The following is a 134,235-nucleotide window of genomic DNA, read 5'->3' as shown; positions in this document are numbered from 1 at the left end:
GCCGAGTCGAGGGGCTATGAGAAAGCCCACACCTGCCCGCCGCCTCTCACCATGGGCAACTCCAGAAAAGAAAAAAGTCCAGCCCCTCTCAAGGAGATTGGACCCAGAGCCCAAGCTGTGTGTTGACGTGAGCCCGACTATATCTAGCCGGTATCTCTCAACCTCGCGCACCAACTCAGGCTCCTTCCCCGCCAGTGAGGTAACGTTCCAAGTTCCAAAAGCCAGTTTCAGCAACCGAGGATCAGAACGCCAAGGCCCACGCCTTCGGACACTGCCCGATCCACAATGCATCGCACCCCTACTACTGCCCCTCCCATCGGTGGTGGGTCGATGGGAGGGGGGACTCATGTAGCTCCTTTGGGCTGGGCCCGGCCGGGCACCATGAGTGAAAGCCACCAGACGCTCGCTGGCGAGCACCTCCCCCAGGCCTGGCTCCAGGGTGGGGCCCCAGTAACCCTGATCCGGGCAGGGTACACAAGTCCTGCTTTGTTGTCCTCATAGGGGTGGTTATGGATCACACTTTGTCTGGCCTGTCACCTAGGACCAGTTTGCCATGGGAGACCCTACCAGGAGCTTTTGCTCCAGACAACATAGCTCCTAGGGTCCTTCAAGCACACAAACCTCTCCACCACGATAAGGTGGTGATCCATGGAGAGGGTGTGTGAGTGTGTGATCTATATATTCCACATTAACCCTTTGTGCTTGTTAGTAGGTTCCGTTTGGTTTGTGATGATATACATTTATGGTGTTTCTCAGCTTTAAGATCTTTCCTTTTTGGTGCCCGTAATTTCACCTGTAAGGATTTATAAGGGTTTGTTATTTGCTAGGGTCATGCTAAGAGATTGTTATGGTATCCAAGGTCGTTACAAGGGTGTTGCTAGGTGGTTGATATCCCTGGTAGTTGCTAAGGTGTTGCTAGGAGATTGCTCTGGTAAGTTTTCCAGGTGGTTGCTAGGGTCATGGTAAGAGCTTGCTATGGTAGCCAAGGTTGTTGCTAAGGTGTTGCTATGTGGTTGCTATAGTATCACATGTAATTGCTAAGGTGTTACTAGGTGGTTAGCATGGTATCACAGGTTGTTGCAAGGGTGTTGCTAGGTGGTTGATATCCTTGTTGGTTGCTAGGGTGTTGCTAGGAGATTTCTGTGATATCCAAGATGGTTGGTAAGGTGTTGCTAGGTGGTTATCATGTTATCATAGACCACAATATTCTCTTAGAAAGGTTAGAAAACATGGTTGGAATCACAGGGACGGCCCTATCATGGTTCAGATCTTACCTATCAGAACGTTATCAGTTTGTTAGGGTAAACAATTTATCTTCCAATTATTCAAAAGTGAGTTTTGGAATTCCGCAGGGGTCTATATTAGGACCATTATTATTTACACTATACATGTTACCATTAGGCACAGTTATAAGTAACCATGGCGTAAACTTTCATTGTTATGCAGACGATACTCAACTGCACATATCAGCCAAGCCTGATGACAAATACAGGTTAAAGAAAATGGAGGACTGTGTAAAAGACGTGAAAGGCTGGATGTCACGTAACTTCCTCCTATTAAACAGTAACAAAACAGAGGTTCTCCTTCTAGGTCCAAAATTAGCAAGAAGTAAATTACCAGATTTAATCTTAAATCTCGCCGACTTCCCAGCCACACCTGGCTCAGCAGCAAAAAATCTTGGCGTTATAATAGATTCAGATTTATCATTCGATCAACACACAGGCAGCATCACTAGGACAGCTTTTCTACATCTTCGCAACATTGCCAAGATAAGAAATGCCCTGTCCCTGCGTGATGCAGAAACACTAGTACATGCCTTTATTACTTCTAGGCTAGACTACTGTAACTCGCTACTGTCAGGATGCACGAGCAGGAATTTAAACAAACTCCAACTAGTCCAAAACGCCACACCCAGGGTCCTCACTAAAACTGGAAAATTTGAGCATATTAATCCAGTGCTATCATCACTTCATTGGCTGCCTATTAAATTTTGTATTGATTATAAAATCCTTTTATTGACTTATAAAGCCCTACATGGGCTTGCTCCTGAGTACTTACAGGACCTTGTTTCTCATTATGAGCCATCACGACCACTCAGATCACAGAGTGCTGGCTTATTAATAGTCCCCAGAATTCAGAAGGTTTCAGCTGGGGGAAGAGCTTTTTCTTATAAAGCCCCCAAACTCTGGAATGATCTTCCAGAAACTGTTCGGGACTCAGACACAGTCTCAATCTTTAAGACTAGGCTGAAAACTCACTTGTTCAGTTTAGCTTTTGGTAGCTAATGTTCCCCCTTAGATAAAGGCAGCAGATCCAGGGGTCCATGGAAAACAGGGAATTATAATAAACTGAGACGCTGGTGCTGTCGTCCCGCTGCTCGCACGCGGTCACTCAAGTTTGTGGACGGTGGAGCGGAGGGATGCCAAACTGTTTCAGAGTGCTGCCGTGTCTGTGTGTCACAGTCAGATAGTCAGATCTGCCAGAGTCATTAGCTACACTCTGGAAATGTTTAAATTCCCTGTTTATGTACAAACGGATAGAATAAAACTTTCTTTCCGAGTATACAACCACCCACATGTCCGGCTGGACACTGAAGGACGACCGACTGCCGAGTCCTCCTGCTACCCACTTCAGACCAGCTGCCCATGCCCCACCTGCCACCACCTGCCTTGGACTAGCTGCCCACCCTACACTGATGATCTCATAGACTCCTAGTTATTCCTAATACCAATATTACTGCTGTTAATATTAATAATATAATCACTTGTAGGTAGTTTGACCAGAGGAGGATGGGTCCCCCCTGGTGAGCCTGGTTCCTCCCAAGGTTTCTTCCTCAGTTCTGAGGGAGTTTTTCCTTGCCACTGTTGCCCCTGGCTTGCCCACCGGGGGGTTTCTGTACATTCTTACAGTCCTGTTGAAACTTTGCCTTTTTAGAAATTCTGTAAAGCTGCTTTGTGACAACATCCATTGTAAAAAGCGCTATACAAATAAATAAGATTTGATTTGATTTGATTTGATTTATCAAAGATGGTTGATATGGTGTTGCTGGGCATTTGGTATGGTATTCCAGTTGATTGCTAAGCAGTTCCTATGGTATCCTAGGTGGTTTCCAAGTTGTTCCTAGGAGGTTGCTATGGTATCACAGTTGGTTGTTAAGCAGTCGCAATGTAGTTGCTATGGTATGCCAGATGATTGCTTTAGTGTTCCAATGTGTTTGGTATGGTATCCCAGTTGGTTGCAAGGTGGTTGCTATGGTACTGTATCTGAGGTGGTTGCTATGGTGTTGTTAGGTGTTTGCCGTAGAATCCTAGGTGGCTGTGAGGGTGTTGGTTCGTGGTTTCTATGGTCTGCAAAATTGCTATTAAGGTGTTCCCAATTGGTTGCTGTAGTATCCTAGGTGGTTGCTCTGGTGCGGTTTACTAAGCAGTTGCTTTGGTATCACAGGTAGTTGCTAGTGTTGCTAGGCAGTGGCCATGGTATCCGATGTGCTTGCTAGGTGGCTGGTGTAGTATCCCAGGTGGTTGCTTGGGTATCACCAGAGCCATGTAGAGAGAGAGTTGCCAACGGAAGTTCAAAATGCTTGATTGTCATGTGACTCATGGACACTTCAGACAGTTCCAGGAAGTTCTTTATGGGCAATTTAAGCCGATAAACACAGTGCAACAGAAATGCGTCTTTTGGTACTTAGCAGTCAATAAATGCATTGATTTGCAATATCCATATAGAAAACCAACATGTGTGTGTAGTTACAACAATGATATATTTTAAAGTCAAAAGTTACTCACCTTGTTGACATGTTGGCTTAATGTCAACATGGTTTCAGAGTGTGTTTTCGCTGTTTCATTGCTTTGACTTTTCAGTATTATAGATATTATGTTCGTAAACGTGTATGGTTCTAACATAAATACATCTTTAACTAATGGTTGTTTCAGGTTCCCAAGACCTAGATAATCTTATTTACTTGATGACTACTGTAAACTCTATGACTTTCCGAAAGGACAGAAGGAAAAGGAGCCAAAGAAATTTGTTTGGCTTGCATATGAAAAAAATCTGCTATTAAAAAGCAGGCAAACATATCACATCCAGACAGGACAGGACATCGTAAACACATCTATTTATGTTTGTTTCTACGCATATAAACCAGGGCCGACACTAAGGGGGGGCTGAGGGGATTTTGTCTTTGCCCCACCAAGTGCAATGCAAGCAACAGGTATTTTTTAAATAATCTTTGAATCAATCACAAAAATGCATTTTGCTGTGCAGTGTGAAGATATTTCCTTGCTTATTTCTGATTGGCTCTTTGAGTCATATAAAACTGGCAGAACCCTTCAAGCCAGCGTCGCCAACTTTTCAGACCCAGACTCTAGCGACATTTTTTTTAGTGACTAGCAACAAATTTAGCGACTTTTTCTGGTGTTATTGGAGAGTTTTGGAGACTCTGAGGTGAAAGCACATGTTCTTCAATTACTGTGCTTCAGTTACTGTGCCCACGCTGCTCCACGGGCACGCTGAAAATGAACTGCGCATGCTCAAAGCCGCCGCTGACCCCGCCCACTATTTACAGAGCGGGATGTAAATATAAATAAAAAAATATATTAAAAAATGTTAAAAACTCTGCCAAAGTGTCTCTTTTAAGGTCACTTTGCTGGTCCCAAGCCCAGATAAAGGAGGAGGGTTGAACGTAGAGTAGCAGTTCCACCCTCCATAGCAACAACAGTCTTTTGATTAAATTTGATATGCTAATATTTAACAAAACAGGACAAAATTGATTTATGTAATTTACGTAAAAATGATTTATGGAATGTGGGTCTAGACAAAGCTTTAAAGTCATGAAGTTATTTTGAGAAGTGACGGTCTATTTCAAAGTAAAAAAAAAAAACAGAAGAAGTTAATTTGTAGTTCTAACATATTTAGGGAGTTTTTTACTCATTTTTTTTCTCTCCCACAACATTATTCCTTTATTCTAATAGCTTAGAATAGAAGCTAAAAGCTTCTAATACACGCAAATAGACAATTATGAAAATTAGGCGATGACGTCATTTAGTCACTTCTAGCGACTTCTAGGACAGCCAATAGCTACTTTCCTTACTGAGGAGTTGGCAACACTGCTTTGAGCAGTTCATTATAGCATTACATACACTGCTCAAAAAATAAAGGGAACACTTAAACAACACAATATAACTCCAAGTAAATCAAACTTCTGTGAAATCAAACTGTCCACTTAGGAAGCAATTAGCAATTATTGGCAATTAGCAAGACACACTCAATAAAGGAGTGGTTCTGCAGGTGGGGACCACAGACCACTTCTCAGTACCTATACTTTCTAGCTGATGTTTTGGTCACTTTTGAATGTTGGTGGTGCTTTCACACTCGTGGTAGCATGAGACGGACTCTACAACCCACACAAGTGACTCAGGTAGTGCAGCTCATCCAGGATGGCACATCAATGCGAGCTGTGGCAAGAAGGTTTGCTGTGTCTGTCAGCGTAGTGTCCAGAGGCTGGAGGCACTACCAGGAGACAGGCCAGTGCACCAGGAGACGTGGAGGAGGCCGTAGGAGGGCAACAACCCAGCAGCAGGACCGCTACCTCCGCCTTTGTGCAAGGAGGAACAGCAGGAGCACTGCCAGAGCCCTGCAAAATGACCTCCAGCAGGCCACAAATGTGCATGTGTCTGCACAAACGGTTAGAAACCGACTCCATGAGGATGGTATGAGGGCCCGACATCCACAGATGGGGGTTGTGCTCACAGCCCAACACCGTGCAGGACGCTTGGCATTTGCCAGAGAATACCAGGATTGGCAAATTCGCCACTGGCGTCCCTGTGTTCTTTACAGATGAAAGCAGGTTCACACTGAGCCCATGTGACAGACGTGACAGAGTCTGGAGACGCCGTGGAGAGCGATCTGCTCTCTTTGGAGGGCCGCTCAGCCATCCATGTGCTCGCCAGAGGTAGCCTGAGATGAGATCCTCAGACCCTTTGTGAGACCATATGCTGATGCGGTTGGCCCTGGGTTCCTACTAATGCAGGACAATGCTAGATCTCATGTGGCTGGAGTGTGTCAGCAGTTCCTGCAAGATGAATGCATTGAAGCTATGGACTGGCCTGCCCATTCCCCAGACCTGAATCCGATTGAACACATCTGGGACATCATGTCTTGCTCCATCCACCAACGCCACGTTGCACCACAGACTGTCCAGGAGTTGGCCCTCCTCATCAGGAGCAGGCCCAGGCATTGTAGGGAGGTCATACAGGCATGTGGAGGCCACACACAATACTGAGCCTCATTTTGACTTGTTTTAAGGACATTACATCAAAGTTGGATCAGCCTGTAGTGTGTTTTTCCACTTTAATTTTGTGTGTGACTCCAAATCCAGGCCTCCATTGGTTAATATATTTGATTTCCATTGATGATTTTTGTGTGATTTTGTTGTCAGTACATTCAACTTTGTACAGAACAAAGTATTCAAAGAGAATATTTCATTCATTCAGATCTAGGATGTGTTATTTGAGTGTTCCCTTTATTTTTTTGAGCAGTGTATAATGTAGGAAAACCTATAATGCATTGTTTTCTGATTTCAAAAACATCAACTGAACTTGCCAGTGATGCATCCGAGGGCTCCTCCACATCATGTCAAATTCCACCAGTGGTAGTTCCAGTGCTCTTTCCCCCATGCAAGCCGAAGCGGCTCATGGCTTAAATGATTCCTTGCCATCACAGCTAGTTTCAAATGATTTCCCGAAGCACACCTTTGGTCACACAGCATGGGCTTTTAATCCGAGCTGATATGGATCCAGGGTCATGTCTTGAGTATTCTTTAAGAACTGATGCATGCTTTTGCTTTCCGTGTCGTATATTTGGGGGCAAAAATGATAAAGATTTAAATCCATTCTCAAAGCATGGATTTACAAACTGGAAAGCGGCACTGGGCAGTGATAAAGGCTTTCAGAAGCATGCATCCAGTCAGAGTCCGATGTACCAGTCAGCATCCATGTACGAGCTATGGCTATGTGCGCAGAAAAGAAACAGAGAGAGTCAAGCGCTGACACTATCGCTGGTCTATTAGGTCCAACCTAGACAGAGAAAAACTGCTACCATGTTCGAAGCATAGGGGATATAGTACAGTTTTTGGCTGTAAATGAACTGCCTTTTCATGGGACTCAGGAGTCGAGTCAAAATGACGACATACCAGCTGGTCTTTTCATCAAGCTTTCTGAATATACTTTGTCCAAGGACCCCAAATTGGCAGATATAGCAAAACATATTCCCCAGAATGCAAAATATACATCGAAAGATTTGCAAAATAGGCCTGGAGGTAATGTAGGAGATTGCAGAGAGGTCCTTGGTGGCCTAGGCCCCTGCAGCAGAAACTGGCTCTTGGTACATGGAATGTAACCTCACTGCAGGGGAGGAGCCAGAGCTTGTGCAGGAGGTTGAGAGGTACCAACTAGATATAGTTGGGCTCACCTCCACCCACAGTATCAGCTCTGGAACTAAACTCTTGGATAGGGGTTGGTCCCTCTCCAACTCAGGGGTTGCACAGGGTGAGAGGTGCCAGACGGGTGTGGGGATACTCACGAGTCCCCGGCTGGTGACCATGCAGTTGGAGTTAGTCCTAGTAGACGAGAGGGTCGCCTCAACGCAAATTAAAATTGCAGAGAGGAAAACTCTGACTGTTATCTGTGCTTATGCACCAAACAACATGTCAGAGTATTCAGCCTTCTTGGAGCGAGTGGGCGAGGTTCTGGAAAGGTCCCACCTACAGACTACATAGTCTTAGTTGGAGACTTCAATGCTCACGTTGGCAATGACTGGGAGACCTGGAGAGGCGTGATTGGGAAGAACAACCTGCCCGATCTAAACCCGAATGGTGAATTGTTATTGGACTTCCGTTCAAACACAAGGATGTTCATAAGTGTACATGGCACCAGAGCTCCTTGGGTCAAAGGTCAATGATCGACTTTGTTGTCTTTTCATATGACTTGGGACCATATGTTCTGGACACTTGGGTGAAGAAAGGTGCTGAGCTGTCAACTGATCACCCTCTGGTGGTGAATTGGATCAGATGGCAAGGAAGACTGATGGTCAGGACTCCCGATTCAGCAGATATTTACCAAGAGGCAAAAAAGGTGGCAGCCGCAACGGTGGCAGAAGCAAAATCTAGGGCATGGGAGGAGTTTGGGGAGGCCATGGAAAAAGACTTTCATTAGGCCTCAAAGAGGTTCTGGACAGCTGTCCGGCAACTCAGGAGCTGTCGATGTTGCTGCACCCAAGCTGTTTTCAGCAAGGGTGGAGAAACTCTGACTTCAAATGAGGATATTGTCGGTCGGTGGAAGGAGCACTTTGAGGAACTCCTTAATCCGGGAGATGTGCCTCCCTCATGGGAGTCTGGGCCAGAGGCTTCTGGTATATCAAGTTCCATTTCCCTGGTGGAGGTCACTGAGGTAGTTACTAAGTTCCTCAGTGGCAAGGCACCGGGGGGTAGATGAGATTCATCCAGAGATGTTTATGGCTCTGGATATTGTGGTGCTGTCGTGACTAACACACCTCTGCAATATTGCGTCCCCCCGTCACCCTGTATATGTGTATAGTAGTTGTGTTCATTGAAAATAGGATTACTCTTGTTCATTAATTAGCACTTGTAATCTTTACATCTTTACATATTTTCCATAACATCACCAGAATATTCCTTTAATCCTTTACCAGATTTTTCCATTAAAGTACAGTAGACAGGAAAAATTTCCTCATTTTATGTATATCCATAATTTTACCTTTTTCTTCTTTTTCAGTATTAAAATAAATTTTAAACTGTAAAAACCATCTGTAAAAAGGGAAATTTTGGTTGAAATTCAAGTGAAGAATATCCCATAAAACGATGTTTTTTTACAGAATTAGTATTATTTTGTTCCCTTATAAGATCAAGTGTTTTCTTTATTTAGTATTCTACTTATTCCTATTTCCACTTTTAAATATTATATTCTCAGCCTGTGTTTAGTTACTTTTGTCAGCTTTGATTTTAAGTTGTACTAAAGCTTTTCACGAAAAATAATTGTTTTATCAGTGTAATGCTAATTTAATTAAGGGGGTTATTGACATTAATCAAAATTACATTTTTTTTTACATAAGTGTACTCTTCAATCATTAGGTTTTAAATTTGAAGACATGCAACATTTTTATTTCTTTACCTCATATATCAATTCAAGCCAGTATCATTAGCTCTGCATCATTCATCATTCATGCACGAATCAAGCCCTGAATATATTTCTGGCTTTAAAAATATGACTATCAACATGCCCACCCATTATGTTTTACTGCCCCTCTCAAGCAAAGCAGTCCAGAACCAGGGCTGATAACATATTTAATATATCTTGGCCTTTTACTATGTACATATTTACTGCATTGGCTTCATTAAATACAGCTATAACAAACTCAAACATGAATAGCATGGCAGGCAGTTTGTGCCCTTTTCTCCATGTTGTCCTTGCATATAGTCCCCGGCATGGTTTGCTCTGCTGCATGGAGATGCTTCAATCACTTCGATAGAGGACTAAAAATGTTTGGTTTCTCCACTGACACACAGAGAAGAAAAAAATGCTGTCTCAAGTCAGCAGAAGCAATTTCTAAATTACTTATCCACTATTTTAATCTGGGATAATCCACTAACATGCTTTAATATACATGTTAATTTGATTCAGATGTGCTTGTTATGTACAAACTGATTCTTTAATTGTTTTACCCTTTAAAAGTGCATCACAACAAGTCTATTCTGCTGCAACCCAGCTGCGCTGCTAATATTTTCTGCTAACTTCCAGGAACTAGTGAGAGGCTCCACGATCTGCCATAGCTGGAAAAAAATGGTTCATTGGAGTGAATGGAGTTGACGCAACTCTCTCTCTCTACATGGCTCTGGCTATTGCTAACAGGTTGTTGTGGTATCCAAGGTGGTTCCTATGGTAATAGGTGGTGGCTAAGCAATGTACAATCACTAGAAAGAGAACTAATCTACACAAATTTAAATGGAAAACAGCTGTTTTCCAAATGTGGCAGCAAACAGCACAGCTCTGGGTTAGTATGGAAAATTAATAAATGATATCATGAAAATGACAAAGCTGGTACTGATTCATGTGAAAACAGAGAATGAGAAGCTGAAGATGATAGCAGATGAAACCGAGGCCGAAGCCATTGAGCAGCTCATGAACATTTATCTGGAGGAGACTGAGGACACCATGGAGAAACACCTGGGTATGTACAGGAGCTCACCTGATGGCCTGATGACAGGAAAAACTATTATATTAATATAAAAGAAGGTATTCAACTTAATAAGAAAACTATTAAGCAGAGGTCATTAAAAAGCCAATGCACACTCACCTCCAGGAGACAGGAAATGAAAATATGAATTTATATTCACTTCAAAAATATGAATTCATAATCATATGCTGCAATATATTTGTTCATTTGTATTAAATAAAGCTGATCACGTGGTTGTTGATTTAGATAATTGATATTTATTCACGTTAAAGCAGAAGAGGAGATATTTAAGGTGATTCTTACTGAAGCTGAGGTTGAAGCTGTTAAAAATCTAATGCTCCTTTTTCTTGAAAATGTGGAGGCTGAATTGCTGGGTGAGAAATAGAAGTTAATAATATACAATAAACCCAACAGATTTTTTAAAATATTGATTCATAAAAGTATACTGAATAATAAATGCTTAATAAAACTTCACATTATGTTTGTAAGAGTTCAGCAGGGGTCAGCCGAATGAGGATCTTAGTTAAAGAAATGTCTTTATTTACTTGAGAAAATGGAAAAGTCCAGAAGCAGGCGTGGGTTGATACCAGTACAGCATAGATGATCACAAGCGTGATCATCTCAGCAGGCAAAGACTCGAGGGTAATCTAATATTCAGAATAATCAAAACAAGCAAAACGGTCAAAACCAGTAATCCGAAATCAGGCGGGCAGGTACAAAAGGGCAAGGCAAAATCCAGGTCAAAAACAACAGGCAAAGGGTCATACACAAATACAGAAACAGGCAATCAAAGAGACCGCTCAGCAAGTTCCTAAACGAAACAATACCTTGCAAAAACCACTACCCAAAGCCCGGGTTTAAAATCTATTCTGAAGAAGTCACATGACCACCTAGCACAAGTGTAGCGAGTCAGTAATCCGGTAATTGTGATCGGAGATAGATGCGTGGCCGATCGTCACCAGACACGTGACCTCCCATAGTCTCCTGGTTAATGGAGTCCTCTATGTGCTCCGACGCTGTCAGGAAGTCCGGAGTCACGCGTCCTCCCAAAGTATCTTGGGAGATGGAGTTTGCAACACTGAGTGGATCTGTCCGCGGCGTGACAATGTTCAAGAAACATCTATTTTAGAATGGCATCTGCTCATTCACAGATTCATCCACTTTACCATTACAATTGGTGGTGCAGGACATGTATGAGGATAGTGAGACAGTGGTGAGGTGTGCAGTTGGAGTGACAAATAGTTTCAAGGTGAAGGTATGGTTACATCAGAGATCAGCTTTGAGCCCCTTCTTGTTTGCAATGGTGATAGAAAGGTTGACAGATGAGGTCAGGCAGGAGGCTCCATGGACCATGATGTTTACAGATGACATTGTAATCTGTGGTGAGAGTAGAGAGCAGGTGGAAGAGAATCTGGAGAGGTGGAGGTTTGCACTGGAGAGGAGAGGAATGAAGGTCAGTAGAGACAAGACGGAATACATGTGTGTGAATGAGAGGGAGGCAGGTGGAAAGGTGAAGATGCAAGGAGTAAAGGTGGATGACTTCAAATATCTTGGGTCAACCATCCAGAGCAATGGACAGTGTAGAAAAGAGGTGAAGAAGAGGGTGCAGGCAGGATGGAATGGGTGGAGACGGGTGTCAGGGCTGATGTGTGACAGAAGGATAGCAGCAAGAGTGAAAGGGAAGGTTTACAAGACAGTAGTGCGTCCTGCTATGATGTATGGTTTGGAGACTCTGGCTCTGTCTAAAAGACAGGAGGCTGAGCTGGAGGTGGCGGAGATGAAGATGCTGAGATTTTCGTTGGGAGTGACAAGGATGGACACGATTAGAAATGGACAGATCAGAGGGACAGTGAAGGTGGAGCAGTTTGGAGATAAAGCCAGAGAGGCCAGGCTGAGACAGTTTGGACATGTGTTGAGGAGGAATAGTGGATATATTGGTCAAAGAATGTTGGAGATGGAGCTGCCGGGTAGAAGGAGAAGCGGTAGACCGCAGAGAAGCTTTATGGATGTAGTGAAGGTGGACATGGAGATGGTTGGTGTAAAAGTAGAGGAGGCAGTGGATAGGGCAAGATGGAGGCAGATGATCCGCTGTGGCGACCCCTAAAGGGTGCACTGAGAGAAATGAATGGACCGTGAGAAAACCGAACTGGTGTCAGCATGATGACCGCTCTGTAGAACCCGCTGAAAGAGAAACTGGAGAAAGACATCAGAATAAGACATGGAGAAATGGAAACAGGCAGTGGAAGAATGGGAGAAAAGCCAATGCCTTTAGGGCAGCCTGAGAAACATCACCAAAAACACAGCAGTTAAAAACAGAAAATCTCATGAAACTCATGAAACATTCACTGCTGCAGGATTCATTAATCATGACTACAGACCTGACACAGACTATTAACTGCACTTTTATGCTATAGCCAATCAAATGCATCTCTTAAACAGCTATCCCACTGGAGAAATAAGCAGAACTCTTAAACCCTAAAACTAATAAAAGACAGCATACTCTGTTGGAGCCTCTTTTACTAGTCAGGGTTTTGCTTTTCTAATGCAGTTTCAGCCATTTTACACACTGAGTACTTAGTAGATAAGGAAAAGCAGGTCGAAACTAAGATGCTACTTTCCCACTCTGAGTTACACACTGGAATCCTTTACATTCCTGCCCTTGCTGATAGGTGTAGGTAATATGACAACATTTAGCGTTATCATGATAAATTGTCACATTGCCTCAACACGCTTTTCTAAGGTATGTTGGATATTTTTTCTTTTGTTCTCTTTCCTTGTTTTTCCTGGTGGGAGTCAATGGCAAAAGTATAAAAGCTGTGTGTCTGAGCTTCTGTACAGACTGGGTGGAGATTAGTAGAGATGGCTGAAAACAGAGCACTCTTCGAAAGCATCATATTTTTTCTGTTTTGTTTCTGTTTTGGTCAGTGACTCTAGTCACGAGTCATAAGCAGTGAGGTAAGTGGCAGAAGTCCTATCGATTTTGGGTTGCATAATACCTAGGTTACCAGGAGTTGGCAAGACGGCATTCATGGTTCCAGCAATATGGGATAGTTCACGGGTTAATTCTGTGTTCCGGACTTAAACATGCAGGAGTTTTTTTTTTCCTGTTCAACCAAATGTGTGATGTTTTCCCAGTCTAACTAAACATCTACAGTTGAATCTCTGATAGAGATGCATTTGAGGGAGACTTATCACAGATGTTATATAAATTGTGTTTAAAGAGAAAAAGAAATTGTGTAACAAGTATAAGATTACAGCAGAATCAGGATGGGGTGAGGAAAAATGCTTTATGGTTCTGAGCAACAATGTAAAGAAAAGGGACAATGAAGGGTGTTCAGATGTTTAGAGAGTGGAACAGAGCACCAACAGCACATGGAGCAAACTCAACACTGTCAGTGTCCTGCTAGCAGAAGTTGAGTCACTTGAAACAGAGAGAAATGAGTGGCTCACCGTTATTACAAAGGAAAAGCAAGTGAACCCATCCCATAAGGAAGTCAGTTCTGATCAAGCTGGTTTTGATCTGACCGTCACAGAAACAGCTACAGCAATAGTAAAAGGAGAAAAGTCAAAACATGAGCCTCTTGCCTGGCAGAAGAGTTCAAACCTGGCCTTCAGAATGAGCCAGAAAGTCACTACACTCAGCACACTGCTGAAACAGTTTTATTGGGTGGGGGCTATTCTGACTGTGCAGCCACTGAGGATGTAAAGAGCAGTAAAGTTGGTGTTGCTCAAAGAGCTGTTGGTGAAAAGTCACAGCTGCACATAACAGCTGTGCTACAGTATGTTACCCATGGAACAGTGAGTCAGCAAAACCAGGGAACACATGATAATGCATCCTATTAATATGGTGAAATGGGTCCTTGAACATGCAAATGCAAGAAGTTTGAGCCAAAGTGTAAAGTGAGTTGCTGAGTTCATGTATGTGTAATCACTGCCAGAGAAGTGGCAATTGGCTCTGCTTTCACAGTTTCTAAAGTTTGTAATTGCCTTTAAAGGTCTGGAATTTCCAATCCTCAGCATTAATGATGACTGTAATGTCATGATTCTCAAGATGGGGTTGTTCAATAATGTTAGTCAAATGTTACAAATCTGTCAAGCAAATCAGCTGTTTTCCTTAGCTGTTCATGCCTGTGGTAAAAGCACTATGAACAAATATCCTTAACTGATGAGATCATGTTCAGACATAACTGAACTGAACACCCCCACCCCGTGTGCAGCAATAACTGCAACTAAACATTTCCAGTAACTGTTGATCAGTCCTGCACACGGCCTTGGAGGAATCTGGAGGAATGGAGGAAGCCCGTTCTTCTGTACAGAACAACTTCACATTAACTGCTCGCTTCAGGTCCTTCCACAACATTAAGGTCAGGACTTTGACTTGGCCATTCCAAAACATTAACTTTATTCTTCTTTAACCATTCTTTGGTAGAACGACTTGTGTGCTTAGGGTCATTGTCTTGCTGCATGACCCACCTTCTCTTCTTATTCAGGAATGCAGTGTTTTCCTTTCTCCAAACATAACGCTTTTCATTTAAATTTTGGTCTCATCCGTCCACAAAACATTCTTCCAATAACCTTCTGGCTTGTCCACATGATCTTTAGCAAACTGCAGATGAGCAGCAATGTTCTTTTTGGAGAGCAGTGGCTTTCTCCTTGCAACACTGCCATGCACACCAATGTTGTTCAGTGTTCTCCAGATGGTGGACTCATGAACATTAAAATTAGCCAATGTTAGAGAGGCCTTCAGTTGCTTGAAAGTTACCCTGGGGTCCTTTGTGACCTCATCGACTATTACATGCCTTGCTTTTGGAGTGATTTTTGTTGGTCGACCACTCCTGGGGAGGGAAACAATGGTCTTGAATTTCCTCCATTTGCCCAATCACACCTGAGTGTCATCCCATTGATTGAAAACACCTGAAAATTTCACCTTCAAGTTAACTGCTAATCCTACAGGTTCACGTACTTTTGCCACTCACAAATATGTAATATTTTCCTCAAGAAACAAATGACATTTGTTTAACTGGGTTCTCTTTATCTACTTTTAGGACTTGTGTGAAAATCTGATGATGTTTTAGGTCATATTTATGCAGAAATATAGAAAATTCTAAAGGGTTCACAAACTTTCAAGCACCACTGTAGGTTCAGGATAGCAGGAGCAAACTGATAACCGTCTTTATAGTGAAGGTTTGGGATGAGCTCATCACAAAACTGTCAAGTTTTATGTTAATGAGTGAGGTTTTGATTTATTTTGACCAAACTTTAATATTTGCTCATCTTTTAGATTTGACAATGGTACTAGCCTCATCATAGCTGATCTGGTCCAGATCTGTAAAACAGAAAGAGTGGTATGGACCACTCCATAAGGGGAGAGTATTGGTCCTGGTAAAACAGAATTTGGAATATAATTATACATCAGGCCAGTCAAGAAGTACATACCCCAAAGAATGGAGATATACATTTGAAACTGTGCAGAAAATATTCCTGCCTCTTTGTGAGCAGTGCTCTGCTCAAACGTGAGTGGTCACTGAACATCCACTTACTGAAGGCCTAGGCTAGTGCAGTGTTCCAGGAATGCAGGTTGTGCCTTGGCTTTGGGTCTTTCTAGTGTATTCCGTAAGGCATTGATGTGCACTCAAGCAGCTTTGAGACCTTTTTAAATTTTTTATGGTTATGTATAATTTATGTTTTTGTATATTTCAAGGTTCAGGGTGTCTAAACAGTTTTGGGTACAGGCACCTGTTGCTGAACAAAGGCCACTAGCTTTATCTTGTTCACATATAATATTGTGAATGTAAGTTATATATATGTACAGTGGGTTGCAAAAGTATTCATACCCCTTGAACTTTTCCATATTTTGTCACATTACAACCACAAACATAAATATATTTCACTGGAATTTAATGTGAAAGACCAACACAAAGTGGTATACAATTGTGAAGTGGAAAGAAAATTATACATGAAATCAAAACATTTTTTACAAATAAAAAACTAATAAGTGCGACGTGCAAAAGTATTCAGCCCCCCTGAGTCAATACTTTGTGGAGCCACCTTTTGCTGCAATTACAGCTGCAAGTCTTTTAGGGTATGTCTCCACCAGCTTTGCACATCTAGTGACTGAAATTCTTGCCCATTCCTCCTTGCAAAACAGCTCAAGCTCAGTCAGATTGGATGGAGAGCGTTTGTGAACAGCAGTTTTGAGATCTTGCCACAAATTCTCAATTGGGTTTAGGTCTGGACTCTGACTGGGCCATTCTAACACATGAATATTCTTTTTTTAAACCACTCCATTGTAGCTCTGGCTTTATGTTTAGGGTCGTTGTCCTGCTGGAAGGTGAACCTCCGCCCCAGTCTCAAATCTTTTGCTGACTCCAACAGGTTTTCTTCCAAGATTGCCCTGTATTTGGCTCCATCCATCTTCCCATCAACTTCCCATCCGCCACGCATAGCGTTTTGCATTGTGGCCAAAAAGTTCTATTTTGGTCTCGTCTGACCAAAGCACCTTCTTCCACATGTTTGCTGTGTCCTCAACATGGCTTCTGGCAAACTGCAAACGGGACTTCTTATGGTTTTCTTTTAACAATGGCTTTCTCCTTGCCACTCTTCCATAAAGACCACATTTGTGTAGTGCACGACTAATTGTTGTCCTGTGGACAGTTTCCCCCACCTGAGCTGTGGCTCTCTGCATTTCATCCAGAGTCACCATGGGCCTCTTGGCTGCCTCTCTGATCAGTGATCTCCTTGTTCGGCCTGTAAGTTTAGGTGGACGGCCTTGTCTTGGCAGGTTTACTGTGGTGCCATACTCTTTCCATTTCCGGATGATGGATTGAACAGTGCTCCGTGAGATGTTCAAAGCTTGGGAAATCTTTTTATAACCTAAGCCTGCTTTAAACTTCTCCAAAACCATATTCCTAACCTGTCTGGTGTGTTCTTTGCACTTCATGATGCTGTTTGCTCCCCAATATTCTCTTAACCAACATCTGAGGCCGTCACGGAGCAGCTGTATTTGTACTGAGATTAGATTACACACAGGTGGACCCTTTTGAGTCATTAGCAGTCATCAGGCAACTTCTGAATGCAATTGGTTGCACTCAGGGAAAAGGGGGCTGAATACTTTTGCACGTCGCACTTATTAGTTTTTTATTTGTAAAAAATGTTTTGATTCATGTATAATTTTCTTTCCACTTCACAATTGTATACCACTTTGTGTTGGTCTTTCACATTAAATTCCAGTGAAATATATTTATGTTTGTGGTTGTAATGTGACAAAATATGGAAAAGTTCAAGGGGTATGAATACTTTTGCAACCCACTGTATATATATATATATATATATATATATATATATATATATATATACATACATACATGGAAAAGATTCAGAATGCTCCCCAGAATACCCGGGTTCAGCTTTAGCATGGATATATCTATCTACACTTAAAGTAATACATTGAATGTACATTATTCAAATACTTTGTCATTATTATTGTTGTTGTTATATGTTATTTCCACATGAATGAAATGTTATATCAGGACATTTCAACTCAAGTAAGTTCAGCGTATCATATTTTTAGTGTAGCTGTCTTGTGTAAAAACTGCTTATTTAATAATGTGTTTTGTAAAAGTGCAGATCTTAACTGATTGTGCAAATAAATCTTTAAATATATTGATGTGTCTATATTTCATCAGTTTTACATTAATATAGTTGAGTTTACATGTGTTTTGCTGTTGCCATTACTAGTATTTTAGAGTTACTATTATTTGATATATTAAGTTCTGCTAACTTAAAATATTAGGCTATGGTTACCGATCTGAAAGTTGAGGTGACGGAGCAATTTAAATTTAGCTCAACTTTTAAGATTTATTATGCCAAATTATATTTCTAAGTGTGGGGAACAAATCAGACTTAAAGTCACATGAAGTTAAAAAAGGTGCTGAAATCAATTACTTTTTTACAATTTTGATTTGGAGTCACATTTTTTTACAATGTAAAGATTCAGAGAACCTGGTAGTTTCCTGGAAAGTATTACATTTCTAGCATAATTCACTATATAAATAAGTTCATGAGTGGAGATGTCAAAAGAAAATATCATTTCATTCATGGGCATGTTTTTATTGAAGCATCTTTTGGGACAGAGGGTTTATTCATTGTGGCAACACATGTGATGCAGTACAGCAAAGACTCACCCACTAGAGGGCACCTGTGTCCCATTTTCTTTGTTTACAGAATGCAATTTAGACAGCCAGTCTGCCACTGGTCTAGATTTTGCCCTTTGGCTTATGACTGCCAACAATTAGTTACTAAGCATTAACATTTGTTATGGAATTGGATTAGTTTTTGGATATTCATTGGAAGTGAAGTAATTCTGTCTGTACCGTAAGGGCTTAGAATTTCGATTCCCTGCCTTTCATGCAACAAATCACAGATGAGAGGAATGATGTAGAGAAAATAAAGGGTGAGTCAAAAGTCACAGGACACCGTTTAATTTTATTTAATTTTTTATGCTGTCACAAGCCTCCACAATGCGGTGCTGACGGTGGTGTTTGTTGTGGATTTTCTCAGCATACACAATTTGTTTGAGATGACCCCAGAGATAAAAGTTGATAATAAAATAAAAAATAAAATAAAACCTGTCCTGTGACTTTTGAATCACCTTGTAGTTTCAACATCATGTTGAGATAATAAAGAGCACTACAAATGGATGCCAATTATATTATTTTAATATTGCTTTTAATTATTCATATTAGAAAGTTAAAGTAAAGCAGATGTTCAGATGTTTAAATGCAGAATTTTTCAGTTTAAATAGTCATTTACTTTAATGAAATATATAAAGTATGACTACATCTGATGTCTTTGCAGAAGAAATGGACAGGTAAGGTGAGAAAGTGATATTTTTTTATTCATATAAAGTTATATATAACATTTTTTATTTTAGTTTTCCTTTTTGAGTAAGGGTTGGCAAATTAAGGATTGAATTTTATGAAGAAATAATGGCTTAAGGGTCAGGTTTAAGGGTGTGCGGTTAGGGTTAGATGTGGAGGTCAAATCAAGTGTTAGTTTGCACAGCTGGAGAAAGGTGCAGGGGATGAATTTGTGTATAGTTAAAGTGTTAAGACTAGAGAGAGTTGCAGTTGGGTGTAGGAATAGTTGCGAGTTCTATACTTATTAATTCCACACTCATTTGCATACAAGCATGTGATTGGCTCCAGACTTGCAAGATTTAAGATGGAATATGTTTTGAACCATACCTGTGATCCATGCGCATGATGGCTTGCTTTGGATGGCCTATTTGTACACGCCTAACCTCCAAATATGACCTTTGTCCCTATCCATAATAGTGGTTTATTACAGAGGGGAAGTTTTGGTAGTATAGGGCCCTAAACTGAAACAAAGTTGATCAAATAAGACGCATCCACCACAGCTCACACTAATAAAGGTCAGAGGAGAGTTTGCTTGAAGTGGTAGGTTTAGGTTTGGGCTAGGTTTTGCCCAGCTGTAATCAATGGTAATTGATGCTTATGTAAATGATGAATGACTGAGAAGGGTTAAACCTGTAAAGAAACCTCAATAAAGCTTATTTCAAAGGTTGGAGATGGCAAAGCGTTAAGGTTAGTTATGACTAGGGTTAAATTTAGGACCAGAGTTAGGGCTGGAAATGAGTTTTGGGTTGAGGTTGAGATTACATTTAGGGAAAGGATTATGTTTTGGGTTGAGACTGAGATTAAAGTTAGCTCCATAGAACCACTGCCTGTAGCTGAACTCCAGTATTGGAAATTTAAGTATTTCTAGCACTCTATTAGGACTCAACAGAGGCTGACATTTTTAAAAGTCTTCATTTTTAATCAAAGTTATTTTTGTTTCAAAGTAAATGTTAAAAACATGACTGCAACTTCTAATGTCAGTTCATTTTCAATACAAGCCATGACCAAGCCTCACGTTTCTTAGTTTATGAAGTGAGAACAGACCAAGGGTTCTTGTAGATCTGTATACACTGGCTGACACTGGTTGCCAATACTGGTCTCTTAAAGTAATTCAGTACAATGTATAAGTCAGTACTTGCAGACGTCCTATTTGTTGTCTTCAAAGGCTTCATCATTGACCAGATGTTGTCTGATGTTGGCACAAGTCTCATCATCCACCAACCCATTCTATATAGAATCTTATATATATATATGGCACCAAAAAGAGTTTTTCTTTTGTAACAAGCTTGACATAGTAACAATAGCAGAACTCTTTTTGGTGCTATACAGAGCCATTTCCAAACAGAATCTGTATGATTTATATAAACAATTTGCATGACTAAAGGATTCTTTGCATGGTGAAATGGTTCTTCAGATTGATGGAGGATATGTTGTATATGGTTCTATAGAGAACCTTTCTGAAAATGCTTCTGTATAGCACCAAATATTGTTCTGCTATTGTTACAAGCTTGATATCACAGAAGCATGAAACTATTTTGGTGCCATATAGAACCCTTTTCAAAAAGGTGCTATATAGAAACATATGGCACACATTCTCCATCAATCATAAAAACCTATGCAGATGGTTCTTTGAGTGTTAACATTTCTTAATAGCATCACTGTCTAAACTAAAGAACCCTTGACAAACCATCTTTTTTAAGAGTGTAGAACTTAGATTCACTGTCTAATTACTTCATATTCAGGTAAGTATCCATATGTGTTTAAATAAAACAGATCAAGCTTCTTCTTCCTTTCCATGACCAGGGAATAATCTCACCAGTTTCTCTCCACAGTAAGGTCAGTTTTGGTGGATGTGATAAAATCACACCAAGGCAAACCAGTTATGGCCATCTGGAGTTGGACCTGCCAAAAGTCCTTATGGATCCTTTTCAGTTTGGTCTGACCACTGATGAACTTCATGTGCGTATCCTCTGCTCTCAACATTTGGGCACTTTCCTTTAGCAATCCCAAAGGGATCATCAGCAGGATCATATACCTTAGCATCTGGGCTGGCACCAATGTAAGGCATGTCAGGGTGTATAACAAATCCAGGAGGTGACACATTTACATTACATAGGTTACTGTATTGCTGTAAGACTTCTGGCCCTCTTCATTGCAGATGTTTGCCACACCCCTTAAAGATCCTGACTGCCAAAGCTTGACTAGATGTCTCTGCTTGTACTTTGCATACATCCCCAAATCTACTGGAGTTCAAACATGGCTGATGTATTTGCTTCCACAATGGATCCTCTGACTGTCCTCTTCTGCTCTGCTCAATGACACTTGATAATTCCCTGGTGACCTCTAAACTCTCCAAATGATATAAATGATGGTAGCTGGGAAGAAAATGTAGATATTGTTCCAATTTGTGGTCATTAAGTGGAAGCTATGGGAATAAGGGGCTTCTGGATGTTTAGTATTTTCTCGTGTTACTATAGGTGGACGCTGATATGAGAGAACAGAGCCCTGAGAGACTGGTCCAAATTTTGAATCCACTAAAGTCATATTGGATAAGCTGCACAGGATCTTACAGATTTCAGGTTATGGTTTCATATCTCTTAAGCGGGCTCCATCTAACATCTCTGCATGGTCAGGAAGGGGTCCTAAAAACAGAAGAATTGTCACTACTGCCAACTGACTGCTTAGGATTTACAACAGTTGACCCCCCAAAAAACTGAGAACCTGTCTTATGTTTCCACCTCCAGAAGCAGATTACTACAATCTCTCACAAAACTACTCACCTGGGTATGCTTGATAGAGTGTAGGCTTGACACAACTTGTCACAGTGCCTTTGGCTTCCATACCACAAGTTCATCTGTAGGTTCCAGACAAATCCCCTGTAAGAAATGCATTGTTTACAAACAAAACAGGATTGCCAATTTATTATACACATACACTGACAATTATATAAAGGTTAACTTACCACATAAGTGTCTTTATAGTTGTACAATTGCTATAATTCTCTCTCTATAGTCCATCCACAGCAGTGATAGTGACAGTGTGTGTAAGTCTGGTTTTGGTGTATCAGACATAAAACTGATACTTTTTTAAAATCTCAGTGTCCATCTAAAAGGTTGGACAGTAGCAATGTCTGAATCATTCATACCAGTGTGGAGGAGAACTTATACAATGGCCAGAGCAACATCTAGTCTACAGGAAGCAGCTGTATATCAACAACATGAAATTACTAACTTTAAACTATCAAGCAAAAGTTTGCTGAGATGTCACTTGGATCCTCGGTCTGCGCCAGATTTTACGAACACTAGTGCATGACAGTGGTGGTGCCGCTGTCTTCACTCCCATTGTGCTGTAGTGTGCAGTTTGAAAAAGCAGTGCAACCACATGGTTGCACAAAGCCTTTCCAGCAGCACATGAACCGCAGAAGCCATTTAACCCCACAGGTTTCCTAACTGCTTGCAGTACCACCTCAAAATTAAAAAAAGAAAAACAAAGAAGAATAGAAAATATGTATGTTACACAATAAGAATATTCACTTCACAGAATGTCCACATATCATAAACTCATTAACAGGTCTTTTTTAATCAGATTGATATGGTTTGATGATGTTTTAGAGATGTATTACAGAAAGGATTTTTGACTTCCAGCAACTGACAGCCACATTAGTCGCTCAACTCCAGTTTAAAGATACAGAAAAAAAAAATCTGGACACCAAACATGTATTGGTTGATATAAATCTGGTTTAGGAAAACTGTCCATTTAATTTATTGTTATATATTCTGTTAAACCATTCTGTAAGCATTAGAAAATATATAATGAAGAAAAAGAACGGAATAAAATGGAAACAACTTGAAGGGACAGAAAAATAAAAATGCAACAGCAGTGGAACAAATCATGTTATACTAAAACTTAGAAGAACCGCACCCTGTTCATCAAACAGTCCCCACAATGTGGACATTTATGCCTCCCCCTCATTTCACACACCTGATTCAGCTATTAACTGGCTCAATTGTGTTATCCAATATGGTCACCAGAAACCTTTGGAACCATTTCCACACAGGACACAGATTAATGCATGTTGATATTTGTAAGAAATATGAAGTAGGGCATCATTTCAGACATCCAGGATTCAAGACATCCTGAAAATTTTATGAAACCTGTAGTGTATGGGGCTCCTCATTCTTTCTCATCGACCAGTAACACCTTGCCTGTACTACCACTTCCTCGTCCACTAAATCTCACACTGCATTTAAAGGGGAGAAAATTAGCTCAGCTTTCTGACATCCGATAATTTAGCCTGTGGAAACCCTGTGGAAATGGACATATCACAAAACTGAAACAATACGGTCTCACATTTATACCTGCAAAGTTGAGCTGACTTTTTACAGACATAGCTTTCTCATTTAATAACCAAATGCTGACAATGGATATGCTCATTTCTAGGTTAAAACTAAAACAGTAAAGCTGCTAAATGTGGATTATTAATTATTGTAACCAATTTTCTAGCTGCACTGAATTAAAATTAATAATCCACAGTTAACAGCTAACTGGCTATAACAATGAGTTGGTTCATTACTAGCTAACTAGCTAGTTATCAGACTTGGCTAACTTTAGTGTTTGCAATTCACTAACCTATGTAGTTAAAAATAAATTGTTCAAAGAACAACTTGTAGCATTTGTCCAACTTGGAACCATTCGCGTGTGAATGCTCCTTCAGTATTAGGACCACACTGTGGAGAAGCGATATCCCCATGCCACAGTTGAATCCGCCGCTAGCAAAATCCAGAAGTTGTTGTACAATGCTTTGACGAACACATCCAGTAACCGATTCAGCTGTGATAAAGGCCTATATAAACTACTTTTCACTTTATCCAAAGTTTAGCTTAAAAATAGTTTAGTAAAATATTTAGTTGAAAAGCTTTGAACTCCTGGCAAGGTAGCATAGTCTCCCATCAAGTCTCTGACCAGGACTGATGGTTTGCATATGTAATGTTGAGTCTCTCATACAAGCCAGTCAGTTATCTTACCAAGTAACTTTTGCTAACTGGCTATCTGGCTAGTTAGGTTATGTTTAGCAAACAATAAAACCAAGAAAGGTGTGATAAAAAAAAAGGATATGTTTGACAACAAATACCTAACAGATTGACTTATGAGCTAACTAAAGCATTTGGATAGCATGCTAGCAAACTTTGTAATACTTTGCACAGCATTATGAGCAGCTTGTCCTGGGTAGCTAATAGCTGCTGATCTTGGAAAGTCGATTAATGACTGTGTTAATCTGAGATAGAAACTGATCCTTTTATTGACAGTATGGAAAATCATTAATCCTGTTATGAAACCTGGATTGTCAATTGGTCTAGTTGATGAATAGATTAATTGGAAGGTCAGTATAGTCACAAACGGTCATGATCCGGTTAATGACTTTATCGATTCTGAAAAGCCAGTTACCCTGGACAGCTATTTAGTCTAGTTCATGACTGGATTGATACCGGATAGCAATTTATTCATGTTACTGATGGTATCGATGCTGGATAGCTTTACTGATTTTGTTGATGCTGGATAGCTAGTTAATCTAATTCATGACTATACTAATCCTGGATAAGCAATTAATCCAGCTCATGACTGTACTGATCCTGGATAGGTTGCTAATCCAGTTCATGACTGTACTAATCCTGGATAACCAGTTAGTTATTTTATTAACTGTTTTGATCTTGGATAGCCAGTTAAACTAGTTCACAGCTGTATCCATTCTGGATAGCCAGTTAGACCTATTATTGACTGTTTTAATCCTTGTTAATGAGTTAATAGAGGTCCTAACTGTATTTGTACTGGATATGCAGTAAGTAAATATTATTTATTGTATCGATTTTGGACAACCAGTTAATCTAGTTTCTCACTGTTTTGATCCTGGAGCCAGTCAGTAAAATTATTGACAGTTTTGATAATGGTAAGCCAGTTAATCCAGTTCATAGCTGTATCCATTCTGGATAGCCAGACTTATTATGGACTGTTTTAATCCTTATTGACTAGTTAATCCAATTCCTGATTGTATTGGTCCTGGATAGCATGTTAATTCTATTACTGATTGCACTGATTCTCGATAGTGAGCTAATCCAGCTCATGAATATTGATGCTGGATAGCTAATTATTTGTATTGTTGACTGTGTTGATCCCAGACAGCCAGTTGATCTAGTTTATCGCTGTAGTGATCCTGGATAGCCATTTAATTCTGTTTCTGAGGTATTGATCCTGCATAATTAAATATTTATATTATTGACTGCATTGATCCTGGATAGTCAGTGTATTTAGTTCGTTTGACTGTACTGATCCTTGATAGGAAATGAATCAATCCATGACTTTATTTGTAAAGTTAGACATATTATTAATTATATGGATGCTGCACTTTTAATGAACCTGCTTTTTAACTATACTGATGATTGAGCCTGTTAGTCCTATTACTGATTGTATTGATACTGAATCGTCAGTTAATACATTTCATGATTTCATCAATCCTGGATAGTTAGTTAATACAGCTCTTGACTCTATTGGTCCTGGATAGCCACTCAAACATATTATTAACTGCACTGATGCTGGATAGTTGGGTAACCTAGTTCCTGACTGTATTGATCCTGGCTAGCCTGTCAAACCTGTTTATGACTGTGTTGATTCTTAATAACCTGTTAATATATTGATCCTGGATTGTCAGTTAATCCAATTCATTAATCTGTTGGTCCTAGGTAGCCAGTTAATCCATTTTTTGACTGTACTGATCATGGGAAGTCAGTTAATCCAGTTCATGATTATATTCATTCTGGGTAGCCAATTTGACTGTGCTAATCCTAGAAATCCAATTTATTCAGTTAATGACCGTGTTGTTCTTGTTCAGTCATTTGGTCTTATTATTGACTGCATCGATCCTGAATAGTCAGTTAGTCCAGTTCATAACTGCACTTTTTTTATAGCAATTGGCTGCATACCTGACAATGTGAAAATGTAAAATGGATAAATCAACAGCAAAGTGACTTTGTGATTCAGTTTTTGACCTCTACGCGCTTTAAGTGTCAGAATGAAAAGGCAAATGCAAACGAACATCGGCTCCACCTGCTGGAGATTGACTGGATTTGCCTCCCATACATAAATCAATCAGTTACTGTTTGCTAAACATAACCTAACTAGCCAGTGAGCAATGCTACTTGCTACAATAACTGAATAAGAGATTCAACATTATCTATCCACAATCTGTCAGTGGATAAAAATGAAACATTTTTTTTGCCCAGTTGTTTTATTCTGATATATTTCAGTATGGAAAAAGCTCATGAGCAATGCATTTGTGGGATTACCTGTTGCTCTGCACAAACAGGATGTGCACGGGCAGGAATTTGAAAAAACAGCAAAAGCCCAGGCTGATGATGTCACAAGTCATTGGTTGGGCGATAGAGGTGTTTATCTATGAAAAGAAAATAAATGATTATCCAGGATGAGGCGCCACTTGTGAAAATCACATCATGCCAGAAATGACCGTTCTCTGGTTTAATTTGTACTTTGTGAATTTAATATAAAATTTGTATAGTGAATTTAGCTCACAGTAAGCCAGATGACTACGGCTACCAGGTTATTTCAGCAGACAATGTGTGTGAATAGACTATGTCAGGTAGTGGATGTCAGTTCGCCTTGATGGAACTGGATGGCCAGAGGCAGACAGGCCAAAATGCTCTACATTTCCAAAGTTAATTCTTAGAAATTGATTGAATTTTCTGCTAAAATTTCTGCTGATAATTGAAGTAATCCTGAACAGTCAGTCAATCTAGCTCATGAGTGTAATACATGCATGATAAATGAATCTGTTTATGTATTGCTCCTGGATCGTCAACAGAACTGTTTCCTGGGTAGTCAATTATTTGATTACATTGATCTTCGTTTAATGATTTTAATTATCTTGAACAGTCTGACAGTATCAATCTTGAAATTCCAGTTTGTCCTAACCATGACTTCTACTGATCCTGGAGTGTCAGTCCTACTCATGACTTCTGTTGACTCTAGATAGTTTTACCTGTTCATGTACTGACCCCGCATTGGCCATTTACAATTCATAATTAAGTTGATCCTGGATACCCAGTTACTCCTTTAATTATGCTGGCCCTGGATTACCATTAAACCTTCTTCAGCGTAACCAGGTAATCTAGTTCTTAGTTTACTAAGCATGGTCATGGGCAATGGGAGTTATTAAGAATCACATTGATCGTCAATAATCAGTTACACTGAAGCATGCATGTGTGCACAAATTCATTAAATTCAAATGAAATTATATAATATATACAATGCTCAAAAAAATAAAGGGAACACTCAAATAACACATCCTAGATCTGAATGAATGAAATATTCTCATTGAATACTTTGTTCTGTACAAAGTTGAATGTACTGACAACAAAATCACACAAAAATCATCAATGGAAATCAAATGTTTTAACCAATGGAGGCCTGGATTTGGAGTCACACACAAAATTAAAGTGGAAAAACACACTACAGACTGATCCAACTTTGATGTAATGTCCTTAAAACAAGTCAAAATGAGGCTCAGTATTGTGTGTGGCCTCCACGTGCCTGTATGACCTCCCTACAATGCCTGGGCATGCTCCTGATGAGGTGGCGGATGGTCTCCTGAGGGATCTCCTCCCAGACCTGGACTAAAGCATCTGCCAACTCCTGGACAGTCTGTGGTGCAACGTGGCGTTGGTGGATGGAGCGAGACATGATGTCCCAGATGTGCTCAATCGGATTCAGGTCTGGGAAACGGGCGGGCCAGTCCATAGCTTCAATGCCTTCATCTTGCAGGAACTGCTGACACACTCCAGCCACATGAGGTCTAGCATTGTCCTGCATTAGGAGGAACCCAGGGCCAACCGCACCAGCATATGGTCTCACAAGGGGTCTGAGGATCTCATCTAATGGCAGTCAGGCTACCTCTGGCGAGCACAAAGAGGGCTGTGCGGCCCTCCAAAGAAATGCCACCCCACACCATTACTGACCCACTGCCAAACTGGTCATGCTGAAGGATGTTGCAGGCAGCAGATCGCTCTCCACAGCGTTTCCAGACTCTGTCACGTCTGTCACATGTGCTCAATGTGAACCTGCTTTCATCTGTGAAGATCACAGGGCGCCAGTTGTGAATTTGCCAATCCTGGTGTTCTCTGGCAAATGCCAAGTGTCCTGCACAGTGTTGGGCTGTGAGCACAACCCCCATCTGTGGACGTCGGGCCCTCATACCATCCTCATGGAGTCAGTTTCTAACCGTTTGTGCAGACACATGCACATTTGTGGCCTGCTGGAGGTGATTTTGCAGTGATTTTGCTCCTCCTGTTCCTCCTTGCACAAAGGTGGAGTTAACGGTCCTGCTGCTGGGTTGTTGCCCTCCTACGGCCTCCTACACATCTCCTGGTGTACTGGCCTGTCTCCTGGTAGCTCCTCCAGCCTCTGGACACTACGCTGACAGACACAGCAAACCTTCTTGCCACAGCTCCTTTATTGAGTGTGTCTTGCTAATTGCCAATAATTTCCACCTGTTGTCTATTCCATTTGCACAACAGCATGTGAAATTGATTGTCAATCAGTGTTGCTTCCTAAGTGGACAGTATGATTTCACAGAAGTTTGATTTACTTGGAGTTATAATGTGTTGTTTAAGTGTTCCCTTCATTTTTTTGAGCAGTGTATGATGTCTAAGTGCCGATTTTAAACATCTGGTGATGTCTGTGGGTTCCAGATTCAGGCAGTCAAATAATTAGCAAGTGTTAAAAATGACAAAAAAGCTAAATTGATAAAGCTGATAAAGTGTGTACTTTGAGCTCATATTCATTATTTAAAGTGTAAAATAATATTTACCGTGTACTTATGAAAGTGTTTTTATACTATTTTTATTTAACACAGGTCAAACATAATTTACAAATCACTGTTGTTTTTAACATTTCACATACTGGAATTGGGTTTGTATTATCATGAAGCATAATCTCAAAGTCAGATGCTGGAGGGCCAGAGCTCTGCAAAGTTTAGTATTTTATCTGCTCTTACACAACTCATTGTTTCACCTCAGTTCATTATGATACTGAATAATGTCATTATGTTATTCAACTTAATTAATAGGTCACCATTCGCGCCAATCAACTGAAAAAAATACTTTTGAAAAAAAAAAATCAATTAATGATTCAATATAAAAAATAATCACATGGAAATATGATCATTTGATTAATATTTAAAAACAACTACACAGAGTAACAGTGAATAATCATGCACTGACAAACATTTTTGTAAAATTGAAAATATTTTTATCTTAATTTTAAAATTTTAAATTAGTTTAAATTTTTAATTTGGATTCATTTTAAAATAAACTGACAAAGTTTATAACAGCGGAATCTGACTGACTCAAAAAATACATATTTCAATGGTTGATATGTAAACAAAACATTCAGTGTGGTTTGATGTAATATGGTTCATTGTATAGTTACAGACTCAGATTTCTGTACAGATGTGGTGACAGAAAACAGAGGTCACAATGACTAGAATGTACATATAGTCATATTATTTACCATACAACACCAGTGAACACATCTTCTGAAATTCTATAGGCAATGCTTACATGATGGTAAAACAAATGGGTGCCTTGAATGTTCATGAACTGGATTAATACACTATCCAGGATTGATACAATATTGAGCTGGGTTAACTGAACATCCAGAATAAATAAAATTATGAACTGGATTAACTGTCTAACCAGGATTAATAAGGTCATGAACTCCACTAACTTGTTATCCAAAGTCAATGCGGTTAATGTCTAACTAATTCAGATCCAGGATCTGTACAGTCATGATTTGGATTAAATGACTATTCAGAATCAGTTCAGTCAGAAACTCGATTAACTGACTATCCAGGATTAGCACAGTCATTAACTAGGTTACCTGACTATCAAGGATCTATACAGTCATGAACAGGATTAAGTGATTATCCAGAATCAATACAGTCAGTCAGTAAACAGATTAACAGGCTATCCAAGACCAATACAGTCATGAACTATATTAATTGACTATCCATGATCAGTACACTCAGACATCAATACAATCATGAACAGGATAGAATATCCAGGATCAAGATAGTCATGAACTGGATTGTGTTTATCCAGGATCAGTGCAGTCAGTTATACGCAGTGGTGGACAGTAACTAAGTAAATGTAATTCGTTACTGTAGTTAAGTAGTTTTTTCTGAATCTGTACTTTACTTAAGGATTTCCATTTTGGGCAACTTTTTACTTTCACTCCACTACATTTTAAAGTCATATATCTTACTTTTTACTCCACTACGTTTTGAGATATCTGTCGTTCCTTTTGGTTTTTGCGTGCATAAAAACATAACATGTCAAAACAAAAGAAGTGCAAAGCAAGAACACCAATGATGGAACTAACCTAACTTTGTGTAAACAGACATATAGAGAGATATAGAAATATGTACACATATGCAGTCATAACTGGCACGTTTCTTTTTTTCTGAATTCATACAAACACTTTCATTTTATAGTAAATTAGTTTCAGTTAGTTTATGTTTATGAACAGAGACCTACAGATCAATATAGTAAAGGAAAACTTATTTGTGATCCTGAGTTTAAAGCAAGTTTTTATTCAACTTGTAACTAATTTACAAAGTAATCTTAAACTGAAACTTTGCTTGTTTGTAAAAAGTGATTTCAGAGCCACTCGGTTCTACCCGATTGGAACTGTTTGCCTTCAGTGTTTTGTGCTTATGGTCATTTTAATAGGTAAGTGGTTGGTTAGTGTAGTGGGTAACACCTCTGCCTTCTACGCTGTAGACTGGGGTTCAACCCCCACCTGGGTAAACACCCTACACTATACCAATAAGAGTCCTTGGGCAAGACTCCTAACACCACCTTCGCCTACCTGTGTAAAATGATACAAATTGTAAGTCGCTCTGGATAAGAGCGTCAGCCAAATGCCGTAAATGTAAATGTGTCACTAATTAATGACATTCTATTAAAAGACTGCTTTACCAAAAGAGACACTGGAGGATTTTTACCTAAAATGAGTTCACAAAGCCAGTCTTGGTGCAAAAATGATAACAGGACATTAGAGCCATATTTAATCTTTTAGTACTTTTACTTTTGATACTTAAGTACATTTGAAGGCAAATACTTTTGTACTTTTACTCAAGTTGAGGTCTAGAGTAAGGACTTCTACTCTTACTGGAGAAATATTTTAACTTGGGTATCTCTATTTTAACTCAAGTACATGATTTATGTATTTCGTCCACCTCTGGTTATACGATTACTAGCTATCCAAGATTAATGCATAATGAACTAGATTAACTGACTATCCAGGATCAATACTGTCAGATACTAGATTTCCTGATGTTCCAGGATCAATGCAATCATGAAATGGATTGAATGACTATCCAGGATCAAAACAGCTATGAACTGGACTAAGTGATTATCCAGGATCGATGCAGTCTTTAATAAGATTAACTGGCTATCCCAGATCAATACAGGCTATCAATACAATTAATTGTTAATAGTTTAGTTCACAGTAAGCCAGATGACCATGGCTACCATGTAATTTCAGCAGACAATGTATGTGTGAAAGCTGATAACAGTTGCAGAATTAAAAAAAAGAATGTGTGTTTACGCTCAACAGCCCTGGGCTTCTCAAAGCAGCTGGCTGTAGATTTAAGAATAAGATTCTAAAGGCACTTCCAGCTTCCACTGTCCAAAATGTCATTAAGAAACTGTAGTTTAGGGGAACTGTGGAAGTCAAGACAAGATCTGTAAGAACAAGGAATCTGACAGGACTAACTGTATGCTGGCCAGGTAGATGGAAGAACAGATTCCATCTTAAAGTTCTGAAAGATTAATTTTATAAACTACTTCAATGCCCCTACAGTACCTTGCCTTGATTAATGATAAAAATCACAAGACATGCCACAAATTCAGGAAAACTAGAAGCATTCTGCAAGGAAGAGTGGGTGAAAAGTCCTAAACAAAAAAACTGATCAATTTGTACTGATTTATATTTTCCCAAAAAATTCCCAGTGAAACAGAAGCTGGCAAATTATACATACACTATATTTAGTTAAATATATACTATATTTAATTTAAATAAAAATACCAAGACAACATATCAAATGTTGAAACTGAGAAATGTTATTGTTTTTTGAAAAAGTAAAAAAAAAAAAAAAACCACCTGAGGGAACAACTAATTTGGTTATTTGGCAAAAAGTGAAGAACATGGTTGGTATAAAAAGAGCATCCTAGACTCCAGATTGCCTCTTGTTTGCTAATCTAAGATGCTGCTGACCAACACTATTACTATTGTTCTATATCCTAGTTACACAGCTATTTGTCATATTATTCCGATATTAAAACATGGACTGGTTACCTTTTCACCAATTTACTTTAGCCAATAAGAAACCCTTAGAATTCAAACTAAGCCACTGTGGTCTTTCCCTCCCACATTTACTGCAGGCTTTGAAGTGTATTGACATATCTGCATGAAATTGTGTACTTACTTCAGTCTATAATTTTAATGTTGACTATATATAGTTGGCATGTTTTAATAGTATTTCCTAGAACTGAGTCAGAGATTGTATCACAGTAAGTGACCTGTCCTGTGTCTATACTAAAACATATGGCATAACGTTGCATACAGCACACAATGCACACTGCAAAATGCCATTCAAGTTCACTTTTAGGATTGTCCTGACTTGACATTAATCTGTGTGGCATATAGTGCACCATTTTGCTCTCTAGTCTTGTTTAGACTGGCCAACAAGGACCAGGGTTCTGCAGTGTCCAGCACAGTTTGATCATTTGCCTGCTTAAACACTGCTAAAACATCCTCCATGACCATTACTGAAGAACTGTGGGACTTAGCAAGAGAAGCAGGTGAAAGCTGCCAGTTATATTGTAGATTTAAGAATAAGATTCTAAAGGCACTTCCAGCTTCCACTGTCCAAAATGTCATTAAGAAACTGTAGTTTAGGGGAACTGTGGAAGTCAAGACAAGATCTGTAAGAACAAGGAATCTGACAGGACTAACTGTATGCTGGCCAGGTAGATGGAAGAACAGATTCCATCTTAAAGTTCTGAAAGATTAATTTTATAAACTACTTCAATGCCCCTACAGTACCTTGCCTTGATTAATGATAAAAATCACAAGACATGCCACAAATTCAGGAAAACTAGAAGCATTCTGCAAGGAAGAGTGGGTGAAAAGTCCTAAACAAAAAAACTGATCAATTTGTACTGATCAATACATTTGTACAAAAATCAATAAAATATGTAATTTTATGTATGTTCCAAGGATGTTTATGTTTAGTTATTTATATTTTCCCAAAAAATTCCCAGTGAAACAGAAGCTGGCAAATTATACATACACTATATTTAGTTAAATATATACTATATTTAATTTAAATAAAAATACCAAGACAACATATCAAATGTTGAAACTGAGAAATGTTATTGTTTTTTGAAAAAGTAAAAAAAAAAAAAAAACCACCTGAGGGAACAACTAATTTGGTTATTTGGCAAAAAGTGAAGAACATGGTTGGTATAAAAAGAGCATCCTAGAGAGACTGAGTCTTTTAAAAGGGGTGAAAAATAAAAATAAAAATGGGGAGGGATGCAACTTACCACTCTGTGAAAGACTGCGTGTACAACAAAAACACTATTTGTCTGAAAGGATGTGTAGAGCCTGCAGCTGCTGGTTTTCATAGAGCAATAGACTGTCCATGCGAGAATCCAAACCTCAACATGTGCTTGGGATTACTTGGGTCATGAGAAAAAGTAAATGCAAAATTCTAAGACTGAACTTTCGACGTGATGGAAAAATATCCCAGCAGATTTCTTTGAAATCCTGAAAGCGAGTCTCTTGGGAAGAATGGAAGCTGTAATAAATGCAAAGGGCGTGCACACCAAATACTGTACAAATATATCCACATTTGCTATTATCAGAATCAGAATCCTTTATTGATCCCAGAGGGAACTTGCAGTTGTTACAGTTGCAACCATTTATGTAAAAGAATAAACACTTTAATAATTTAGAACAAAGATAAAGAGAAATTTGCAATATGTACACAAGATTTAAGCTCTTATGAATACAGTAAAGTGGCAGTGCTTGTGATAATAAATATCAAACATCTAGTACAAGGCAGTTCAAATTATTGTACCTCTGAGTTATCACACGTAATTATTATTATTACACAGTATACTTAGGTATACTTAGGTATACTAACAGTACACTTAGGTATTGAGTATTGCACAGATGAACCACACTTTGTGAATCACACACTGAGGGAGGAGATATAGAGTTTGATGTCTACAGGTAAGAATGACCTGTGGTGCTCTGTGGTGCATCATTTTTAGCTGTTGAGGATTTTATTTAAATTTCTCCTAAATACTTTTTTTTATTTTTTTCCCTAATGCATAAATACTCATAACTTGTACCTAATTGCCAGTTTGATAAGAAAAATAATGGTAGTTCCTTACTTTAGCACATAACTGAATGTAGCTGCACTGAACCAAAGCATCATAGTCAAAGAGATGGTATAGTGTACCATTCTTTTCCATTTTGTCATTGCAAAGCACTTATTAATTACTGCACTGAAAAACAAAGCCATCAGGTTCTATCTTTAAATTATGACTGTCTTAATTCTCAGCCATGCCATTGTTGACAGTGGACACGGTGGCTGGACATATGACAGTAAATATATATGTGCTCAAACATGAAATTGTGATTACCAGCATGTCTCGATGGAGTTTTTCTGAGCAAGATTTTAAAGCACTTAGGCTTTCTACATTGATTAAGAAGACCTTCTACCAACTCTAATCTCAGACAACAAGGCACCTGGGGACGGCCTTTTACTCAGCTCTTATTTGTTAATTAAGCCCGGGCCTAGTTTGAACGTGATTATGTCCATTAAACCAATATGACGATTAGTAGATAGATAGTGTGTTTCTCAAAGTACCTGCAACTTGGAGATGTTGAAGAGCTCATAACAACTGTTTTTATGATTGATCATCTGCAGATGACAGGTCCTTGAGGTAGACATCACTGTGTACTTTTATGTTTTTTCTGATCAAAGATATCTGATTTAACTCAGTTAGTTAATTAGCAAGTTCTTCTGGTGCAGTGAACATGGAAAAAGCCTATGCCTCTCTTCTTACAGCTAGGATGAGGCGATCTTGAGAGTTAAGTGAGATTGAATTAAGAACCCTTTCCTCATCTTAGTTTTATCCATTCTGTCAAGGACATTAAACTAACCAGCCAGATTCCTCTTTTCTTTTCAAGAGACATCTAGAAGCATGACTTTGTTATTACAGACATAGCAATGCTGCCCTCTACAGATGACATATAGAAATGACAGTTGTTCAAGATTCTAGTTTGGTTAAACTTTGCCATAAAATGTTTTAGTCAGTTTAATTGATTTTTGAATGCATGTTTTGAGTATTCCGAGTGAATCATCACAGAAATAAAACAGTTCTACAGCTAACAAAAAATCACTTGCCAATTTTAATACTGCAGTTAGAAGGCCAGCCTGGTTCGTTGAAGCATACAATCTCTTTATGGGTTGTAAACATAATGTAATATGAAGGTAAATGAGAAAGTGCAGCAACTGAGTAGACTTTATTTAGTGACTGACTCTTTTTGTGTGTGCCAGAAGCCGGAGAGTGCAGGTAGGGCCAGCAGTGATTCACACAATCGACAGTGGGAACATGTGACTCATGATGATACTGCACAACAAGAGGATAACAGCCAATTACACAAGAGATTGCTCCAGCTGAACCAATCACATCAGCAGGGGATACAGACACAACCATGTGTATGGAAAAAAACATTTACATCTCTGTCGCCTTTCACATGTTCTTGATACCAGTACATGTACATTAGGCCTACAGGACTCCAGATTGCCTCTTGTTTGCTAATCTAAGATGCTGCTGACCAACACTATTACTATTGTTCTATATCCTAGTTACACAGCTATTTGTCATATTATTCCGATATTAAAACATGGACTGGTTACCTTTTCACCAATTTACTTTAGCCAATAAGAAACCCTTAGAATTCAAACTAAGCCACTGTGGTCTTTCCCTCCCACATTTACTGCAGGCTTTGAAGTGTATTGACATATCTGCATGAAATTGTGTACTTACTTCAGTCTATAATTTTAATGTTGACTATATATAGTTGGCATGTTTTAATAGTATTTCCTAGAACTGAGTCAGAGATTGTATCACAGTAAGTGACCTGTCCTGTGTCTATACTAAAACATATGGCATAACGTTGCATACAGCACACAATGCACACTGCAAAATGCCATTCAAGTTCACTTTTAGGATTGTCCTGACTTGACATTAATCTGTGTGGCATATAGTGCACCATTTTGCTCTCTAGTCTTGTTTAGACTGGCCAACAAGGACCAGGGTTCTGCAGTGTCCAGCACAGTTTGATCATTTGCCTGCTTAAACACTGCTAAAACATCCTCCATGACCATTACTGAAGAACTGTGGGACTTAGCAAGAGAAGCAGGTGAAAGCTGCCAGTTATATTGCATCTTTGCATTCTTTCATTCCCTGGATCTAACACTACATATATTCCCCACTGTCTTTGGGGTAGACGCAGCTGTGTCTGTCACACAGTGGATGTGAATCCAGTGAATTAGGTCTAAGTGGGTCATTTTGCTCATGCCCCAGTTGTTTCATTTTTTGTGCTGTGGGTTTTGAGCTGGAAGCCTATGGGAGCATGACTTATGTCCACTGGTTCTGCTTCCACTCAACCACCTCATGGGCATTTGACTAGCATGAGATCTGATTTTGTGTGGAGGTAGGGGAACAAAGATGTGAGAGTGTGGGAATGCTGAGGTACTGGGGAATTATCCTTTGTACCATTTACCATCATTGTCCTTAAATTTACACCAAACCTATGTATTTCATATAGACGTGATGGGAAGTTTCAATCATGTTACCAAACCAATTCTTTCAAATTGTTAGTTTTAATGAATCAAATGTCCGATTAGGGATGGGGTAAAATCACACCAGCTCTGTATTATTCCAGAGCAACATGATGGTGTAAATCACAGCAAAGTACAAAACTACACATAGAATCAAAGTATATGCTTTGAAATCTAAACACACACAGACTTTCAATATCTAAACCTATCTCTAATCCTGTATTAACTGGGAAGGTTGTTAACTGCTGCTGTAAAATGAATTAACCACAGCTGCACTTCTTTGGCTTTGTGAAGCTGAAACAAATTCAGGAACCCTGCCTTACTTGAACGTGTTTGTGAGACAGTCTGTTCAAAGCTGTGGATATCTGTATTTAACTCAAAGCTTAAATTCTAGAGCTAATGCGCGAACCCTGCACTCTAACTCTCAGCGTAAAAAAATAAATAAAAAATGGATAGTTAAGGAAATTACTGAAAAAATCTCTGCTTCATTTCACGTTGATGTTATCAATGAGAGTTATCAATCAAACATGTTCAAGAACTGATGAAATTTGGCAGTCAGGAACCAGTGCAGTGGCTGTTGGGTTTGTCTCATGGCCCTGTTTTCAGTTCTGTCTGTCTGGAGAGTATGACTTGACTCAAAGAGACTTCAGCGGGGAACCCCTAGAGGCCACATGTTCACAAGACAACCACATACCAGGAAACTACAGGCTACAGACTACAGAGAAAAATGTATGCAAATTCAAAAGGTCATCTGTACTGTGTGATGTTTTATGTTATACATTTGAGGTTAATTTGAAAGATTATTATTCAAATTTTATTACAGCTATTAAGCCTATAATACTGCAAGATGCTACAGAAAAGTTTGATTCAGCCAGACTTTTTCTTATCGATTAAGCCACGAAAAAGAATCAGTTCAAAAGAGCAACTTGATGAGTAAATAGCTCAATAGCCATTGTAGCAAACAAGATACATCACAGTAGCTGAAATCACAGCAAAAACTAACCCTAGCTAGCCAACTGATGTAAACAACAACTGCACTGCATTATCTTGCTAGCTAGCTTGTTAAACAGTGTTAGAAAAACCCAAAATTTGCTAGCGTTTGCTGCCGACTTTTTATGACCAAATAATCACTGCTGGTTATAACTGTTCACCAAGATAAGGAACACACACTGAATTTAACCCACCTTTATACATATCCTGCATTGTGAAACTTGAGTGACATCCCATTCTTAATCCATAGGGTTTAATATGATGTCGGCCCACCCTTTGCAGCTATAACACCTTCAACTCTTCTCGGAAAGCTTTCCACAAGGTTTAGGAGTGTGTTTATGGAAATTTTTAACCATTCTTCCAGGAGCGCATTTGTGAGGACAGACAGTGATGTTGGATGAGAAGGTCTGGCTTGCAGTCTCCACTCTAATTCATAAAAAAGGTGTTCTATTGGGTTCAGGTCAGGACTCTTATTTGTGCACTAGTGCGCAGTCATGTTGGAACAGGAAGGGACCATTGCCAACTGTTCCCACAAAGTTGAGAGCACAAAATTGTCCAAAGTTCCTTGGTCTGCTGAAGCATTAAGAGTTCCTTTCACTGGAACTAAGCCCAACTCATGAAAAATAACCCCACACCATAATCCGCCTCCACCAAACTTTACACTTGGCACAACAGAGTCAGACAAGTACCGTGCTCCTGACAACCGCCAAGCCCAGACTCATCCTTCTCCTGATTTATCACTCCAGAGAACACGTCTCCACTGCTCTAGAGTCTAGTGGTGGCGCTTTACACCACTGTGCTTGACGCTTTGCATTGCGCTTGGTGATGTAAGGTTTGGATGCATCTGGTTGGCCATGAAAACTCATTCCATGAAGCTCTCTACGCTGTTCTTGAGCTAATCTGAAGGCCACATGAAGTTTGGAGGTCTGTAGCGATTGACTCTGCAGAAAGTTGGGGACTGCTGCGCACTATGTGCCTCAGCATCTGCTGACCCTGCTCTGTCATTTTACGTGGCTGCTGTCATTCCTAATTGCTTCCACTTTGTTATAATACCACTGACAGTTAACTGTGGAATATTTAGTAGCGAGGAAATTTCATGACTGCAATTGGTGCACAGGTGGTGTCCTATCACGGTACCATGCTGGAATTCACTGAGCTCCAGAGAGCGACCCATTCTTTCACAAATGTTTGTAGAAGCAGTCTGCATGCCTAGCTGCTTGGCTTTATACACCTGTGGCCATGGAAGTGATTGGAACAGCTCATTTCAATGATTTGGATGGGTGAGAGAATACTTGTGGCAATACATTGTGCCACCCCAAGTCCAATGAAGTTGAGATGTTGTGTAAAACAAATAAAAACAGAATGATGATTTGCAAATCCTTTTCAACCTATATTCAATTGAATACACTACAAAGACAAGATATTTAATGTTAAAATGGATAAACTTTATTGTTTTTTGCAAATATTCACTCATTTTGAATTTGATGCCTGGAACATGTTCCAAAGAAGTTGGGACAGGGGCATTTTTATCACTGTGTTATATCACCTTTCCTTTTAACAACACTCAATAGGACACTAATTGTTGAAGCTTTATAGGTGGAATTTTTTCCCTTGCTTGATGTATAACTTCAGTTGCTCAACTGTCCAGGGTCTCCATTGTCATATTTTGTGCCTCATAATGCGCCACACATTTTCAATGGGAGACAGGTCTGGACTGCAGGCAGGCCAGTCTAGTACCCACAGTCTTTTACTACAAAGCCACGTTGTTGTAACACAAGCACATTGTGGCTTGGTATTGCCTTGCTGACATAAGCAGGGACGTCCCAGAACCTGTATGTACCTTTCAGCATTAATGGTGCCTTCACAGATGTGCAAGTTACCCATGCCATGGGCACTAACACACCCCCATACCATGAGAGATGCTGGCTTTTGAACTTTGCGCTGACAATCCGGACAGTCCTTTTCCTCTTTGGCCCGGAGGACAAGACATCCATGATTTCCAAAAACAATTTGAAATGTGGACTCGTCAGACCACAGGACACTTTTCCACTTTGCGTCAGTCCATCTCAGGTGAGCTCGGGACCAGAGTAGCCAGCAGCATTTCTGGGTGTTGTTGATATATGGCTTTCGCTTTGCATGGCAGAGTTTTACCTTGCACTTGTAGATGGATGACTAACTGTGTTCATTGACAATGGTTTCCTGAAGTGTTCCTGAGCCCATGTGGTAATATCCATTACAGAATGATGTCGGTTTTTAATGCAGTGCTACCTGAGGGATCGAAGGTCACAGGCATTCAATGTTGGTTTTCTGCCTTGCCGCTTACTTGCAGAGATTTCTCCAGATTCTCTAAATCTTTTGATGATATTATGGACTGTAGATGATGAAATCCCTAAATTCCTTGCAATTGCATGTTGAGAAACTTTCTTAAACTGTTGGACTATTTGTTCACGCAGTTGTTCACAAAGTGGTGAACCTCGTTCCATCCTTGTGAATGACTGAGCCTTTCAGGGATGCTCCCTTTATACCCAATCATGACACTCACCTGTTTTCAATTAACCTGTTCACCTGTGGAATGTTCTTAGTTTTTTGAGCATTCCTCAACTTTCCTAGTCTTTTGTTGCCCCTGTCCCAACTTCTTTGGAACGTGTTACAGGCATCACATCCAAAATGTGTGAATATTTGCAAAAAGTAATAAGGTTTATTCGTTTTAACATTAAATATCTTGTCTTTATAGTGTATTCAATTGAATATTGTCATGATTGGCCCCTCCCAGTCCTGTCCATGTGCGTTTTTTTTTTGTTTAGTCCAGCCCCTTGTTTTGTAACTCTGCCCCTGATTGTTTTCACCTGTCCCTTGTCTTTTTCTGGTGTGTACTTAAGCCCAGTGTTTGCCCTTTGTGTTTGGTGGTCTTTGTCCTTGCCCTGTTTGAATCTTTGTTAGCTGTGTTGGATGTTTTGGTCTGTTCAGTTCTAGTTTGTTGGTCATGAATTTCTCTGTGTTGGTTATATGAACCTGGAACGTTACGACCCTGATTTTGGATTTGCCCTCAAAAAAAGTTGCTTACCTCCGCACATGCGTCCGTTACCTCGCTCTGCGTTACAAATATAGGTTGAAAAGGATTTGCAAATCATCGTATTCTGTTTTTTTTTGTTTTACCCAACTTCATTGGAATTGGAGTTGTATTTATTGTGTTTGTTATACTACGCAGTCTCTGTCTCTGCGGACTTTCAAATACTTGAGTTATGATACTACAAACACTCTGTTCCTGGTTCCTACAACGTACAGAAAAAAGTTTAAAAGTTGGTAAAACTGTGCTTATGCTATTATTAAAATACATTCTTTTACCATTGTTAACTTGATAAATACTGTTAAAGCTAAGCTGCTCAATTTCTGTATGTTGCTATACAGACCAGAATTAAGAATTATAGACTTATTCAAATTTCGCGTTTAAAAAGATTTTCAAGCCATAGTTTAGGCACCTTTGGTAGAGTACGCTGGACAATAGTTGCAGGAGGTCTATGGATAAATCAAGGAGCAGCAAACTAAAAAAAATGAACAGTAAAGTTTAAAGTTACAGTTCCCCTCAAGAGCCTCCCTTATTGGATATCAGTGACAAAAATTGGAAACTGGAAAATTGGAACACTTGAAAAAGTGACACGTGTTTTTTCTAAAAAAAAAATATATATATATATATTTATATATATATTGTTGTTCTATAATTACAGACTGTAGTCCATCTGTTTCTCTGATACTTTGTTAGCCCCCTTTTACCTTGTTCTGCAGTGGTCAGGACCCCCATGGACCTTCACAGAGCAGGTATTGTTTGGGTGGTGGATCATTCTCAGCACTGCAGTAACAATGCTTTGTGCTGGTGTGTTAGTGTATGTTGTGCTGGTTTAAGTGGATCAGACACAGCAGTGCTGCTAGAGTTTTTAAACACTGTGTCCACTCACTGTCCACTCTATTAAACACTTCTACCTAGTCAGTCCACTTTGCAGATGTAAAGTCAGAGACGATAGCTCATTTGCTGCTGCACAGTTTGTGTTGGTCATCCTCTAGTCCTTCATCAGTGATCACAGGACGCGGCCCAAAGGATGCTGTTGGCTGTTGGTTAGTGGACTATTGTCCGCCCAGCAGTGACATTGAGGTGTTTGAAAACTCCAGCAGCACTACTGTTTCTGATCCAACACGACACACTAACACACCACCAACTGAAGTTCAATAGATGCTGCTGGAACAGGGTTCTATGGTCAGATGAAATAAAAACTGAGCCTTTTGACAATAAACCCCTTAAGGTGAAAAGTGTAAAATGAAGAATGATTATACGTAAAAGAACCCTTTCCCCACTGTTAAGTATGGTAGAATACCTATGATGTTTTGTGGCTATTTTTCCTCCAAAGGAACTGGGAACTTTGTTAGGATAAATGGCCTTAAAGACTCTATAAAGTATCAGGAGACTTTAAATTAAAATCTGCCAGTCAATGCTCCAAAGCATAGGTCAAAATCCACACAAAATTAACACTGAATCAAGCTTTTGGCATGGCCATCCCAGTCCCCTAACCTAAACCTCCTTGGAAACGTTTAAGGTAAGCTGAAGAGGAGATTCCAAAAGAAAGCACCTAAAATCCTGAGAGTTCTGGAGAGATTCTGTATTGAGGAGCTCTGTATTCTCCATAAAGAAGACATGTTACTGTTATGTTGACAATGGAGAGGCTGGACAAAGTTCTAAATGCAGGAGCCAAAACTTGTTTTGAATTTTCTAGTTTTCCACTTCTCTATGGAAAGCATGTTCAGTTTTCGTGTTTGTGTAAACCCTGTGTTCACACAATAACAATAATATTATAATAAATAATTTATTGAAAGTAATAAATCCATTCAAATCAAGTAAAATTACAGGAAATAAGGCAAATTACACAACCAAATGTGATTAATCATGACTAGTTATTTTAATAATTTGACAGCTCTGTGTATAATACTTTTTTGATCAAATAAAATGTGGATGTGCAACCATGTATGTTTGCTCCCTCCCTAATAAATGTGAAGTGCAGGTACACCACTTGCTCCATTGTCCAGGTGCCTGTGCCCACGCCCACAACAATTACTAGTCACAAACCTGTATTCATCTGCCAACCTGATGGTAACTGAACCTGGTTGTTTGGCAGAACTAAGGTGTAGATTCCGGTACCCAAGAACATGGAAGTCTGTTCTAATTAGAACTACTACTTTCTGTTTCCCTTGTTTGACTTCAACATGGAGAAGATTTGGTGCTGTGTTGCAGCAGGGCAATGTAATCTGTACTCACACATCTGTTCAGGCATGTGTCTGTTCGCCTTTGAGACTACAAACACCGCTGTGCATTGCTCTGCTCTGCCCACCAACTGGCCACTGACCTTTGCACCTCTTCACAGCTGTCTGAGGCCATGCACCTTATTCACATAGCAACTATTTTGCTTGCGAGCATTAGCTTAGCCATCGCTATCATATTTGTTAAAAGCCCCTTCTTCAAACTATTGAAAACAATAACATCTATTACAAAAAAGGTCAAATGGATAACATCACAATAATACAATATACATAACAGCTAGGTCAATACCTTATATGAAACAATTTTATATAAAATCTCATGCTGAAAAATTGCTGAATAGCTCAAGTAAATAAATATTCACCCAATTCACTTACTTCATTCATTCAAGCAGAATATGTAAATCCATGCCTCTGGTAAAGTCTGGTACCCGCAAAGGCTGATTTATACTTATGTGTTTGTGTATCTGCAAACATTTGCGGGCATTGTACGTATATGTTCGGGAAGATGCATGGCAACATACTCCAATGTGTACGCTAGGGACAGTGTAGGCCCAGATCTTCCCACTGGTTTGATGAGTTTTATCATTACAAATCAAATCACATTTATTGTCACATCACACTTACAGAGGTGGAAAGTGTGTGAAAATCTTAGGTGCGTGTAACAGGAGAGATTTACCACAGACATGTGTCATTTAAGCAATAGAACTCGAGAGAGAGAGAGAGAGAGAGAGAGAGAGAGAGAGAGTTATCGCGACATAACATCACGCCTGTGATTTGGTCGCCCTCTCAGCCTGATGTTATTTACGATAACACACGACCTTGAATATTCTATTGCTTTTTAATACAACAGTTAAATAAATAAAGTAAGAAATGAATAAACTGGGCCGCATTTAATATGTTTTAATGTTCAGTTCCTTCCACCAAATTATAGTTCCTTAACAAGCAGCTCATTCCTACATCACCGTACAAGCTCCGCCCACTCGCTGCACAGCCGCATTAAGCGCAAAGTAACAAGTAAAAACGTTCAAATGGCTTGAGCGTCTCATACCGCTGGCATACTGCTCCGCTCACCAATCCATCAGCAAACACTAGCAGTAATGCTCGCCTTCTGCTGCCCAAAATCAGTTTGCTGTAAAAAAAAAGGAAATATATAGGTAAGATTTCTGTTTTTTTCTTAAGTGAAATACATTCTTCTACTTTCTAAAATTAAATAAACGTCCTGGGTGAGTGATTAGAAACTATTTTAACGTTTTGTTTTTAGCCGTTGAACTCCATTTACTCCCATTCACTGAGGACTCGCTCGTGGGTGCCCCCTGCTGTTTAGCAGTCCTGTTGATATAATGGGGGGGATAGGAAGTGGCCAGGCACCTCATAAACTGGCTCTGGTTAGAATGCCTCTCAATCAATCTGCTTGTTTGGCCGGAACTAACTGTTGTATAATGGTTTACTGTTGCTATGGATATCAACCCCGCCACCAGTGATCTAAAGCACACGCGGACTGGCAGTGGCTGACTTGCTAGAGTTCCTGCCTTCTCTTTAAACCTGCCAGTCCAGATTGGTTTAGGCAGTAAAGCTGGAGTAGTGGGAAACTTCATGAGTGTTATAATACGTCAGTCGTTTTGACAAGAGACATAAAATGCATGAGAAATGTGAAGTGTAGCTTGAGATCGTGAGATAAGACCTAGCTAACTGAGTGAATTGAACTGACTGCATTCTCTGGAGTGATGGAGCACCGTCCAGTACCTCATCTCACTAATGTTCTTGTACCCTTTTCCCAGAAAAGCACACATTCTTAATATTTTTGATTTTGGAAAATATGGACGAGCAAGTAAGAAGAAGAAGTAAATAGATAGCTTACTAGCTTTTAGCTATAAAAAAAATAATGTAGGCCCTTATTTTAGGAAATCCTAATAGTGATCCAAACAAGTGTGGAGCTGTGTTCACATCTGTGCATGGGTCAAACTGAGTCATGAAAGTGGCAGCTGGTGCTGCATAGTATTGGGGTGATTAGTACGTTTTTGCAGATTCATTTAGCTGTTTTTTTGTCACTTTCAAAATTTATATGGGACACATCAAACTTTTGGTCAAGTTTTCCATAAGCGCTGACAGATTACCCTGGTCCCACCCTGTGCTAAATGGCCTCCTTGTGAATAAGGCTATTTAAAGAAGTACAGCAGCTTTTTTTAACTTAATCTCTATCTGCTGCTTCTGTGTCATACTGTGGAGTATCACGGACTAGGATTTCGACTACTTAGAGAAGGACTGAAAAACAGCTTACTCAAAACATCCTTATATTACAAGACTTTGGGCAATTGCTGAGTTTGGTGAATAAACATAAATCAGTGAAAGTACAACCATTAAACTTAACAGTAGAGCCCACAGGATGCTCATGTTTAGCATAAATTCTCCTCTGGGAAAAGATGGCCTCATCTTTGAAAGTTACCCTTGAAAAAAACACCTTTGCACATTCCACAAAAATATGTTTTGCACGTTTGTTTACTGACAGAATTAAACTGCTGCAGTATTTATGTTGCTATGTTCTACCAATAAGACTAGACAGTTTAGTCCATTGGTCAGAAAGCCTAATTTCAGCACTGATAACTGCACCTAATTCGGCTGACACGAGGTCACTATTTATGACGTATTTATGAAGGTGACTGTTTATCAACCAATTTTCAACCCACAATCAATATGAAAATGATTTTTCCCTCTGCACCTCCGTTTCAATATCAATTACTTTAACTTCAAAATATAAATTCTGTCATCCAATGTCAAACCAATTGAACAGTTTTGCTGGCCCAGAGCACTCATAGCAACTCAAACTTGATCTTCTCCACAGACTCAATCATAACAGATGAGAAGTCAGTACTTGTGACATAGCCAGGCTTTTCGCTCAGGGCCCAGTTGCCTGACGTTTTCTTTCTGTTGTAGATGGCTGTTTTTTGCTGGTTATAAGGAGGCGAGTCAGAGCAAGGATGAGGTCATGCATTTAGGCACATAATGTCGCTTTTGCTGTGCCCAGTGACAGGCAGGCAGGCTGGCTCAGGCCAACTGATATCAGGAGCAGAACAGCCCTATCAAAGAGCACATTATACTAGGACAATGGGCTAACACGTGGTCATACCCAGGAAATTATGTTTCTCAGGAAGGTGCATATACTCTGTTCTCAATATTTCGGTTTCTATCCATTAACTTTTTCGCCAGTAAGTTCTCAGTCTCTTTTTTATATCAATGGAGGATCAGCCTCCCTTTCCAAAGCCAGCAAGAGAAGGCCAAAATCCCATCAACACCATTTCAAATCAACTTTGACTAATGAACCTCAAGAAGGGGTAGTTAACACAAGTACTTCAAAAGTATAGAGTGGAAAATGTAAATGTATATAATTAAACTAAAAAGAATTTAGTCTGAATTCAAAATTGGTATTTCTTTTTAAATTATTCCTTGTTAAATTATGCCCGTTCATATGAAGCAGTTCATAGTAACATTTTTAAAGTTGTGAATACATCACCAGGCACCAGCTGGTGGAGAAAAATTATATTATTATAACCATAAATTTTTTCCATCCTACCCCAACCAGTCATTGAGTAAAATGCTCAGGAACTTTCCCTGATACTGCGTCTCACTTTGAAACGCATGATACGAAAGAAAATGCATTGCACTTTCCAATTTGTGCTGACTTTAACATTCAAACCTAGAAACAGTTTCAGAATTTTGAAAAGCTGAAAAGTAAAGAAATATTCGATTTTGCACTACTTCCAGGTTACGGTTCAAATTTATGCACATTTCTAACATTGACTATGTTAGGACCTTTGCACAAAAAGGTTGTTTAAGTCTTATTCCTTCCATTAAAGCACATGTTCAGACGACTCTCAGGTGGATCTGATATACTCCTTAGAGGCTTTTGCACAAACTTGTGGAGTCTAAGCCAGCATGAGTACTTGGAAGTTATTAAAGCAAAAACGGGGACATTTCAAAGATTCTGCTTTACATTCATTGCTATAATGAAAACTTCTAATGAAAAACTTGGTATTAATTCAGAAAATACTAGTGATCCCTCTTGGACCCCACTGCATCATTATTAAGAACGAAAAAAAAGAAGAAGAATGAAACAGAAGCGCCATGAAGCAAAGGTGAGGAAAATTCTACAGTTTTCTTTATTAAGAGACATCCAGAACATTAGATAGGGTACATGGACACCTGCACACGTCAATAAAGGTTAGAATTTCATCCTAGAAAATGTCATTGTTTAGAAAATCTCGTATAACAGCATAGCCTTGGTTGAGCTGCTCTTGATCTTTTTTTAATTTAAACAAAATATTCTTTCTTCCTTTTTTGTTTTTTTTTTTTTTTAACTGCAGGGTAGGTTGAAATAAAGGTCAGCCCATGTAACTCTGCCCCGGAATGTTTTCAGATGTTTTTTCTTGGTATTCCTCTGTCTTATGAACAATACATTGAAATGAAAAAAAATCTAGTACAAGAAACAAAAGGAAGGAGACTCACTGCACATACGTAAGGTAAAAAAAGAGAAAAATCACTCGTTATATGGTAATATAGTTCAGATAGAGGGAGGGAAGGGCGGGTGGAAAACAGGACAACACTCAAACTGTAGAAGCAGGTATGCTCTTACTAGACCAAACAATCTATCGACACTCATGAAATGCCATTTAAAAAAAGATTTTTTTAGTGTGTTCATCTCGCAGACATTTGATATGACCACTGCAAATCTGCAAGGTGCTCCGCATTTAGCTTTAAGTTTGTGCTAAAAATCTGTACTGATACTTATAAAATCATTGATAAAAATATTCCTCTGTTAACAATATGCCTGGAAGAGAGGGGCAATAACATGAGACCGGGAGCGTTTTGAGGGCATAAGAGAAAAGGGAGGAGGGGAGTAGTGGACAGGAAGAGAGGGACTGATGGGAGGCAGTGGTGCTACTCGGATTTTGTTTCCTCCTTGGTTTCTTCAGGAGTGTCCTCGACCTGAAGAAGTGAAGGAACATGCTCCATCATGAATCTGCACTTGTGTGTAGTATCAGTTTACAGCACCTGTGACAATTCATCTCATAAAGCAAGGTTTGTATGAGTGCAAGTCATATGTCTTACAAGTAAGCTCAACAGATATAATCTTAAAACATTATAAGATGAAAGAGCTTAATGTCTATAGGCTGAATACATGCCTGCATATTATATTAACCCCTCAAAATTCCAAGTTTATTATAGCTTAAGGCTTATAAGTCAGTAACTACATGGACTATAGAGCAAACTGAGTTTTTCTTAGGTGACAATGTAAGTTTTTCTTTGGTTAAGTGTAATAAAATGAAGTTTGAGCCCATCAGTAATCACTACTGAGAATTTCATCAGTCTAGTAATATGAGGAACTCAAAGTGTGTCAGCCGTCTCATGACACACAGCTTCCCCTTGACTGTTTGTACACCACTAGCTATATGTTACCTATATGACAAAAGTTGTGCTGAAATGGACCACTATACATGAGCATTAAAATAACAGAATTTCTTTTGTTCTTTGTACTCATTGATATCTCCCCACATACCGCATTGGTCTTGGCTTCTCCATTTTCTGAGTGGTTCTCCTCATTGGCCTCTGCCTCTGTGGACTCCTTGGCCTTTGCCTTGCTCTTTTTGTCCTCTTTCTTGTCTTTAACTGCTTTGTCTTTCTGTCAGGGACAAAACAGAAGACAGCATTTGTAGTGTACTTTTCAGAACTCAGAGAGACAGGAATAACATTAGATGATACTGAGTGTCTTAAATTTTCTTCACTCTCATTTTTCATTTGCAATAAAAATGACTAGGTTTAAAGAAACATTTCTAATGTAATGTGATCTATATTTCAATGTTTTGTATAATTTCTGCACAATAAGTTAAATCAGGTCTGCATGTGGCCCTACACTATGGTTCCTTACTCTCATTGTTATGTAACGTACATGTTATACACATGCAAGTAACTGCAGAATAAACCTTAAGATTAATAACCGAAAGAGTAAGTTTATAGGTTTGCATTCTTTATGCATGTTATATAGTTTAATCTCAAAGTAATCATAGTAATACCATTGATGGTTGTTGTAACAAAACAATAATAATAATAATAATAATAATAATAATAATAATAATAATAATGAGTAAATAAAATCTGCATGAAATTCTGGCAAAATACCCTACAATGTAAATATCTTAGCTTTTATTAAATTATAATCCTTTATATAGTTTTTTTGTGTACATAATTTTTTTTTCTGTAGTATTATATATATTGTCTATGAAGGAACAAGTAACAAACTGTAAAAACCTTGTCAAGCAATTAACACGACTAATTACTTGCTTGTAAATTCTCTTCTTGTTTCTTCTTTTCTTTTTCTTGATTGCCTTGCTCTCCCTTTGATGCTGTAATACTGAGAATTTCCCCATTGTGGGACTAATAAAGGATTATATTTTCTCATCTTATCTAGGAGTAATAATAATAATAATAATAATAATAGTAATAATAAGAAGAACAAAAAGAATACTAAAAAAATATAGTGTTGTAAATTAGCCTGGTCATGTCATTGTATTTTACCCAAGTACACTGTGTAGGAACATTCGACTAAGGTCAAACAGGGTATGCAAAAATGTGAATACACCCAGTTGAGCTGCATGTTTTGTTGATTTTCTAAGTGAAAATAATGTAGTGTGTTCCTAAAAACTGCAATTTTTTAATGCAAAATTTCTATTTATTGCTGACTTTAACATATTTAAAAAGAATAAAACATAAGTTTTTGCATAGGCCACATTTTCTGTTAAACTCAGCAAAAAAAGAGTAATTGTACATTAAAATGTGCAGAGGTGTGTTACCTGTAGAGCATCTGTACTTGCTTTCCCTTAGAAAGTCAACAAAACATTTGAGCAGGTCACCCAAAACTTTTGTTTTACTTTCTTTACATTCACTAGACATTGACTACTGTGGTTTTATCATTTTCTTTTCGTCAACAACTTTTCTTCTGCCTATTGAGCGTACAGGTCTAAGTTTTTGTCTTTACCTTAGCTGTCTTTTTTGGTTTGGGTTCAGGCTTGGGAGGAGCCGGTCGCTGTAAAAAAACAACATTAACTGTAAGTTACATATTGAAAATATATAAATACTGCTATTATAAAATGAACAATTAGTTATTACACATTAATACTGTTATGTAATGTATGAAAAGAAGACACATGCACACAGATGTATAATTAAAACATGTATTATTAACTACTTACTGCAGATAACCGTGCAGATCTCCTCTGAGGCTGGAGAGAGAGAGTACATCAACTTTTTTACAGAAAGACAAAACATTTTAAAAGAAACTACTTTACAACTACTTTACCTGCAAAGGTTAGAAAAAATAATAAAACATGCAATTGTGTGTGTGTATATATATATATATATATATATATATATATATATGTGTGTGTGTGTGTGTGTGTGTGTGTGTGTGTGTGTGTGTGTGTGTGTGTGTAGATAGACAGATAGATAGATGGATAGAAATACCTCCTCCTTGGCATCACCCTCTGCTCCCTGTTGGAAGATTCACAAACAAGTCAAACAAATGGGTCTTTGCTTCTCTAAGATGAAACTGCAGGGGCATTTCAACCTACTATTTTTGCTTTTAGTTTAAACCAGGTAACATCAGAGAAGTCAGAATCTGTCTATTTTATTTGAGTTGGGTTCAGCGGACAATGGAAGTGTGACATCTCTAACACCCCTTATTAGTTTGCCCCATCTGCACAACCAACCCTTGCAGAAATTCAAAAAATTAGGGCGGGAGATGCGAGAGAGGGGGAGGGGCTGACTTGAACAACCGCAGCGCCATCTGCCGTAAACTGAGCGCAACTGCAGCCATCTGGCAGCACGAACAAAGAGAAAAAATAACAAATATATCTTTTTGACACGGTGATGGTACATATCGATAAGGGCGATCGAAAATACGCTTTGCAAGTCGTTTTTTCGAGTGCCGTTGCCCCCCGTTCGGGCGCTTAAGGTGATAAAAACGGCGTTTGTTCTCGGTCATTTTCACAGTGACTAGTTGGAGCTGCAAAGCATGGCTGCTTGAGGTTCACCAGCATGGAGACCAAGCTAGATTTCAGACTCCACCGAGCAAGACTGCTTGGAGAGGCAGAGTACGTGTGCAATTTGATAAAAGAATGCAAACTGAAGCCGTCTGAACCGCAACAAAATCACAGATTTGCCTAAAATATTTAGGAAAGAAGTATATTTTTGCAAACTAAACAAATTCGTGTAAAGCCAAGTCTTGTGGAGATGGCTTTACAACAAACAGCAAGCTGTCGATGGCTAACTGCTTCTCTGATTTCACAGTGAAAGTATTTGCACGAACAGTAGGCTACATACCTTTCTTTTGGGCATGTTGAATTCCTGAAGGGTGTCTTTGAAATACTACTAAAAGCGAGAGTTTGAGTTGACGACTCACAGCATATACGTGACCGTCTCCTTATCCTAAATACAGTAGTAAACACACAGGAGCATTAAAGCTAGTGGCTGAATGGGGGGGAGGGGAGCGGCTAAGACGTGATTGATGTCCGCTCGACCAATCAGAGCCCGGCGTCGAGGGCTGCGAGTGAAGAAGAATAACCAAGCCGGTGTTTCTCGTACGCGCCAAAAGCTTGTTGCCCGAGCGGAGCAGGGGTTAAGAAAGTCACAAATCATTCAGTCAATATTTCTTTGCTTTTAGCACTTGGAATCGGTTCGTTACGCTTCTTTCCCAATGTTTCCAACTATAAGAGGTGTATTGTATGAAACATCGCATTGTTAAAGGCCATTTGATAGCAAGTCTTCGTAAAGGTTTATGTCGTGCTTTATATTCAGCCGAGCTCCAAAATGGCGCCCTCCTTGCCCGGTGCATTCTCGCCGGTCTTTCCCTTTTTGCCAAATTCACAGCAACAACAAAAAAGGAGCCTCTATTGTGCTCTGAGCTGGGAAGGCGCCTGTAGGTGGCATCATTCGCTCTCGTTCACTGGTAAAATTCTGTGGAAGCCATTTGAGCAGATTCGGCCTGAACAGCACGTTTATGCTGAAACATAACTCACCGATTCCTCTCAGGAGTCGAACAAAGAGCAGAGATCACAGTGTTGATTTTTCAGCAGTTTCCCACGTAACCTAGGGTAGAAAAGATATTCCCTCAGTAGAGGGAACGAACTGAGTTTAACTCCCATTGGGCTGCGGCTGGTTATTTAAAGAAAACGACTGGATTCTGTAAGAAAAAGTGACTTTGCATTACATTTCTTTGCTCACAATAATGGGCATTCCACCGTTTTTCAAAAATCCTGAATAATCCTGTCCTTTAGATGTAAACAGAGTCATTCAGTGGGGTTTAATGTGGAGTGGTTCATTGTAGAGAAACTTAGCAGGCTCTGATTTCTTCATAGTGGTAGTGACAACCGAAGGTTATCACAAATATCGCCATTTTATTCACCATCAAAACCCACCAGTGAATCTAAACGTGTCTTTTGAGTCTTATATGTAATGTTTATGATGGCAAAATAGGCATAAATAATAATAATAATATTAAAAAAACAAGTTTTCTTTTCTCTACCTTACAATACCCTGCAAGTATCCCTCCACCATGCCTGGATGGAAATAAAGTATTTCAAGCCAAAACCTTATCAAGAAGGTAACATAAAACAATATGTCAGACATCTGGTAGCAAATCTAACCACTACATGTAATAACTTTCTGTAAGGGAATTTTCAGAGGCCCTTCAGACGTCTGGTTCCTATGACCACCACTGTGAACAATTCTGAGTTAGGACAGAGCACTCTGAATGACTTTCTTCACATCTCAAGCATTTAATGTAGAATTTTTGAAAAATAGGCACTATGACCATATTTGTCTAATCACGAAAGATTACGCCATATTACACCACAATTGGATATCACTTAAAGAACACTGACCAGCTGCATTCCTCAGTAAAGAAAGCATAATTATGGACTGAGTTCAGTGCAGTGTGGGATAAAGGATCATCGTATTCATGTCTGAACGCGTCATGCGATAACTTTCTCTGAGGAAGCTTTTAGAGGCATTAAACTCTTCAGGACGTCTGGTTCCTATCAGCACCACTGTGAACAATTCTGACTCTTAAGATTCTCTTGAATGTAGTATTTCACACCAAACCAGCAAATGACGTTGTTTACATCTCAGCCGTTTTATTATTACGCGGAATTTTTTAAAAATCGGCGGAGTTCCCCTTTAAGTTGGATGAGCTCATGCTGTAGACTAGGCGTGGGCAATATGACGATATTAGATTCTCATTACATCACTATTAGATATTGTCATTTTTGTCTGTTCCTACACATCAAATGAAATGTCATATATTGCACATCCTGAACATGACGTTATGCTTTTGTCATACCCCCACACCCACTGTAGACCATTAAACTTACACATTTTATTCAAGTAAATACAGCCAAAACTTGAAATTGTTCAAGTAGTTAACTGACTGTTGAATAGCTGTGGCCTCGCCTGTTATTTAACCTAGCTGTTCAGTCCAACTGTGAAGGTTTAGCCTGCAGTACAGTTCTCTTTGCAGGCTGCAGGCTAGGCTAGGCTACTCCAATGGTTAAGCTAATGCTTCATAATGGAGGATATGTTGTTGTCCGGCTTCCCTTTTTACATTTAACTAATTAAATGTATTTTTACACCTTATCAGTGTACTATTATCGAGTAGAGGAGGGGTAGTAGAGAAAGGAGGCGGGGACGAAGTCCATCAAGAGACTGGGAGGACTAAGCGGTCTGTGCAGACTTGCAGACTTCTCACGCTGGGAGGCCAGTCCACTAGCCTACGACTTTTAACGAGGGAAAGTGCACAATCCGTCTCGCTGTCATTTCACCACCCTCGCAAGCTCACCAGGGATTTTTTTGTTGCTGTCTCACAAGGATTTGGAGACCATGGTGATCAAAGTTTACATTGCGACGTCGTCGGGATCAACCTCGGTAAGCGCACTGACAAACGGCTCACATATAAAACCGTGCGAGCACGATGCGAATGACTGATGGACGAACTTTGATCTTTGAACAATTTCAGCGGATTTAAAGCAAGCTGCTAACATGGTGCAGTCCGCTCACGATGTCAAAATGCTGCTTGAAACCTTGTCTGAGGGCTGCTGCTGTATGAACCAGCTGCTTCGCTTTATGAACTGGTTACAGGATGTTGCCGTGAGATTCTTCTCGCATTCCTCTCCAGACAGACATAAAGGCTGTGGTAGAGAGAGAGGCAGAGCAGGATGCTGTTCCAGAAGGGATTCCACCTCGACTAGGCTTCTCACGTAGCTACACCCCTTCCAAGTGGTACATTGCCAGCATAGGAAGTTGAGAGATAGCTCTCAATAAATAACTCTAAATATGGCATTGAAGTGGCACAGTGATGCAGCCATTTCCTGCGTCTCTGTCAGTGTCACCTAGACTTAAGGCAGAAGTTGAGCTACGTTGAAAGAAACTCCTGTTCATACATGGCAGTGCCACAAGGGCATTAAAGCCATAGAAAATGAGTTGTTATTGCTTAAGGCAGAGATGCTTTCAGATCTTCTTTAATTTGGAGTTTGCCTTACTTTTTGTCTTTAAAGCGTCAGATAAAGATGCTGATGTTTAAGCACAGCTCACTCTTTGGGAATCTGCTCCCCAGAGCAATAGTCTGCAGATGTGACTTGAGTTTAGCTGGCTCCTCCTAATTTGGTAAGTTAACTGAAGATGCTATGCTTAGAGGATCCAAGTTATGTAACATCAAGGCCCACCTTCCAGAGTTCTGACTGAATGCACCTTTGGGAGCTTTGAAAGATCAAATGTCATAACGTGGTCTTGGATAATTGACTTCTAGAAATGTTAAGTGCACTTGTGTGGAATACTTCATATGCTTGCTCTAACGGTCATGCCTGTAACTTTAGGACCATTCTACCATTCGTATTTGTTGTCAGGCTATTGCATTAGATTAGTATTAGCTGAAAGCTGGGGTTACTTTAGAGCTATAGGTCTTAACGTCTTCACCCATTCAAGCCTCAGTTAGGGAATATTGAAACAGGTCTATACACAGGCCCTGTGTTTATGTTCACTCTTGTTCTACCGTTCAGATGCATTTGAATATGAACGGCAAAAAAATGGCTTGAGTTTACTCCTCCCTACTTCCTTGTTAGCACAAGTTTCAAAGTGTGATTACACATGATGTAGAAATGCAGACACAGCAGCGGTCACTGCTCCAAATTAGGGCTTCAAGCTATTTTTTTTATTGCTGTTCTTGTTGAAATGAAGTGCTGGAGAATATATTGACTACTGCAGTGTAGTATGAAATACACATACCGGGATATGGCTTTTCAGTGATATTTTAGCTGAACCGTTCAAGAAAGTTATGTCAGGTTCATAAGACATTTTTTTTTTTGCATACAGTAGCATTACCCATGATGCACAGGCTCATTAACGTTATACGTAACATAATAAAAAAATAATAATAATGCCCAAACAGTATTTGTTGTGAGGAGGTGGGATGTATAACAACTTTAAAAAGATTAATATATATATATATATATATATATATATATATATATATATATATATATATACGTGTGTGTGTGTGTGTATATGATCACCTTTTGACTTAATTTTCCCTGGTCCATCCTGTAGGGTTTACAGGCATCAACATATGTTGACAAGGTCAGCGGGCAAAGTCGAACCAGAACAAGGCTTATTCCTGTTGCAGTACAGCCAAATGTCCCAAGCAATACAGTCTATATGCTTTGCCTAAGAGTGCAACTATTGTCTGCAATCCTAGGTCAGATACTTTTCAGTAGCACTTTACTTGAACCCTGCTGTGCAACACTGACATAAGCATGCTGTGAACATGTCATGGCACATGTCATATCCTGCCATAAGTTGTCGAGACAGATGTCCAGTCATATAACGGTGTCATATCATTACCATCATTTCTTAACCCTTTAAAATTCCAGGCTTTGGGCCTGCTGGCAAACCCTGACCATTGAAGGAGTTGATGTTTGTTGTCTTGAAAACTAGGCTGATGAAAGTACACTAACTAGCAAGTTACATAAGCATTCAACAACATCAAATATAACATGTTTTATATATGTGTAACATATAAGTGTTATATTACTGAACAAAATCTGTAATGGCATCATATGACAACACATGACATCTTAAATGGCATATTTATAGCATGGTTATGTCAGTCTTATGTAGCAGGTTAGGTGGTTTACACATATACATGCACATATAAAGCTTTAAAAATCACTTTTGGTCCTAAGTCTGCAGAACATTTAAAGGTAGAAGAACAAAGGTTGTTCTGTCTTATCAGTACACAATACAATAGCACAGCATCAAGCAATGTAAAAGTGACTTGATGGCTTGTTATCAGTTTGAATCATATTGTACTGCCCATGTTTACTGCCACTGAGGAGCACATAATTTAGGCAGCATTCAGAGGCCTTTAAATTGCCCAAACATGTGAAATATGAAACGTTACATCATGCTGAAAGGAAATTCAGACACTATCCATTTTTTTCAGTTTGATTATAGTAAATGAGATTACAGAGAAAGGTCAGGGCCATAACTTAGTGTTTGCCACAGTTAATGCCAAATATATCCACTCATATTATATAACGTAAGTTTGTAGACTTGCTTATCCAACTTATTTTCTTCTGAAATAAATGGTATTAAGAGGGTTTATAGTGTTTATCTGAACTCTGTTGCAGTCACAACAGTTTTCTAGGTAGGCCTTTCACTAGATATTGAACATTGCTGTAAGGATTTGATTGCTAATGCAATCAAACCATTATAAAAATTGCAGCCATGCTTTTCCAGCTAGTAAAAACAGCTCACCAGACACTTTCTCCCACTCTCACAGGACAGATTTGTGAAACTTTCTAATGTTTGGCAAGTGTTTGTCATGTTCTGACCATACAGGATAGTTTAAAACCACCCAGGAACAAAAATCAGCCTTCAAAGCCGAAAGAAATAATGATTTGACATTTATTGCAATAAATATCAATATCAAACGATATGAATTTTGTTTGTGATAACAGTTTTGGCCATATCACCCAGCTCTGGTTGACTGCTTCAGTGCCTTCTGACTTTGCCTGCATGGGCTCGTCTGTTCCATAGTTAGTTAGTTAATTCTAGTTTTGGGTAGAGAAGTTGTCTAATAGTTTCAGCACAGTAAAAAACAGCTGTTGTCTTTGGAGTGAGAGAAACTTGAACGTGGATAGAAAGCAATGACCTCACAATAGTCATCCAAAGAAGGTGTGTCTTGTGGGCTGAGGCCCAAGTCCTTTGGTCCTTTATAACTGTCCCACAGCCTTCTCCTTGTATTTGAAAGTAATCATCTCGAAACTCTGCTCTACACTTGTATAGTTGAGAGAGAAAGTGGTGTTAAATCTCTGTCTCTGGTCAGTTGTAAAGCAGAGGTATCACAAACAAACTGGAACAGTGGTGCAGCTTATCATTTATTTACTGTGTGAACTGCAGCCCCCACCCATAACTTGAGATCCAAATAAAGTTAAAGATACAGTGAATTTCTCTAGAAGATGAAAACATTTCCCTTGTGATTCTCATTATTCTTTTAGCTGGAAACATTTCATTGGGTTGTACCCTCCCAATCGGGCAGATACACCTTTGAAATAATGAGTTGGTAAACATTTACAGAGGGGCAGCATTTGTAAGGCTCCCTGGCACCTATAAGCCTTTCATGGCAACTGACATAAACCCTTTCTACATTTTATAGAGACTTATTCCAACATGCATCAGCTGCTCTCACCTCAGCCAGTGTTACGGAATAAGACTTTATACATTTCTGTATATGATTGTCAATTTTAATGAAAGGCATAGGTAGCCTTGTTTTCACTAACATGTTCAGAATTATCCAGCTAATTTAAAATGTTAAATTGTAATGATTTCGTCCTTCAGTCTGTCCATTGACTTAGTGGCTTAATAGTACAGAGGATCAATACTGCAGGCCATTACAGTGAACTGATTGATATTGATTCAGTCTCACCCCTGTGACTGTAAGAGTAGACTTTGATGAAATAAATCCAGTATATATACACCAACTGAGCCCAGTCAACAACATCAGTGAGATTACATCATGCTGAAATGTTTACTGTTATCATGCATGCAGTGAGAAATGGCTATAGTAATAAACAAAACAGTGTTCTGTATTATGTAGGGGCAGTTGCTGTTCTCTAGCATTGATCAATCATTAACATCCGGGTAGTTAGGGCATTTCACAGTGTCTTTGTTTGTCATAACAATATTACCTGAGCTATGGCAATGTCTTGAATAGTGCTATTGTAGGGAATTCTAAATCTGGAAGGGCTAAGGTTTGCATTGCTAATATTATGCTGTGAGTATTGTTTCATTCTTATGCTCATATTTCAGCACCCCCATCACATCTGACTTCCTGCATTCCTTACTTTCTGATAAAGAAATGGGAGGAAAATTCTGGAGGTTGTTAATTCCCACCCATGCGCAGGAGCAAGAGGGAACAAGGAGAGGCTTGTTATGTCCAGTATAAGTACCCTGTGCTTTTGCACAGGGCTAATTTCAAGAACAGTCATCAAAAAGGGGAGATAATATTTGGCTCGTCCTCCCTGAAAATTGAATTTAGCCTGGCGTCTATATAATAGGGGTTTTGTGAGTGATTCTGCTCCTAAAGAGTGTCTGAGTTGGAGGAGAAAGTCGCTATCCTCTTACATTCTCTCTGGAGAGCTTTCGCAATGGCTGCTGAGTTAATGCTGCAACCCATTTCCAGGCATTCCATAGCTGTCCAAGGCACAACACAGCTGTTGGCTGGTTTTGCATGTGTGCTCTATGTCTCCAGACAATGATACTCTTAAACTAGCTGTGTTTGCATGTAGGCAAATAGTTTTTGCATAAGTTAGTTTGAAGTGGCAGACACTTGACACATGTATCTTTTAGATCAGACGTGCACAACTCTGGTCTTGGAGGGCTGGTATCTGGCACAGTTTGGTGGTTCCCCTGCTTAAACACTCCCACTAAACATGGCAATTAATAGAAAAGTATAATCATGTGTGCTTGAGCAGTTAAATTACCTAACTGTGCTGGACACCAGCCCTTCAGGACCAGAGTTATGTGCTAGATGATTCATACTGCAAATGGAGTCAGAGTCCACTTGCACGTATTCCAACACTAACTATAAAGAACCACATTCAACAGGTTTTCCATCTTGGTCAAAAAAGTTTTGGAAACACTGAAACGGTTCTTTATGTTGTCATAGAAGCATTGCCTGTACTAAAGAACCATTGAAGGGTTCTCCAGGATAAACATCAGGCTATTCCTGCAATAGAGAGCCATTTACTTACTACCAGATTTCAGTAGATCCTTATTATTCAGTAAATGGTTAAAAGTCACTGTTGAGGTGGCATGAAAACCAAACTTGCAGCTCTCCACTGTACTATCCTGTCTGTCTGTCCTTCTATCTGGTGGCTGTTTAGCATTTGGAAGTTGGCCATGGCTGGCTTCCCCACAGCTTGCCTTATTTGGTTTGTGCTTGACCAACTCCCTCCTCCCTTGACTGAGTCCCACTAGATCTCCTGGCTTCCGTCTCTCCTTCTAGGGTCATTCTTCCCTCTGGGAACCGCCCACTATAGTCAGAAAAGTCCTAGCACCTTAAAACCCTTACCACATCTGACTGACTGCAATCTGCGAATCTTTATTTCTGCAGTGATAATAACTACAGCATTCCATTATTTAACTGTTAATCCCAGGTTATTTATGTGATTTGCAAGATGACAAACAGTCTGCATTCTTACACTTTTGAACTTTTAACGCCCTAGTAATTGAAACTAGTGGGGTAGTTTTGATGGTACAGCTGGCTTTAAACAACATCAGCCACTGACATCACTTTTAATAAATATGCAGTTTTCCTCTCTGCTAAATCCTGAGGTGGCTGGTATGCTGTTTTTGGCAGTTCCTGACAGGGGCTTCGAATTTCAGAGGCAATGCAGATTAACTGTAATGCAGTGACATTTTTGTGTGATCATGATGATATTTTAGAATTCAGATAACCACATTTCTCTGTTTTCTACAGAAAGGTTCAATTGTGATTTTGATATATTTCTTTTTTATTACTCAAGGAATTTTCTGTAGAAGACATTACTCACTTTAACAGATTGTTCAGACGTCTGTGCATGTATCAGCACTTTTTTCATAGTTTTGCATTTACTTTATACCACTACATAAACTACTACACAAAAACTGTTACATTTACTGGATGTTTGATAAAGTGGGAAAAAATTTGGTAAAATTTTATGTTTTTAATATGAAGAGTTTCATTCCAGATTTTCTTTTCATGTTGTTGGGAGTGGGCTTTACATATAAAAGAAATATAAATGCTATCTTATGATTAATACCACCTTTATTTTTCAATATACATCAACTGTTTTTTTTTTCAAAGCTGTTTTTTTATATATATACAGCATTTCAGAATCATATCTTTATAATAACTTTGCATTTTGAGGTGTTAGTTGTACTGTATATCTGCATTTTATTTACTAAAGAAACCAGAGTTGTTTGAGGAAGTTAGAAAGTAAACAAAACCAAAATTAAGAACCATTTCCTCTGTTTAACAGTACATGCATTCAGTTGTGATGATCCCTACAAGTCCTTTCACAAAGGAATGTCTTGTTCTGCAAATGGGGGGGGGGGCACTGAGGTCAGTCACCCATTTTGATAAGAGCATCGGCTTAGTGTCATTGGCTCAATCCTCTATCGTGTGTCTTTCCTCTTAGATCAAGAAACAGCAGCAGGACGTTATGGGGTTCCTGGCAGCGAATAAGATCGAGTTTGAGGAGTGCGACATTGCGGCCAATGAGGAGAACAGGAAATGGATGCGAGAAAATGTACCTGAAGACTCCAGGCCAGCCACAGGGAACCCACTCCCACCACAGATATTCAATGAGGAAAGATATTGTGGGGTCAGTTTTAAATCCCTGATAAAAAAGAATGTAAATGACAGATGATTTGATGGTCTTCCAGACGTCCTCAAAGGCTATTTCCATGAAATGGGCATTAAGATTGCACAATGAACATGACATACATTTCTGTGATAGATACACTGTTAAAGGCTACAGTGACACACAGGTAGATTTCACTACATGTAGCACAAATGAGATTAGATTATTGTTAATTAGATTGGCAGAATTTGCATTTAGAGTTGTGCCTGACTATAGAGCAGCTGTTTCCCAGTCTCTCAAATCCAGAAAGCCTTAACCACTCTTCCACATAGCCAATTACAAATAAAAACACCTGCACAGATACTAACTTGTAAAATGACTTTCGATGTGATGATTATTCTCACTCTCTGAGTTGTGTGAAGCTATAATGGCCACTGTCACAACAAACCTGCATCACCATAGGCTTTATAAGGAATTCAACATTTTTGTTTTTGTTGGCCTATATAGAAATTGAATTATATATTTATTCATTTTTGGAGGCTTATATAGAAAAGGCTGTTCAGGAAATGTTTAACAGCACAACATTGGCTATGCAATTGGCATGCAAGTTGCTACACTAGCTATTAGTAATTCATTTGCACTTTCCACTACAATGAACTGGGCTTTTCTAATGTACTGTTCGCTTAAAAACAAGGCTAGTCAGATTTCCCTTACATTACACCCCAAAAATAGTCTCTACTTTATACATACTCAGTCAGAGACACATTATTTTAATGATGCTCATGATGTCTAACAGCTTTATAAATCATGCCCAGCACTGGAGAAACAACGGGCTAGTGTTGCATCTTCCCTCCCATTCACCCACTGCAAATTCTTCTCCTGTGTTGTGATGCAATTGCATAGACTCCTGACAAGGCTTGAATGCAGCCAAGCTTGTTTCAGCAAATGAAAAACAAGCAGTACAGAATTCCACAGACAAAGAAAGCACTAGCTTTAGGACAAATACAGCTGGAGCAGGCGGCTGGGAAAAGACCTGCTCTTTGCTTTTGCTTCCTTTGTTGTGTGAGATTACAGTGTGCAGTTCCACTGCTTTAAGAGCACAGATCACATACACAAACGCATACGCACATTTAACCACATACATAATCTCAAGTGTATCAGTTTTCTGAGCTTGTCTGTGCCTCAGCCAGCAACACAAAGCTTGCATACCAGATTCAATATGCCTTTCTGTGGTTGTCTGTCTTAAGCTTTAAAAATGTATTCTGTGAATGAATCATGCCCCCAACAGTGAAATTCTGTGATTTTTTTCTGTATCCCCACATACAGAACTACCAGGCCTTCTTTGATGCTCGAGAAGACAATGCTGTGTATGCATTTCTAGGCTTGACTGCTCCTCCAGGTTCAAAGGTATATATTTTAAAAAACAAATAGGGACCCCTGAAAAAAAGACTCTTTATTCCCACCTGGAAATATTATTAATGTTCATGCTCACCGGAATGTGAGTGTGAGTGAATAACAATAATGGCACTGAGTCCAGCCGCCCTATCGGATTTGGCATGCCGGGTGCCTGCCCCCGCTGGGCTGGTACAACCCTGTGGAGTACTGGCCCTGTCCAGCTCCCATCAGCCCCAGCGTTAATTAAGCTGCTGCCCCCTCTTAAAGGCCAGCAGCATGCCTCAGTGGGTCCAGAATCCTGTCTGATGAGCCCCGGCTCCGTTCCAGATGCCCTGCTTACTGTGGCTGTACAACACTCTTTAAGCGTTATTGTGACACTGGGCTTCAGAATGCTGATATCATAGAAGGGTGTACTGTGCAATCAAAGCATTTACATGGCCCAATCAAACGTAAAATTGTTTTGGCCAAATATGAAGCTATCTAATCCAATTGACACATTAAATGTTCAATATCATGTTTTCAGTACATTAACATGTACATTGTATATCTCTGAAATGGTATGGAGAAATATGGATGGATGGAGAAATGGATTGTTATGACAGTGACTATCCATATTGTTCAGCGCTACTGCTTACTCTCCCCTACTAACTACTGGAGGGACCTGGAGGCTGATATTTACTGTTTAGAGCAAGTGCTCACTGCTGAGCTTAGGGTGAGGTTAGCCCCCATTCTGATCTAATTCACAGATTCCCTTGTTTCTGTTCTCTAGCCCTCCCTAGCCACCTACTAGGGAACTGAATTGGGTGGGGCAGAATACTCAGAATAGAAGCCTTGTCACTGCTCAGATTTGATATAATGTATTTCAGCATGAATCACCATAAAGAAGCGTTTTCAACCATGTGGGTACATCTACACAGATTTGCCTGCACTTATTGGTCATTTTATCAGGTACACCTACAAAATAAGTATACTCTGTAGATTTACAGACTGTAGCCCATCGGTTGCTGCACAATTTTTTAGCCCTCTGTACCCCATCCATCAATGAATGGACCACCATAGAACCACCACAAGATGGTGTTTCTATGGTGGACCTTTTATAGCACAGTAGTGACATTAACATGGTAGTGGTATGTTAGGGTGACACACTGGTGGGTCAATATCTGGATAGGGTGGCAGAATGTGTCTAAAGTGTTGTTGAAGTTAAAAACATGCTTTCACTTATTTGTTTCAATCAATGTTCTCATTTTGTTTAGTGATAAGAAATGCATTACTCACATGAATTATGCACTTGTGGCCTTATGTTTTTTCCGCAATATGTTAAACTCAGCCAATAAATAGAAAATGTGGACTATAATTTGCAGGAAAATGTCATATTTAAGATTGTTCCCTGCAGAGGATGTGTTAACTTAGAACATCACCCAAACATAGGATGTTCAAACAGTCTTTCATTAAGACTGTAAAAAATGTAAATGCCCAAATGTTGTCTTTTTTCTCACTTAAAACGCTTTTAGTGTTTCTGTTCATTTTCACTTGACCACTTTTTGGGTCAAAAGATTGACTGAATCAAATTGCAATAACTTCTGCCTGTTTCTAGTGTTGAGGTTGCCAAATCCCCAAGATGTGATATTTATTCAAAATAATTTCATAAATAAAACTGCTAAGTGCTAAATTACTAATTTATCATTTTTAAGCAAGGCCACTTTACCTAAATGTGTCAGCAATTTTGAGATAATCATTAGTTGTCATACTCTGTACTACTGGTGGTGTTACCAATGGTGTTAAATAGGCTAAAAAGGCCAAAAGCCTATGTACATGAGACATAAGGATAATAAAGATACCCTATAAAAGCATGTAAATGTTGTATTTGTTACATCTTTGCAAAGAATTCACATGAAAAATTTCAATAACATTTAATTTAATAAAAAACTTATATAACACCAGTGACATACACACCAGAATCAGATTTTTTTATTTAAATATCTAAAAATGCATTGCACATCAACTTCTTTTTTCATTAAATGTGTTAACAGATAATATTGGAAAATAAAATAGTTTAAAGATTTTTTTCACTCATTTCAAATGCCACCCTTTTCAGACAATAATCCTGGTACAAGTATGGCAGTGTCATTGCTATTAAACTGGCAAGCTGGTTAAAAAAGCAGCTTTATGGAAGTTTTGAGCACCACTCTGCAGCATTTATGTCGTTGTATTGTGAATGATGTAATTAATACTCAGTCTTTGCCTGCAAGAAATACTAGTTTACGAAACTTTCCATTTATGTAACTCATGTTGGCAGAAAGCAGTCCTACCAAAGCGCATGCCAGTAGCTCTGGGGTAAACAGTAGTAAATCTTTAACTGCTCATTCTTCGCATTGTTTGACCTGAAATGTTATCTGTGTTTTTTTTCTCTCTTCAGGAGGCAGAGGCTCAAGCCAAAAAAGAGCAGCAGTAGTCTACAGCATCTTCCGTTACCCTGTATGTCTCCATGACTGCAGCCAGACTTCAGTGCTTTCCCCCCTCGCATACAGCAATCCCAAATAAAACTACCTGTTATCTCCTTTTACTCCCATCAGCATTCCACCGCCATCATTTTTGCTATTGTTATTCCCTCCAAAATGGATATTTTTATCCAGCCTGCTCTAACACGTCTTAAAGACAACATGAATGACTTACAGCAGTGTATTACTTGTTCTTGTTAGTTATTAGAATTACGTGCGTGATGTCCTAGCACAATTCAGTTGTTAAGCATACATTCGTATGGTGGTATTTGTTGATGAAGTGCCATTTGCAAGCAACTAATCAGTGCCTGCATTGCAACACACACACAGTGCACTTAGAATTCATCTAAATTTTCACTATTAATTCACATAAAAAAAATCCCTATTAAATAATGCTAAAGGGCTATAAGTAATAGTCATGTCTTGTGCTCTCTTAATTATTTAGCTCTGGTCTCATAGAGTCTAGTGCTGTAGTCTTAAGTCCGCTCTCATTTTGTACTGTTTGTTTTTTTTATTTTAGATCTGTCTGATTTTGATGACATTTAAAGGTACACTAAGTAGAAATGTCCTTTAAGGTTCCAGTAATACTACAAATAACCCAAAATATTATGTAATTACATAGTAACTTATAGCTCATGATGGCCTTTGAGCTTGAAGAATGACTTCTCTGCAGTGCACTATATTAAGAAAATGTTTAAGGTTTAATATATACAAATAACTATGCCACTGCTTTAGTTTCCCTGTACAATAATTTGCTAGATATATTTACAATATGACGTAGTTTTAAAATATGCTACTTTCGCTATGAAGTGGCAAGCTAAATTATTAAAAGCAATTACATTCCGTTAAGTTACAATCAGCTAATAGTATTTTTTTTTATTGAGCCACTCAATAATGACATTTACACAAAGTAGAACAGTTCTTATATAAAACTGGTTAACAGAGGCTTCCGTTGGTTACCTGTAATCACTGTTATTAAAATATGATTAAACAGAAAAAACATTACTTAGTGTACCTTTAATTCTTTCTTCTGAGTGTCTTGAAAATGTACATTGTTTTTCTTTTTTATGAACAAACAGGAAGGGTCATGCCAAAAAAACCCCTGAAAGAATTGTGATATTGAAGGGAGCAGGAAAATAAAACATTGTTTCATTAAAATGTTTCTTCCCGTTTCTTGTCAAGTGCTGTCACATTATACAAATTAACTTTTTAGGGAACAACCATCTGAGCCAACTTCCCAGCTTCCTGAAACTGTTTTTGTTAATGTGCCTTTAAAACTAATATATGTAGATGATTTCTATTCTGATTGACTGCCCTAAACTGAGCCTTATTCAGAAAGCAATTCAGACTTAAAAAACTCCTTATAAATCCACTGTAAATGGAAAGGGCTAAAGGCTGAATAGGTGACTGAATGACATAAAAAAAATACGTGTGTTCAAAGTATAGGCAGATACACAAATTCAAAAATAACTAATAAATATGCACTCATGGAGAAGCGGCTTAGAAAATGGATGGATGGATGGATGGGTTTCTTTGGATTATTGTATAGTTTTTAAAACATGCTGGGTAAGTATTCTAAAAGTATTCTTCTAAAATGTAAAAAGCAACTGTATTGTGAATGTTGCCTTTAACTAGTAACATGGACTGAATACACATTCTTCTGTATTCTGAATACATACTCCAAATACTTGCATTCGGTTACATCCCAACCCTGGTTATTAGTACTCACCACTGCTGACCAGAAGCACCCCAGAAGCCAAGTTTTGGAGATGCTCTGACCTAGTTCTCTGGACATAACAATTTGGCCCTTGTCGAAGTTGCTGAGGTATTCACACCTGCCCATTTCTCCCATACTCTTTATGTCAACTACAACAACCAACTGTTGCCTGTCTACTATATCTCAGACATTGACATGCACTAATGTAACTGTTGACTCTGACAGGTGATAATCAACATTATTTGATTCCTCTGTAAGTGGCCATGTTTCAGCTCATCAGTGTATGTAAATGTGCTATTTTTTGTGATATCACAAAAACAATGAATTCAAAACAAGCGGCTTAGTTTGCTTTTTTTTCTTCTTTGAAGCTCAGTTTCCATATATGGCTGTGCGGAATGGGAAGTGAAAGGTAGATTTTGAAACTTTAACAATGTCTTCATTCTATCTCTTATTTGAAAAAAGTGACATTTCTGACTTTCATAATATGAGCCCTGTAAGAAACTTGCTTTCATGGCCACTACCTTTTTTTCCTTTTCTGACTGACTCCTATTAATTTATTAGGCCAGATTCATTTTCTGTTCTGGGCAATGCCAGTACTAGATTAAACCACTACAGATAGACTGGTGGTGTGATCTATAAGAGTAGCCAAATCTCAGCTCTGAGGTGCTGCTGCTCTTCACAGTTGATATTTTGAAAGTTCTAACACAACTGATTCAACTTATAAGTTAACTGAGGTACATTACAATATGAAAAAAACAGCTTATCCAGTTACTCCACAAACCAAATGGCATCTTCAAGTGCACCTCAACTCCAACTTCAGTGCATTATTTTTATAAAACTTTTTTGTGCTTTTTTTTTTTTTTAAATGGGGAATCGTTACTTTAAGATTCATGGGTAATTTCTGCACTGTGGCAAAGCGCCATGCATTAGAGTCATACTTTCTTCAAAGCAAAGTTATCTGAACAAGAACAAAGTCCCTGGAAAATAAGGGATCTGCTCATTTTGTAAGTTGGACCACATCAGTTTCATTTTCAGCTCAAACTGTGACCTCCGGCACTCGTGTTACTGAGCATCGGTTCCTGTTCCAGTTTAGAAAGCAGATGTTTATAGCTATGTGAAAGAATCTGCTGTTGTCCTCTTTTATCTTGGTTGTGAGAAAGAGGTAACTGAAGACCTAATCTTACAGTAACAGTGGATTAACCTACACTGCTGGGATCCTTATCAACCTTATAAAATCCATTATCCTGGTAAGCAGCCTACCTTTTTTGCAACCGTCGTCATCTAAACCTACTAGTTGTAGCACAAATGCTTCCTTTTAAAATTTACTGTATTTCTGTAATCCATGCATAATAACACAGGGTAACCTAAGGGTTGGCCCAGTGGTGGAAAAGCTATTCAAACAGCATATCATCTCATAAAAATACTTAACAGAAATATAATTATAGAAAAAGCAACTATATTTAAAATACTGAAGGATTGTTTTGGGCTTTGTATGTTATGTTTCCTTTTTAATTACATTTTCATCCAATAAATAATTCCAAGTTTGAGATTACTGAGAGACTGGACCTGAAACATCTTCAGTTTTTCCATAGATCAAATCCAAAATCAGTGCATGTCACAGATTATGTACACAATAAATTCTTAAGATAAATGGAAATTGTAAATCCACGTTGACTGGTTTTTAAACCAAAACAGTTCATGATGTGATATTTAATGTTTAATCTTATTTGCTTCATTATTTTTATTTATTTAATTATTTTAATGTACTCATCCTGAAATCGATACCTGCAACATGTTCCAACAAAGTTGAGTCAGGGGCAATTTAAGACTAGGAATGTTGTGAAATGTTTAAAAAAACATCTTAAACAGGCGATGTAATCATGCCTGGGTGTTAAAGAAGCATCAAGGAAAGGCCTGGTCCAAGGTGCTGGGGTGAAATCTCTATGCATAAAAGGCATCGACAACTGAATTCCTGTGACATTCAATACTTCCAACGGAACTGCATTAAAAACCAGACTGCTTCTGTCCAGGTCATCAATGCATGGGCTATATATTATATATAGGAATATATTGTACAAATCATCATTTATGAAGACATATTCAACAATGCTAACCCTAATGCTACCCTTAATGCCACTGAGTTCTCTGGGCTCAAGCTCATCTGCAATGGTCTGATGCACAGTGGAAATGTGTATTGTCTGATAAGTCAACCTATCAGCAACCTACATGTTTATGGAAATAATGGGGAGTCATGGGCTGGAGGTTAGGGATCCACCTCTCTGATGGGAAGGTCGCCGTTCAATCCCCAGAGCTGACAGAATATGACTGAGCAAGGCCCCCTACCCCCAATGGCTCCACATGTGCCCGCGGATAGGGCTGCCCACCGCTCCGGGCAAGTGTGCTCAAGGCTCATTATTGTATTGTGATGTTTCACTTCACAGAAGGGTTAAATGTGGAGGTGAAATTTCCCCATTGTGGGACTAATAAGGGCCACTTAATGTATGCCATGTTCTCTAGATCAAAGAAGAAATTAACCATACAGATTGGTATCAGCATAAAGTTCAACATCCAGAGTCTATCATGGTTGAGGTTAAAGTTTGATAAAAAAAACCTTGTTCAAAAATGCTGTCCCACATTTTCATGTCTCTACTGAAACAAGGATTTATTTTATTTTAGCCATACCCCTGGGTTTGCATTTCTGTACCTCATGAGCACAAGATGAATAGTTAGATCCCAAACGTTTTGAGGTAAAATTGTCCCAAAGCATGAAAATCGGTTTGTAGCATTAAGAATTGTCCCTATTGAAACACATTTTCTGCAATTAAGTAAACTTTGTGTTTTAATAAAAATATTATGATTTTATGTGTGTACAACTGTTCAAAGCTGTGTTTGTTAGTCATGTACTGGCTAGTGTTTTTGTGTTTTTGTATTTTGAGCAAATGCCAAAACTTAGCCAAAATTGTCTCTGTTGAGTCAATATTTGATAAACGTTCAGTAGCACTGTGATTGTTTTGTTAGCGACAAATGTTCAATTATTTGTTTAAGAAAAATAAACATAATTAAGGTACAGGGTCACAAAAAGTACAAAATGGGTTTTGAAGTCTGACTTTAAGCCAATTTGCTAGAATAATTGATCACATTTTGTAACAGCATTTAACAGTGTTGTTAAAACAAAAGGTGATGTAACACAGTGGTAAACATGCTCCTTCACCAACTTTTTTGGAACATGTTACAGGCATCTAATTTGGAATAAGTGCATATTCACCAAAAAAGATATTAAAAAATGAAAATTAAACTCATGATGTAAAACATTAAGCATCATGATTTTGTTCAATTTTCAGTTTAATACAAGTCGAACACAACTTAATACTCACAGCTTTCTGTTTTCACTTTTCCAAACTTTCATGGAAATGATGTTTGTACAATATTTTATTCACATCTCATTCAAGTTATTCACAAACACTCTAGTAACTAAAATGCATGTAAAACATTCTACTACTGATTTTGTTCTCCTGTCTTGTTGTGTTAACTTGTGTAAGTGACATTGTAACAGACAAATTACATAAATGTGTTTTACCCCTAAATACCAAAACTGTTTCATGAAATGACAGGATGCAATAGATAATCTGCTAAGTAATTTGTTTAAATCCATCACTATCAGTATGACAATTTGTGCAACTTCTATAAATGGCTGTGTTAGAAAACAATAGTATCATTTTGTACTGTGTTTCACTATAATAGTAAAGGAGCTTTGTCATGGAGCATTAAGAATTTTTTGTTTATTTCATTATTAATTGTTTGTTTATGTGTTTTACATTTAAAATATATATATACTATATACTTTACATACACATGTAGCTCCACCTGGGGGTAAGATCACATTAGTGAATTCAGCATAATCGATAAATGTAACATATTTAGCAAATCTAGCCATTTTTGTTCATCCATGAAAGAGATATGAATTAAATGAAGAGAACTAAAAAGTGCCACTAAATATATCTACTTTTAAGTCATTTTAGGAGAATGCTCTTTCATTGTTGGACTTGGATACAGTTTTAGGACCAGTGTCACTTCTACCACTATAACATTGATGCTAATGATGTTACTACAGTCAATTAATGGTTCTTGTTGAATCTAAAGGATTGATTGGACATGCTGGGAGAGAGCTTCATACATCTTTTAAAGTACAGACAGGAGGACGTGCATTCACCAGATATTACCAGGGCATCGTTCACTCCCCCTACAAACAGCAGGCAAGATCCCTATAGTCTCTCCCAGGTGAAAGGTAGGCCATAAATTATATGTAAAGTGATGGAAAAAAAATACATTGCTGAAAAATGCATTTCTATAATGTACTCTTGTAACTTGCACTAACAGACATACCACTGCCTGTCAAGCCAGCATTGTCAGATGTGAAGCATGTGGAGAAACGGTCAGGATACATAGCTCCTAAGCCCAGTCCTGACCTGTACCTCTCTAAGCCCTGTGTAAGTCTGAGTCAAAGTCTAGAGCCCAGCAATGCCTTGTATGAGAAATGCCAGACCAACCCCCTGCAACTGAGCAGCCTCTCCGACAGCAAAGAGTTTCACATTGACTCTGTGGATCAGCAAGAATGGCACACATCAAATGTGGATGACTCAAGCCCCAAACAGCTTAGGTTCATTCCTCAGCAGGCTGATGTCCCTGATGATGGCTACCTGGTCATGGACAGCAGCATCATGCTGAATGGAGAGCCGCCAACAAACTCCATGATCAATGGTTACCTGGACAGAAAGCTCCAAGAAGTGTACAGCCAGTACTTACAGGAGAGGCTGGCGTGCCCCGGGTCTTCTCCAGGTTGCAGCCTGCTTCCGCTCCTTCCCCAACCCAGCCTCCCTCAGCTCAGTCAACAGGCATACCTGGACTCAAGCCTAGACATCGAGGCCAGACCAAACCAAATGACCCACAACGTCACCACCAGCCAGGGGCACCACAGCCAGCGGGTCAGCTCGGCCTTCAGTTCTCCAGTGCTACGCATTTCCAATGTAGAACAGCCTAAAAGACCTGGGCACTGTGACAGTGTTGTGAATGTTTAAAGTTAGTAATGTCTACAGTGACTTTCAATGACAAAAAATTGTATTTAAACTGAAACAAATAAAATAGTATACAATGTGTAAGTAAATTACTACAGAACAGTTGTCAGTTTTATAATCGTTTCTCCATATCAACATATTATTGTCATTTATTATCTTTTTGGTAATATTTTTAAGTTCCCTTAATTGACATTATTAACTGCTAACAAACTATGAACATATTAGTATATGTATACAGTATTAACAAACTAGAGGAAAACATGGTTAAAACATCTTGTTGTTATTAATGTTTTTCCACTCCCCTTGATGCATAGTTATGCAATCAAAACTCAGGTGACATTGTAAAGGTGGCCAAAAGTCACAATGGAAGATATGGAAGTTTTTTAATTGGTGTGATATGATGAATTGTGCTTAACTGGAACAGGAACAAGATCAATTAACATAATAAAAAGGTACATTTTCACTGAGAGGTTGTATGAACTAAATACAATTTCAACTAAGTAATAACCTGCCGTATCTGTTGTTCATTATGTGTTCTTTGTGGTTTATTTATTTTATGTTTTTTTTATTTATAAAAAGCTGCATATGTTAACAATCCCTAATAAAAAAATCAGTCAGTATTTAACAAGCACCAATAAGATAAGATTCCTTCATAAGCTAAAAAAGAACTACTGGAAGCACAAAATGGCTAAATAATATCTATAAGCATAAAGTAATATGTTTGGCATTTTAGAAAATGCAAAGTTTCATTGTTCATTTTAAGTATTAGCACATATTTAAGGAGCAGCAATTAAATATTCCTACATGACAGTGATCCACTTTATAACAAGTAAAATGTAGTTACAGAATAACTATTTGATAGCATTATTTAAGGCATAAAAAACTTAGAACTAAATCAGCTAAACTCATAATGCAGGTGTTCATTATTTACTTAACAAATAAACTATATATAAATGATATGGATATGACACTGAACTCATGGACTCAATTTTTTTGGTCAACCCTGGCAAGGCCTGATCCGAGTGGAACTTAGAAAAAAAAAGAACTTGGAAAAAAAAAAATCAAATCAAAATTTATTTGTATAGCGCTTTTTACAATGGATGTTGTCACAAAGCAGCTTCACAGAATTCCAGAAAAGACAAAGTTTTAACAAGAATGCAAAACCCCCCGGAGGGCAAGACAGGGGCAACAGTGGCAAAGAAAAAACTCCCTCAGAACTGAGGAAGAAACCTTGGGAGGAACCAGCCTCACTGGGAGGACCCATCCTCCTCTGGTCAAACTACCTACAAGTGATTATACTACTAATATTAATTAATATTAACAGTATTATTAGTAGTAGTAATATCTAGGAGTCTATGAAAACATCAGTTTTGGGTGGGCAGCTAGTCCAAGGTAGGTGGCGGTAGCTGGGGCGTGGGCAGCTGGAGGTGGGTAGCAGGAGGGCTCGACAGTCAGTCGTCCTTGAGTGTCCGGCCGGACATGTGGGTGGTTGTATACTCAGAAAAAAGGCAGGGAGAGGGAATTAGTTTTATTCTGTCTGTTTGTACGTAAAACAGGGAATGTAAACATTTACAGAGTGTGGCTAATGACTCTGGCAGATCTGACTATGACAGCTTACTTAAAAGGAGAGAACCAGAAGGACACACAGACACGAGAGCACTCTGAAACAGTTTGGCATCCCTCCACTCCACCATCCACAACCCAGAGTGACTGCATGTGAGCAGCGGGACGACAGCACCAGCGTCTCAGTTTACTATAATTCCCTGTGTCCATGGACCCTGGATCTGCTGCCTTTATCTAAGGGGGAACATTAACTACCAAAAGCTAAACTAAACAAGTGAGTTTTCAGCCTAGTTTTAAAGATTGAGACTGTCTCTGAGTGCCAAACATTTTCTGGAAGATCATTCCAGAGTTTGGGGCTTTATAAGAAAAAGCTCTTCCCCCAGCTGCAACCTTATGAATTCTTGGAACTATAAATAAGCAAGCACTCTGGGATCTGAGTAGTCGTGATGGCTCGTAATGGGAAATAAGGTCTTGCAGGTACTCAGGAGCGAGACCATGTAGGGCTTTATCGTCAATAAAAGGATTTTATAATCAATACGGAATTTAACAGGCAGCCAATGAAGTGATGATAGCACTGGACTGATATGATCAAATTTTCTAGTTTTAGTGAGGGACCCTGGCTGCGGCATCTTGGATTAGAGGAAGTTTGCTTAGATTCCTGCTCGTACATCCTGACAGTAGTGCGTTACAGTAGTCTAGCCTGGAAGTAATAAAGGCATGTACTAGTGTTTCTGTGTCACGCAGGGATAGGGCATTTCGAGGGAATAATTTTGAGGGAATTGCATCAAGTATGCAGGTTGTGCAATTTGCATAGGGGATAATCTTCTCTAACTCTAGTTGAGGGAGTGGGTAAAAAGTTTCCAGGCTTTTTTCCACAACTGTGTTTTGTTTTATATCAGCCAAGTCAGATGAGAGCCAAGTAGGGTTTAATACTGTGGGTTGAATTTGTTGTCTAATATTTTCAATTTTATTATTAAAGAAGTCCATAAAAACTTCACTTGTGAGAGTTGCTGGAATTTCTGGTTCAGTACCTGCCTGATTTTTTGTGATTCAGGGAAATCACACTAAACAGAATTCTATGATTATATTTAATGTTCTGAATCAGCGAGGCCAGATATGCTGAGCGAGCTTTAGTGAGAGCATTTCTATACTCTATAAGGCTGTCCTTCCAGGCAGAGCAGAACACTTCCAGCTTGGTTTGTCGCCATTTCCGCTCTAGTTCCGAACTGTTTGTTTTAAGGTCCGGGTTTTATCGTTGTACCATGGGGCGAGCTTTTTCTGCCTTATTCTTTTTATTTTAAGTGGTGCCACATTTTCTAAAGTGGATCGGAAGGTATTTTCTAAATAATCAGTTAGTAAATCTAGTTCCATTGGGTCTGATGGAGTGAAAACTGGCGTTGATAGTTCTGGCAGATTTTCTATAAATTGTAGGGCGGTAAAAGGTTTTATTGAGCGCTTTGTAGAATAACGAGGGGACGTACATATATTATGGCTAAGATGTAGCTCATATGAAATTAGGTAATGGTCGGAGACTGCTGAGGTTTGTGGTAGGATATTAAGCTTGTCTATGTTAAGACCTAGTGTCAAAACTAAATCTAGCGAGTGGCTACAGTAGTGTGTAGGCCCTGTTACATTTTGGGTAATACCAACAGAGTCTAGAATTGAAGTAAATGCCTTTTTTAGTGTGTCATCTACCTTCTCAAAGTGAATATTAAAATTTCCTATAATTATTACTTTATCATTGCACACAGCCAGGTTTGCAGTGAGATCACTAAATTCTTTTCAAAATTCAGTGTAGGGCCCTCGTGGCCTGTAAATGTTAAATAATGAAAATGTGTTCTTTTTTGTGACTGGATTTGTAACGTGAATGGAAAGGACCTCAGAGGAAGTGAAAGTGTCACATTGTTTCTGACTAATATCTAGAGTATTCTGGTAGATTACACATACTCCACCTCCCTTGCCTGATAATCTTGGCCTATGTGCATAATATAGCCTACAGGCGTGGCTTCATTTAAAGCTGAATTTTCATCTGGTCTAACCCATGTTTCAGTAAGACAGAAAATGTAAAATTTATGATTGCTTATAATTTCATTTATGATGACTGCTTTTGAGTTTAGGGATCTTATATTGAATAGTCCAAATTTTAGATCTAAGGTGTTAGTGCTATCATCTGAATACAGATATATATTGATTAGGTTGTTTAAATGGGCTGGTTGAGTTTTTCTATGATTAAATTTAGATTTAATTCAGGGCAAAGACAGTCTCAATAAAGTTGAACCTGGGTGATGCCTCAAGGCGGATTGCAGACGGTCGGTTTAGCCTGTCTGTCTGCGGCCTGGTCCCGGCTCTGGATTGTCAGCAACTGTTTACACTACTCTGCCGACTAAAAGACTATGACCTATGCAGCAAGAAAGTAAGGCAGTACCCTCCCGCGTGGGGTGGACACCATACCTACCTATAAGACGAGGCTTGCTCTCAAAACGCAACCAATTGTCTATAAAGCCTCTTGATTTTGAGGAAACCACTTGCCCTGAGGTGCCATGTTGAATATCTAGTGGCCAGAATGAGCGAATTGTATGCAAAACACCAAATTTAACAGCCCTGCTCCCCATTCACACCTGGAACCTTGTAACTCTAACAAGTCACATGACACCAGGGAGGGACAACAACACAATTAGGACACAATATATATCATAGAGAGAAGCTTTGTTCCATTATGACTATGTCAAGCACTGCTTTTACTAAACACATACACACATACATTTTCTAAGCCGCTTCTCCTTCAGGGTCATGGGGGAGTGCCAGAGCCTATGCCAGCGGTCATCGGGTGGAAGGCAGGTTACAGGACATGTTTTTACTAAAGAACTCTTGTAAAACCTTTTTTATAGGGTGTAGTAGACCATACACTATATAATTTTAGTTAACCACTTAAATTGTCTGAATTTTATTACACACTTCTATAACTAGTTTGCACTGAAGCCCCTGTAGTTGCTGATTAATAAGCCTAAGTAGGTAATACACCTGTGATTTATAGAGGCTACATAAACAAAATATAAATGATAAATCAGGAGATAAACTGAAAAATTATTGGTTCAAGATCTTTCAAATGACATAAGATAAAGACAACATTGTTTGACGTACATTTCACAAAAAGGAAGTTGTGTTTCTGCCACCTGCTGCTATATTATGGTACTGTACTGTAAATAGTTCAATGACACCAAATAATAAAAATGCCACCTGCCTGCCTTTTCCTGTTGCTACTTTTTTTTAGATTAGCAGATGTGGAACAGTCTTTCTGGCAGAATAATGTGCCTGAACATCAAATCTTATTATATTTAATCCACGCTGGTGTTTTCTATCCTGGTCTTATTGATGTGGCTTCCCCTTAAAAGTCTCTTACAGCTGATTGGATTGCACTGCTAGCTCAGAGATTCCTGTGCACATTAGTGGCGAGTGCATCCAGCCAGAGCTGGGGGAGGGTGGGGCGTGGAAGGACGGCCAGACAGACATATGCACATGCATGCCCTGTCCCGCTCTCCCTTGCTCCCCTAGCCAGGCAGTAGCATGCTAAATCTTTGGATGCCCATGACTGTGACTTACATCCACCTTCTACTGCTACTACTGGACCCCTCATCTGCTCTAATGTCCACTCAAGATCCTCCACCTTCCCTGGGGAACCACAGCATGGACAAAAACGATGTGGATGAAGCAGAGGGCCACTTCACTGTGCCTATAGCTTTCAGAGTCTTCAGTGTGGACTACCACCATGTGCAAGCTCCTTTTGAGATTGTGCTGTGGATCATGTTGGCATCATTGGCTAAACTAGGTGAGAATTTGAAAGATCTTTTGTAAAAGATACTACCAGATGGAAAAGCATGTGTTGGTTCTCCTTCAAAACCGAGCCTTGTTTACTCAGTTCTAATCCTGTGACTCATTTGGGTGCCCTTTGATCATGGATACATTCTCTGATAATATGCCTAAATGTTCTTGGACAGAAAATAGATGCTGTTTTAGAATACTTTACCAAGTTTGAAGGGATATCTATGTATGATGCAAGAACTAAGATATGTGATATAGGTAAAGAGTCACCACCACTACGTTTTACAAAGCACACAAGCATTACAATCAAAATGAGCCTCTATGGTACTTGTTGGCTGACACAATCCCTATAATATCAAACCATCCATATCCATTTCCTAATAAACCACAAGAAATTATTTCAGTAAAATGGAAAACGATGCCACAAAACAAGACACGCTTAAATAAAAACTCTTAACACTGGAGCTGCCATAACAATGCTAAAGGTTTAAATGATGATGGTATTTCTAAGATGCTATTTTTTCCAGGATTCCACTGGTCTGGCCGGATACCTGCTGTGGTTCCTGAGAGCTGTCTGCTAATTATGGTGGGCCTACTAGTTGGAGGAGTCATCTATGGGGTCCGCCACACTGCACCACCTGTCCTGAGTGCTGAAGCTTTCTTCCTCTATCTGCTCCCACCTATTGTTTTGGATGCTGGTTACTTTCTACCAGGTCGCCTCTTCTTTGAAAACCTGGGCACCATCCTGTGGTATGCTGTGCTGGGCACGCTGTGGAATGTGCTGGGTATTGGGCTTTCGCTGTACGGGTTGTGCCAACTGGGTGGCTGGGGCCTGGAGGAGGTCAGCCTGCTCCATTTCCTGCTCTTTGGTAGTCTGATTGCTGCCGTTGACCCGGTGGCAGTGCTCTCAGTGTTTGAGGAGATCCATGTCAATGAGCAGCTTCACATCCTGGTGTTTGGAGAATCACTGCTCAATGATGCAGTCACTGTGGTAAGAACTGAAACTTAATATCCCACTCTTGACATCTACAGGTGTTTTGCTTTTAATTATGAATCAGGGTGAATTATATAAACTTATATTTTTACCTCTAACAGGCTAGTTTGTTTGAACTTCCACCATTGTTCTGTAGGTGCTGTATAAGCTGTTTGAGTCTTTCCTACGCATGCCCTCTGTTTCTGGTGTGGACGTGCTGGCAGGAGGCTGTCAATTTGTGGTGGTGGGCTTGGGAGGCCTGTGTGTGGGCCTGTTCTTTGGGCTGGTTGCTGCCCTCACCACTCGTTTCACTGCCAGAGCCCAGGTCATTGCCCCACTCTTCGTCTTCCTCTACAGCTACCTGTCCTACCTCACCTCGGAAATGCTTCACTTCTCTGGCATCATGGCGTGAGTACAGCTACAACTCAGATTACCAAAAACTGTACCAAAACTACAGCCATTCAAGGGGAACAGTGTCAGGTTCCACATCTTTCAATCTGTCCACTGGAGTTCATCAGAAGGTCCTGCAATGTGTTATAAAAACAAAGCAGCATTTAGGAAAAACTAAACTAAAATGAGGTAATTCTACTTACATGTATTTTTCAATTCTACTTCCTCTTCAGGCTCCCAAACTTCATATTCATACATACATACATAAACACATACATACATTTATAAAAGATAATGATTTACCCTCTTGAACACTCACAAATAAGGAACCTGAACAGGTAGCAGTTAGCTTGCTAGCTAATTTGACTAAACTTGGTAACAGCGAAGCTAACAGCCAAGCTGTGCCCTGCACGGTTTTGTTTTTTGCTGAGTGCTCTGGGTGCCCCACGTTGAAAAAAAGAACTCAAAGCCTATGTTATGAGCATGCTGACCAGTCAGATTAGAGGTAAAGCAGGCCTTCAGTGACAGTTGAAATGGAACAGGGATTAGCAGCTTCTGTACCTTCAGGGATTCATACCATGATATAGACAAAAAGCAGTTTTTGATTTCGCTGTAGCTTTTTAGCTTAGGTTGTTTTTGCTAGCAGCACCACACACGCACGCACGCACACACACACACACACACACACACACACACATTTTCTAAGGGTTGGGGGTGAAAAAGTACATTGTATGTCAAATACATTCAATAAATTTGTCCCTAAATATTACTCAGTATCATCACTACACACAATTCCACACACTTGTTCAGTTATCCAAAACTAGAATTCATGGCACACAAAAAAAGAATATATCAAAATAACAGACTATGGATACTTTGGCAAGGAAGTGTGACTGAACTTGGCACAGACTGTAACCTTTCAGACTGTTTCGGGATATGGTTAACCAATGTCTGACTTCCTCGTATTGCATCACACTACTGCATGAGCATATTTGTCAATTCTTTCTTTGTTATGTGCACTCAATATGGAGATCTCATTTCAGTGTAAGGTAACAGTCCATTACGTTCTTCTTCAGTCAACTGATGATAATTTGGTCACTTCCCGAAACTCTTAAAGACACTGGGCCATCTGCATTCATTAAAGATACACATACACATCCCATACAAGCTGATACAAGGCTAGCCTTCATTTTAAGAAATCTGTCAACATTTCTTATTTAGAACCTTCAAACATTTAATTGGAAAGGAAAGACAGAAATCTAGCTTTAGACCAGTGTTTCTGAACTTCATTGACACCTTCATATGGGCCTGTCTCAATGCTAAGTGCAACAGCACCTCAAAATTATAGCTCAGAATTTCTGATTGGAGAATTGTGTGTCTGGCAGAAATAGACAAATGCTGGCAGCGTTGCTGAGTAGTATTTACATTAGTCTAAAACAGTGTTTTCAGACAGAGCTTCAGTGCTGGAGGCTCCACCTGTACTTAACTGTCCTGTGTTTTTCCTGATAATGATCGAGTCTTTGAACTGAATCAGCTGTGCTAGAACAGGAAGAAGCTCCAAGGCTGGAGCTGGAAATCACTGTAAGCAATAATCTGCAGTACTGCTACCTTTTCTTCTACTTCTGTTATGCACAAAATACTCCACTTAGAAATTTTGAGCTGCCATTTTAAGAAGTAACACAGGTTAATATTAAGGTTTCTAAGGTTTTACAGGGGTGGAAAATACTTGAGTATTTGTATTCCTTTGTACATTCCTGCACTTAAGTCTTATTTTGGAAGATTTGTATTTTTTAAATTAATTTTCTTTTTTAATAAAGTATTAAGAAATCTGAATAGTTACTTATTACTCGATTATTATTGCAAGAATGAAAAATGTTATTTTCACTTTGAGCATCAGGAAAATGGAAGTTTTTTTCAGTTGAGTTCTTGCGCATTTCAATTTTTTTTATTAACCATCCCAATTCGTATTATTGTAAAATTAAATAATATCACATTCGGCCACAACTACACCAATTTGTCTTCAGCAGACGACTGCTACCACCGATTAGTCACCCCACAATAGAACACCAAATGAAGAAAAGTATTTATCATTTAAATGTCTTTGTTAAAATTTTTGGTTATTAAGTTTTTAAAGTTTAAATGCCAATACATTTTTACTTTCACCCAAGCATTACCCATACTTTCACTTAAGTACAGATTTTCTTTACATTTTCCACTGGTGTACAGATATACGGATGTTATATATATACAGCATTTAGCAGCATTTATAGCATTTATAATATATATATATATATATATATATATATATATATATATATATATATATATATATATATATATATATATATATATATATTCACTGCTCAAGAAAATAAAGGAAACACTTAAACAACACAATATAACTCCAAGTAAATCAAACTTCTGTGAAATCAAACTGTCCAGGAAGCAACACTGATTGACAATCAATTTCACATGCTGTTGTACAAATGGAATAGACAACAAGTGGAAATTATTGGCAATTAGCAAGACACACTCAATAAAGGAGTGTTTCTGCAGGTGGGGACCACAGACCACTTCTCAGTACCTATGGTTTCTGGCTGATGTTTTGGTCACTTTTGAATGTTGGTGGTGCTTTCACACTCGTGGTAGCATGAGACGGACTCTACAACCCACACAAGTGGCTCAGGTAGTGCAGCTCACCCAACATGGCACATCAATGCAAGCTGTGGCAAGAAGGTTTGCTGTGTCTGTCAGCGTAGTGTGCAGAGCCTGGAGGCGCTACCAGGAGACAGGCCATTACACCAGGAGACGTGGAGGAGGCTTTAGGAGGGCAACAACCCAGCAGCAGGACCGCTACCTCTGCCTTTGTGCATGGAGGAACAGGAGGAGCACTGCCAGAGCCCTGCAAAGTGACCTACAGCAGGCCACAAATGTGCATGTGTCTGCACAAACGGTTAGAAACCGACTCCATGAGGATGGTATGAGGGCCCGATGTCCACAGATGGGGGTTGTGCTCACAGCTCAACACCGTGCAGGACGCTTGGCATTTGCCAGAGAATACCAGGATTGGCAAATTCGCCACTGGCACCCCTGTGTTCTTCACAGATGAAAGCAGGTTCACACTGAGCACATATGACAGACGTGACAGAGTCTGGAGACGCCGTGGAGAGCGATCTGCTCTCTTTGGAGGGCCGCACAGCCCAGAGGTAGCCTGACTGCCATTAGGTACCGAGATGAGATCCTCAGACCCCTTGTGAGACCATATGCTGGTGCGGTTGGCCCTCATCCTAGACCTCATGTGGCAGGAGTGTGTCAGCAGTTCCTGCAAGATGAAGGCATTGAAGCTATGGACTGGCCTGATCGTTCCCCAGACCTGAATCCGATTGAGCACATCTGGGACATCATGTCTCGCTCCATCCACCAACGTCACGTTGCACCACAGACTGTCCAGGAGTTGGCGGATGCTTTAGTCCAGGTCTGGGAGGAGATCCCTCAGGAGACCACCCGCCACCTCATCAGGAGCATGCCCAGGCGTTGTAGGGAGGTCATACAGGCACGTGGAGGCCACACACAATACTGAGCTTCATTTTAACTTGTTTTAAGGACATCACATCAAAGTTGGATCAGCCTGTAGTGTGTTTTTCCAGTTTAATTTTGTGTGTGGCCTCCATTGGTTAATAAATTTGATTTCCATTGATGATTTTTGTGTGATTTTGTTGTCAGCACATTCAACTTTGTACAGAACAAAGTATTCAATGAGAATATTTCATTCATTCAGATCTAGGATGTGTTATTTGAGTGTTCCCTTTATTTTTTTGAGCAGTGTATATATATATATATATATATATATATATATATATATATATATATATATATTAGCATTTATAATATACAATCATATGTTTGTATTTTCATACAAACCTGTTTCAAACGTTTTTGAAGACTATCTTTTAAAAAGAAAGAAACAAAAGCTTAAACGCAGGCATTAGCTAAAACAGGAACATTTCTGAGAGATCTGCGCCGTTTTCTCTATAGCATTGTGACCTGTGCTGTAACTATGAAGCAGTATGTGGAGGCCAACGTCTCTGAGAAGTCCAACACTACCATCAAGTACTTCCTAAAGATGTGGAGTAGCGTGAGTGAAACCCTGATATTCATCTTCCTGGGCGTATCCACCATCCAGGATGTCCACATGTGGAGCTGGCCCTTCGTCTCCTCTACACTCTTCCTCTGTCTGCTCTGGAGGGCCCTCGGTGAGTGCATATCACAGAACCTATTTACACTTCATGCCTCTTATTCTGATGGGACAGCTATCTGATTGTCAAAAGAGTGTAAATGGAACCAAGGCTCATTGGAGGCAGATTGCTATCTGATCAAAAGGATCACTTCAGGAGGTGGCTTGAATCACTGTAGATGCGTATTTATGTGGCCAGGTTTAAACTGAATGTGGATAAAATGTCTCTGGACATTCTTTGAAAATGAGAAGCCTGAACTTATAAGTAAGCAGAATCATACAACTCTAAATAGAACACTGCTTTATAAGGTCTCTGAGGGAATAATGCTGTGCTGACACTTTAAAAGCCCAATGTTGGGATTATGCAGCTCAATTTGTTATTAATTAAATTGTAGTTTCACTTACTTATCTATTCTTCCATCATCTTTAGGCATGTGCTCTCCCTACTCTACTCCTCAGGTGTGCTCCTTCTCACAGCAGTGGTCAACAAACTTCGCCGCAATGCTGTGACCTTCCGAGACCAATTCATCATTGCCTATGGTGGCCTGCGAGGGGCAATCTGTTTTTCTCTGGTCTTCCTCATCGAAGACTTCCCCAAGAAAAGGCTTTTCATCACCACCACCATCGTAGTCATTCTGTTTACCGTGTTTGTGCAGGTTAATCAATGTACACAAGATCTCTTGCTGTACTAGATATATATCAATGGCTACTAGCTAAAAGCAAGATAAGTGCTTCACTGGTTGTCTGAATCAATCAATCAATACCTCTCCATTATGTGTGCTTCAGGGTATGACCATCAAGCCTCTGGTAGAGTTACTTGATGTAAAAAGGAAGAAGAGAGTTCTGCCCACAGTGAGTGAGGAGGTCCATTGCAGGGTGAGTAATTAAATCAGTGCTCATCAACTCTGATCCTGGAGATCTACCTTCCTATGGAGTCTAGTTCCGTTCACAGTCTGCCTAGAGGTGGACCATCAAGGCCTTCTCAACTGAAGGCCTAATGTGTCAGATTGACCACCAACAGAAATGTTGGAATCATTCAACCACAATTTGATTTACAACAGATGGGCAAAATGTCAGTTTAGGCCTTCTAGAATTCCTAAATAAGTCACTGACTATGAGTATGAAATAGTAGCTTGTCAAAAAATTGTAGCAGCTCTGTGTCAGAACACTTTACGGAACTGATATGAGGCAAAGAATATGTTCTTATCTCTGTTGCAAGATTTAAATGTATGCATTTAATCTGGAACAGCCAAAAAATGTTAATGTGTTGCACTTAGCTTAACATAGTACTGGAATCACATAGAGGCACTTTTTCCAAATTCTTTAATGGGATGGATTGCATGTTAGATCCAGGTTGGAACAAAACTCTGAAGTTAGATCTCCAGGAAGCAGGTTGGTGAGTATTACATTACAGCAGTGCTGACATCTCAGCAAATCTCTTAAAACAAATACAGACACCAATGACATTAATTTTTACTGTGAGAAACTATCATTTTAACAAAGTGGACTGAAGGTCTTTGCTTAGTGAATATAATATTAGTGTCTAAGAGCTCTACATAAAAAGACACAAGGTTTTTTTAGATATCTTTTTTGAATAAAAATCTAGGTTGCCATTATAGCTGGTCGGGGAGAAACTGCCAGTAAAAGAGCCTTTAACTCAAAAGATGTCCCAAGCTGTCACGGCTTACAAACTTAATTTCAAACATTAAGTCACTTGTCAAAATATTAGAAGTGTGCTTTTACTAAAAGGATAACCTCAGCATATATTTCCCTTATTAATGCTAATATTTCATTCTCTTCACAGCTCCTGGACCACCTGTTGTCAGGGATAGAAGATGTTGTTGGCTACTGGGGACAGCATTACTGGAAAGACAAGTATTATCTTATATGTACCCCTTAATTTGTATGAGAAATGCTAACAGAGATGGACCTGTTATTGAGCATAATACTGTCCTGAAAGAGAATACTAATCTGAGTGCCATGTTTATAATGGTGAAACTTCAAGTTTTCTTGCATAGACACAAACTGTCCAGAAGATGGCAGTGTAGCTCTTCACATTGGGATATGTCTCAAATTATTCAAATTGTGTTGAATATTTTTTTGTGAATTTGAAATGGATTTGTGCTAATGTAGTTTTGTAGTAGTCACAGAGTGCAAAAGACTCAGATCAAAAGCTTAGATAATAATGGTAATAATGGTATATAATTATTAATAATAATTTATTAGGTGCATGCATCCAGTACCTTAACACACTGGCCCATTTATCATGAATGTCTACCATATTCCTGGACTTTGTAGAAATACAGTTACTAACTGTGGCCCAACTGTTGCTGCAACCTCAATACCCTCCATCAAGGGAAAGGGACACCCATAGGATCACCATTATTATATTAGTGGTGGACTAGTAATTCTGATATGGCAGCGGCCCCTTAGTGTGCGTGGCGCTGATGTTTATTAGGTGCTGCAATATTTGTGGGATTTTTTTAAACATTATTACAATACAGGTGGGTTTACTAAAAGCATTACTTTGCAACTTTTTTGCCTGGACATCCCCAGGTTTGAGCATTTTAACACAAAGTACCTGAAGAGATTCCTGATCCGAGAGGACAAGCAGCCCAAGTCCAGCATCGTGCGACTCTACCAGGAACTGGAACGTCGAGAACAGATGGGAGAGACTGATGAGGGCAAGAGAGAGAGATCGCCTGCAATGTGAGAGAAACTGCAACACACATAAAGGATGAATAAATATACTCATATACAGTAGTGAGCAAAAGTCAGAGAACATTCATCTTTCACATAATTTCCAGTAAAAATGGCTATTAAGAACTTCATAAATTATATATTTTTAGGAAATACTTCTAAAAGATTAGATGAGGATAGTCAAAGGAAAATATGTTTCCAAAACTGGAAACTGGAAACTTTGGGAAATTTACAGTAAAATGCTAAAACTGGACACCTGAGATGTAAAATAAGGTTTGGACTGATAAGTCTAAATATGTAATCAGGATTCTATGACTGAACTTTACATGCACATTCCTAAGAAATGGCTGAAAGCAAGTCCCACAAAAAGAATGGAAAGGCAAAGGGAGGACACATTAAACACTGAAAAAAAGATTTATGTAGATGTTGGGGCTTCTGTGAAATTTTATGTTAAATAAATATGCGCCCATGAAATAAATGAAGTGCAGTCTCCAACAACTACACAGTACTATAGAAGCACGCAACTATGAAATAACTCTATAAAGAACTTCCATAAGCTCCTAATTGCTACGATTTCTTTATGGCAGTGAGGAAAATCAAACCCACAGTAGATCACTATTGCCAGAGGAGATGGACAGCATAAGGAGGATATTATCCACAAACCTGCGCAACTTCAACAATAAGGTATGACACCGAGATGTAGAGTTTTCGAGTTTGTCCTGTGTGTGTAATTCAGAAAGTATAACTACATATAAAAATTGTGTTTACGAAACACATCATTTTCGGAAACTGCTTTATCACATTAACACAATTTGTGTCACAAGAACACAGCATACTGTATCTCTTATGCAGACTATGTAATTAGAATATATCTAACCCTAAAGGCTTGTGTGGGAACCACCACCTTAATTCCTCAGTCTGGCATCTTTATCTTATAATTTTTGAGTCGTTACCAAGTGATTACTGAATGATAGTCACTCAAACATTGGTAACTAAATAAAAAACCTTGGATTAAAGGGGTTAAAATCTGAACATAATACCTGGGTTAAAGCAGATAAAGGACACTGGTTGTGTTAGAATTACCTGGACAATGCATTTTGTACTCCTTGTTTGACTATTCAAGAAACGTATGGCTGGATAACATTGTGACTGTGTTTCTGTAGCACATTACAGCCTACAGCCGACACACTCTGCACCAGGACTTCACAGTTGATGCTAGTAGGAAAGCGTGTTTGCGGCGGCATCAGAGTCTGGGAGAAAGACACAGTTCCACGCAAACACATGGCAGCCAGGTTCATTTAAATAGTTTATATTCTAGTCAATCATATATATCAATCTAGTCAATCATATATTATATATATATATATATATATATATATAATGTTTGTCCAGAGGTGTTCAAACTTTTGTGTAGGACTGTATATTATATTATATTAAGAGGATAGTGTGATCAGAAGTGGGAGGTAATTATAACAGCTAACATGACCTTACATTTATTATGCTGGCATTTCTGATCATGCTATTCTTTGTCTTTATTACATTATTTACATATTGTGCTTTAATCAGTGGGATGATGCAGGCAGCCAGGGTGCATGCCTCTCCAGGTCATTAACAGGTAATCCTGTTCCTTACTAAATTCTGTTAGTTCCTTCAGAGATATGCAGTACATTAATATGTACTAACTGTTTATGCGTTCTTCACCTTCTAATAGTCAGTCAGAGCCCAAGGTCAGCGCACAGAGATCCCCACAGCACAAGAGAGGGCAGTCTGAATGGACCAGTGAGAGTGACCTTTGAAGGATTGGCCAGTCCTTCGTCCACATATCTCCAAGGTCAAGACTCCAGCAGTGCTAGAATGCCTAAGAAACTCAGCTTTGCTTTTGAGAATGAAAAAGGGAAATAGTTATCCTCACAAAAAAACTCTTGCACATATCCCCATATTAATATTATACATATATACATATTTCAACCATGGTTATAACATTAAGGTTTATTACAATAACACCTGAATTTACCTTTTTTTGGAAAACGATGGCACGAAAATAACCTGAGAGTTTTATGTAATTTTACATATGTCAGTGCTTTTCCATATATCAAATGTTGTGAACCATGACTTTTGAAACATGTTTTTGACGTTAGGCACAGCTTCTCTGGCAGACTAAATGTATTCATCAACTTGCCAGTTTTGTTCCCAAAACATAAACTGCATGATCAAAAGATCACTCCAGAATGCGGCCACATTCAATCACAATCTGCATATAAGTATTGCCTGTGCCTTTGGACCACAGAGCATAGAGGGGTGGGGTTGCTGGACATGCATATGATTACAATTCATGAAATAAATTAGTTAATATTTACTAATATTTCTGGGAGCTTTTTTTTCACTTTTATTTTACAGATGAATAGAGGGTGCACATGCTTTATATATGTAAAACCTGGGTTCAAATCCCCAGCCAGGAGACCAGGGTCCTTTCTGTGTGGAGTTTGCATGTTCTCCCTATGTCTATGTCGGTTTCCTCCCACAGTCCAGTGTATGTGTGTCTGTCTGTCTGTCTGCCCTGCGATGGACTGGCGACCTGTCCAGGGTGTATCCTGCCTGCAGACCTGAGAGAGAAGCAGCTTAGAAAATGTGTATAGATTTATGTGTATACATCTTAGATAATCTTAAACAACCATGCCTAAGTTAGGAATACTAAGTTTGTTTATTTAACATTAGCGAACCACTTAACTTATCGGTTGCCATGACAGTATTCCGTCAAAAGACAGATGAACTTTGAATAGGACAATCAAATAAGTTTTTAATATAGCTAAAATTAAATACAATAGATTGAGGCCTCAGAGTTAAAATTCTCTACAAGGTCTGGGGGAGTACCTTGGCCAGTAGTCTCCAACCCTGGTCCTGGAGAAAGACTTGATGCAGAGCCTAGCTCCACAATCTGACACACCCACTCCAGCGAATCAATCAGCTACTTCCTGGTTCCCTGAGTAGCTGGATCAGATATATTAGAACTAAGGAAGGAGTGGGGAAACTTGTTGGATACAGGTTGGAACTAAATTTTGCAGGAACGTAGCTTTCCTTGACCAGGGCTGGAGACCACTGGCATAGGCCACATGGGTAACTTAAGCTGGAAAATGTAACTAAAAATGTTTTTAAAATCCATAAAAATCATTTGTTTTTCCATAATGATTAATTTCAGAAAAAAGAAAATATTTAAAATAATAAGATTTGAGTATTTAATTTGGGCTCCAGGGACAGTTCTGTTCCTGAGAATAACCGTCTATCCTACAGAAGCGGCAGACAGAGACAGGGGTTAAAAATGTTTTACGATGCAGGGGTCATCGATTCTGCACAGTCCGGTGATTTCTTTGCTCAAACACAGGAAAACCTGCCGAATAACTGATGAGTTGAATCAGGTAAGAACAGGACAATCATGAAACTGCTGGACTCTCTATTTTCACCTCTTGTGAAAATAGCTATACAATTGCAGGCCATTTAATTCAGTGGACTTGAACCAGCACTGTGCTCACACCAAGAGACAAAAGGCTACACTGACCCTAACTTCACTTTTACTCAGAGCTCGATTGCATCCACGTTCTGGAAAAATGACAGAGAGTTCATGACACTCAAATGCATCAGCACATCTTCTTCATGCCCTTTTGTGTCCATGCACAGCAGGGTGAGCAATGTCAGGAAGACTGGGGAGCAATTGACATGCACTGGCTAATTTATTTTCTGCTTTCCATCCAAGAGTAACACTGAGAAGCTAAATAGCTTTGATCAATAAACAGTGCCCACTGCATTCCAGAGCCAGTATGCTTCCCAGAGACTGGTGGTCTAGCACAAGACATGTTGAACACAAATACACACAAACCATAATAAAGATAAGACACCGTATAATGCCTTATAAAGGCCTACAACCATTTATGATGTAATGTTGACTGACTCTAAAACATTTTTTGCTGTTGCTTTAATATACCATTTGCATAATTATGCAGAAATTAAAAGTACATTCCATTACATTCTGTACAGAGGTTCAAGTTTGCTCTTTTAAGTTTTTCCATTTGTTTCAATGTCAGTGTTGTTGGGGAAATATTTTCTTTCTGCAAAACATGACAGTAATTACTTTAATTCAGATTTGAATTACCATAAAATCACTCTACTTACAAGTGTAAACATTGCATCAGTTGATGGTTTATAATCTGTCATTTCTACTTGTTTCAGAGGTGTAAGTGAGAAGTAATTAACATTACATTAAATTACAACATACTGTTCTTATAATGATGAAAAAGGCAACATCTAGTCTAATCTGTAAATTACATTCACAGATGTAAACTTGACTCAAGACATTCAGTGCTCCACACACTCCTTTGAGTCTGAAATGCTTGCAGCCCACCTAGAGTAAGCCACACCAAAGTGTAGCCTAGTCTGCTTCTCCCATCTCCTAAAATAGCCAGCCCCCCATTCCACCTCTCTTGAACCCCTCCTTCACCCCCTCCTGTGCCCAGAGCCCCCTAGTACAGGGCTTGGCCACTGTATTTGGCCTCCTCACTTGAGGCTACTTGCTTTGGCTGGCTGCAGCATGAAGACCGGGGTGGCCGCCCTGGTTGGGGGCTTACTGGGGGGCTTGGGTGTGCTCTGCTTCTTGGTGTCGTTCGGCACGGATTACTGGCTGTTAGCGAGCGACAACTGTGGTGGGCTCGGACAGCTGGAGACAACACTTCACACTGTCAGTGCTAAGGAGCAGGCCAACAGCACCGAGGTAACACATGCAGTCCATCTCTGGGAGCTTTAGAAACCACACTGAGAAAAGCAGACTTGGGATTTTATGGGTTTTCTGCTAAGATTTATGTTATTTATATACAGCTATAGTTGTGCTGTATGCACGCAGGAAGCTTTTAAAAAGCAAACAGTTAAAGTCTATTGAAAGCACAAAATTACTTAACATAACAACAATGCCATCTTGATATTAATTTAAAGTGATTTGAACCCATATGGAAGACTACTGCTTTAAAGTATTAACCACATATTTTCAATTTAATATGGACAGTTTTTAATCAACACAATTTCAGCAACTAATGACAGCAGTAGTTTTCCCAACCTGATCTGGTATCAAGTAAGGAACAACAAATTTGATTTAAGCATTCCACTCTCCTGTCTAAAAGTAGCCCAAGGCAGTTAAAGATGCATATCTCACTGTACAATCTGTTCTCTATTTAGTTGCCAGGCATTAAGCATATTTAAACATTTGGTCTTTTTCAGTGGTAAGCATTTCTCCCTCTTTTCTTTCACTCTCTGTTCAATACTGGTTCTTAACAGGTATACAACAAATAAAACAAAGGAATACTTCAGTTAATACAAATAAAATTTCCAAGGACCAGCGTTTTGAGATGTGCAAAATTAAATTATCCATCAAAAATTCAGCAGTAAACAACAAACATGTTTAGCGGTAATCCATTTTCTGTCTGACTGATGATTGATTTATTGGTGAATTTCCATTTGCAGAATAACTAAGTGAAGAGAGTTTGATGGAAACAGCTGAACTGTTTAACACAGGCGTGTCAGAGTGTGACCAGCTGTCATGCTGGAATCTGTGCACAGCTAAATCTGTTTCATCTCAAACAGAAAAATAGATGCCTACACTGTAAAAATTCAGAAAAATGTCAGATCAGTTTATTATTTTAAGTTTTTTTTTCTTTTTGTTTACTCGTTTACTCAAAAGTTGTTATCTTGTTGGTGATGCATCTCAGTTAGGTAAACCACACAGTTTAATCTGAGAAATTGAATCTTATAATGTGAATTTGCTTACATTTTTGATGCTGTTTGGTGCTGTTACCAATTTGATCATTGATCTACTGCTAATTCCCACCAGCAGACTTGGATTATTATATATGGGAGGCTGTGGGATTTGAACTCATAATAAAAAGTAGTTATCTGTGTTTAAATAAATGTATGCAGATATCAAAGTGTTAAAAAATGCATTTAAAAAGTTATGGTAATATGGTTGATTTCAAACTTAAAATTCACCGAACATCAGATACAGTTACATAACAAAACACTGTTCACTGGTCTGTTAACTTGAAATGGCAAAACCAGCACATCTGAGTATTTATATATGTTTATATATGTTTGGCATTTGTTCAGTTAACCAAAAAAGAAGTCAACATGTTATGTTTTTAAAGCGGGTGGGCAGCATTTTAACTTTCTTGTGATGCTGATAAAAGTAACATCACCTTTCATTCCTACACTTCGCACACAAAATTCAATATTAGTTTAACAACAACCTCACACTTCAAAAGTTAAAAAGATGGTTCTTCAAGATTTCTTTAGTAAAGAAAATGGTTCTATGCAGACCCATGAATACTCAAACAACTATTTACAATGTCAAGCTTGTTACAACAGAAGATCAGAATATGAGAACAGAATAGAATAATCCTTTTTGGTGTCTCAGAACTTAAACAGCATTCTCAAGGATGCTTATGTGATGACTTTAACCTTAAGTCAACCAAATTTAACCTTTTTACATGGTCACTTCATGCCTCTCTTATTAAGCACAATTAATCATGTAATTTAAAACACCAAGGTTTTCCTGCAATCTTTCATAAAAATTCTCCCTGCCTCTGAAACGTCTTAGGAGTTTTGATTATATCACCTTGCACCAGCAGGCAGGGAAATCATGTTTCACCTCTGTCTTCTACCATCCCCACATCTTCTACCATCCCCACATCTCATTGATCACCAACCTCACCTATTAAAATGCTCAGCTAGCTCAGAGACCCTCTCTGATACCTTGTTTCATCCTGTATTTTAAATGATACATTTTGATTCATGTTAACATTAAGATGTTGCCTACACAGACTGCTCACTAGGTACATTTATATGCTTTTTATGGTTCTTTATGGTTTCCAGGATATTTTGCATAGCTGACTGAGAACTCATGGTTAGGACATAATTAAATGGTGAACTTGTACTTTATTCATTTACCATGTGTGACTTTTTTTCAAATGTTGGTGACGTTTTGAGCCTGTTTACACTTGCATCAAAATGCATTTTCAGTTATCGGATGATCGGATCAGATTAAACCTATACCACGTTCAGAGTTTGTCAGAGCCAGATATTTAACATCAGTGTAAATGGAATGAGTTTTCGATATCTGCATACATTTCTGTTAGAGGAAATGTGTCTGCCGAGTGCTGACTTGCTGGTGAGAGGATAAACAACATGAAAGATGGAGGTTACGCAAAGCTGGAGTTATCCCTAAAAACCAAGAGCCTCCCTGCACCCTAGGCTGATAAACCTATCCACTCCAAACTTGTCATCTTGTAACTGAAAAAACAAAACAAAGCTAAAATGGAAACAATGTATGTGTTGATGTACTTTTTACGCAAGGAAGGTACAACTGGATCTCATCTGGTCAAACTTGGGATGCACTTTGGTAAAGAGTATAAATAGAATCCAGCCGAAGTTTATCCAGATATGATCCGGATTCAATGTGCAAGATGTAAACAGGCTTTTATTCTCTTTGGAAAAATCTTACTCATATCATCACTGATATACTAAGATTCCAGTTTCCTATATCCTACATTTTTCATTTTATTTTTCTCCATTTTGTGTTGGTTTTATGTACCCAAAACTGTTTTTTCATTCTTACACGATCATTTTCTTACACCTCTTTATCCCCTTTTTTGTGACTGTGCCTTTAAGACATATGTAAATGAGCTCTGTTTAAACTGGCTGTTCTGTATTGTGCTTCATTCAAAAAGCAGCCTGGGCTGAAATGCTCTTCATAACTGAGGTCTAAACAGGTGGGGCTAAACTACAAGATGGGCAAACATATACATGACAAAACCAATGAATTCAATAAAGGTTGTTTTTGCAACTTAGTGTCCATATATGGACTGAACAGACTGGGGAGTGAATATTTTTAGAAGCTTCAATAGTGTTTAGATACTGCATCCATATCTATAGATCTTTCTTATAGTCACAGCGTCATCACATCCAGCCTTAACAGTAGCGCTTTCGAACTTCCGCCTGCACAGTTTAACAGTGTAGATATGGAAAATCACTGTTTTTCAGCCTCTGGAAAATCTTCCTCTGGTGTTAGAGCATCCAACAATAGGGCAGTGTGTCTGGTAGTTCCCTCCAAAAACTCAAAAAGCTGGCTTTAAAAGTTAAAAACACTTGAACCTTGTACGACCATGTGCAACCAAAACCTGCATCTGTTTTATGCATTACACTGGGAATAATATGTTTGGAAGTACACGTGTATTATATGCATTCCCTGTGAAAGCTGCTGCAATTAAACAGCAATACAGTAGCGCTGTTCCACCACACTTAATCTCAGCCTAAGTGAACATTAGCAATGTTGCAAAAGCCTTCAACACTACAGCCAGCAATGAGACACATCAAGTTAATCTACTCAACAAGCTACTTGTGTCTATTTCTTAAGGTTAGTAAGCAAACCTTGCTGATAATTACCAGTATGGTACATATATATGTTAATAAATGAATATTTATCTTTGAGCTGAGCATTTTTAATCTTAAATGCGAGCTAAACTGTCATACTGCCCAGCCTGTGTTGGCTCTTCGGGTTCTGTTTTACCCTCTTTTTTGATTGGTCAGGTTACCTCAATTAATGCTATTATTACTTCCACATTAACAAACAAGTGTGAAAATGATCTATTGTTTTATATAACAGGAAGAACCTGCTGTGTTCTATGATATAATAGTCCTTCATCATTTTAACCAGCTCAGATTTTTGTTAAAACACTTTTAAACAAATAGTCCCAAACTTTTTTGTAACAAATCAACAAACAAACAAAAAAAACAATGTCCTTAGCTCATTTTATATAACAGATGAGTCATTAGTATTACTCTTTAGGTTCAGCTTCAAGCATACTTTTAAGACATAAAGGGCATTAGTGACCTGATTGTGTCAAAAGCGAGCATTTAAACAAAGGACTGGAGGGATTTCGCTATTGCTTTTGAGTCACTTTCACGTAGGAAGTCACATCGGTTACTGAGTTTATTTTTGGGGCCTCGCTGAAATGAGACATCACTTTTTTTTGCGAACATTACCCCGATACCAGCTATTCTTCAAAACAAAGTACATCATTCACTATTCAGTAGTACCTACATCAACTTGTCAGCATCATCCAGACATGGCAGCACTGCAAATCTCTTCTCCTTTCAAGCTACAAAAAACTACAAAAATACACACACACACACACAAACACACATATGGTTCCCTGCACCATCAATCATTTTTATGACAGCATTGAGTGTGCAGAATCATTTCATATGTATGCTTAAAGGGCCACAGACCACAAATTATTTCCACTTTTGTTCTCAAGAGGCTGCATTTGGCAGCGACCATATTCGACAGCACTCCACAGTACCTATCCCAAAAAAAAGGCAACCATTTATTCAAAAGCACTGGTTCACTTCAAAGAGTTTTATGGCTGTAGAAAAGCTGGCACAGTAGGTGATGTTTCATATTATTCCAAACAGTCAAAGGGTCCTCGCTGAGCTCACGCAATGTCAACATGAGGAGGAGAATATGAATGGAAGATGGATCATTACATTTCCACCCTTTCATGCACTTTATCTAGCTGGCTTAAATAACACATTTTTAAAAGCATTAATGTATAAAAGCTGGCCTGTTTCTGATGAACTGCTATAACTTTTGCTCCCTTTCCACTTCTCCCCAGGGAGTGGAGGTGACAGACCCCAGCCTACCCTCACTCACTCTCCATCATGAGGGCTTCTTCTGGCGCTGTCTGTTCCAGAGCGACTCTTCGTTGCATGTAGTGTGGGCTGTTTTGTTCAGTGAGTACAAAGCCTGCACCACTGAGAAACTGAATGCTGAAGTGGTTGAACGTTGGCCTTTTAGAGTGCATTTTTCAGTAGGATGTTGGAGACTGATATTAAGCACAAAATTCTGCTTAAATGCACTTTGCTTTCATGTGACCCTTCAAAACATGACTGTTTCTGGGCCCAATCGCAGTGAACCAGCCAAGATCTAAAGCCTGTGTTCATGGATACCTCTTCCCTCTACCTGTTGCGGTCGGACCCGTCCCTCATCCGATTTACGATGCCACTGCAGGTGAGGTCCATTACATGCCCATCTTTTCTCCTTCAGTGCTAAGACCTCATGGACATAGTCCACCTACACTATATGGTCAGAGTGAAAAAGTACTACTTTACAACTTGTCACACTTTTGAGGTTTATCATTTAGTTTAGACCAAAATCATTTTAGTATCAAACAGAGAAAAAAAGTACATAAGTTTCTTTGCTGACAGATGCTGGATCTTCTAAGGTGTTGCACTGCAGTTATAAATGACCAGTTGGTCTGTAACCGAATACAAATTTTCAGAAAATGAATTCAGAACACAGAAATTAAGTAACTGTGAAAAAATTAAAAAGAAATTAAGTAACTTATAAGTAAAAAAAAGAAAAAAGAAAAGTCTACCACGTTCATGAGACAGGCAGCTTCAAACAAAAACTGAATTTATCATGAAACATATTAACAAGAGAATTAAGGCAATATAAAGGCAATCGCTAAACAGTAACAATGAGGAACAGTGTGATTTAAATAATTACAGCTGCAAAAATATTCCCATGTGCTTCATAATGGCACACACACACACACACACACACACACACACACACACACACACACACACATATATATATATATATATATATATATATATATATATTAGGAATTCATAAAATATGTATAAAATAGTTTTGTTGTCAACAGTTATAATATCAAATACATTTTCAAGCATACAACTATTCAGATTTGTCCATTTAACTTTGATCTAGGTAAGATATTTTATATAATCTGACGTGAATGTTATGGCAAAACAAGTGATGTAGCCTAAAAAAGAAGCAATATAATAGAATACTCTGCCTGTTCAGGTTGCAAAATGTTCCCACTATGAATTTAAAATACAGACTAAAACAATGAAACACTGAGCTGCCATTTTCATCAGCAAGCAGAATATTAAGAAACATGTAAATTGAAGTAATTTAGAAATTTTTTTGTGATGGCACTGCAGCACAAGGACTATTGCAGCAAGACCAGAGCAAGCTCACTTTGATTAACCTCTGTAATAGTAAAGATGAGCTTAGCACAATGTTTCTAGGTCCAGGGCCATATGTAATGTCAAAAAAAGTTCTGAAAAAAATGATGAGATGATGAGAAGTTTGAGTGGTATTTTAACTGTTAGAGTTTAGGATGTTGGAAAACGTCTAATGTTGGAGTCTCTGGAATTCTGCACTCTAACTTGCACCAATAATTGCTTACTTTCATTGTATTTTGGCTGTTTTTGTTTTTTCATGGAATTTATATAGCATCTTTGAATCAGATCTTTGAATAACATCTTTGACAGCAAGACGGCTACAATTACATAAGAACATGCAGCAATCGTTGCACTCAGTTATGGATGGCAGTTATGAAATTTAGGAACCGAGATCAATTTATGAAAATCACATACTTTTCATGCTCAGATTCATGTGTACACATGAAAAACACAATTAGTGCTGTCAAACCAAGTAAGCGATCATAATTAATCACATAAGACAAATTAAATACACTACCTTGAAGAGCCAATAGTGCATCCCTGTTATCCACAACATGTGGCACTTCAGCACTGCAACACAAAATAACATTTATTATTAGCATATAATGTCTACAACTAAAGGTTTCACCAAAACACAAGCTGTCTATGTGTGTGTGTCTTTAGTGTTCCGTGGCTTCTGGACCATGCTTATAATCCTGGCCATTGCTGCTAGTATGACTGGTGGATTCCTGCTGGTGTGTGCGGTGCCTTTTGTCAGCCACAAACTCTACAAGGCGGGTGGTGCCTTTTTCATCACAGCAGGTAAGAACTGGGTATGAATATGGAAAAAAAAAAGCCCATGCCTTGCCTGTCTGAGCATACTAGCTTGTGTTTGTATTTGTTTGTGTAGCAACACCATGTCACTAGACATTTATTCTCCTCATGCATTTACGTGAGTGTCCCACAGCCAACAGAAATAGCCCTGCCCATCACCAGTGTGCTTGGAATGTTATTGCACACAGGCCGCTGAAACTGGACTCTGCCTGTCATATGAGTCATATGCAAAAATGTAACTACTCCAGTCAAATCGCATGTTTTGCTGATGAACACATTCTCTACAGGGAACAAACCTAAAAACTGCAACATATTGAAAAAACAATAAAAAATCTAAACAAATAAAAATCAAATATAAGACATTCAATAACTTTCACATAGACTGCATTTTATGTTTTTATTGTGTTGTATTTTCTTTCAATATGTAAAATTAAGCAAATAAACAGTAACTGTGCATTAAAATGGGTAGAAGCGTGTCCTCTCTAGAGCACTGGTCCTGGAGGCCTTCTAGCTTGCACTTTTTAATGTTTTCCCTGCTCCAAACACAGCTGATCCAACTAATCAGCTCATTAGCAGCCCATTCTTGAGTTAAAGGGTATGTGTTGAGGCAGAGAAAGCACTAAAATATGCAGAACAGTGGGCCTCCAGGACCAGTGTTGGGAAACACTGCTCTAGAGAATGTATTAACTTATTTTCACTTAGAAAATCAACAAAACATGTAATTTGGGACACCCAAACTTTTGCATACCATACAGCATTGCAAAGCAGTATGTTTATTAGGTTCTTCTTCAAACTAATTATAACCAATTCATGAGAAGGTCATTTCATAACTTTTTTTTAAGTTCTAAGTATTAACAGAGTACATGGTACAAAATTCTACCTTTAGTACTATGTAATTATTTTGGCTATCATAATAGTAAGCTCCAAGACAGTCTAACTAAATTTCACTAAAATGAATAACAGGTTGTAGCTAATAACTGGGTAAGTCTGAGGTGCTGTGTACAAGTACAAACATATACTACATTTTACTGTAATATCTAATAGCAGATATAGTAAATCATAAGAATCTCCAAGTTGTCATTTGGTCTATAAAAACAGAACAAAGATACTTGAAGGCATGAGTCATATATAGCACATACCATTTTTTAACTAGAACTAAAATTGAATCTGAGCTATAAAAAAGGCAATGATTTTTACTATTGCTTAACCGGGTCTTTAGCATTTATTCAGAGATTCTTTGGTTTATTTTCTAGCTAAAATACATGAAACGACAAAAAATATAATGCACGTTTGTACTTACCACCAAGTTACTCCAAATAATTATTCAATTATAAAGTTATATGCAAACTTTATAAAAATTATACAAAGACATTTTACTATGTCCTTTACTTGCTTAATACCCTGACATACCTGGGTATTTCAGTGTAATTTAGTTACACTGTCTTGGTACTTATGCAAAATAATTACACAGTACTTTAAAGTTTGCCGTACACTTACCCAGTTAATTAACAGTTAAGTCAGTCTTGAAACTTCCACCATGAATCCCAAAAGAACTACCTAGTACTTTATACCCTACACCTACCTGGTTAATACAAAGAAATTAAGGGCCTGCAACAGAAAGTGTTTATTTTATTTAATCTAGTAGATATATAGATCAAATGAGTCAAATCAGGGGTGAAGCCAGGAGGAAGGAGATTCTTCTGAAAAACAAAGTTATGTGTGACACATTATTGCCAAGGTTATACAAAACGACCAACATCACAGACAGATGTTTCTTTGTATACATTATGTGGCAAGCAGCACAGAGCCTCAGGCAGCAAGGGGTCAAATGAAAAAAATTTATAATTTTAGTCATTTTGAGCGATACATCATATACCTTGGCCATACAGCACAGCCTGCTAATTACATTTTCGCTCTTAATATTAGCACAAACTCATCAGCTTGCTCAGCCAGCCTATTCATTAGCATGCTTGTAATTGTTGGTCAAAAGAAAAGACACTTGACATTGGTCTCTTTTTCACTACTACAGCTTTTTCCTGTGAAACAAAGTCCCACCAATGCTTTACTGGTTTTCAAATCCAGCAAGGTGGTATGGTTTTGCCAGGTGGAGTGGTGAGGCACGTTGTTCTTCACTCTAACACAGTGGCCCAGTCTCATATCGGACACTGCTATTTTGGCCTATTCATACTGTGTCACCGATGCGAAAGTTCTACAGCTTTTGAGATTACAGTCATCCATAATCCAGCTAATGAAACAAATGCTATTCATATAACTGTAGCTGTATTCCTCCATTGTAATGATACACACAAAATTCACTTGAGCATTATTAGTTCTCGTTGAGAGCCTTCAATCTGCTAAACTTTTGTGAGTGTGAGTTACAAACCAGGTCTATGAGGTGAATGTGACGAAAACAACTGGACTCATCACAACCAGCCTGTTCAAAACAATCAGCACAGCATTCAACAAATGACAGTACACTTTAGCTACAGAGTTGAAAGATCAACTTAAGATTAACCAAAATACATACAGCAATAATAACCTTTTAAAGACATGAACATGAAAACACCATAGCAAACAATTAAAATTATACACAAACACACACACACACACAATGGAATGTCTGTTTCCCATTTCTTGGCTACTTTCACACAACAAGCCTCGCTCCTCAATTGATTTTTTGCTCAGATCTGATATCTGGTTCACACAAAAATCCTGTTAAAACCATGAATTAACATATGTTTTGTATCCAGAACATATCTGGTTAAACAAACACTGTCTGGATTGCTTTCACACTTTTCAAATGCATCTCCAGAGTCACCATATGAGATCTGAATATATTTTTCAAGTGTAAAAAACACTTTAAAACATTGTCGTTATCTAGTTTACTTTTGTTTACTCTTTTTCTCGTTACGATATGAGTTGACACACTTGGCCTGGATGCATTCATTGGCCCAGAGTGAGAGCAGGTTGTTGGTTTGGCCTTTCATATCCTCGATTTTTTTGTTCAATTGTTTATTCTGTCACCTGCCAGTCAGTGCTTAGCAGACGCATTTCCACTCATGCAACTGTATACACACAATGAAAACGCATTCCATTTACACTTGTGTAACCACCTCTGAATGTGATTAGAGTTATCTGATTATAATCCACTCACAAAAAGCCCTGGTGATATTTACACATGGCTTTTCATGCGGTCAAGCGAAATCTGAACATGTTCACTAGAAATGCATAATGCAGGTGTAAGCAAGCCCAAATTTGTCATTAATGTAAACGAACAGCTCTCATTCTTTTATCTCAGTCTTCATTAGACTGAGATAAATGTACAAAAGGGTCAGGTGATGTGCTTTCGCTTTTCTGGTATTAACTTCAAATTAAGTCTGTATGATAAGTTATTTTTATCATTATCACATTTCCGTAATAAACACATCATTAGAGCCTCAAAGACAACATTGAATTATCTTACTTGCTCAAATAAGACATCAAATCACTGCCAGAGCAAACATTTAGAAGCCTAATAAGTGCTTCTTTGCACTAGGATTGAACCCTTTTTACTTACCTGCCTACTTGGCAGATAAGTAATTTAACCATTAGGCTTAACAGCCAATTTGGAAACATGCATACAAACTACTCCATCTTGATCTACAAGCCAGTATAAATGCATCCAACATTGGATTGTTCTCGCAACCAGTATTGTGTTTTACATGCGCAAGGCAGTAATGGCTACCGTTGCAACAAACATATTTAATAACTAAACAAAATAAAATTAAACAAAATTATTTATTTGTTCTTGTGTGTCTGTAAAGAAAATTAACTATATATTTATAGAAAAAGCTGTTGAGGTAATGAGACTTTCTCAGCCTTACAGTGCGCTAAAATGTGCTTGCAGTTTTGATGTTCATAGCTGTTAGTACAACCCCAATTCCAATGAAGTTGGGACATGTATAAAACATAAATAAAAACAGAATATGATGATTTGCTAATTTTTTTCAACCTATATTCAATTGAATACACTACAAAGACAAGACATTTAATGATCAAACGGATAAACTTTATAGTTTTTTACAAATATTCGCTCATTTTGAATTTGATGCCTGCAACACGTTCCAAAGGAGTTGGAACTGGGGCAAAAAAAGACTGAGACAGTTGATGAATGCACAAAAAACACCTGTTTGGAACATTCCACATGTGAACAGGTTAATTGGAAACAGGTGTCATGATTAGGTATAAAGGCAGCATCCGTGAAAGGCTCAGTCGTTCACAAGCAAGGATGGAGCGAGGTTCACCACTTTGTGAACAACTGCGTGAGCAAATAGTCCAACAGTTTAAGAACAATGTTTCTCAACATAACAATTGCAAGGAATTTAGGGATTTCATCATCTACAGTCCATAATATCATCAAAAGATTCAGAGAATCTGGAGAAATCTCTGCAAGTAAGTGGCAAGGCAGAAAACCAACATTGAATGCCCGAGACCTTCGATCCCTCAGGCGGCACTGCATTAAAAACCGACATCATTCTGTAATGGATATTACCACATGGGCTCAGGAACACTTCAGAAAACCATTGTCAATGAACACAGTTCGTTGCTCCATCTATAAGTGCAAGTTAAAACTCTGTCATGCAAAGCGAAAGCCATATACACAGGGATTGTTATCAGTGCAAAGTTCAAAAACCAGCATCTCTGATGGTATGGGGGTGTGTTAGTGCCCATGGCATGGGTAACTTGCACATATGTGAAGGCACCATGAAAGGTACATAAAGGTTTTGGAGCAACGTATGCTGCCATCCAAGCAACGTCTTTTTCAGGGACATCCCTGCTCATTTTTAAGCAAGACAATGCCAAGCCACATTCTACACGTGTTACAACAGCGCGGCTTCTTGTAAAAGAGTGCGGGTACTAGACTGGCCTGCCAGCAGTCCAGTGGTAAACATGCCCCTATCCCAACTTCTTTGGAACATGTTGCAGGCATCAAATTCAAAATCGGTGAATATTTGCAAAAAACAATAAAGTTTATCCATTTGAATATAATTTAATTTGAATTGAATATAAGTCGTAAAGGATTTGCAAATCATCGTATTTTGTTTTTATTTATGTTTTACTCAATGTCCCAACTTCATTGGAATTGGGGTTGTATTTCTTTTTATATTGCACAAGTGTTTATTGGGCTTTAATACTTTTATATTTTGCTTTTTGCTTAAAGGAGAGGTTAGTTAGATTATTAACACATCCAATAAAAAGTCTATACTTGTCATGTCATAAAAAGTCTTTCCTACAGCCAGACACACTATTTTTATAATGATCACTTCTTATATTGCTATTGTGATATCTAACTTTACAGCATTCAATTTTATGTCAATATTGTACAGACCTACTTCAGGTTATGCACTGTTGCCAAGTTACCAATGAATGATGGTGCATGTGCAGTGAAAAAAAAAGACACATGAAATCTGATCTGACCATTCTCATTAAGGTCGCATAGCCACTGGATGCACATCTGATCTAAGACCACATTTGTAAGGTGAGGTTCAAATTATCAAAGTTTCATTGCTCAATTCAATTTATTTTGTTTTAACTCAATGGCTCCCATTCACATAGGTAAGTCACTCAAATTTGTGATTAATGTGAACAAACTGAAATGACCTGCATGCGCACATCATCAATTACATATGAATGATCCTCACATTATAAACAACATGCTAAACCACAGAACAGGCCTTCAGCAGGAAATAATTTGCTCGGAACAATTATCAGCTGTTTATTATTAGAGTAAAACAAAGGCAAAAAAGGGTTAAATGATGTCCACTATTTACTGGCACTAACTTCAGGATTGGTGCTGCTGCCTTGTTAATACTGAATGATTTTAAGTGTTTTTGATATAGAACCACATACGAAAGTGACTGATTTGAAAATATCGGATTTGCATGCTCACACATTTCTGAAAACATCAGATCAGCTCACATTAGGGCAATAAAAATGTATTTGTGTTATTTCAGCCTGGTAATGTGAACATAGCCTTTGACCTATTTAAACATGAATTATGTCCATATAATATTTAATTTCTTTAACCATGAGTTATCTCAAATGGATTTAATATTAGCCAGTACAAAATGTTAGATATTTTAATTTGGTTATTCTGTAAATAAAAACAATAGCCTAGCTGTTGTGGTAATCTCAAGAAATATAAGTCAGGGAGCCAGCTGCATGTCTAGCTAATTGCACTAAGTGAGTTGTGAGTATGTTTGCCCGCCTGCTGATCAGAGGTGGGAAATAACTTTGTATGATTCTTCTTTTGACCTTTTTAATTGAGATTCAGTGGCATTCTATACACAAATGAGGACACCTTTTGACTTAATCAGAAAAATATTAGGAATTTAATGTCTCTAAAATTAAGCAGTTCATAGATTCATGGCTTTGTATTTTATTCAACTAAAAAATAAAGAACTAGTGGGGGTGCTCTTCCATTAAGATGTTGTTGGCAGCAGCTTCATGTACATCGTAGCAGCCAGTTTTATATAGAGGTGAGTTCTTTCAAGATCAGCATGCGAAGAAAGGTGCAAAGTGTTTTATTAGATACTGTAATAGTGACATTCATCTTCATTGATTTATGACTTCATTACATTCATAAGTAGTTATTTTTAGGGCATTTTTGCCCTAGTACTTGTAGTTTAAAGGGCAAAAATGTAGAATATGAACATTTCTGCCCTTTGCCCCTGGCTATTCTTGACACTCTACATGTGTCTGTCTCCTAGCATGTCTTTTCCTGGTGCTGGTGGGCCTGTTCGTTCTGTGGAAGGAGCTAGTGGATGTGAGGCGATACATCCTACAGGAGCGAGGGGAGGACTGCCCTGATGCCCATCTGGAGGCACACTATGGCTGGTCCTTCATGGTGGCGGTGGCTGGTATCCCCTTGGTCATACTCTCTGGCATCCTTTTCTTTTGCATAGGAAAGCACCTTCAGAAACACACGTAAGATGGCAGAGTGGGAAAGAGAGCTGACCGAACAGTGGGCACAGCTGGGATGGAAACAGATCAAAATGATGTGCATGCAATAGAACTGTGTCTCATAATGTTTCTACCTGCTTAAAATTGATTAGAAAAGTCAATGCATCGATCTCAAATTTCAAATTATGATTCAATTAATTTTAAAAATACAATGAATACACAAACTCAACAGAGGATCTATTTATAAGGTACTAGAAAAGAAACTACAAAAACAATATATAATATACTTTTCAGGGATTTACATTTTTTGGCCAAAAAAAAGAGTGCATGCAACTATACCAGTCAAAAACTGATGCAGTTCAGATTCCAAGTGTTGCATTTTGATATGTGAGCCCCTTTGACATGAAAACATTACAGTCAATATTAGCATTTCTTTTAAGATCATAAAACTTCACATAATTTTTTACAAACAGCACAAGCTGAGTTAAAGTGCCATAAAACAGTTAGGACTTATTCATAGCACTGAGCACCGAGCTGCATGGTTGTTGGCAACATCTATGAATATCTTTATATAGGCTATGCAGAGCTTTAATTTAAGTGTGGTTATAATGCTTAAAGTGATTTCTATTATATATATATATATATATATATATATATATATATATATATAAATATGTGTGTGTGTGTGAGTGTATAGAAATGAACAGAAATGAAGATTGAAGAAGCACTGTTAAATGATCAGCTACCACTGAATTGCTCACTAATCTTAGTATAGTAAATAAGTAGGAACACAAATAGGTTGAACTTAGTTATATTATACAATGTCTAATGTAATATTTAAATTAGCAAGGAATATTTAATAGTAGAAGCAACAAAACAGATAAAAACTATGCATATTGAACAAAAAATGAATAAGAAAACAAACTTCAAATTGGACAATCTAAGCAAACCCTGAAGCCACACATCATTCATATTGATGTCAAGTTAAGTGCCTATAAACTTGCTTGGTATATGCTGACTTGTTTACATTTTGTTTAACTGTAATTACTAAACAGATTACCTAAATACTTGTACTGTTGCCTGGAATGTCACCCATAATTTGATGAATACTGTGTACTATATTTTTCTGACACTAAATAATTTGCATGATTTTCTTTTTTTTTTGTTTCTTCCATTTCCAAGATATAAATCATGTCTATTTATCTTTTTGGCAGCACTGCTTAGTCATAAATTCTGATTCAGTAGTAAAGATAGCGTGCGATTATCTACTGCTTTCTTGACAGACCATACGCATAGCACTAGCCAGCGGGGCACCATTTCCACTGCAGCCCACTACAGTCAGTGTATATATTCTAGTGGTGCATTATACATTCATTATGCAACACATGCTGCCCATAAACAGAGGTCTACAATGGCTAAGGTCCGGGTGTGGGGAAGGAGGGAGAAAGAAGGCGAGAGAGAGAGAGAGAGAGAGAGAGAGAGAGAGAGAGAGAAGGAGGGAGAGAGAGGGAGAGGGAGACAGAGAGAGAGAGAGAGAGAGAGAGAGAAAGAGAGAGTGCAAGACAGCCGAGCAGGCTGTTCCCCATTCACGACTGATTGAAATGAGATCAAAAGCAGGCAGCACTTTGATAAATGCACAGCTGTCTGCTCCATGGCACTGCTTGTGTACAGTAGAGGGGCCACCTGCCTCTGCCCTCCCCCTAGGGAGTCCTGGTCACCTGACCCAAGCCAGGCTTGAGGGTTGAAGGCTGAGAGCGCTCATGACAGTCATTAAATAATTTGCATATCAGAGTCAGCCCTGGACCCATAACACTGCACACACCAGTGAATCCCCTTAATGTGGCAAGCTAGCATGAAAGCACAAGCACAAATATAAAATTGGGGTTCTTGAAAACAGTATGAATATTAGTCATGATATTTCAATTTGCCAAGGTCTGATCAGAGGTGGGTAATATGATGTTACCGTTATCATGATCAACACTTAACTAGTGGGGATATACACCACTTGAGTGCCAGCTTTCAAATACTTAAGTCACCATTTGAGTATTCATTCCTTTTACTATAGAAGAACATAGAAAATATTCAGTTGACTGAATATAAGTTGACTGTAAAATGTCGTGGGGCTACACCTCATCCTTTTAACTGCTTAATGATGCACTGCCTCTCCAAAGTACTACATTCAAAAACAGCAAAGAAGTCCGCACCTCACAATAAGCAAGCGATTGTAGTTGCATAAACATTTTTCTTTTTAATGCAGACATTTTCAATTCATGCTGTCCTCAATGCCATTCAGAAATAGTGCATACTGGTATAACAAAGTACTCAGTGTCAAATGACTCCCACATGATCAACAAAACTACCATCAACAGTTTCATTGCTTTCTTATTCCCTCTTGCTTTTCCTTGTGGTAAATAGTAAGTGTGATTCTCCATATGTTAAAATATGGGCTCTCAACCTTCTCATAACACAAAAAACGTTTGGCCAGCACCCACTGATTTTCTTCCTTCTACACCTTCCAACCGGTCCTATAGTGCCACCAAATTCTCAAAATGTGAAGAGTGTTTGTTTTGTTTGTTCTGAGCTACTGTAAAAGATGAAAATGGCAAGACAACATGGCAGTCTCTGTTGGAAGAGGACACACTATCTATGCACATAGACTTGAAGGGCTCACTCTAAACTAATGAAAACACAACAATTCATAGTTTCAGGTGATTACGATTCATAGTTTCAGGTGATTATACACACAACACACAGTTTTATATACCATATTCCATTTCTGCTAATAACTATTTCTTACACACTGCATCAGATTTCATATACAAGAATTTTCTAAAAAAGACATTTTTGTTGTTCGTCCCCTCACGCATGGTCTTTAAAGTAACACATCCAAGAACTGGTAAAATGTTTTCAATTAAAACTCAAATTACATGTAATTCTGGAATTTTTTTTTTATGTCCATGCTCAATGGGATTCATTGGACAGATGTCAAAACCACTAAAACTAGATTTTCAGATAATAAGAGCTATATTAGGAGAAAGGTCCTTAATTTGCCAGTGGCTAGACAGTTTACAGCACCAAATCTTAATGTAAAAGCCCTTCTATTGGTATAGAAGTCACACTTGGATGGGAACATCAGCTAAAACTAGAAGCATTCTGGATTCATACTGTAGACAGCACAGCACCAGCAGAGAAGAATGATAACGACATATTTTTGAATTAGATCATTAGGAACTGTTCTCTCCTTTTTTGATATTCTTTTTGAAAAACTTGTGCTTATGTGGATGGACTGTATGTGTTGTAATGAATTGTTCCCTTGGTCTTGCTCCATGGTAGTTTTGATTGTCGTGTGAGTCATGTAACACTGAGTATTTTACACCTGAATGCACTCATCGTAAGGGGAGCCTGGCCACTTCCTATTTCTCCAGTTATTTAAAAGAAAACATGACTGTACAATGCTATAAACCACAAGTGAGACCTTAATTTTAAAAATTATTTAAAAAAAAACAAAAAAAAAACACTTGCTTCCAACTATTTGTGGGGGACCTTCCTTTAATTTTGAAAAGATGTATTTCAGTACAAAAACAAAACATGCCTGTATCTTTCCATTTTACTACAACAACTAGGTTTTGGGCAGTAGGACACTTGCATTACTGCTACTAAGTGATGACTGGCTGACAAGCTGACCAGATCATTGTCTGAGCAAAGCAGTTCACACTCACTGATGTCATGAACGTACATGAGGAGGTGTTATAAAGTCCTATAACTGATTCAAAAGTGCTCAAAAACAGCATTGTTGAAATATATTATGCTGTATTCAGAAAATTTATGATTTTTTAATTTAAAGTAAATGGTTTGTAAATTATGATTTTGCACAAAAGCTCCTTAGGAACCCATTCATCTGGACTCCCCTAGGACTGCCCTTCAGGGTTTGACAAACCTGGAAGACATTACTGCTTGGCAGTTTCCCTCATTTCTACAAAAGTGCCTTTATCTGAGTATATTGTCAAGGACACATTGTTGAGGACATGAATGAGAAGGCAATGAGTGTGTGTCTGGCTTTAGTGTGGTTATCATTAACTAGGCTAACTACTCTACCTGAGTTCCAGAAATTGTGAAAATATATTTATCCAACAAACTAACATGCTGGCACATCAACCACCTGTAAGAAGAAAAGTGTTAATCCAATAGCATCCAGTGTTGTATCAATAATTCTGTTAGCTTATTAGCACATCTGAAGAGGTAGCCACCATTACTCATCCAACACAAAAACCCTTTGACCAAAGTCCCTGAACTATTTTTAAATAATAAAATATGTTTTAAAATGGGTTCCTCTGCATGCTGCTACATTACTGCTATCTCCTAAAAAGTTGCCGAAGTCTTTGAAGTTTTTGCTGTACTTCAGTTAACCAATTATCAGTTCATTGACTCTGAAGATACCTGAAAATCGAAATCAGTTGAAATATACATCATCAGTCATTTAGGTCAACATTGGATCATTCAGAGATCCTCACTGAACTTCTGGAGTGAGTTTGCTGCACTGAAAGTAAAGGGGCCGAATAATATTGCACGCCCCACTTTTCAGTTTTTTATTTCTAAAAAAAGTTTAAAATATCCAACAAATTTCGTTCCACTTCACGATTGTGTCCCACTTGTTGTTGACTCTTCACAAAAAATGTCAATTTCATATCTTTATGTTTGAAGCCTGAAATGTGGCAAAAGGTTGAAAAGTTCAAGGGGGCTGAATACTTTTGCAACCCACTGTACTTCCCTAGTCGCATAATGCTTTTCTTAGTATTTTGTGTATATCATTACTACTTATGAAAACAGAACTCAATCTATCACCAATTGACAGCAATTATAGACTGTAAACAACAACAATTTATGTATATTAACTGCATAAACACCACAGTAACAATTAGCTTGTGCTTACGTCTTATTTTATTAATACTTATTTTAACCAATTGTTTCATTTTTTCCTACTGATTCTTCTTGATTTATTTTTAAAAAGGTGCATTAGCCCTTCTGGCCTAAAACTAGCATTTAATGTTATTTATGGCAGTGTTTCTCAACCCAAGTCCTGGAGGCCCACTGTCCAGCACAATTTAGTGCTTTAGTGCCTCAGTACATTCAATTTAACTCAAGAATAGGCTGTTAATGAGCTAATTAGTTGGATCAAGTGTTTAAAGAGCAAGGAAAACACTAACAAGTGCAAAGTAGTAGGCCTCGAGGACAAGAAACAGCGAGTTGTGTTGTGTAGTATTCTGTAGTGCAGCATTGCACATGTCAGCCTCACTGGTTTGCTAGAATTTATGTTTTTGCATTGTCATCCATCAGTGTTCTGTCACTATGGTGAGCATTACACAAACTTAAGCACTAACCTGGTCATCAAGCTTTTTTCTTTGTTAAAAGAATAATTCAGCCAGCCAGCAAAAAAAAAAAAAAACTGCCCACCCCAAGTATATAGCATCAGAAGGGGTTTTTACAATCTACAATCTATAATATGTTGCTTTAGAGATTTCTATGGGACCTCTAAGGTGCATAGGAATGTCTACAGCAAATGTACAGATGTTTACTTTTTTATTTATCAATAGTTTCTGTTCATGAGTACAATAATTATGTCATCAAACATCAGTTTGAGATACTGATCAAATTCAAACATTCCTCTTAAGCAAAAATCTGCCAATACCAACCTGATTTCTACATAACTGTGCATCCATAATTATAGTTTTGCTATACCGCCCAACCCAGGGGTTGTTAAGATACACAATGCACCAGAAAGTAGTGCCATATTTAAGCAACGTTATTTTTTTTTTAAATTTATACTTTTTGCACATCCCATTTAACAGGGCCATTTCTATGCTTTGTGTCACACTGTCATATTTACTACATGAAGTACAATAAATAAAGTCTGAATTTAGAAACATGCAGAAATGCAGTGGATCAAATGTCAATCACAATGAGCTGTGTTCTGTCAATATCATGCATGGACTCATTTCGCACCCCAGGTATGTGTATGAGCTAATCATTCTCCCGCTTCTCTCTCTCACTCCTTCTCTGTCTCACACACACACACACACACACACACACACACACACACACACACACACACACACACACACACACACACACACACACACACACACACACACAGACAGCTCTCATGCACAGATGACCTTGAAAAGGAAAGTGAATCCCCTGTGGTGCAGAGACAGCTGCATGGGACTGAAGCCCACACAAACAATGTGAGGCATGCCTTCCACTCCCAGCATTCAAACACATAAACAGACATGAGTACATGCACATGCACATAGCAGTGAAGATATGATCATGGATATACTTAGATCACATCACAGTTATGTAATAAAATGATTTATCAAGATAGATAAAGATTTATCAAGATAGATCTTTATTTTCTGAATTCCTAAACTCAATAGATGGGTTAAGAGCTAAACATTCATTAACCATTAGGAGTCTAAATAAAATGCCCTCAAGAATCACTGGTAGGTTGAACAGATTAAAAAAATCAATTATTTATTAGTTTGATTTAAAAACACAAAAAAAATAACAAACAAAAAAAAACTGTCCCAAGAACATGCCACTATTACTGGCACTGTAGGATGCATATATTTGATCTTACAATGATTTGATTTGATTGCTGTTCCACAGGAAACAATTCATTGCATCATGACATCTCAGATTTTACAATATTTGATTAGTTTGATATAATTAAGAATTCTTAAAAATACACTCAGTGTAGAAATGTGACTTTAGGTGCTATACTACTTTATAGCAGAGGAATCTAGACAATAATAACAATATATGTTTTTTTTATTTTATATGATTAAAATTAGTGTGAGAATAATATTTTGGTCAAAAGTAATTATAAATAATAAAAGAATTAATTGATTAATAATTACTGAATATTACTATAATGAACTAAACTTGCTTATAATTGATGCAGTTAAACTCCAGATCAATACATTTGTAGACCCTGAACTGGCACCCCTGCGATTTGCATACACCCCTCTTTTCCAAGTCTGCTTTTCTTACAGTGCGATCAGTGAGATCAGTTATCCAGACAAAATTCCTCTGCTTTCTGCAGTCAAAGGGAGTTAAAAGGATGACAGTGGTCATTGCAAAAGCTTGACTCTGTGGTCACTTGTGCAACTTAGAGGACAGTGGTTACCGTCCAGCTGAAAGATCTAACTATGACCTAGTTTTGTCTCCTGACAGAGGCAGACAGATTAAGATCTAAAAATCTAATAGTCTTGAAGTTCATGATGCCAAGAAGAAAAACAGTGGTTCTCAATCTTGGTCTAACATGTCAAACAGGTTAATTAGTTCTTATGTTTTATTAGGTGTGCTGGAAGAAAGACAAACTCTAACATATGCAGAGCAGTGACATATAATGAACCAGCAATGAGAACCACTGCTACACACATTTCCAGGACTGCTGGAAGACAAATATATTAAATATATTACACATCCACCAGCATACTTCACGGCTGGTATTAGGCTCTTCAATGCCTGACCTCAAACTTTGTCTTTTCTTTAGCCCAAGGCCATACCAATAAATTCTAATTGTTACACTTTGTATGCAAACGCTAGGCTGAGCCTATATGGTCATTTTGTTACTTCCACAATGCTGGGTATGTCTATGTAGCCCAGCTCCTGGTTTAGTGGCTCAGTCATTTTCACTGACAGTGCATAGTTATTCCTGCATATTCTATTTAAGAAATACTTCATGATAAAATTTGATTTGTAAGGTAAAATGAATACAGCATTTTAGTCAATATGAATGAAAATCTGGGTTGTTGAATGGCTTGCCAGGTTAATAGTGACCCAGCTGTGTGGTTGGAGAAACTCTTTTTTGTACATTCTTAGAAGCTCTTGTTTGTTCCATTTAATCATAGAACCCAGTTTCTATCAACTCTTGCAACTGTCCATCTTTATTGTGGGTGAAATATTCTTTCAGGCAGATTAATCACAGCCACAGTTAATGTATTAATCATTGCTATAAATATAGAGCAAACATTTAAACTCGACTGGCTGATTTACAAAGGTCAACAATCTTTCTAAGTAAAAGAACTACACATCCTCTAGAGAGAACATCAGTGGTGGACAGTAATGAAGTACATGTAATTGGTTTTTGTGTATCTGCACTTTACTGAAGTATTTCCATTTTAGTGACTTCTTACTTTCACTCCACTACATTTCAAAGTCAAATATCTTTTTACTCCACTACATTATGTAAAATCTGTCATTCCTTTTGGCTGATGTGTGTATAAAAATTTAACATGTCAAAATTAAAGAAGCATGAAGCAAACAGACCAATCAGGGCACAGCACACACTTTGTTTTGAGCTTGTTGGCCATACCGACTATATGGTTCAACGACAGTTGGGAAACTCCTGACTTTAACCTACCTGTGTAAATACATGACAATATAGAAATATGTACACATATGCAGTTGTGACTGGCATGTTTTATCTTTTCTGAATGTATACAAACACTATTTCATTTCATGGTAAATTTGTTTTTACTAGTTTATGTTGTGTTTAAAGCACGTTTTTATTAAATATAAACCATTTTTTATTTAAATTAAGTTGCAATTAAATCTTAAACTGAAACTTTGCTTGTTTGAAAAAGGTTATTTCATAACCACTCAGTTCTACCTAATGGTTTGCTTTCAGTGCTTGTGCTTATGATAATTTTAATAGATATCAGTGTCAGACTAATTAATGACATTCTATTAAAGGATTGGTTTACCAAGAGTGACACTGGAGTATTTTCACCTAAAATGAGTTAATAAAGCAAGAGTCTTCTTACAAAAATGATAATAAGACATTAGAGCCTTGATTAATCTTTTACTACTTTTATTTGTCATACTTAAGTATATTTGAAGGCAAATACTTTTCCTCAAGTGGAGGTCTAAAGGGAGGAACTTCTACTTTTACTGGGGTATATTTTACCTTGAATACCTTTTACTCAAGTACATGGCTTGTGTACTTCATCCACTGGAGAACACACTTCGGCACATTTTAATGCACAGTTACTGCTTTCCTGCTGAAATGTATTAGAAAAAACAATTAAAATCTGGAGAAAACTCCTATATTTAAGGCTGTTCCTTGTAGAGAATGTTTACTTTGAAAATCAACAAACGTGTTATTTGTCAGAGGGTGTCCAAACCTTTGCCTACGACTATATCTTTGAATGTGAGATGGTAGTGTGCTCTAATTTTAGCAAAGTCTGCAAACAGCAGAAACACTTGCTGAGAAACCACAGTGTGTGCAAAGTAGAAAGTGTAAGTATTCTATATCGCAATATATTGTGATAATTTTCTGAATGGAGTAATTCTGATCATTAAATCTACTAAATAAGTAAAAATGAATCTGTTCTTAAGGACATCTGCACTCTCTACTAGATATAATGGTACATCTACACAGACTACTGTCATTTACAAATATTATATTACAACAGTCACTATAAATATAGATGTTTAGGTTTATACTACTGAGCTGTTCCCCTGTTTGAGGATAAACTGAGCTGCATCTGACTGTAACATCAACTAAACACCAGTCTTGAAAAAGAAACACTTAAAAATGAAGCACAAATGGTTTAAACACTTTGTAAAACCGTTTAATGTTGCAGTTAGGCTTTCTGCTATTTGGTCTCAAATTTGGGAACATAGGGTAAAAACAGGGGAAAAGCTAAACTGACCAGAGTACTCATATACAGTGTACTATAGCTTAGTTAAAGTGTATTACATATAAGTGACAATTTTTAGCTATAGCTAAAGCTTTAGCTTGTAATATTTCAATTTAAGTTGAATTATAACTGAAGTTTTTAAATGACTACATAGCTATTGTTGCATGACCCCATCATAGCAGTTACGTTTTGTTTGTTTTTTAATTGTAATACAAGTAAACTGCTGATAAAATCATATCTGCTGCAATGGAGCAGCAAAAACACAGCACAAAATTTATGGATTTCAAATTTTGCTACTTTCTTTGCTTTAGTACTTATCAAAGTCATCGCCACATCTACTCATGTAGCCCCTCCAAAAATGCTTGAGTACAGGTTTTCAGCAACTCTTTCTGCTGCCGGCTCACTGTATGGTAAAACACACAATCCAACTCAGCACAAAACTTCAATGCAAATCCAACGCAAACATGAAACAACCAGCATTCGATTGGCATCTCCAGCACCTAATTTGTTTCTCCTAAAAGAAAAATTCATTAAAATATAACAACCACATTAAACAACATATTCCCACCAAATTCTACCAGGCTCTCTTTGATCCATGTTCTCCCTTCGCCCTCGTCGTCTGTGATTTGGCAGATGGGGTTTTGAGGGCTGTTTAAAGAGACCAGCGATGAAGAACAAGCAGCAGGCCTCAGAGGTGAGCAAATGCAACCCCACTGCTCTGTTTGAAGCATAGACACCAATGTTTGGAGTCCTTACCACCCAACCTGCTCCGTTCCTCCTCTTCAACTCTTTAGCCCTTTAGCGAAAAATGGGGATGACATAGGGAGCATAAGTAGGACTTTTGATAGTATCATAACTTTAACAACATTAAATCAAGCAATCCCCCCTCCTTCCCATGAATAGAAAAGACACATTAAAACCAAGATGGATTTAGTTTTCTGAATCACAACCTATCATCTTTTATCTACTGTTTAAAAAAAGAGGAGGGAAAAGACAGTCCTGTCTTCTTCAAAGTACTAAGTGATCAAACCAGTGAGAGGATGAAAGGCATGCTAATAGCTAGCTGAAGAGCTGGTTTTAATAGGCTCTCAGCGCCGTCCATGGGCCATCCATATGCACACTCATGTGATAGCACTACCGTAAACACACTCATCGTCTTGATCTGCCCTGCCCATTTTCCCTGACCAATATACATACGAATGGAACTTGAGGCTCTCTCTACCTACTGAGGTCGCTGAAGTGTTTCAATGGGCCGTGGAATTGTTTTCGGCACCTTTGTGATTATAATTCCACTGCATATCCGTTCATCTCGGAAACACGTCACAGGGGATTTCCAATTCATGAGGTGGAATCATCATTAATCATCAGGTGGAATTATCAGTATAAAAGATATTGTTTTCCCTCAACATTCTGTATCTCTTCCAGAATTTAGGTTTAGGCTAATTGGTCAATGTACATACAAAAGACATGTGATCTACTGGGTAGGGCTGCATCTGTTGTATTTTAATCATCATCAATATATGCAGCTTCCTGAATTAACTAAGCATTTACTGCAATATTGGTAAATTTAGCTTAAGCTAGTGGATTGGTTACATATCATTTATTAATTGACTCTGGTGCATTAAATGCTATCATGTTGGAAGACTTGGTTTGTGGCAAGGAGCCTGTGAGTTTCTTTTTCTATATATGTATTTGTTTGAGTCTAATTCTGGCTATACAAGCATTAAATAGGTACGCATAATACATGTTAACGTAAGGTTTATGAAGTGAGAGTAGCTTTTAAATGCTAAGCACACACACACACACACACACACACACACACACACACACACACACACACACACACACACACTGTCTATCTCTCTCTCTCTCTCTCTCTCTCTCTCTCTCTCTCTCTCACTCTCTCTCAGAGCATCCCAGAGCAAAATAATAAAATTTTTAATAACAAGGTTATATCAGGCTGTGGAAGTGATTTCAGCATCTTTGTGATTACAGGTCCGCTGCGTTTATAGTCACTGCAGTAACACATCACAAAGAAATTTCCAAACCATGGTAGGATTGTTGAAATAGGCAAAGACTTCCATTTTTAAGGCCAGTAGGAAAAACACGATACCACTATGTATTGGAGAAGTACTCTACAAACGCTCACTAGTTCCCATCTAAACTCGAAGCTAGTTGGTCAAATTGATTTTGACAGGGCGCAGTTTCAAGGGAGCTGGAGGGTAAAGAACCAGGCTGGTGGTCATTATAACTGGATCAGGACTAGGAGAAGCTGAAGGCTACTTAACTCTCAGCCTCTTGACAGCTTCTAGTCTTTCAGCCTTCCAATCTCTGTCAAAGCCTGGTGGATGACCACCACTTCCTCTAGTGCAGCCCACAGCATTAGCACTGTGATTTGTTTTATTGTAGGTGACAGGGACTGTATTCATTGCAGTATGGAGACATCTCTGGCTAGATATGTTTACTTCAACCCCCTACTCACTCCTCAGCTGCTTCAGCAACTGTAACTGTTCAGATATAGGTACTGAAATACAGTCACCTGATATAGTTGCAACAAGAGATGTAACTGTAGTTATTTCTTTGGGTATAATTGCACAGAATCTAATATTTATTTTATAAATACTCATTTTATAAATCTGAAAGCTCAAAAAATAACATTAATTAATTTACATGCATGGCAGAACACAAACCTTACATTTTCTTTTGCTAAATAAGCACTTTCAAGTAATTACTGAACTGAAAATCAATATGTTGTTGAAACCAACTAGTCACACTATCTCAAAAGCTCCAGCAGGGGGCCCTATTGATCCTCATGCCTGGCACCAAGCAAGTTGGATCTCACCAGTGCCAGCTATCTGTTACTGTAGCATTTACAGCTGAGCAATATGCTCTCAGGTGAGTTTTGTACATATATATTTCAAATTCTGTTTTTGTAACCATAGCTTTACTGCTCCAGGGAATGAATGATGGTACACTTCTCTTTCTGAGCTACCACTAAAATATATGGAGTACATTTTTAAAAATGAAGAACCCAAAAGGGATTTTTGGAGCAATGTCAAAGAACCATACTTCAGTGGATAGTTCTTTAAAAAACAACATTTGTATAAATGAGATGTGTGAAAAATTTCCACATACTATCAAAGTTATGTATCAATTAAAAGGTTTTTTCCTAGAAACATACGTCCATGCCAGGAATAACAGTTGAGGTCAGCGTAGTTTCCATTAAAGTAAAGCAGAGGATGCACTGAAATATCACAACTGAAATTCACGAGCACATTAGATTATTTGTGAACTGGACTGGATTCATACTATGAATTAAATCTCATGAACGATGAGGTGGGTGAGGTGAAATGTAAGGCAATCTCATCTGGCTCAAATATGATTTTAATATGCTTTATCACATATCAGTGGAATTTATGGAAACCCAGAGTTAATACACCCAAGATACTGAATAAATAGAAGTCTTATAGATCAAAATTGTATCATAACACAATAAAAAAGGTTGCTGTCAAAGATATCTGGTCAACGCAGCCCTTTAACATCATTAGGATAAGAACAATTTAAAAACATACTGGCCTAATCCATATGTTTCCCCATTAAAAGCCTTCTGACAACCAGTCATGCGCCACCATTTTGTCAAGCCACCAGCAGAGCTTGTCAGGGATCGTTAATTAACCTCTAATGTACCCCCCTTGTCACCGCCAACAAAAGGAATATCACTTCATTTGTTACAGCATCACAAAGGCTCTCAACTTGCTGGCGAGCGCGATAAAAAATGGCCAAAAATTATACGCGAGTGAAGGAATAATATAACTTAATGATTCGCAAATTAACCCTGTCTGACTCTAAACGACTCTTCGGGGGCATTAGTGAAAACTGTTGTGGCCGGCCGATAATAAGTCCAGCTCTGGAACCTGTAAACAAATGGAGGGCATTATTTGGCCTGACAGTGATTATGCCAGGGGGCCTTATTTCTAATGTCTCAGGGTCTGCGGTGTGTTGTATGCGGCTGCACGGAGGACAAATGAGCAGAGAAGGAAATTGCATTATGAAACCAAAATAGCTCCATTACAGGCCAAAGTGTGCGGGAATGGTAAAGGTGAATAAAATGAAAAGTGTGGCCACCGTGAGACTCGGAATGGATTACAGAGAAAGGTAAACAGCCACTATGCTTATTACTCTGTCCAGGGACTCAATTTTGATTCATTTTATGAGCAGGGATAGGTAGTCTTTTTGTAACCACAAGTATTTCTACATTTCTGCAAAGAAGCATCCTATTAGTGTAATTATAGGCTCAGAGAACAAACATGCTGTTGTTTAAACACTGATAGTTACTTCACCCTTACAACAATGCAGCAATCTGGCCTTTTTTGCTCCATATCCTGATTGCAATCTCTAAACCTATGTTATTGCCTGATGCTAAGCACTGATCTGACATCAGTGCTCTGTTAAAGCACTTCATATTTCATATATACAGTACAGGGCTGCTAACCAATTACAAAAAAATAATTGTGATTAATCACATTAACTTGTGCAGTTGTTATTAATCACATTTGTCTTATTTGCTCAAACGTGACTCTAAAGGAAGTTCATTTCAAAAACAGTAGGTTTTGTTACAGCTAGATGAGTGCACTAAATAGGTTTCATTGTATATTAATTTCAATTATTTTTTATGTATTCAATATTAGTTTCATTGTGTGAATACATACAAAATCACATCCAAAGACTTCCACCCATTCCATATTTTACAACTTCCATCACTGATGTGAGAACAACAGTGCCTTACATGTTTCAAGTAAAGTGTGTACAGATATTTTTTGACCGGCATCACATTTGCCGCTGCTTCCACGTTGTTGACATACCACTACTCAACGTGGTGATGACCGTTTCTACACTGTTAGTCAATAAAGGATGCTGGCAGATAAAACACAGCCATGGTGTTTTGTGTGGCTCATAGTTGTAGCGACAACAGCCACAAAAAAACAAAAGGGACTAAGCCTTTATAGCATTGTGTCTGTCCGACATCATGAGGGGAAAAAGGCTGAAGAGCTGAACAGGTGAAGTAGAAATCTTTGAATAGCAAGAAAAAAAACAGGAAAAACTTTCAACCATCTCTCACCAAAGTCTGCTCTCATCATTTTGACACAGGTAGACAGCCAGGTGAAAGATGAATTCTGTAGTTTTGCCCTTAAGCATTTTCGTGGGTTGAGAACTGTTCACGATTGACAATTGACATTGACGGATGACTGATTTGTGCAATCGAAATATTTATGTCTCACTTAGATCTCTTCGACTATGAATGCTGTTAACATGAGAACGTTTGCACTCATGTAACTTAAGCAAACATCATGTCCAGCCAGATTACCAACATTCTTTTTTGGATTGTGCCAATATTCAAATATATTGTTCCAGAATATTTACAAAATTGCTATGTTACAATTTTATAATGACTGTGATTCGAAAAGAGCTTCGGGAACGTGTCTGGCCACATAACGTTAAGAGCTTCAACATGCTCGGATGAGAATAGTAACTGTTTGAACCTGCCACAGCACCCTGCCACTGCCAAGTACTGAAGAGTAGCATAAAACCCTGTAGTCTTTCCTTTCTAGTGACCCTGGCCTGCTGACCTGTACAATCAACCAGAACGTTATTACCACAGCATGGATTGGCTAACGCTAACATTATCAAACACAATTCGGAACCTCCACACGGAGGTTTGTCATTATGGTCGGCGGGTCATTGGTTGCGACCCGGCGCTCTGGTGGAGTGCACTCTCCTTCTTTAGCATGCAAGGCAGCGTGCCTCCATCAAGCCTGAACTGATTAGAGGAGATAGTCCACGTCCCTATCACTCACACACTCTCTCCCTCTCCACTCGTGCCTTCACTCACATGCTCGCTCTCTCCTTCAATCCCCGACTCCCCTGCGCTGATTTCTACTACACTGCTCCTGTAATTGCTGTCATCACTGGCAGCTTTTCATTACAGGTAGATTGGGCCACAGTGATTAGGTTGGGGATATTTTTTCCCTTTTCTCTAGATTCGGTGCAACCAATGTAATAAATGACAAGTGAGGACATTTTTTGGGAGGCTTAGAGAAAAATGGTTCAGTTCACTCTAAAATTTTGTAAGAACACTTTGCTTTACATCAATGTTATGTCATGCCTGGCACAGTCATTTGATAAATTGCTATAATGGGTAGTCCAGCTGCAGTCTTTGAGTGTCAGTATCCAGTAGAGTTTTGTGGTTTCTCTGCTTAAACTCATTCTATGATTCTACTCATCAGATAATTATCAGGCTTAGTAAGTGGGAATCACCTGTGCTGGACACCAGGCCTCCAAGACTGCCCCTGGATTGTGGTATGTCCAATTTGTTGGAAAACTATGATTGATAGATATCGCAGCCATAATTGGAACATAGGCTACATCTAATGAACAATAAAATTACAAACAAGCACAGGTACAGGATACGTTTTGACCCAAAAAGAAGACTAAAAGACAAAATTTAATGGTGCTTGTATAAAAGTAAACATTAACCATATTGTTACTAGTTAGAATTTCTCCATTTCCTCTTCATTTCCACTCAAGCTGTCATAAACACTTTGCCACCCCTGACTGCCCCTCTTTATTACAGCCAACATTTGAAGGATTGAATATTTAACCTTTGCAAGTATAAGTGTAAGGAAGCTTTCACCACTGAAAAAATGTTTTGTTTACCATTGGGCTAAGACACCTTCTGTTCACAGGAAACAACTTTCATTTAAGAGTGCAGGTTTAAAATTGAGTTAAACTTTTAGTTAATTTGGTGAGTTTCCACTGCTTCACTGCATACAAATCAGACATTTTCAAAGTGTAATTACTTCCTAAAAAAACATTTTGCCTTGAAAGTAGAGATTTAGGCAATGCTGTTTTTTGTCTTGTCCACGGTTTTTAATATTGAAATCAGAACAAAACCTTTCCAACAGAGTGATTTGACTGCACTTGCAAAGCATATGTATGATCCATGGAAAGTGGCTTCCAGTGTAACTGAAAATGAGCCCAGTGATCATTATAGGTGCTTCAGGGGTTCTAGTGAAACAGAGGGAGTTACTCACCGGTCTCACTTACACTTGGGAGCAATTACCAAGCCGAGGGTTCTGGTCTGGAATAAAAAAAAATACCTTAAGTATATATATTCTCAGTAGTGTGCTTACTAAAAGTCTAATATCATTTGCACTTAAATAGTATCAACATTTCTGCTTAGAAGAGGGAAAAAAATGCAAAGAGGTAATGTAACCCTGGAAATATAACGAATCGGGTCATTTTCCTGTTAGCTAGATGCCTGCCCCGCTAATAATACCATAATTCTCAAATCGACACAGATCTACTTTTGTATGGAAATTGCCTTCCCTGCCACCCAACCACTCTCCTCCTCCCCATCCAGCAATCGATAAAGTTACCCTATTGTGACACTTATGGTATACAGGCAGCATTTATTTGCCCTGAACCTGGCACAACAGCACATACTCATTTGGATTGCTTTTGGGGGGGAAAAAAAACAGTAATGGAGAATTTTTTCCCATGCAGAGGCAGAGCTAGGAGTAAACCTCATTTACAATGCAGCCCCACAGTCTTTCCAGTTCATTAATCCACGCAAAGCCATTTGCACGTTTCAGCAGAGTGACTGCCTTACCCTAACTCAAAGAAGCATCTCAGTGTTGTGAGTTGGGTCAGGGAGACGATGTTAAAAAAAAATAAAAATAAAAATAAAAAAAAAAGGCCACTCAGCTGCAGAGCGCTCTGGATGTAGCATCCATTATCACTGTGCTGACCATTCGGTCATTTTTTCCCATTTGTTAGGCATAATAGATGATTTCTCCTGTATCAAGAAATAATACTGAATTTCACTGTTTAGCCATTTTGTGACCATCATCAAAAAACAATAATACAGATTAAATAAATTACCATCATTATTAATGGAAGTCCAATTCCCATTCTTAAGGTCACTTTACACAGCAATCACAAAGTTACAGTAACCAACAGTCAATTAGCCCAAAACAACGGCACTGAACACAAATAAACAAGTGCAACTGCAGCGAGAAAATGAAACCGCTGAGAAACGCAGAAGGTTGTAAGTAAAATTAAAGAAGTTAAATCGAAGGTGTTGTGGTGCACTGACACTAAAAGTTCTTCCCCCAGCAGTGACCACTCTTAATTTAAGGACAGACAGAAGCCCAGTGTCAGAAGACTTAAGTGTCCTCAGGCTAAATCATGTAAGGCGGTGGGGAACTCTGGTCCTGGCAGGCCACATTTTTGCACACTTTGGAGATTTTCCTGCAAAAACACACCTGATTCATCATCAATTAACTCACCATTTCACTGCCAGTTTTAGTTGGCATGTTAGAGCAGGGAAATCACATAACTGTGATGAACGCTGGCCAACAGATCCCACCCCTGATGTAAGGTTTTCTGCAGGCCTCCTAGTGGCCATTCTGCCAGCATGGAGGGGAAAGTGACATTTTTAATTAATATAATCAAGTAAAATATTTTTCCATGCAATGGTGTGACAGTATTGAGCCGCTAGCAAGCAATTTCTGAGTGAAAGGGTGGGGTGAGAACCCTCTGTTGTGAAAACATAATAAATATATAGCCTTTAAATAAACTGCTTGACTTGCTTGCTACCTGGAGGGATGAAAATTAAATTCTATTCCTGTTTTGTAAGCTACACCCATTTCCATCATAAACACACAAAAAACAATGCATAGTTCATCTAAGGGAAACTACACTTGGCTATGGCTACTGTTAAAAGAAGTGGATATGCTACAGGATGAGTAGCCAGAGTTCAGAAATGGCATTATCTTTGAGCAGAACCAATATTTTAGCTCCAACACAATGTCCCTAAACTAGTTAGAATGAAAACAAAAACTAAAAAATCTTTTCATTGACATAGGCTGTGTAGCCAAGATTTACTTAAAAAGTAGATTTGGAAAGCTATTAAACAATTTTTAATTATATAATTATTATAACTATTTTTAATGCTGTCAACTCATTTTCCTGGTTTTCCTAGTGCAAGCTGAAGCTCAGCTACTTCACTGTTGGAATGACTCCATGACTGTAGCCCTCTCATTCAAATACAGCTTTTAAATCACAAGTGTCACTGATGGCTCTCTTGATAGAAGTTAATTCCAGCTACTGGTGAATTTATTTATAGTCAAAGTAGACGTGAGTCTGAATTATCATTTACATGCAAAACACACCATTCAGGCTGACAATATCAGTAATTTGGCAGACTAAACTGGACAGTACTCACGTGAGAACTGTGGATAATAATATATCCTGATGAAGCTCATCTTGTCCACTCATATAATAAAATCTTTTTAATACAAAATTATAGTTAAATTTAAACAAGTATTATTTTCTGCACTAAATAATGCAATTAATCATGATTCAATATTTTAATTGTTTTGCACATGATAGGACAGACATGTATACACAGGCTGTGGAGTTTTGCTGTTTGTGATTCAGCACAAACAGTAAAATATAGTCCATAGTTATTATATGATGATAGAAAGAGTGCAGTGCAACACCAATGTCCATATATTTTAATGTAATTAAGTTTGTGTTGAGCAAACATTATACAGTAAGTTAAAATGGCCTTGGTTCAACATGATTTGTGCATTACTAGAAGCAGTAAACAAGTCAGGAAACAGTAACATAGCTCTAACTACTTCCCTTAGTCACTATTGGGATGCTGCATAGTATATGTAAAATGAAACATTAAAGTATGCAAAAGATGACGACAATCTAAACATACTTAAATATAAGACATAAAAACAAGCTTGATCGAATTCTTTGTCTCATAATTACTGGCTACTCAGAATAAAAAAATAAAAAAATAAATAAGAGTTTAAATTAATGTTTCTCTTTTTGTTTTGTTTCTCATTTTTATTATTGTTCCCACCAACATAACTGATAAAGAAATTGCATGATGTGACTAAGATAAAAAAAAATGACATTAAGAACCCTAGCTGCTCCTCGTTTCCATTTTCACAACCATTTGCCTGGCCTGAATGGGCCCTAGGAGTTGTTAGATGACTATTGCTCGAACGCTAATCTTAAAAGGAGTCCCCTCTTCCAGACGTTCCCCCAGGCCTCTACCAACAAAAAAATAAATAAATAAAAAATTGGGGCTCTGAGTCCTCTGAGCCTGTCCTCAGACACTTCCTGCCATATGGGATTCAGTGGGCTCAGCAGAGCATGCAGCCATTGGGTGTTGTACTGGATTTAGCATGGAAGGACATTCTGCGTCCTCTTTACTGGAGACCTGGCATAGGCCACTTAGTCCAAGATGGACACAAAAGGCTAGTTCTATGAAGAGCGGGGTGGCAAAGGAGAGGTAAAGGGAGACAGGCTAAAGTCAAGCAAAATGCAGCCCAAAGCTTTACCCCTAAGAGGGTCTTTTAGCGCTCTTCAGTGAGCAGATTACCTGCAAACGGCCTAAGGAAGGGTGAAATCTTCCTAAAGGAAAGGAGGCATGCACGAGAATACACCATCCCCTGACTCTGATTAAGACTGACTGGCTGTCTATACGTTACCCCAGATAAGCGCACATAAAAGGGGCCTGGAGGAATTACTGCACCCTTGTGCCCCCACACCCCCACTCACCTTTTTCTCTCTCTTACCCCCTTTAAATCCTATTTCTGCACCAAGGCCCGTTAAGAGAAGTACCTGTCCCCCAGTCTAATCAGGTCTCGTGCAATGGGAGCAGCAGAGGATCAGGTGGAAAGGGGGTCCGGCTTGTATGCGTTTCTACACCCAGAAATGACTTACAAGCCATAATTAAAAGCCATACAGCAGCAAGGGTGCGGGTAGATTATGTCTTCCACAGCCGCAACTCCTGGCTGTTAATTAACCTTACAAAGACAGGATCAGTTACGTACATTACCGCAAAAGGAAGTTGGCATACGTTAGATATGTGGAGAGAGCATGGGAGGGGGGAGGGAGAGAAAGAGACAGACAAGAGGAAAGTGAAAAGATGGAAACAGAAGTAGCTGAGGGGATTTAGGGAGTCTATTTGGGAAGAGGAGAGGAAAGAATCCAGGGGGTGTGTGGAGCTTATGGAGTAGGTGATTTGTACCTGCCTGTTAAGTCGCAAAGACGGGCCCTCCTGTCTTACGCAGTGTATATGTATGTGTGTGGGAGCGTGTTGTCTCTTCACCGGAGTGACGTGCTGGGTCCTAATCCCCTCAAGCTCGCTTTCCCAAAAGCCCCTTCTCTGTCTATGCCCTCTGCCTCAGCTTCTGGTAAACACAGATCAGTCTTTATCTGCCCCCGAGAGAAACACACGACTGGGCTTAGGACTGCAACTACGGCGGCGATAAAACTTCTGTCACAAACATAGTGTGTATAAACTCATAGAAATGGCGGCAAAGGTCTTCAAGGAATCCTGTAGAGCCATGAAACTGCACCTGGACTCAAATGTACACTACTGTGAAAAGACCCAGGCAACCTGAGAAAATGATAGTTAAAGCTATTTCTGTGGCCAGTGTCTTTGAAAAAAACGGACTAAAAAAAGCAGAATTTACATAGAAAGTTTTTATCTGTCAGTGTTTTCATTTCCAAACCATTCCTTGTTTTTGCCCTACATTTGCCATTAGCATCGAATATAAGGTTTGGCTTTAATAGACCATTAAATTAAAGTGGCAGGCACACTGGACTTTTGCTTTACTCTTTTTTTGTCAGCATGGATGAACAAAATTAGGGGATTATGTGAAGTCCTAATGTGATGCTATTTTGGAGGGAATGTGGTAGTTCAGTGGAAAGCTAATGGTAAATTGCTAGTTTGTTTGGATTGTTGCTGTATAAATTACACTGAAACTGGCGACCCAGTGTTTTTCTATTTTGCAAGTTTTTAATAGAAAGAAGACCCCACAGTCACAACCCTTTGTTTTCTATTTGCCCAAGCTTCTAAGATTCAGAGGTTAAAGTTCACCTAGATGAAATGTCCATATCCTTACCTAGTCACATGAATTGGCTTTTTTGTCAGAAACATTTTTTCAGAGTGTGAAGTTTGACCTTGTCAGTTCATGTTTCTGGTTATATTAAACAGGATCCAATTTATCATTTAAATGACAAAAATCTTGTCCAAATCTACCATCAAAATGTATGATTTATGATTATGGCATCTTGCACCAGCAGGCAAGAACATATGACAGAAGATAACTTCAACTTTGCTTGGCTGACTTTTTCAAGAAGTCTTTGTCCATACACTGCATTGTGGTACTGATTTAAATTATTCAAGGTATCTTACAACCTCAAACAGCTTTCTTAAGAAAGTGTATCTGATGACTTACAGTTCACCAGAAATCAAGATGTACCTTTCCTACAAGTTTTCCCACAATCTTTAACCAGAATGTAATTACTTCCACTCATCTAAAACCTCTCCTGACTTTGGATTATGTTACCTCGCACCAGTTTGGTGGTGGTGGTGGTGGTGGTGGTGGGGGGGGGGGGGGTGGGGGGGGTATTAACCATCAGTATCATGTTTCATCTCCTTCTTCCACCACCACCCGTCATAGAATGGAAACACTGCTAGCTCAGAGACTCTCCCTGATATCACGGCTCAATCAGAAACATGGGAAACATGCTACATATGTACGCATGTAAGGATAATGCTCACATTATAATCACAGTGAATTTAAGTCATGTGACATAATTCATCAAGTACATGCAATGGCTAGGGAGCATGAGAAGAGCAAGTAAACCTGTGTTTGGTAAATAGAAATATTGCCATTTTTGTACTCTGACTTCTTTACAACCTTGTGATTCGGTGACATTCAGAGTAAAAATAAGACAAAATGTATCAGGTTTGGAACACTTTTGTTAACCAAAGTCATGATAGTGTTGTTTTCAAAAACACCAATGATTTTCCTATAGAGAAAAAAAGGCTTAGACCTGGAGATCGTCTATGGGCATGCTGAAGTCTACAAAATACTGCAAGCCTTCAGAGGTCTGTGCCAAACCAATCAAACCAAATGAAACTGTCACAAAAAAATTATTCTGGTATGGAAAAATGAGCTGTGAATTAGATGAGATATTCAGATGAAGTAACACTGAATCTGATATATTTAGAACTTTGTGTCCAAAAAATTCTCACAAACATCTAAAGCAACATTGCTTAGAAAAAAAGAAAGGAAAAAAAAAACGCAAAACAATAGACATCCACCAAACCAACTGAAGCTCCTCAGCTGGATTCACAAAGAGCGGCCTAATTGTTGAGTAATTTGGCATAATCAGAAATTGGCAGCACTTTGTCAGTGCAAATGAGACCTACTTTATAATGATTTCTGATCTGAATGGATCTTCCACACTGCTTAATAGGTGCCTAGATGAACTGGTGGGTAAAACTACAAAGAATGAAAGAGGGGGAAAAAGTCCAATCTCAACAAGAGTTCAAATTCTACTACACAGTATCAAAGCTCAGCCAAAAGATTAACTGATGAAGAAAAGGCAATTCTGCTGTTTGGCACATTATAAAGATAATACAGGTTAAAAACTGACCAAACTTTGTTAGCTATCAGTTTCTGTAGTTCTTATAACAGAGCTTTCCCTGAGCTTAAGGAGTTTTGAATATTATTAATAGGAAAAATATGTTCATAGATCAACTAAGAATTAAATGCCTGAATTGAATACAGTTGCCATTGGTCTGGGGAATTGTGCATGTGTTGCTGGGGAATTGTGCAATGTTTCATCGCTGCCCAAAAACAGCCTTCTACAAAGCAAGCATGTCAGAGCAATTCTGTTTCTCATCTGCTTACCAATGAAAATTTCACACATAATGTAAGGGAAAATATTAACTAAATTAACCCCCTTTCAAACAGCTAGAAAGATCAGAATAAAACTACATGAAGAAAGCACTGAAGGTCCAATGCGCTGCATTGCATGGGTCCTTTCTTCACAGTATTCCGTAGTCTTCTTTCCCTCTCCTCACTTATGTGAAGGACACCAAGTGAAGAGAAGAATGTTTTTTTTTATTTTTTATTTTTTTTATTATTTTTTAACATTCCAAAAACTGCTTGCTTGCTTGATTGACAGGGGGTAGCATATGGAGCCAAGAGGAAGACTTGGCCACATTTAGATCTGAGGAAACAAATATTTGCCTGAAGGGAGGTGGAAAGGGAGAAAAAAAAAAATATTAATTAGTTTGCCTTCACACACAAAGATAAAAGTCTGCAAGACATATCCATCAAAAGCCGGCAGAATAACCGGCAAAATGGAAATTCGTCATAAATTGACAGTATCCAAACTTGGCAACACTAAGGGGGTAAGCAACTTGCTTGGCATGCAGAGCACTGGAGAAGAAACAGGCATCTGTGCATACATTAACATATTCTGACAGAAATTAACATTTACACATGCATCTTCCTCGCTTGATAAACATTTCTTTAGCCCCCTTAATTATTTCTTAATTACCATCTCGACGTTGTTCTCGACAAACATTAGACAGACAAATTAAAAACATATCAATAAGGTACAGTTAATAAATAATGCGCTACCCTCCCTTTTTTGTGTGAGTGCAAGTGTGGCACCCATTACACAGTGCTATTCTTAAAAAATGTATTTTAAGCAAGCAGCTACCAGACTGAATCACAGTCTGGACACTAAACCAAAAAAACCAAACAAAAAAAAACAAATATGATGCCGTTTTTGACCAAAATGAATCTGAATGGTTATTATATGCTACACTGAGGGGAAATAAGTCCACAGACACTTTTGTTTTTGTTTCTGTGTAATATATTGCGGTGTATATATCCATGTCAAATTTACACAGATAATGCCTACTGACTTTACATATGTGAAAAAAATGATTCATGAACATAAACAAAGATACACTTAAAAAAACACATAGGGAAAAGAGTATTCAGATATCACAAATTAATACCATTAATATGCTATTGAAAAGCTGCTGTTGGCAGTTACAGCTTTGAGATGTTGAAGGGAAAAAAAGTAATTAGCGTTTTGAAACATTGTGGTTGAATTTTGGCTTTTACTTTCAGCAAAACATCTTTAATTCCCCAAGGTTACAAGGTTACCCTCTATACATTTTCTGTGGCAAAAGTCAGGAGAGTGGCTTGGCAATGCAAGCACCTTCATCTTCTTTTTCAATAGCAGTCTTGAGTTATTTTGGCTGTATATTTGGAGTCACTGTCTTGCTCAGACGTCCATCTTCTCAGATTTTGTTTCTTGGCACATGATATTAAATTCTCCTCTAATATGTCCAGATATATGACTCCATTTATATTTCTTTTGATAACATGTAATGACAATATTGTTTGCAGAGAAGTAGCCCCATGTTATGATACTCTTACCTTCGTACCTCACTGTGGGTTTTGTGCTCTAGGGTTAAAAGACACAACCCTTCTTTCTCCAAACATGATGAGGTGAATTATTGCCCAATAATTCTATTTTTTGATTCATCTGATCAATCTACCAGAGGAGTCCTTGTTTGTCTAAATGCACATTTAGTCTTGGATCACTGGGCCTTTTTTTAGCAGTTCACTTTTATTGTTTTTTCTCTCTGTGTAACTGTTGTTCCTGCTTCTTTTAGGCTGTCCTGCAACTATTTTCGAGTGACTGCTGGTTTTTCTGTGACCTTCCTTATCATTAGTCTGAGAGCACATTTTGAATGCATATCACAACTCTTCAGGGACCATTAGTTGTGGTTCCATAAATGTCCTCTTTGCATATTATGGAACATGTTGTACTGTTAGGATGTTTATGGTCTTTGCTATGGCTTCTTAGCTTTGTCCATTGCGTATTATTTGATAATGTTCCTTCACAACATGTCAAGTGAATATGTGCACTGGAAATATATTCACTAACAAAAATAAAAGTGTCTGAATACTTGTTTCTTCTCCTTGTATACTCTTTTGCCAAACTTAGAAAACTAATTCCAAATTTGCTGATAAGTTTAATGCTGGTTAGTGCTAACTTTGGGCCATAGCCCTTCTTAAAGCATGAATAAACTAGATGTTGTACCTCGCCACAGGAACAACTGCCTTTCTTAAGATGGCATATTAATGTGAGAGTTCATTATTCTCATCCACAGATAATGGCACAGCTCGTTTGACTAGTTGGCTTGGCAGCAGAGCGCAACCAGCAGTCAATTTACACTACAACAAAATGCAGCACAAACACACAATTTGCATGGACATATTTCTTCGCACAGTAGCAGGCTGGAGAAGGATCATCTCAGCGTCTAAGCACTAAGGCCATATTCCCCCCCCGATCTAATTGTTAAGCTAAATCTCGCAGACTGTTATTACATCACACATAAGCCAGCATTTAAAGTAGAGGAAACGGGGAAACGAAATAAGCTTAGGCCAGAGGAGCTCTTTGCCTTACTTCTCATGCATGGATACAAAGGATTTGATGTATATCCAAGTAAATCCAGCTGGAAAAAATAATAAATAACAAATAAGGAAAAGAAAAAGCCTTTACTAAATCAGCAAATAAATGATGAGGATTTAAGCAGTAATGAATGTTTGATTCCACCTATTAATATGATCATGCTCACATGGACAAGCACTTGCACACAATAAGAATTATAGGGTGTTTGTATTTGCATGCTGATGACCTAGTGTGTAGCACAAAAAAGAAAAAAAAGAAGCCCATCTCTGTCCAAGTGAACAGCAATTCATAGAGTGAGTATATTGCAAAAGAGAGACTGACATCATCAGAGTAATTAAGAGGCTTCACATTGTGATTAAACAAAACCCTGCAGAATCATGTATCAAAAGTAGATCCTACATCAAAAGCTTCTGCAGTCGATTCTTGCATCTTAAAGAGGTGAAGGATATAGCCACAACCGAGCTCGCCACTTTCAAATCCACAGTGCCTATTGTCTCTCGCTGTGCTCATCAACTCAAGAAGAGCATTAGAGCCTAAAATTATCAGTCATTTGGTACAAGAGCCAGTGAGACGGCTCTGGTCCTATAGAAAAGGCGCATTTCCATATTCACTGATTAGGCAAGGTGACCGCTCGACTTTGTTTTTGCTTATTTTGGGTCTCGCGATTATCACTTTCTTCCTTCTGAATTAGCTCTGCGATAGAGAAGACCTTCTTCCATTCTTATGCTAATACTGCCAGCTGTTTAGCTGTGGCGGTTTCTGGACGCTCGAGGCGAAAGAGGAGGATCTGCATGAAAATAGAGCCGGGCCACTGATATGACGGCACAATCCCAGCTCAGAGAGGGAGAGAGTGAGGGAGGCAGGAAGAGAGATGGAGAGAGAGAGAGAGAGAGAGAGAGAGAGAGAGAGAGAGAGAAGGCTAATTTTCATCAAAAAGAATTAGCTGACAAAACAAAATAACCTCATTGTGAAGAAAAACAGCAATCACATCCCTGTTGGAGAGAAGGGTTGCGGGGGGAGTGGAGAGTGTCGCTTTTCTTTTGAGAGACGCACAAAGCTGGATGGTGATGACTTGTCATAAGAAAGAAAACGATAGTGCCATTGTTTGGGGGGGGGGGTTGTTTGGGGGGGGGGGTTGCAGATATCTCTATCACTGGCAAAGTGAGCTTGTGCGTATGTGTGAGTGTGCGTTCATCATTTGTTGTGCGCTTCATACACTCATTCCCACTGGCACCACCATCATACAATTCACTACAGCTTACATAAGGGAGCTAATTCCCCTCCATTGGAGTCTTGGGTATTATGTTGCTCTGTCACTGCACAGTTCTTGATGTTTACCCAACGTGCTCCATCTACACCGCTGACAACTGCTGACAGCATGGCAAATTAATAATATCGACTGACAAGGGTTCATAATTCAATTTCATAATCCTTCTAACAAACCAATGGAATTAGATGTGCTGCAAAGTCACCTACGCCAGTGAAGAAGCGTAAGAATAGGAAATGGGTTATATCAGAGCACTGACGGCACTCTCTTACAATTGGATGTTTGGTAAATGGGTGCACAACAGCACCTCCCACCACTAGCGATACGATCTAACCTACGCCCTACCAAAAATTGGAGACTGGGATGTATCACTGTGTTTCAGAGGTTTCTGAATTAACATAATGGGAAATTCCGCCGACTATTCAAAATGTATAGAAAATTCAATCGTTGAGATGTAAACAAAGTCTTGCAGAGTGGTTTGACATGAAAGTATTAATTGTAGAGAAATTTTGGCCCAGATTCAGACTTCTTTAGTGGTGGTGATAGGAACTAGGGGTTTTTGGTTTCTACAACATAAATATAGCCATCTTATTTGATTCCAAAATGACTAGACAACCTAGACATCTTCTGTATTTTTATATGTAATGCTGATGATGGTAAAATAGTGATAAATCTGAAGAAAAAAATCTTTAGGGTCTATTTGAACTCACAACATCCTGCACAACATCCTGCATCAACCATTAAGTAATCTTAAAAAATAATTTTAAGTCGACCTTATCTCAACAGTATTGCGTCTTAGGCAGCAGGCAGACTCATGTTAGAACTTTCTGTGAGGTAGCTTTTTAGAGGCGTTGAATGCTTCTGACGTCTGGTTCCCTATATCACTACTCTGAACAATGCTGACTTGTTTCTCTGGAACAGAGCACTCCACAACAAACCACACTGAATGACTTTGTATGCAGCTTAACAACTGCCTTGTGGAGAAAAAATTCCCCCTTAATTCTAATACATTTTGTAAAAATTGTTCATCATTTATCACCTAAAATACTTAATGTGGTAACAAAACAATTTGACTCCTTTAACTCAACTGCTCTGAATGAAAAAATGCAAAGAAACATTTTAGCTAAAACGATCAAAAACAATATTTTAAATCATATCAATTTAAAGCTCAATGACACTTCAAATCAACTTTTGCCCTGATTTTCTTTTATAAAGGGCACGTCTTTGCAACCACACCACTACTAGTCTGTTGGCTGTTAAATTTTTTTGGCCAAGATATATCAACCAATTTACCAGCATCTGCAAAAACACTGCAAATAAAGCAACAACACTTGTAAGGAGCTTGTTTTATATTATAATGAACAGATATGAGCACTGCTCAATCTGAGAATGTCAACAGTTTCATGCCGTTAAATCAGCCGGAGATCACTAAGCTAAGTCAATAATTGTCTACATTTTTTAAGCTATACAGATGAAAAAATAATGAAAACAGTTTAAACAATGCAAAAAACATGTAAATTGCATTCAAACCTTTAGCATGAGGACAAACATGTTTTAACTCAATAAAATATTATTTGAAGAGATAAAAACTGATGATTAAAACAAACATCTAAATGGTCAAATCAGACAGCCATACTAGATTGTTGTAATTTATCAGAATTCAAACAGATGTGTATCTACTTACGGAAATTATAATATACCAGTAAACCACTGAAAGCCAGACAAGAACTAATACAAGTCTTTCTGCTATTTTAACATAGCACTAGATGAAAATCTGTGTTGTGGTGTGGGCAAACCCAACCATCTCACATCATCGAAGAGCTGGGGGAATTGTATAAAGTCAGAAATGTCATTATTGTCTCTCAAGATTTTCATCAGGCCACTGAATTATGTGGCACCAGTAAACTTGGAAACCAACTGGAATTATAAAACATGTTTAGGCACTGATCCAACAGAGTTTCAACTTCATTTTAGAAAAAAAAAGCACTACACACAATAAATGTGGTGTGAAACAACTTGAAACTGTTGGATAGACTGTTTGGGTACCACTTTAAAATAAGACTACCCTTATAAAAGGTTTATGAATGATTTAAAATTAGTTTGTTAATGGTTTCTAATTAGGTCATAAACACTTTAAAAATCATTAAATCATTAATACTACACATTAACAAAAGACCAAGAGGCCTTTTGTATATCTTATATCTGATGAATATGTAAATATCGCTGCTGTGGGAAGAAATCTCCAAAATAGTAACTTTACAGGAGAAGGAA

At 38.5% G+C, this 134,235-nt stretch overlaps 5 protein-coding genes across 6 annotated transcripts; 4 read left to right on the top strand and 1 right to left on the bottom strand.

Moving 5' to 3' along the window:
- Positions 1–44,371: 44,371 nt before the first annotated feature.
- Positions 44,372–51,991, bottom strand: hmgn6 (high mobility group nucleosome binding domain 6). Of its 2 annotated transcripts, none has more exons than XM_017703724.2 (6): positions 51,826–51,991; positions 50,968–50,994; positions 50,697–50,726; positions 50,483–50,530; positions 49,007–49,129; positions 44,372–44,584 (listed from the first exon to the last, which is right to left on the bottom strand). In XM_017703724.2, exons 1-6 carry the CDS (start codon positions 51,838–51,840, stop codon positions 44,534–44,536), a joined length of 294 nt encoding a protein of 97 aa, XP_017559213.1. In that variant the 5' UTR covers positions 51,841–51,991; the 3' UTR covers positions 44,372–44,533. The 2 variants fall into 2 exon arrangements, with proteins under 2 accessions (XP_017559213.1, XP_017559215.1); XM_017703726.2 differs by lacking the exon at positions 44,372–44,584 and adding an exon at positions 47,587–48,435 and having other exon boundaries at positions 51,826–51,984.
- A 2,177-nt stretch (positions 51,992–54,168) lies between these two features.
- On the top strand, positions 54,169–66,455 carry sh3bgrl (SH3 domain binding glutamate-rich protein like). Its single transcript, XM_017703723.2, has 4 exons — positions 54,169–54,423; positions 61,236–61,421; positions 62,727–62,807; positions 65,212–66,455. Exons 1-4 carry the CDS (start codon positions 54,379–54,381, stop codon positions 65,245–65,247), a joined length of 348 nt encoding a protein of 115 aa, XP_017559212.1. The 5' UTR covers positions 54,169–54,378; the 3' UTR covers positions 65,248–66,455.
- Positions 66,456–68,103: 1,648 nt separating this feature from the next.
- LOC108430891 lies at positions 68,104–72,589 on the top strand. Its single transcript, XM_017703708.1, has 3 exons — positions 68,104–68,257; positions 71,151–71,295; positions 71,388–72,589. Exons 2-3 carry the CDS (start codon positions 71,163–71,165, stop codon positions 72,083–72,085), a joined length of 831 nt encoding a protein of 276 aa, XP_017559197.1. The 5' UTR covers positions 68,104–68,257; positions 71,151–71,162; the 3' UTR covers positions 72,086–72,589.
- A 4,641-nt stretch (positions 72,590–77,230) lies between these two features.
- LOC108430890 (sodium/hydrogen exchanger 2-like) lies at positions 77,231–87,690 on the top strand. The gene is made up of 12 exons (XM_017703707.2): positions 77,231–77,471; positions 77,992–78,455; positions 78,595–78,845; positions 82,863–83,080; positions 83,521–83,717; positions 83,848–83,937; positions 84,866–84,936; positions 85,618–85,770; positions 86,349–86,445; positions 86,925–87,053; positions 87,328–87,376; positions 87,473–87,690. The coding sequence occupies exons 1-12, from the start codon at positions 77,231–77,233 to the stop codon at positions 87,661–87,663; spliced, it is 2,151 nt and encodes a 716-aa protein (XP_017559196.2). The 3' UTR covers positions 87,664–87,690.
- A 2,605-nt stretch (positions 87,691–90,295) lies between these two features.
- LOC108430889 (transmembrane protein 182-like) lies at positions 90,296–104,787 on the top strand. The gene is made up of 5 exons (XM_017703706.1): positions 90,296–90,520; positions 95,469–95,586; positions 95,765–95,863; positions 97,513–97,650; positions 104,412–104,787. Exons 1-5 carry the CDS (start codon positions 90,341–90,343, stop codon positions 104,630–104,632), a joined length of 756 nt encoding a protein of 251 aa, XP_017559195.1. The 5' UTR covers positions 90,296–90,340; the 3' UTR covers positions 104,633–104,787.
- The last annotated feature ends 29,448 nt before the right edge of the window (positions 104,788–134,235 follow it).

This window comes from Pygocentrus nattereri, chromosome 8, assembly GCF_015220715.1.
Source record: "Pygocentrus nattereri isolate fPygNat1 chromosome 8, fPygNat1.pri, whole genome shotgun sequence".
Taxonomy (NCBI): Eukaryota; Metazoa; Chordata; class Actinopteri; order Characiformes; family Serrasalmidae; genus Pygocentrus; species Pygocentrus nattereri.
Note: the sequence above shows the minus strand (reverse complement) of the source record. Positions and strands in the feature narration are given on the sequence as shown.

Bases quoted from the DNA above. Each gene is read 5' to 3' on its own strand.
- LOC108430890 (XM_017703707.2), top strand. From the start codon at position 77,231: ATGACTGTGACTTACATCCACCTTCTACTGCTACTACTGGACCCCTCA. The intron at 83,938-84,865 runs GTGAGTAATTAA...TTCTCTTCACAG, and splicing joins GTGAGGAGGTCCATTGCAGG to CTCCTGGACCACCTGTTGTC. The intron at 85,771-86,348 runs GTGAGAGAAACT...TCTTTATGGCAG, and splicing joins AGAGAGAGATCGCCTGCAAT to TGAGGAAAATCAAACCCACA.
- LOC108430891 (XM_017703708.1), top strand. From the start codon at position 71,163: ATGCTGGGAGAGAGCTTCATACATCTTTTAAAGTACAGACAGGAGGAC. The intron at 71,296-71,387 runs GTAGGCCATAAA...TTGCACTAACAG, and splicing joins TAGTCTCTCCCAGGTGAAAG to ACATACCACTGCCTGTCAAG.
- LOC108430889 (XM_017703706.1), top strand. From the start codon at position 90,341: ATGAAGACCGGGGTGGCCGCCCTGGTTGGGGGCTTACTGGGGGGCTTG. The intron at 90,521-95,468 runs GTAACACATGCA...ACTTCTCCCCAG, and splicing joins AGCAGGCCAACAGCACCGAG to GGAGTGGAGGTGACAGACCC. The intron at 95,587-95,764 runs GTGAGTACAAAG...GCCCAATCGCAG, and splicing joins AGTGTGGGCTGTTTTGTTCA to TGAACCAGCCAAGATCTAAA.
- sh3bgrl (XM_017703723.2), top strand. From the start codon at position 54,379: ATGGTGATCAAAGTTTACATTGCGACGTCGTCGGGATCAACCTCG. The intron at 61,422-62,726 runs GTCAGTTTTAAA...CCCCACATACAG, and splicing joins ATGAGGAAAGATATTGTGGG to AACTACCAGGCCTTCTTTGA. The intron at 62,808-65,211 runs GTATATATTTTA...TTCTCTCTTCAG, and splicing joins CTGCTCCTCCAGGTTCAAAG to GAGGCAGAGGCTCAAGCCAA.
- hmgn6 (XM_017703724.2), bottom strand. The intron at 50,727-50,967 runs GTATTTCTATCC...CTCTCTCTCCAG, and splicing joins AGGGTGATGCCAAGGAGGAG to CCTCAGAGGAGATCTGCACG. The intron at 50,531-50,696 runs GTAAGTAGTTAA...GTTTTTTTACAG, and splicing joins GATCTGCACGGTTATCTGCA to CGACCGGCTCCTCCCAAGCC.